We start from the raw sequence: 144,179 nt of genomic DNA on the forward strand, positions 1-144,179 counted from the left end.
TAGTTGTAGTTTTTCCTACAATGTAATTTACGAAACGTGCTGCACCGTGCCCTAAACAAAAATGGTAGAATAATTTTGTTCTCACGTCCTGTAAGTAAAAAGATTAAAGCCATCGGTACGACGGACGACAGAGGTAAGACAAAAATGGGAAATTCTAATTCCCTCACTGAGGTATATCATGCAGCGATTCCTCCTTTAAATTATCGTACGAAGACAGAAACGGTTTATATCGATATAAGTGGCCACCGCATAATAAAAACCAACTATAATCTCCCAAGAGAGGAGTGGGGACGGGACGTGCTGCTGAAAACCTCTACCACCTTTTCGCTTGGACTAACTGTCCCTTGCAAGTGGAACACAACATCATTCCTGACGAAGAGAAATCTTTTTATTGTAAAAACATCTTTGAGCGTGCCCAAGACAAAGTTATCCAAGCATTACTGTTCATAATACACGTAAATGATCTGATGGTTAACATCAGAAGCTCCATGAGGCTGTTCGCGGTTCATGTCACTGTACTCGGAAGGCTAGGAAATTGTAGCGAACTGCAGAAATACCAGCAGACGTTCGATGCATGGAGCAGGGATTTCCAGCTAATCCTCAGCATATACATAAGTAAAGACCTGCTCGGAAAGACGCGTCTTTGAAAACTATCACGCCTATTAAATATCTGGACTGTGTGGCTGGTCCCGGCGGAGGTTCAAGTCCTCCCTCGGGCATGGGTGTGTGTGTTTGCCCTTAGGATAATTTAGGTTAAGTAGTGTGTAAGCTTAGGGACTGATGACCTTACCAGTTAAGTCCCATAAGATTTCACACACATTGTTTAAGTATCTGGCACTATGTGTACGAAGAGACCCGAAGTGAGAAGAACACATATGACTAATGCAATGACGCGCTGACATGCAATACAAATGCAAGGACTCTCCGGACGTGTACTTCACACACGAAAGAAATAGCTGACAAAACACTTGTTCGGCCAGCACACCGAGGTGACAAAAATCATGGGTTAGCGATATGCACATATACAGATGGCGGTAGTGTCGCGTACACAAGGTATAAAAGACTAGTGATTTGGTGGAGCTGTCATATACTCATGCGAAAGGGTTTCCGACGGGATTATGGCTGCAATATGGGAACTAACAGAGTTTGAACGCAGAATGATGGTTGGAGCTAGACGCATGGTACATTCCATTTAGGAAATCGTTAGGGAATTCAGTATTCAGTGATCCACAGTATCAAGAGTGTGCCGAGAATTCAACTTTCAGGTATTACCTCTCACCATGGACAACGCAATGGTCTTCACTTAACGACCAAGAGCAGCAGAAATCAATGTGGGGTGTATGAGGAACTTATCCATTAGGACACTGCGGCGAATTTTGGCGTTAATCGGCTATGGCAGCAGACGACCGACGACAGTGCCTTTGCTAATAGCACGACATCACCTGCAACGCCTCTCCTGGGTTCGTGCCCATATAGGTTGGACCCTAGACGACTGGATAAACAGTGGCCTGGTCAGATGAATTCCGATTTCAGGTGGTAGGAGCTGATGGTAGGGTCCGAGTGTGGTGCAGACCTCACAAAGCCATGGATGCAAGTTGACAGTAAGGTTCGCCCCCATATAGGTTGGAACCTAGGCGACTGGATAAACAGTGGCCTGGTCAGATGAATCCCAATTTTAGGTGGTAGGAGCTGATGGTAGGGTCCGAGTGTGGTGCAGACCCCACAAAGCCACGGATGCAAGTTGACAGTAAGGTTCGCCCCCATATAGGTTGGAACCTAGACGACTGCATAAACAGTGGCCTGGTCAGATGAATCCCAATTTTAGGTGGTAGGAGCTGATGGTAGGGTCCGAGTGTGGTGCAGACCCCACAAAGCCATGGATGCAAGATGACAGTAAGGTTCGCCCCCATATAGGTTGGAACCTAGGCGACTGGATAAACAGTGGCCTGGTCAGATGAATCCCAATTTTAGGTGGTAGGAGATGATGGTAGGGTCCGAGTGTGGTGCAGACCTCACAAAGCCATGGATGCAAGATGACAGTAAGGTTTACCCCCATATAGGTTGGAACCTATACGACTGGATAAACAGTGGCCTGGTCAGATGAATCCCAATTTTAGGAGGTAGGAGCTGATGGTAGGGTCCGAGTGTGGTGCAGACCCCACAAAGCCATGGACGCAAGATGACAGTAAGTTACGCCCACCTATAGATATAAATTGGAACCTAGATGACTGGATAAACAGTGGCCTGATCAGATGAGTCCGTATTTCAGGTGGTAGGAGCTGATGGTAGGGTTCGCGTGTGGTGCAGACCCCACAAAGCCATGGATGCAAGATGACAGTAAGGTTCGCCCCCATATAGGTTGGAACCTAGACGACTGGATAAACAGTGGCCTGGTCAGATGAATTCCGATTTCAGGTGGTAGGAGCTGATGGTAGGGTCCGAGTGTGGTGCAGACCCCACAAAGCCATGGATGCAAGATAACAGTAAGGTTTGCCCCCATATAGGTTGGAACCTAGACGACAGGATAAACAGTGGCCTGGTCAGATGAATCCCAATTTTAGGAGGTAGGAGCTGATGGTAGGGTCCGAGTGTGGTGCAGACCCCACAAAGCCATGGACGCAAGATGACAGTAAGGTACGCCCACCTATAGATATAAATTGGAACCTAGATGACTGGATAAACAGTGGCCTGGTCAGATGAATCTCAATTTTAGGTGGTAGGAGCTGATGGTAGGGTTCGAGTGTGGTGCAGACCTCACAAAGCCATGGATGCAAGATGACAGTAAGGTTCGCCCCCATATAGGTTGGAACCTAGACGACTGGATAAACAGTGGCCTGGTCAGATGAATTCCGATTTCTGGTGGTAGGAGCTGATGGTAGGGTCCGAGTGTGGTGCAGACCCCACAAAGCCATGGATGCAAGATGACAGTAAGGTTCGCCCCCATATAGGTTGGAACCTAGGTGACTGGATAAACAGTGGCCTGGTCAGATGAATCCCAGTTTTAGGTGGTAGGAGCTGATGGTAGGGTCCGAGTGTGGTGCAGACCCCACAAAGCCATGGACGCAAGATGACAGTAAGGTTCGCTCCCATATAGATATAAATTGGAACCTAGATGACTGGATAAACAGTGGCCTGGTCAGATGAGTCCCTATTTCAGGTGGCAGGAGCTGATGTTATGGTTCGAGTGTGGTGCAGACCCTACAAAGCCACAGACGTAAGATGATAGTAAGGCACAGTGCAAGCTGGTAGGGTCTCTATAATAGAGTGGGCTGTATTTACATAGATTGGGCTTGGTGCTCTGGTCCAACTGTATCGATCATTGACTGGAAATGGTTATGTTCGGCTACCTGAAGACACTCTGCAGCCATTCATGAACTCGTGTTCCCAAACGAAGAGGAAATTTTTACGGATGACAATGTGCCATGTCACCAGGCCACAATTCTTCACAATTGGTTTGAAGAGCATTCTGGAGAATTCGAGTGAATGACTTGGCCAACCAGATCGCCCGGCATGAATCCTGTCGAAAATTATGGGACATAATATAGAGGTCATTTAGTGCACAAACTCCAGCACTGTCTCAATTATCGTCGGTTATAGAGGCAGCACGGCTTAATATTTCTGTAGGGGACTTGCAACGACTTTTTAGTCCTTGCGACGTCGAATTGCTTAACTACGCCGGGCAAAAGGAAGTCTGACACGATATTAGGAAGTACCTGATGACGTTTTTCACTTCAGTGTTTTTTAGTATTAGTCCTAAGGCTGGGACACTTACGAGGTGTGATTCATAGGTTAAATGGAGGAGATCCAAAGAAGAGCAGAGCATTTACCGACTAGTTCACTTAATAACAAATCATGAAATTCTGCTAGACAAGCTCAAGTATTGTGGCATGAGTGGGACAGTGCACAAATGGTTTAATTCGTACCAAACCGGAAGAGTGCAGAAAGTTGAAATAAGTAGTTCTCATAATATGCAAAGATCAGCACATTCCTCAAACTGGGGAACTATCAAGAATGGGGTTCCACAAGGGTCAGTCTCGGGTCCTTTGTTTATATTAATGACTTGTTTATATTAATGACTTGCCATTCTATATTCATGAAGAGGCAAAGTTAGTTCTCTTTGCTGATGATACAAGTGTAGTAATCACACCTGACAAATAAGAATTAACTGATGAAATTGTCACTACTGCTTTCAGAAAATTACTAAGTGGTTCCTTGTAAACGGACTCTCACTGAATTTTGATAAGACACAGTACATACAGTTCCGTACAGTGAATGGTATGACGCCATTAATAAATATAGACCTTAATCAGAAGCATATAGCTAAGGTAGAAGATTCCAGATTTTTAGGTGTGTCCATTGATGAGAGATTAAATTGGAAGAAACACATTGATGATCTGCTGAAACGTTTGAGTTCAGCTACTTATGCAATAAGGGTCATTGCAAATTTTGGTGATAAACATCTTAGTAAATTAGCTTACTACGGCTATTTTCACTCGTTGCTTTCATATGGCATCATATTTTGGGGTAATTCATCACTGAGGAATAAAGTATTTATTGCACAAAAGCGTGTAATTAGAATAATAGCTGGAGTCCACCCAAGATCATCCTGCAGACATTTATTTAAGGAACTAGGTATATTCACAGTAGCTTCTCAGTATATATACTCTCTTATGAAATTTGTTATTAACAACCAAACCCAATTCAAAAGTAATAGCAGTGTGCATAACTACAATACTAGGAGAAAGGATGATGTTCACTATTCAAGATTAAATCTAACTTTGGCGCAGAAAGGGGTGAATTATACTGGCACTAAAGTCTTTGGTCACTTACCAAATAGTATCAAAAGTCTGACAGATAACCAACAAGTATTTAAGAAGAAATTAAAAGAATTTCTGAATGACAACTCCTTCTACTCCATAGAGGAATTTGTAGATATAAATTTAAAAAAAACATAAAAAAATAAAAAATAAAAAAATAAAAATAAAAAACACAAAAAATGAAAAAGTTGTTATATTAACTTAAGTATGTTGTTAAATTAACTTAATTATGTCATGTATTGGAAAATTTGACTCGTTCCACATCATTACGAAATATCGTATTCATGATCCATGGAACTAGTATTAATCTAATCTAATCCAATCTAATAAGCGCTAAGGCACCACGTAGACGCTTAGCTAACTCTAGTTCAGACGTGCCCAAGGTGTTGCCCATCACGATAGGCTCCCTGCTAGAATTCTTTGAGCGTACATTCCTGGAAGAGTCAACCAATATATTACTTCCTCCTAAGTATATCCTGCGGAAAGACCATGGAGGTAAACTTAAAGAGCTCGCATGGTGGCTTACTCTCTTTTGGCGCACGTTTGACCACTGGATTAGGCAAGGGGAAAGCGACCGAGTAACACGAAGTAGCTTCGGCCATACACTGTAAGGTGGGCTGCGGGGTGTAAGTGTAGATGTAGACGCCGATGCAGAAGTAATTGGGAAAACACGTAGCCTGAAGGGTACAGTGAACTCGGAACATAACATGCAGCTCATATTGTGATATTCCCTTTCAGTTCACTTGGCAAGCATTTGGAAAGACCAAACCATCAGCTACTAAGCATAGAGCAGAGGGAGCACACCTAGCCTACACATATTTAGCACCTCGCAGAAATTCCGCATGATGCTGTCTCTTTCGCCTCTCATAGTCAAGACCACATCAGAAGACGCAGCAACAGGTCATACTCAAATGAATCTAAAAGCACTCTTCCACTGCCAATAAAAATCAGATAATGACTCCTCCAAACACTCATCTATACATGCTCAGAAGTGATCGGAAACCAGAAGCAGTGGCAATAAGTGACGTGTTTTCTTTGTGGCACTCATAATGAACGCTACCGGAGCTAAATACCTTCAACATATCTGAAGAGCCTACCTCCGATGTTATTCAATCTGTACATTGAGTAAGCAGTGCTGGAAGCCAAAGAAAAATTTGGAATGTGAATTAAAGTACAGGGAGCAGAAATAAAAACTTTAGGGTTTCGTTCAAATGGCTCTGAGCACTATGGGACTTAACATCTGAAGTCATCAGTCCCCTATAACATGGAAGTCCTTAAACCTAACTAACCTAAGGACATCACACACATCCATGCCCGAGGCAGGATTCGAACCTGCGACCGACCGTAGCGGTCGCGCGGTTCCGGATTGAAGAGCCAAGAACCACTCGGCCACCTCGGCCGGCTTTTAAGGTTTGGCGATTACAACAACTTTCTTGGAAGAGCAGTTGAACAAAATGAACAATGTCTTGAAAGGAGGACACAAAATGATCATCAAGGAAAGCAAAACAAGGATAATGCAATATAGTCAAATGGTTCAAATGGCTCTGAGCACTATGGGACTTAACATCTATGGTCATCAGTCCCCTAGAACTAAGAACTACTTAAACCTAACTAATCTAAGGACATCACACAACACCCAGTCATCACGAGGCAGAGAAAATCCCCGACCCCGCCGGGAATCGAATCCGGGATCCCGGGCGCGGGAAGCGAGAACGCTACCGCACGAACACGAGCTGCGGACTGCAATATAGTCGAAGTAAAGCAGGTGATGCTGAGGGAATTCGATTAGGTAACGAGACACTTAAACTAGTGGCCAGGTTTTGTTATTTGGGTAGCAAAATAACTGATAACATAGAAAGTAGAGAGGATATAAAATTTAGACTGGCGCTTCTGAAGAAGAGAAATTTGTTTACATCGAATACAGATTTAAGGGTTATAAAGTCTTTTCTGAGATTATGTGTCTGGAGTGTAGGCCTGTATGTAAGTGGAACATGGGCGATAAACAGCTTAGGCAAGAAGAGAACAGAAGATTTCCAAATGAGATGCTACAGAAGTGTGCCAAAGATTAGATGAGACCTCACGCAACTAATGAGGAGGTACTGAATAGAAATGAGGAGAGAAGTAATTTGTGGAAGAAAGAATGCGTTGATAGGACACATTCAGAGACATCAAGGGATCATCAGTTTAGTATTAGAGGGAAGTGGGGAAGTGGGGGGGGGAGGGTAAAAATCGTACAGGAAGACTAAGAAATGAATACACCAAGCAGATTTAGAAGGATGTAGGTTGCAGTAGCTATTCGGAGATAAAGCGGCTTGTACAAGACAGCGCTGCACGGAGAGGTGTATCAAATCAGTCTTCTCACTTCAGACAACAACACATATCTGAAATAATATGAAAACTCATGTTAAATATTGCACGTGCACCTGGAGGTACACGCTCTAAAGACACTGCTACTGGCTGGAGCGTCACATAATAAACTGCTGTTTCTCAGTGATCGCCTTCTTAGATCACAATACCAATATCACACACATCTTACATATAACATTGCTAAGGGAAATTAGTATGTTTAGAACCCTTGATAAAATTAGTATGCTGGTATTTATAGAATTGTAAATTTAAAAGTGATAATTTATTTTTGACCATTGCTATCCTTACTGCTGTTAAACTGCACCTGTCAATAATTTGACATGTTCAAAACATTTTAATTTTATGGATTTTATTACAGTTTTTAATTAAAAATTTTTTTTGCCTTTTGTGAGATTCTATGTATGTTCTTTATCATCAGTTTCTAAACGTAAAGGCTATAAAGTTATTACATTGAAGCGACCAGTTTTAATAGTTATAATGAGAAATTTTGCAACTATGTGAAAAGAAAATTTGTAAAGAAATATTACATGATTACGAGCGGTATGCTCAGCTCTCATTTATTTACAGATGATGTTCGCTGACAGTGAAAATAATGTTCTTTTACGTGTTTACTCCACAAATAAATTAATGTCATGGTGAATTAAATCACCATGACAATTTCTTCTAAGAAAACAGAACTTTGGTCTTTGTACGACAAAACCAAGCAGTGTCAGAAAAAATAGTTAAAGCGAAAGCAGAAAACAAGCAAATGGCTTCAGATATATTTTACAAATAATTTATGGCTTCAGCTATGATGCTAACCAAAAAAATTCCTTTTCATACGTTCAATTATTAATAGAAACTTAATCAGCGAAGCATGGCACGGACAATGAACTTCTGCAAGACTACAGGTCCCCCCGCATTCAATACCACGCTGTGTTGTAAAGAATCAAATACGTGAATATAGGCCCAAGAAATTAGATGCGCTTGAATTTTACAGGGTTGTGTGAGACAGGGAAATATAGAAACTAAACAAATGGAGAGAATCCAAAACAATTTCAGCCTCCATGAAAATAGATCAGAATCATTACAGGTGACATCAACATCTGGGAAGTACCGAAGATATAAGGTAGTTGACAAAACCCAAACACACATATAAGTTTCAAGGCAGAAGAAGAGTGGGCACGCCACACATCCTGTGGCTACTGGGAAACACTGTATTGTGTAATACTCGAGACGAAGAAGATGAGCAAGAAGAGTTTTATCACGGCACAGAAGTCGTGTTTATCTCGGTTATGAGATTAATCGCTTAAGCTTCTTGCCAACAAACAACCACAAATGCATGTGTTTCAAAGTTTGTACAAAAGCATTACAAGGAACACCCTCACCAACGCTTTACAGTCTATTAAAAGTTCTCGTTGTCCCAGAAAAATTTATCAGAGTTTTATGCACACAGTATCATTATGAATCAATAAACCCAACGCTGTCACAAATACAACTTTTTAACAAGTTTAACCATTGCAAAATTTTAAAACGAAGTTTCTGTTTCGCTTAACTTATTAGTAACAAGGTTCTATCCAGTTTGCACCGCTACGTTAGCAAGCTCCTATTTTCGTGGCGCTAACAAGTTTAGCGGTCGCTTCGCTGTGAGTGTCAACTTTTCCTCTATACGCAGACGTAAGCGGTGACCCAGTGTCAAACCAGAATATGACGTACTCTTCCAGTTATAAATACTTTGCGAAAACTATGAGGTGCATGGCACACTGTACTTTCTGCTTAATATTTTAGAGCTTCGTTCCACGGGCAGACATAGATAGAATGGTTACACGCATCTGAGCTTGCTGTATTGAACAAGCTGCCACTCCCATTTCGATTAGTTCAAATGTATTTTAGGCTGGAATACTAAGTCTTTGGATGGAACTGTGCACTCATGGTACATACAGGGTTATTACAAATGATTGAAGCGATTTCACAGCTCTACAATAACTCTATTATTTGAGATATTTTCACAATGCTTTGCACACACATACAAAAACTAAAAAAGTTTTTTTGGGCATTCACAAGTGTTCGATATGTGCCCCTTTAGTGATTCGGCAGACGTCAAGCCGATAATCAAGTTCCTCCCACACTCGGCGCAGCATGTCCCCATCAATGAGTTCGAAAGCATCGTTGATGCGAACTCGCAGTTCTGGCACGTTTCTTGGTAGAGGAGGTTTAAACACTGAATCTTTCACATAACCCTACAGAAAGAAATCGCATGGGGTTAAGTCGGGAGAGCGTGGAGGCTGTGACATGAATTGCTGATCATGATCTCCACCACGACCGATCCATCGGTTTTCCAATCTCCTGTTTAAGAAATGCCGAACATGATGATGGAAGTGCGGTGGAGCACCATCCTGTTGAAAGATGAAGTCGGCGCTGTCGGTCTCCAGTTGTGGCATGAGCCAATTTTCCAGCATGTCCAGATACACGTGTCCTGTAACGTATTTTTCGCAGAAGAAAAAGGGGCCGTAAACTTTAAACCGTGAGATTGCACAAAACTCGTTAACTTTTGGTGAATTGCGAATTTGCTGCACGAATGCGTGAGGATTCTCTACCACCCAGATTCGCATATTGTGTCTGTTCACTTCACCATTAAGAGAAAATGTTGCTTCATCACTGAAAACAAGTTTCGCACTGAACGCATCCTCTTCCATGAGCTGTTGCAACCGCGCCGAAAATTCAAAGTGTTTGACTTTGTCATCGGGTGTCAGGGCTTGTAGCAATTGTAAACGGTAAGGCCTCTGCTTTAGCCTTCTCCGTAAGATTTTCCAAACCGTCGGCTGTGGTACGTTTAGTTCCCTGCTTGGTTTATTCGTCGACTTCCGTGGGCTACGCGTGAAACTTGCCCGTTCGCGTTCAACCGTTTCTTCGCTCACTTCAGGCCGACCCGTTGGTTTCCCCTTACAGAGGCATCCAGAAGCTTTAAACTGCGCATACCATCGCCGAATGGAGTTAGCAGTTGGTGGATCTTTGTTGAACTTCGTCCCGAAGTGTCGTTGCACTGTTATGACTGACTGATGTGAGTGCATTTCAAGCACTACATACGCAAGTAATTTAACGGAATTATTCTAGTACTCTTGGGGGTAGGGGGAGTGCACCTTTTCTACTTAAGTGTCAATTCCCATGTTTCTTACCACGCCGATAGCTTGTTTACATCTTTTGCTTTTCTCTTGTTATCATCTACGGCCTTGCTGCAGTGGATACACCGGTTCCCTTGAGACCACCGAAGTTGAGCGCTGTCGGGCGTGGCCGGCACTTGGATGGGTGCCCATCAAGCCGCCATGCGCTGTTGCCATTTTTCGGGGTGCACTCAGCCTCGTGAAGCCAATTGAGGAGCCACTCGATCGAATAGTAGCGGCTTCGATTAAGAATGCCATCATAACGACCGGGAGAGCAGTGTGCTGACCCCACGCCCCTCCTATCCGCAACCTCCACTGAGGATGTCACGGCGGTCGGATGGTTCCGGTAGGCCACTCGTGGCCTGACGACAGAGTGCTTGTTACCATCCAATGACGTAACTAAGGGACAAAGGTCAGCATCATCTGCAAACATTGTAAGAGAGCTGCTCAGATTGTCTACTACATACATTGTCCAGTGACTCTGCGACCACCTGTCAAAAGCCTGAATAACCGCCGTTTGCCAGCGGAAAACGTGCAGGAAGACATGGTTCAAATGGCTCTAATCACTAAGGGTCTTAACATCTGAGGTCATCAGTCCCCTAGACGTGTTGTTTGTTGTCGTGGTCTTCAGTCCTGAGACTGGTTTGATGCAGCTCTCCATGCTACTCTATCCTGTGCAAGCTTCTTCATCTCCCAGTACCTACTGCAACCTACATCTTTCTGAATCTGCTTAGTGTATTCATGTCTTGGTCTCCCCCTACGATTTTTACCCTTCACGCTGCCCTCCAATACTAAATTGGTGATCCCTTGATGCCTCAGAACATGTCCTACCAACCGATCCCTTCTTCTGGTCAAGTTGTGCCACAAACTTCTCTTCTCCCCAATCCTATTCAATACTTCCTCATTAGTTATGTGATCTACCCATCTAATCTTCAGCATTCTTCTGTAGCACCACATTTCGAAAGCTTCTATTCTCTTCTTGTCCAAACTATTTGCCGTCCATGTTTCACTTCCATACATGGCTACACTCCATACAAATACTTTCAGAAATGACTTCCTGACACTTAAATCTATACTCGATGTTAACAAATTTCTCTTCTTCAGAAACGCTTTCCTTGCCATTGCCAGTCTACATTTTATATCCTCTCTACTTCGACCATCATTAGTTATTTTGCTCCCCAAATAGCAAAACTCCTTTACTACTTTAAGTGTCTCATTTCCTAATCTAATACCCTCAACATCACCCGACTTAATTCGACTACATTCCATGATCCTCGTTTTGCTTTTGTTGATGTTCATCTTATATCCTCCCTTCAAGACACTATCCATTCCGTTCAACTGCTCTTCCAAGTCCTTTGGTGTCTCTGACAGAATTACAATGTCATCGGCGAACCTCAACGTTTTTATTTCTTCTCCATGGATTTTAATACCTACTCCGAATTTTTCTTTTGTTTCCTTTACTGCTTGCCCTAGACGTAGAACTACTTAAACCTAGCTAACCTAAGGACATCATACACATCCGTGCCTGAGGCAGGATTCGAACCTGCGACCGTAGCAGCTGCGCGGTTCCGGACTGAAGCGCCCAGTACCGCTCGGCCACAGCGGCCGGCGCAGGAAGAGAGTCGGTGAGGTTCTGGAAGGTACAGCGAGCGGCGCTCATAAGTTTCCGGGGGTCAGGCTGCACTTGAAACATTAACGTTCGCTTAGCGGAGACAGGTAGTCGGCCCAACTATATCCGATCCGCCGGCAACCCAACCACGAGACAGTCAACGGACCCACCGACAAGACGATTTTCTTTCCACCTGACCAGTACACAAGGAACCCCAATGCCGAAACGTAAAAGGCGTAGCCACCCACAACCAAGTATGCATAAACTGTCAACGCGGCGAGGGAAGGGCACTGCCTGAATTTTACGTCTGCGGCCAGGGCAGGTAACCGGAACGCTAACGGCCACAAGGCAGAGTATTTCGCTGGTGCAGTTGGACTTCAAATAACCAAAATACAGGGTGATTCAAAAAGAATACCACAACTTTAGGAATTTAAAACTCTGCAACGACAAAAGGCAGAGCTAAGCACTATCTGTCGGCGAATTAAGGGAGCTATAAAGTTTCATTTAGTTGTACATTTGTTCGCTTGAGGCGCTGTTGACTAGGCGTCAGCGTCAGTTGATGCTAAGATGGCGACCGCTCAACAGAAAGCTTTTTGTGTTATTGAGTACGGCAGAAGTGAATCGACGACAGTTGTTCAGCGTGCATTTCGAACGAAGTATGGTGTTAAACCTCCTGATAGGTGGTGTGTTAAACGTTGGTATAAATAGTTTACAGAGAATGGGTGTTTGTGCAAAGGGAAAAGTTCTGGACGGCCGAGAACGAGTGATGAAAATGTAGCACGCATCCAGCAAGCATTTGTTCGCAGCCCAGGAAAATCGACTCGCAGAGCTAGCAGAGAGCTGCAAATTCCACAATCAACTGTATGGAGAGTCCTAAGAAAAAGGTTAGTTATGAAACCGTATCGTCTGAAATTGGTTCAAGCACTGTCTGCAGCTGATATGATTAAAAGAATCGATTTCTGTGATTTTATCCTTGCTCAAATGGAAACAGATGAATCTTCCGTTTCAGAGATTGTGTTTAGTGATGAAGCAACTTTCCACACTAACGGGAAAGTCAACCGTCACAATGTCTGTATATGGGGCACTGAGAATCCGCGGGAAACAACTCAGTATGAACGTGACTCGCCTAAGGTGAACGTTTGCTGTGCCATTTCAGCTAATAAAGTTTTTGGTCCCTTTTTCTTCGAAGGTGCTACTGTAACTGGACTACAGTATCTGGAGATGTTAGAGCATTGGCTGTTCCCTCAGCTCGAACAAGAAGCACAACAATTCATATTTCAGCAGGATGGAGCGCCACCACATTGGCACTTATCTGTCCGTAACTACCTGAACGTCAACTACCCGAGGCGATGGATCGGCCGCCAGGCAGTCCGTGACAGAGCACTTCATCACTGGCCTCCAAGGAGCCCTGATCTTACCCCCTGCGATTTTTTCTTATGGGGGTATGTTAAGGATATGGTGTTTCGGCCACCTCTCCCAGCCACCATTGATGATTTGAAACGAGAAATAACAGCAGCTATCCAAACTGTTACGCCTGATATGCTACAGAGAGTGTGGAACGTGTTGGAGTATCGGGTTGATATTGCTCGAGTGTCTTGAGGGGGCCATATTGAACACCTCTGAACTTGTTTTTGAGTGAAAAAAAAACCTTTTTAAATACTCTTTGTAATGATGTATAACAGAAGGTTATATTATGTTTCTTTCATTAAATACACATTTTTAAAGTTGTGGTATTCTTTTTGAATCACCCTGTATAGTTAAACTCCACCGGATGGCTGCCAAACTTTTGGCAACTCGAACACTTGCTGTTACTCACGGGAATACCCCCAACAGCCAACCATGAAAACCAACGGCTCAATGTGAACAGACTGGCTTCGGTAAATTAAATCACCACTCAACTTTGATGTTCTGGGTCAGTGAGCCACGAACCTCGTAGCAATTGGAACAGTTCCCACACTCTCCGACACTGCGTAGAGACCGCCAGCGGGCCCGGCCCACTGCCCCAGAAGGAGACTTCCTGGCTGATCCACACCAACCGACCGACTGCCACACACCGGCTAGCCGGAAACTATCAGCACCAGACCAAAGATACTAAAGGTGCGAATATCGATACACACAACTGCTGCCACAAGTAGAAAGAGGAAGAACCACGGCATAACCGCAGTAACCACGGGAAACCAAATGCAAAGTAACAGTCGAGGTTTAAACCAACGCATAAGCCGGGGCCAGCACAGCTCTCTGGTGCAACCTATTTTATAATGTAATATTTACATCCCAATAGTCAGCATAGTCGATTATTTCAAGCTGCATGGAAACTGCAGACAGTGCTCACTACTTCCAATGATAGCACTGCAGACTACTTCTGTTTCTCCTTCCCTTTCATTATGGTGATGTGAACCTGTTATTTTCAGCAGCCTTGGGCGCTTTCCTTAGGTGGCACACGAGAGGGAAGTTAACTTAGAAGGACCAGTGTGTCATAAACTGAACTGGATCAATGCTGAAAGCAGCTCCACATACCAGGAGTGTAGGTATGAATCTCAAGATGCTAGAAGGAATCCTTTCTAGCGAAATAAAGATCCGAAAGCCAGGGGAAGCACTCAGAACTTGAGACCGTGGGAACAACCATTGTTCACGGCCGCACCAGGAAGGAATGTTCGTTCAAATCCGAGTAAGAAGCCTCTGATTAGCCCACAATAATTAATTCGGTTCAGGGTACGTTTTCCCTCAGATGCCTACGTGCTGCTGTTTTGGTTGGCTCGTGTTGGAAAGCTGTCACGTAGTCGGAGAGATTTCCTACCTTCCCCTGTGCACCACAACGTTATTGATTAACCACGACAAAATTCTTAGAAGTGGGAATTTGTTAAAATTGTTTATAAAATTATTATTGGTTGTAACTGGGAAAGTCTGCTGGAATTGGTTGGCGAGATATCTACGCTGGCAGAACTAATTATGTTTCAGGGAATCAAGCCAGAAAACATGAATGCTGAGAGACCTGTTGCATGCCAACCTTGTATTGGGCAGTAAAACAGGTAAAATTTTCAAAGTCCCAGAGGAAAACTATATCGTTACGTTACGGCATGTCGACACGAGGTGGCCTCACTGTAAACATTTCGCCACGAAGACCGGGTCAGGGTTATACACAAAGTCGCCGTTTCTGGAGAGCGAGGCAGCAAACTTTAGCAGAATGTGATGGATCAGAGCAGCCAAACAGGGTCACGTCACCTTTGTTATGTGAGGGAAGAAAAACTATGGTGAATGCAATAAACGGCACCAAGACCTTTTACGATCCAGTTCTATAGCATAAAAAAATCATTAAGCCAGCAAAAGGAAAACCGCTGATACCTTCTTAATAGGAAACCCTATGCCAGGGGCGGGCAGGAATCCTGCACATGTCCGGTGCACTTGCACGCGTGCAGTTAACAGGTGTTCCGCGTGCACACAGGGGCAAGCTGGCCACCCGCTTATCTCCCATCCCCACCATACCTTCTGTCCTTCCTCTGTAATGCGTTTTGTTTCCTAGTTTGCTTTATTGAGTGAATGAATAAGGTTAGTAGGAGTGCTTGAAAGAAATCATGGTTTGAAAGAGTACCTATTACCTACGATACGTTTTATTTAATTATCACAGGTAGAGTTTACAATACGTTTAATATCTGGAACAAAATTTCTACACACAGACAAACACAAACAGTTACGTAAATTTTCATCACTGATGTTTGCTCTTAACCGAGACTTATTAATTCAGCAAATGGTTTTCCAGCTCTCGCTATATTAAGCGCAGTCTTATAACTTGCACATACCGCTGGGCTATTATTGTTGTCGTCCTGAAAACTTGAAAACAGTGCTCCATAAAATGTTAAATCAGTTAGATGAGAGACATGACGAGAGAAAGTCGCAGATCTCTCGTGACAACAGCAACTACGACAAATTCAAATGGCTCTGAGCACTATGGGACTTAACTGCTGTGGTCATCAGTCCCCTAGAACTTAGAACTACTTAAACCTAACTAACCTAAGGACATCACACACATCCATGCCCGAGGCAGGATTCGAACCTGCGACCATAGCGGTCGCGCGGTTCCAGACTGTAGTGCCTAGAGCCGCTCGGCCACTCCGGCCGGCCAACTACGACAGATTCATCTGGTATCGTCAGATCGCTCTTCTTAAGCTCATTCAATTCCCCATCCGCTCAGAATCCGACAATAAATTGTACTCGTCCTTGTGAAATTTATTATAATGGCCTTCAATACTAAATTTCCGTTGACCAGCGAGAATACTGCCACATATTAAAAATTTCGAATTTTCACGTTTTTGCACAAAGAAAAAATGATTCTCCCGCTACTTTTTAAAAGACAGCAAATCTCCACTTCTCCGTTTCTTGAAATACAACGTTCACTACATAGTGCTCGCTTCGCATCAACGTCCGCACCTTAGCCTGGTACTACACTGCCGCAACCTGCCGGCTGTTGCCACAGCCCTGGTCGACGCCTGCACACGAGCAACACACGTGCAGCGCTGTGCGCTCATGAGCCGCGTGCAACGTTTGCCCGCCCCTGCCCTATGCAGTCATGACAAATGACGTTGGATGAACATTAGCCACTACTTCGCTGCATAAATAACCCAACAGTTTGGCTCGTAAGGCAGTCGCCAGTCGCTCAGGCAGATCAATGGCGTACATGACGGTTGCACTCGATTCCCTGACTGCAGCGAAGTGACATCTGGCACAAGTCGGTTGTAAATTGCCTGGGTGTTACGGACAGCAATAGCTGCTACTGAGAGAGATGGCTACCTCACCCATAATCGCCAGTCGCAGAGTTTCACCCCACAGTCTGTCGCAGGTGGGAGGATGATGATGATGATGTTTGGTTTGTGGGGCGCTCGACTGCGTGGTTTATCAGCGTCCGTACAATTATCCAAACTTTGCTCAGTCCAATGTCGCCACTTTCCTGGATGATGATGAAATGATGAGAACAACACAAACACCCAGTCATCTCGAGGCAGGTGAAAATCCCTGACCCCGCCGGGAATCGAACCCGGGACCCCGTGCTCGGGAAGCGAGAACGCTACCGCGAGACCACGAGCGGCGGACGTAGGTGGGAGGACCTGGAGATCTTTCCTTCCCACCAGGGTGAGCACACCGGCATTCCTGACATTCCGGCAGACCGAATAGGTCCTGCCTGGAAGGCAGGCCAGTATTGTTGAACTTCACAGCTACACGGCAACCTTCACTGATACGAGGGATGATGAAGAAGGGTGGTGAGCGGGAGGGGACAGAGCACCTCCAAAGCCGGCCTGTGTGAGTTCAATGGCCGTTCAATACATGCGCTGCCATCACTCACTGAGCCACCTCAAAGTGGCGAACCGCCAGTGCAGCAGCCGGCTGGGAAGAGGTGCGCGGTGTCAGCTGCCTTGAGTGGCGAGAAGGCCACTTACGAGCCCATTCCCCAGCGGGCACCGACAGACGATGTCATCCGCGAGCCAAGACGGTACCTGTATTTTTATGGAAATAAATTAGTACGAGGGCAGTTCAATAAGTAATGCAACACATTTTTTTCTGAAACAGGGGTTATTTTATTCAGCAGGTTATTCCCCAATCTTTTAGCTACACAACACTAATTTTCAACGTAATCTCCATTCAATGCTACGGCCTTACGCCACCTTGAAATGAGGGCCTGTATGCCTGCACGGTACCATTCCACTGGTCGATGTCGGAGCCAACGTCGTACTGCATCAATAACTTCTTCATCATCCGCGTAGTGCCTCCCACGGATTGCGTCCTTCATTGGGCCAAACATATGGAAATCCGACGGTGCGAGATCGGGGCTGTAGGGTGCATGAGGAAGAACAGTCCACTGAAGTTTTGTGAGCTCCTCTCGGGTGCGAAGACTTGTGTGAGGTCTTGCGTTGTCATGAAGAAGGAGAAGTTCGTTCAGATTTTTGTGCCTACGAACACGCTGAAGTCGTTTCTTCAATTTCTGAAGAGTAGCACAATACACTTCAGAGTTGATCGTTTGACCATGGGGAAGGACATCGAACAGAATAACCCCTCCAGCGTCCCAGAAGACTGTAACCATGACTTTACCGGCTGAGGGTATGGCTTTAAACTTTTTCTTGGTAGGGGAGTGGGTGTGGCGCCACTCCATTGATTGCCGTTTTGTTTCAGGTTCGAAGTGATGAACCCATGTTCCATCGCCTGTAACAATCTTTGACAAGAAATAGTCACCCTCAGCCACATGACGAGCAAGCAATTCCGCACAGATGGTTCTCCTTTGCTCTTTATGGTATTCGGTTAGACAACGAGGGACCCAGCGGGAACAAACCTTTGAATATCCCAACTGGTGAACAATTGTGACAGCACTACCAACAGAGATGTCAAGTTGAGCACTGAGTTGTTTGATGGTGATCCGTCGATCATCTCGAACGAGTGTGTTCGCACGCTCCGCCATTGCAGGAGTCACAGCTGTGCACGGCCGGCCCGCACGCGGGAGATCAGACAGTCTTGCTTGACCTTGCGGCGATGATGACACACGCTTTGCCCAACGACTCACCGTGCTTTTGTCCACTGCCAGATCACCGGAGACATTCTGCAAGCGCCTATGAATATCTGAGATGCCCTGGTTTTCCGCCAAAAGAAACTCGAATCACTGCCCATTGTTTGCAACGCACATCCGTTACAGACGCCATTTTAACAGCTCCGTACAGCGCTGCCACCTGTCGGAAGTCAATGAAACTATACGAGACGAAGCGGGAATGTTTGAAAATATTCCACAAGAAATTTCCGGTTTTTTCAACCAAAATTGGCCGAGAAAAAAATGTGTTGCATTACTTATTGAACTGCCCTCGTAATTCTGAATCTTCTTTCACTGTGCCTACCGGCCACCCAAGTTCGCTACCATCCTTCAGAGGAAACCTGTCAAGGAGTGAACTGTGAGAGAGCCTCCTGAACAGAACCAACTCTACTTACGTCCTCCCAACAGCCGCCTCTTGCAGATCGAACAACCGTGCGTGCTGTTGTGAGATGAACGAGTACACTTGCCGCGGGCACATTGAAGAGTAGACTTTCTCCAGGTCAATGCACAGTACTGCAGAGAGGGATGTCAAACGACTCAGAATTCCCAGCCACTACTACAAATTGTCTTCCACAATCTCTCCGTCTAAGAGTGGTAAGCATGAGTCAGCTATGCAATCACTGATCCGAAGAAGATGTGAAGGGAGTTAGTTTACATCAGAGTCTAACTGCCCAGTTTCAACATACACAGCCAGCTAGTTACACCCATCATGCACTTTGGTGAATTTGTTGGTGCCCCTACTTGCTTTTCCAGGGTAACCACATTGGCAGCCATTACCCTATATCCACAATATAGTTTCACATTATGCTTTCATGAGTCAACCCACTTACGCCAAATACAACGATCTGTCTGTTTATTCATTGTTTATATGCTTCAGATAATAAATCAAATAGTTACTGTGGTGTCACCGCCAGACACCACACTTGCTAGGTGGTAGCTTTAAATCGGCCGCGGTCCATTAGTACATGTCGGACCCGCGTGTCGCCACTGTCAGTAATTGCAGACCGAGCGCCACCACACGGCAGGTCTAGAGAGACGTACTAGGACTCGTCCCAGTTGTACGACGACTTTGCTAGCGACTACACTGACGAAGCCTTTCTCTCATTTGCCGAGAAATAGTTAGAATAGCCTTCAGCTAAGTCCGTGGTTACGACCTAGCAAGGCGCCATTAACCATTTCTAGAGAGAGTCTCACTTGTATCATCAAGAATGCTGTATACAAATGATGGATTTAAGTTAAGTATTACAGCAGCTACGTACTTTTCTTTATAGCATTCATTACGTATCCTGTTTCAGACCTCACGCAAGCCGGCGTGAGTTAACGCGTGCATTTCGGCTACTTCCGAGTGGCGTGGCTGTCTTGCTACGCCCCAACAGTTACAGTGACTACTTTTCTGCTTTTGTAGTTAGACGAGTGCCTTCATTATTATATCCCCCTGTGTTGTGGTACCCATACTTTCATGCTTAATAAGGCCACATCTATATGGAAATGAGCGTATGGCATCGTTGGCCGGGAGGCCCCTTCCGCGGAAGTTTGGCCTCCGAGTGCAAGCCTTATTTCAGTCGATGCCACATTGGGCGACTTGCGCGCCGGTGACGATGTTGAAACGATGATGAGGACAACACAACAACCAGTCCACGGGCGGAAAAAATCTCCAACCCAGGCGGGAATCGAATCCGGGTCCGCTGTACGGGAGGCAAGCATGTTACCACCCAGCTAAGCAGGCAGACGGATCATCAATAAGATGTCATGTTTTGCGTGACGCCATTTCTCTTAAATTTGCTTGATCTTATAAGGAGCTTACATTCCTTTTAGGTCACTGGGAGTCGGACTTACAGCATCTCATTGGTACACTAAACAGCTCAATCGACACATGACAGGACTGAAAGCATAAAAATGGTGAACAAAATTTCGTCAGGTACAATTTTTCAGTAGAAAATGAACCTGGGAATTTAGCAACCCTTTATTCAAACGTACAAGTGTCTTGCTTCGGTACTGAAAATCTATGCTGTCCAGTTAGTGCAGCGGGCAGCATTTTGTGTCAGAATACTCGCGTTAGAGTGTGTTATATTGAGTTCAGGTAAAACATTTACTTTTTTTAAATTCAAATCCTTATCCGTCCAATAATGCTGCAGCATACACTGTTACTTAAACGTTACACATCCTATAACTCAGCTATGTCAAATTTTCGTGAACGGTGGTAAAAAAATATCTGTTGTAACACGGAAATAAGTACACGGTAAATGATAACAGCCAAACAGTTGCACGATAAAGATTTATTAAAATCCTTGACCACGGTTTCGGTATATCTAAATATACCTTCATCACAAGTAAAGTACACTGTTTTCAGGATTTTCAATGAGATGTCCATGTTATTTCGAAACAGCCTTTGAAATCTGCGCAGGTACATATTTCAAGATTTTAAACTTGGCTAAAACAGCAGCTGTTGAATTTCTTCACGGTAAATGATAACAGCCAAACAGTTGCAGGATAAAGATTTATTAAAATCCTTGACCACGGTTTCGGTATTCCTAAATATACCTTCATTAGAAGTAAAATACACCTGTTTTCAGGATTTTAATAAATCTTTATCCTGTAACTGTTTGGCTGTTATCTTTTACAGTGGAGAATTTCAACAGTTGCTGTTTAAAATCTGGAAATAGCTACAGTACTTATCAATGTGGCGATGTTAAAGATTCGGTAAGAGCAGCCGGTTGTAACTCTTTAAACACACTATCAGAGACAGCATGTCTTTCACAAAACATATATGAGTCTTCAAAGCAGCTGCCCAACCTCTCTGCATCTCCAAACATTTAACGACTCGCATGACCACGTTTCTCAGAACTGTTCACAGCTTAGCTGCGAGCACAGTTACAAAGAGAAACCTGGAAGCGAGCTGCCAGTTCTCCGATGTTCAGTGTTGCAGTACAATAAATGTAACAGGGTTTGCTAGTTAGCTACCTGTGAAGTGGGTTGCTAAACTTACTAGCAATATGGATGGACAAGAAAATGTTAAGCAAGATACAAGGGGCGACGCAAAAGTTCACATTTGTATAGTAACGGATTTTCGTAAATCAATACGGGAACGTTGTCCGACGACAAGGTTCCGGTAGCACACGTTGAGAGGTGGCATGAGCCCCCTCTCATATTTCTATCTTACGATATTCCTCTCTAATTGCATGCAGTGAAAAGTCGCTATTCCTTCACACGCGGACTTCCCACGCAGCGTCTTTCACCACCCGGGTGGTACTGTGACAGGCGGGCTCTGCTGATCTGGAAAGCGTTAAGCCGAGGAAGTCGAGTGAATGCTTTGCAGACGCCGACATTGTCAAAAGACACGCCCGGATGGGTCTGAAGTAGCGGCTGGGCTAGAGGTTCTGTTACTTCGCAGAAACTTAGCGAAAACACTTTCTGGCGGGCTACCAGCGAGGCGTGGGAATGACTTGTGTACCCAGGCAGTTGTGGCGGGAAAATTCCCGCGCTTTCTGCAAAATAGTAACTGTGATTGGCTTGCTCAGGGCATAGCTCCGTGACGTAGCAAAATCAGTGCAGAAATTGGCGCCAAGAATCTCCATTGGTGGAATGGTAGTGCTCCGGCAATAGAGTGGAATTTTCCGCCGGTTTTCGAGTTGCTGATTGGAACGTTGAACCACGGCCACTGTCGTGGGGGCGGGAATGTTGTGTGTTCGGCCTGTACGGGTGCTCTAGGTAGTCGGCTCTCGCCTTTCGGTCGAGGACGTCGAAGCAACCAGCCATCGCCTCCGGTACGCCAGATCGTGTTCTGGGCAGATAGGGATTTTCCTAGGTGATAATCAGAGCTCAGCAGAGCGCGCCTGTTCGTCTTTTTCTAACTTTGTTCTGTCTTGAGTAGCAGCAATTAATGTTGGGTTAGCTGTGTGTCTCTTAAGATTTGAGTGGCAAGGAATTGGCTCCACATACCACTTCGTCTTAAATCTCACAATCTAGTTTAGGGACAACTTCACCTTCATAGCGTTTGTTTGAGTATCCAATTTGAGCCAATTTGATGTATTATAAATGTTTCATGTGGTTTTGTTTATTATTTTGTGTTTAGTCTTAATAAATCATATTGTTATTTTGGACAGAACTTTCATTCTGTTAATCGGTAGAGCAACCCATCATTTCTCACTACGTTAATGAAACCTTCGTTTATTTAACTTATTTATCAAATTAAATTATTGCAGGTGCCAAACTCGTTTCTACACCACTTGCAGGGTTGATTACAGTCAGTTCGCGTATATTTTTTAATCCATGTGCAACAGCAAAAGTCGGAGTTAGAATAGGGGGGGCTTAGAGCATCATTTACATATGGAGATTCTAGAAGAATTTAGAGTTAAATACACTGCTTGCCCCGGCACCTCGCAACGTTCCAACATCAGGCTATGCGGTTTTGCTGTCTCGCCAAAACAGACCAGCAATCTGACGGCGCTGCTGGGGTGGGTACGCAACGTAGCGCGACTCCGATTCAGGTATATAAGCACCGACATGTAGGCAAGTTCCGAAACGTGAACTATGGCGACGTTGTTAGCAAATGCGTCCAAACAGGACCAACATTCTGTTATTCTTTTCTTGGCTGCCGCAGGACAAACACTGGTAGACATCCACTGGTGTATGGAGAATGTGTTTGCGGCAGCATGTGTCTCGAAAACCATCGCTGTGGAATTGTGCGCCAAGTGATGCTGGTGCCACCTTACTGCAAACGTCGCAACGCAGATGTTGCGCCATCGAGAGTGGGAGTCAGTCGGTCACCCGCCCTGTGGTCCTGGTCTCTCCCCATACGATTACCACGTTTCCGGTCCCTCAAAGAAGGCCTTGATGGGTGTATGATTTCTGCAGGACCAGGATGTACAGCAGGCAGTCACGGAATTTTTCACGCAGCAAACGGGTATATTCAACTTGGTGCACCAGTGGGATGGTTACTTCAGTGCTCAAGATGATTTTGCCTGATTGACACACCGATTATGGACTGTATGTCCTTGGAACGAAATCTTGATCGCCCTTTGTACTAATCGATAGCATAGACTAGGGGGAAGGGGGGGGTACACTAGAAAATGGGTCCGAATGTACACAAATAAATTAAGGATAATGCTGATACACAGTGAAACAACGCTCTGGTGGGCGGTTTACGGGCCTAAATCACCTCGGGGTATGACCATGCGGTGCATATGACCTGCGGTCGTCGCACGGTGGCGCTGGCAGCAGTCCATATACGCAGAGGTGCGTTGGTGCATGTGAGAGTACGGTGCATATGTTTTCAGACGAGCTGATGGTGGCTGTGTGTTAAGAATAGCTCAAAGAACAGATATTGATGACGTTATGAGGGGTGACTGGAGGCAGGTCAAACACAGCAGGTCGTAACACGGGCACCCCGTGTGCCACAAAGTGTGATCTCAAGATTATGGCAACGTCACGATTATAAGAATCCGCCTCGATTGCAAATACAAACCGGATGTTGACCTAGGTTTCGGCGCGGATCACAATAAACTACAAACTACCTAAAGAGGCGTGGTCCAACATTAATACAGAAAGCCCAAAAGGGCAAAGGACTCGCATAAAATGTAAAATGGCCGGTACGTGTGTACCATGTCAACAGCTGTACTTGGCTCGAACGTCAGAAGCGTACTTCCTCACCCCAGCCAACGTTCAGTGGGCCTCGAGCTCTCAGGTAAACTGACGCGCTGCAACGTTTTCTAAAAGTTCTCATTGTGGCAACGATTCCAGCAGACAGGAAACGTGTCAGGCACTACAGTACGGGACGTCCACAGTGTACGACACCACAAGAAGACCGATATCTCACCATCAGTGCCCGCAGAGGGCCACCGAATATTGCAGGCAGCCTCGCTCGGGACCTTACCGCAGCCATTGGAACAGTTGTCTCCAGACACACAGTCTACAGACGACTGAACAGACATGGTTTATTCACCCGGAGACCTGCAAGGTGAATTCCGCTGACCCCTGGTCACAGGAGAGCCCGTAAAGCCTGGTGTCAAGAACACAGTACATGGTCATTGGAACTGTGGTGCCAGGTTATGTTCACGGATGAGTCCAGGTATAGTCTGAACAGTGATTCTCGCCGGGTTTTCATCTGGCGTGAACCATGAACTAGATACCAACCCCTTAATGTCCTTGAAAGGGACCTGTATGGATGTCATGATTTAATGGTGTGGAGTGGGATTATGATTGGTGCATGTACACCCCTGCATGTCTTTGACAGGTCAGGTCAGGTGTATCGGGACGTCATTTTGCACCAGTATGTCCGACTTTTCAGGGGTGCAGTGGGTCCCACCTTCCTCCTGATGGATGATAACGCACGGTCCCCCCAAGCTGCCATCGTGGAGGAGTACCCTGAAACAGAAGATATCAGGCGAATGGAGTGGCCTGCCTGTTCTCCAGACCTAAGCCCCATCGAGCACGTCTGCCATGCTCTCGGTCGACGTATCGCTGCACTAACCCCTACGACACTTCAGGAGCTCCGACAGGCACTGGTGCAAGAATGGGAGGCTATACCCCAGCAACTGCTCGACCACCTGATCCAGAGTATGCCAACCCGTTGTGCGGCCTGTGTACGTGGGCATGGTGAACATATCCCATATTGATGTTGGTGTACATGCGCAGGAAACAGTGGTGTTTTGTAGCACATGTGTTCCGGGACGGTTTTCTCAATTTATCACCAATACCGTGGACTTAAAGACTTGTGTCGTGTGTGTGTTCCCTATATGCCTATGCTATTAGCGCCAGTTTGGTGTAGTGTCACGTTGTGAGGCACCACATTCTGCAGTTCTCCTTAATTTATGAGCATGAGTGTAGTTGGTGAAGTAGTTTGAGATAGTATACCGTTGTTGCAGGGGAACTTTTTTTTTTATTTTAGCTTTGGGGAAGGAATACAACTTAAGAACAGGGATTTAATGCCGACAATAGACCCGACAGCATAGAGGGGTGCAGGTCGTGTAAGAGAAAGGAGTAAACGTTTAAAAGCAAAATGCGTCGTTAAAAGTGGGATAATAAAAACGGTTATACTCTCATTTTCGTGTAATATTAACCAGTTGCACGAGTTTTTATACAAGATCCGCTGTAATTGCCGAGTAGGAGTTTCGAAGCTAGATGACACACCATACAGCCCAATATCGGAAAATAAAAAAATAATACTTAGACCGAGTATCGAATTCGAGCACTGTAACGGAATGAACTAACTTAGCAGCACGACCTAAGAGTATTGAAACAGGATGTTTATTGTACCCGTGATCAGTGTTGCCAAACTGCCTTTGTAGACGAACATTTTCTGCAGAAAATATGCATTGGTCGAAATTTTATCAGAGACATGTCTGTAGTGTTGATATGCCAGGAATCGCCTGTATTGTCCGAATATTTTTATAATTTTTTATAAATCTGATCAGCACGTCAAGCAACAGGTTGGTGAGACAACTAAAGTCCTCTTATAGAAGACATCAGTGGAGATTTACCTTTGTGACAATCGAACAGCTTCCGCGTCACTGAGCATTGCTTCTTTAACTACTTCCCCGTCGCTGAAAGTTTTTTTTTTAAATGTTGTTTCTCGCTATAAGATAACAGACTGTTGAAATGTCATTATCAGGTAACTATTTTGCTGAGCTGGCTTTGTAAGTAAACTTTGCTGCAATATTAATTTAGATTTTAAGTCTGAATCTCTATGTTTTCGTAATTGGGTTTAAACACGAAAGTCATTATTAAAGTTTGCGTGATTTGTCAAGAAATTACCTTCTGCATTAGTTTTTTGCGAACAGTCGCACTACTGCTGCACAATAAACACACGGTGTTCACCTCTGAACACAACAAACGAATTCGACAAAACAATATTGCTCCCCCAGTCACTGTTAAAAGTGTAAGTCGTTTGCCTTTCAACCACATTTTCTTAAGAGAAGTCAGTTACACACGAGACGCATAACTGAACGTACACTCACAAGTTCTCAAGTTATACTAGATAGCGCCAAAAACATCGCACAGGAAGAAGCTATCGGTACAAACAACCATGTTCAAAGCGAAGTTATTGTTTATATCAAAGCTTTGTTGAAATTAAACACGAAAGTCATTATTAAAGTTTGCATGATTTGTCAAGAAATTACCTTCTGCATTAGTTTTTTGCGAACAGTCGCACTACTGCTGCACAATAAACACACGGTGTTCACCTCTGAACACAACAAACGAATTCGACAAAACAATATTGCTCCCCCAGTCACTGTTAAAAGTGTAAGTCGTTTGCCTTTCAACCACATTTTCTTAAGAGAGCGCCAAAAACATCGCACAGGAAGAAACTATCGGTACAAACAACCATGTTAAAAGCGAAGTTATTGTTTATATCAAAGCTTTGTTGAAATTAAAGTGACACTACTTCCATTTTCCAGCAACTGAGGACTAATATTTGTTCAGAGAAATAATGTGTACAAAAAACAGTTTTGTTCTAACATTTGATTTAATACTAGTAATCATCGGAATAGAAATTCGCCTAAGGGCGCCAGGAGAGCAAATCACGGGCACGATGGCAGCCAGAGAAGCTGCGTTGGACAGCCGTGTACAACAGCGACCTCCGTAATGGCTTCCAAAGCATCCACGAAACCAACACGTTCGTGAAGATAATCTGAGACTTTTCTCTGTCATCGCTTCCACGCCAGTTGTCTACGGGCAAACAACGAGCACGTGAGCAGTCTTCACGACAATAGTTCAGCGTGCTATTGTTTTAGTGGCGCCAGGGCGTTATCGCTTTGGTGTTTGTACCTGGCACTCACAGATCCGCGTGCGAGGGAGGCTTGCATTTCCTTAGCCGTGCGTCTTAAATCCTGTTCTGTGACTACTGTGGTGAAATACTTTCCTCGTTCTCAAGCACGGAGCATTCCATAAGACAAGTCACCAACACAATTCAATGCCCCACATTTTTTTTTAAAGACCCACTAATGTACATAAACGTCCTGGTTGGTGCTTTACATTTCATGTCTGTCGTGTCCGCCGGCGAAGTTTCGAACCGCTCTGGCAGATGGCAGAGCCGTTGTACAGCGTCAAAATGGCGTCTACATACGACTCACGTTACAAGCAGCGTGCTGTTATCGAATTCTTGTGTGCAGAAAAAGAAACCATGGTGAACATCCATAAACGTTTGTGTGCCGTAGAGATGGGCAAACTGAAACACGTAACTGTTTCGAAACAAATGAAACAGTACAATGTAATGTTTCGATACGCTGTTTCGAAACAGTGAAACAGTTTGTGTTTTGTTATCTAATAAACCTACACATTTTATCATCTTGAATGTGTATAAGTTTGTCCATATAAACACAAATGAGGTGCGAGAGCGCTAATCATATCGCAGAAAGTATGAAACTATCACTTGGCCGTCTTGGCAGTTTCGAATTTCCTGCAGCAAATGCGCTGCTTTCGTGTTGTGTGACTTTCATACTTTTCAATTGGCTGAGGACAGCCATAGCTGAAGACAGAAGAACCACCACGAACGGAACTGGAAGGAGGAGCAAACTGCAGAAACAACGGATATGCTACTGGGATTCCCACATTCCGTTAGTATGGGTAATATACCCATCCTGCTAATTTCCATGCACACTAAGGGAATCACTGTGGATTATAGGCACAGTGACTATAGTCTCACAAATAATGCCAAATAATTCGAATAAATAACAAAATATAACAGAAAAAATTTTGTCTTTCAAGGTGTTTCGAACCGTTACTATAAATTCACCATGCTTGCCAGCCCTTCCCGCTCACCATTACACTATCAATGACATGTCATACAGATTGCTTGCAATTATACCTACATCAAATTTATGTATATGTCTAACAACTGTCACTCTACGCCTTCTTTTATTCAAAATGTTGTAGGCTTACTTGCGTTTCTTAATACAATTACTGTACATGAAAAGAGAAGCGTATGTTTTGAAAAAAAAAAGTGTAATTTAATCTAATGACTTTCACATATTTATTATTTTGAATGTGAATAGTATGCGTTGTTTTATTGTTTGGTTAGTGTTTATAAAGCAGATGTTACGCCATTTCGGCATAGGACAGTCAGCTAGAAACGAAGCTTTATTTTCGGATATCTTAAGCTTCATGCTATTGCTTGTCAAAAAGATTTCGACACTCTTGAAAGTGTTTCACCAAGTGGTATGTTGTGTTTCAGTAGCTGTGCAGAGCCCGAACCTCGCCCGACACAGAGCGGAATGAAACATCACTGTTTCGATACAGTTAGTCCGTTCCAAGCACAGGTGGACTGAAACAGCCTTATTTTGAAACAACGATACAGTTTCTGTGTCTGGCTCGAGATCGAATCTGGTCCGGTTATCCGAGACAGGGGCGGAATGAAACACCACTGTTTCGAAATTAGTGAACCAGAGCCGTTCCGAAGCACTGAAACAGTTCCACGTATCGATACACTGTGTCGAAACATAGAAACAGTGGCCAAGTCTAGTGTGCAGTGTATGGCGATGCTGCAGTTGATAGGAGTGCAGTTGGGCGATGGGTAAAGAAAGTTACAGCCTCAGGGAATGCAGAAACAGAGCTGCATGATCAGCCACGCTCGGGACGTTCTGTCACAGCCACTGCTCCAGACGTGCTGAATCGTGCGGATGCCATTATTCGTGTCGACCGACGCATCACAACTCGACAACTGGCTCTACAGTCAGCATTGGAAGTGCGTCTGCAATGATCGGGGCTCTCGGATATTCAAAGAGCTGTTCACGATGGGTTCCGCGAATGCTCACAGTGGGCCACAAGAACCAAAGAAAGGCCATTTCGTCAGAATTGTTTGAGAGTATTGAGACCGACGGAGAGGCCTTTCTGTCACACTTTGAAGATAACGAGAGCGTCAGTCATGCAGTGAAAACATGGCTACACCTACAGGACAAGAGATTTAACCAGCAGGGATAACATGCCCTTGGCGTACGGCCATAGAACGTGATGGAGACAATGTAGAAAAATAGGACATGGTGAGAGGCACCCACATGCCTTGCTCATACTGTGGCATCAAGTAGTCAGGCCTGCAAGATGAGTGGTCTGCCAAGCGAGTGGATTCATTCCTATTTATCGAGTAATATGAACTCTCGTACTCTCAAATAAGTTACAAATTATCCTCCTGTATAACTAATACGCAACGGAAACACGCGTCTGAATTTACAGAACTCTGACTGTACACTACGTACTGGCAATACCACATTTTCTTTCCTTTTTTATTTAACGGCTTTTGTCTACACGTGGCCACCGCACTCAATATGAATGGCGCACACATTATAAATTCGGGACATTATGACAACATACAATTCAATGGAAAAGTCCACCAATCTCTTTCTTTTCACTATCTTATTTATTCCGATAAATTCTCTAACCTAAACACACAAATTCTATAACCTACAAAAATAACACATGAGAAATTCCGCCTAGTGGGCATGACTTTACATTGGTGAATCTCTATATTATGGTCTCGTAATTATTTAACGCTACAGTCCACTTTCTGGATAGGATGGTGGATCTTTTATTATACCTCACACTTCGACTCTCACAATCATCATCACGAAACTTCCCTCCAGACCGAGCGGTACAGAAGGAACAAGCATAACCCACTAATCTTTTGAAACTACCCTGCTACTCTCCCATGCAAACCACACATACCCAAATTACATGACATACTGCATGGGGGCTTTATTAAATATTAATGAAAATATTTTTTTTTAGTTGTATGTCCGATTACGCAAGTCTCGTAAACGGCTGGCCCTGACTAGTTTTAGTACGCAATCTGACTGCTTAGAATGACAACAAAGAATGTAAGAAAATTTCTGTTAGCACAATTAATTAATTAAGTCCACAGCAACTATAAAATCTACGAAGCCAACATAGCACAAGTGTAGCTGTTCTGTATGTGGTAGTATGACTCAACGCACATCTGGCACGGTTCTTCTTCAACAAGACAAGAATTTTTAAATACCAATTATACTGACGTGATAAAAGAAAATTAGAAATAGTATAATTGCGCAAGAAAACCAGAATTACACTCTAATACAAGAACACACGCCAGATGCTTTGTTGACTGAACCTGTAATGACACATTATTCAGGTCACTGAAAGAATAAAAGAATAAAAGAAAATACCTCCATATATATTGACGAAATGCACTCTGACCATTACAATATCTCCATTAGAACAACATCTGCTATCTCTCCCATCAAACCACTGCATAAAACATGGAACAACACTCTCCACTACCACATCTCACTCTGACTTCACGACATGCAGTGTCCACCACAACTTCTCAGTAAGAACTGCCTGCCGCTACGTCTCAATAAGCACTGCCAGTGGAGGCGGCGGAACAATACTCTCTGGCGCGATCTTTGGCGCTGTGGCTCAGTGTAGCCACCTTTCAATATACCACACTACAATATCAAATACTACACAGGTAATAGTCACAACATTATCACTTTCAGCTTTCCCACTTCAATTAACATTTATCCCAGTTTCACACGACACTGCCCCACTTCGTAATTCTACTTTCCTACTATGAACTCCTGAGATATATGCACATCTTCCTGTGCAATGCAAGCCATGTGGCGTTGCTGGATAGACGGCCGACTCACCTTGCTTCTCTCTCAGAGTTTGAATCTAGCGTCACACGGAATCATATCATGCAAAGTAATACTAAGAACATATTCATCACACACACGAGTCCTCAACTGATACCATGGACGAGTACTTCTCTTTATCCTTTGTCTCATACACAGTTTGAGACTCACACAGTACTCACCATGTGGAAGTACTCGTCTCTAATTTCAAGTCCTGCACACGCCATTTCTTAAATATTTCAACTTATGGTACACACGCTATTTCTTAAATATTTCAACTTATTGTACACACGCTAGTGATTCAGCTTAACTTAAGCACACGGAAATATTTCAACTTATTGCTACACGTGGTTTCATTGTGACCGTTGGTCACTTCCGAAGATTACTACAATCCTATTAATATTACCTGCCTGACATTTAATTCTCCCCACAAAAGTTCCTGAAATAGAGAAATTATTATTTCAAACTACTCTTAAATATTCCACATGCATACCATGACTCCACTCTTTCGTCATTATGGAGCACAACTGAAACAGGTGTTAACAGCACAGGATCCAGCGGCAGAGTGCCGAAACATGGCCGTTCTCCAGGCCATCTCCCATTTCTGTCGAGGTGGGGGAAGCACCTTACTACCCTTTGGTTCCATCAAAGGTGGCCAAAGGATCGACTCAAAGATGATCATATATTCACATTCACTATCTGCGGTTAGCAGACGACCATACATTCATTCATTTCAAAAGATCTCACCAAACTGGATGTAGGGATTTATTTTGTGGGAGCGCACATATGATAAATTAAATAAATAAATTGTCATTCTTTCTTACACTGGTATCCGGCTTCGCTGTATTAATTGAAATTGAGTTATTTTACAAAAAAAATGTGTTGTTCTGACAAAAATAATGAAGTATGTTGTACCTATTTTCAATGTCGGGCGGTACTGTACCCTTTCAATGGACAAGACGTGTTGATATATATTGTCACCAAATTCTGACTCGAATGTTTATTCGAACACCGCAGCGCTATATGAACTGTCAAAAAGAAGGTGGTACGATGTTGCTATCTTCTCATTTTGAACTGATGTACATCGCGAGTTACAGGTCAGTGAGGGGGAGGGGGAATCTACATTTTAACATCGACTCCGGGCCACGACTGACGTTTCTCACATTGAGATATAACATGCATAGGTCAAAGAGGCGGTGACAGAAAATACTGGCTCGATCTAGAATTGAACCTGAAACTTGTTGATCTGCAGTCCGACTCAGGCCACGCTTACACACATGTGTACAATGGCCGAGAAAATGTGAAGCACCAAGGAGAGACGGTGGGATCACAGTGTAATTTCGTATGCACATATACAGGGTGTTTCAAAAATGACCGGTCTATTTGAAACGGCAATAAAAACTAAACGAGCAGCGATAGAAATACACCGTTTGTTGCAATATGCTTGGGACAACAGTACATTTTCAGGCGGACAAACTTTCGAAATTACAGTAGTTACAATTTTCAACAACAGATGGCGCTGCAAGTGATGTGAAAGATATAGAAGACAACGGAGTCTGTGGGTGCGCCATTCTGTACGTCGTCTTTCTGCTGTAAGCGTGTGCTGTTCGCAACGTGCAAGTGTGCTGTGGACAACATGGTTTATTCCTTAGAACAGAGGATTTTTCTGGTGTTGGAATTCCACCACCTAGAACACAGTGTTGTTGCAACAAGACGAAGTTTTCAACGGAGGTTTAATGTAACCAAAGGACCGAAAAGCGATACAATAAAGGATCTGTTTGAAAAATTTCAACGGACTGGGAATGTGACGGATGAACGTGCAGGAAAGGTAGGGCGACCGCGTACGGCAACCACAGAGGGCAACGCGCAGCTAGTGCAGCAGGTGATCCGACAGCGGCCTCGGGTTTCCGTTCGCCGTGTTGGAGCTGCGGTCCAAATGACGCCAACGTCCACGTATCGTCTCATGCGCCAGAGTTTACACCTCTATCCGTACAAAATTCAAATGCGGCAACCCCTCAGCGCTGCTACCATTGCTGCACGAGAGACATTCGCTAACGATATAGTGCACAGGATTGATGACGGCGATATGCATGTGGGCAGCATTTGGTTTACTGACGATGCTTATTTTTACCTGGACGGCTTCGTCAATAAACAGAACTCGCGCATATGGGGAACCGAAAAGCCCCATGTTGCAGTCCCATCGTCCCTGCATCCTCAAAAAGTACCGGTCTGGGCCGCCATTTCTTCCAAAGGAATCATTGGCCCATTTTTCAGATCCGAAACGATTACTGCATCACGCTATCTGGACATTCTTCGTGAATTTGTGGCGGTACAAACTGCCTTAGACGACACTGCGAACACCCCGTGGTTTATGCAAGATGGTGCCCGGCCACATCGCACGGCCGACGTCTTTAATTTCCTGAATGAATATTTCGATGATCGTGTGATTGCTTTGGGCTATCCGAAACATACAGGAAGCGGCGTGGATTGGCCTCCCTATTCGCCAGACATGAACCCCTGTGACTTCTTTCTATGGGGACACTTGAAAGACCAGGTGTACCGCCAGAATCCAGAAACAATTGAACAGCTGAAGCAGTACATCCCATCTGCATGTGAAGCCATTCCGCCAGACACGTTGTCAAAGGTTTCGGGTAATTTCATTCAGAGACTACGCCATATTATTGCTACGCATGGTGGATATGTGGAAAATATCGTACTATAGAGTTTCCCAGACCGCAGCGCCATCTGTTGTTGACAATTGTAACTACTGCAATTTCGAAAGTTTGTCTGCCTGAAAATGTACTGTTGTCCCAAGCATATTGCAACAAACGGTGTGTTTCTATCGCTGCTCGTTTAGTTTGTATTGCCGTTTCAAATATACCGGTCATTTTTGAAACACCCTGTACCATCAGCGGTATGCATGTGATTGGAGTTGCAATACTCTGTGACTAATTAAACGGTAACCAAATTGCATTAATGTTGTTCGTGTTTATTGTTGTTACTAGGCCTGATAGGACTGGTAAGGGGCGTGAACAGAGTCAGATGTGGAGCGATCCTGTGAAGGGCACAGAGACACCGTGTGATCTGCACCTGACGGATGAGACGTGGCAGCTTCCCTGTAGTGTGTCGCTGTCACTGTTCTTATGATTTCTGTGAGGCCTCTTCGCCGTGATGTTTGCTACTGACAGGCCACCAACGTTGGAGTAATGTTACCTTTTGTAAGTTACTGAGTACCGACGTGGCTTGTGCTGTCGTTTATCAGAAGGACACCGAGCTGTCAGGGCAGTGTTCACAGTCATTATTATCTGCGTTTCTTCTGCTCGCTTTTGAAAATAAAATCCTGCGAAAGGTATTTGGACTAATCTGTGAGGGAGGAGAATGGCGAAGAAGAAAGAACAGGGGGATCAGGGAGCTATACAATGAACCAGATGTAGTTGCAGAAGCCAAGACAAGAAGAGTAAGATGGGCCGGCCACGGATATAGAAGAGAGCAGGGATCTTTACTGAGAGAATAAACCGAAAGGATGAAATGGCTCAAATGGCTCTGAGCACTATGGGACTTAACATCTATGGTCATCAGTCCCCTAGAACTTAGAACTACTTAAACCTAACTAACCTAAGGACACCACACAACACCCAGCCATCAAGAGGCAGAGAAAATCCCTGACCCCGCCGGGAAACGAACCCGGGAACCCGCGCGTGGGAAGCGAGAACGCTACCGCACGACCACGAACTGCGCCGAAAGGATGAAGACCTCCAGGAAGGCCGAAAATGAGATGGAGAGACCAGGTTGCCAAGGATCTCCAGGCACTGGGAGCAAGGAAAGAAGATACCGACGACAGAATACTGTGGAAAAGGCTACCTGACGATGCCAAAAACCGACTGCGGTTCGTGGGGCTAGGAGAGTGACTGCGTAGGTAGGTATTTCTTCTGTTTGTTTGATACGGACACCCGTGTCCCCATAGTATTCGAAGAGTATTGAGATTCCATGATCTGGAAGACATTTCAGACTGCTTCATTCGCTGATCACTTATCATAACTTGTTTTAAGAGTTAACCTTACGTATCCACAGTGCTTGTGAAGTTTTAGCCAGTGTATGCGGTAGCTGTTCTTGCCCACTTCCCATTAATTCTTCTGATTTTTAAAGTAAATGATTGGTCGTGTAGTTTCCAACTGGAGCCGGAGGCACAGTGAAACGTTTAGTATTATCAATTACCACGGATGTTTAATTGAGCATGTCAAAATGTTTGTCGGGTTTGTTATTTTACTGGCCTATTTATAATTTTCTTTTGTTGTTCTGGTTTCCTTGAAGCTAATGCTAACGGTCTGTGCTGTCTATGAGATTCCATAGTGCGTCTGTTATATTTACGTGGCTCAGACAAATTTTGATCTGTTCCAGGACGCATTTGTTCTCTCCGAGTTCTGAATGCCATGCGAGTGTTCTTGTGGTTGCTTTAATTGTTTGCTAAAAAATAGAAATCATAATGAAATAAAATAAAACTGAAAAAGGAAGATATTACTATTTTATTGCTGAAATTATTTTTTAAATGTTTGTAGCTGGTTTATTAAACCTTTTGGTTTTCATCGTTTATGGTAAAAGCCCATATTAATTAAATCTGCCCTAAGAGTTATTTATTTGATGCACGGCTGTGTATTGGAATTCTAATTAAAATTATTTGTGCTGCAGGAAACTGCCGTTGGTAATCTTTAGTACTTCATCGCCGGTACGTTCTACCCACTTACTCACGGCCCGTCAGCTTGTTTAGCCGGGTGTTGGGTGTTTACGTCATTTGGAGCGCATACATTCGCCAGCTCTCGCCGCTGTCTGTCTTTCGCGCTGTTTCCTCCAACCGCATCCGCACTGTTTAATGTTCCTGTTCAACTTAAGTTTGTACTTACAAGGGAATGGTCAGACTTGTCATGTCGAAACCTGTGTTGCTTTTTTTACCACTGTGAGTTAACATTGCAAGAAGTCTGTATGCAGAATTTTAGCTGCTGACATGACCTGGAAGTCTGTAAACAATTTGATGAAGTAAGACATTATTGTCGCATGGTTTCCGCGCTTATAACTGCCTCTTGTACAACCCTGACCTCTCTCGCTACGTTGTACCAACGCCATCTAGGGACAAGGTGGCGTTAGCTACGCGCCGCTCTCTTGCCACAGCGGTGAGAGAGCTGATTCCCCCAGTGAAAGCGATCGTATGATAATTAAACATTCGTTGACAAATATGGCTGATATGTTATCTACGACATTCTTTCCAAATAGCTATGAAATAGACACAAATAAATATACGGTTTAGAACACGTCCAAATTTTATTTCTTGTAATTACCGCAAAAATGCGAAACATTGATACAATGTTCAAAACATAGGTTTTTTGTGCACCAAGAACATACAAGCAAAGACGACATATGACAGCCCTGCGAATCACAGACGTTGTTAGATATCCGTAGACAAAACTGGACTGTTGTCAGGAATGAATCAGGCCTAATATAAGCATATTTCGAGGAGTGCCACGCATATTTAATCAAATTCTGAAATCGTGGGGAGGAAAATTGATAATGTACTACTGATTGCAGCTTGAGAATATTGTCACGGTGATAGACAGGAAATTGCAGTGATCAGCACACAATAATTTTCTCTGTTAGTTTTCTGTAAAATGCCTTCCACTGGCGGAAAAATTCTCTGTCTAAAGGTTGAATTACGTTGGTCGTGCCTGGTGGAATCTGAAGCATCTCTACTTCTTTGTCAGGGTGGGCTCGAAATACAGATTTTAATGAATCAGACCTTTTATGACCTGACCACGAATCTAGAAGGAGAAGAGATTTGTTTCCGCAGATCGGAAGAAAAGCATGACGCATGAAAAGTGTAACGTTTTCGTTTCCCATTTTTCCAGACTTCGATGCGTCTACTACAAGACTGTTTGCGTAGAACATTGTTCTTTTGACACGTGGTCCAAAACGTCCAGTTGGTTCTTGAAGACACACATATATTTGAGGCAGCAATGAACCACCCAGACTAATTATGGGCATTATAGTGTATGAATGGGTGAGCGCAGTCGTGGACTGTGCAATCGCCTCAATATGTTTTTCTCTTTTGAATGACAGTGTTCTCTTCACACGCATTTCTTTTTGAAAACCTGACTGATCTGCATTGTACACGTATGATTCACTAAAACTAGTGATCTTATTTTTTGCATTCGTAAGAAAAGCTTCTATCATTTCGATTTGTGTCACTTCATTTTCCGACCTGTTTCTCGATACAAATTTTCTTATTTTTCTTGCCACAATTTTATGTGATCTTTTGAAGCGACTAATCCAACTTTGAGAAGCTGTAAATTCTTTAGCGCCTATCGCTTTGTCAATCTGTAACGCCCAATCACGCAAAGTTGTATTGCTCACACCAAATGACTGTTGTCTGGCATCGGTAAATAGCTCAAAAAGTCGCGCATTTATCTCCGTCGCAATTTCCAGTCGACTATTACGTCGTCGAGCGACTTGCTTTTTCCATCTATACAATTCACGTTCAGAACGGACAAAGCGATACTTATTTTGAACAGTACTGACACGTAGGCGTTTCTTACCACTTTCGTTCAACCAATACGTCACCGCTTTTTCTTTGTCTGATAAGGTAATTGTAGTTGCTGGTGTTACTTTCGGAGATAATTGATGATGGTACGTGGCACTATCACTCGAAGAGTCTTCATGAGTGCAACTTTCGTTGGTGTCTTCGCCGTCTGTAGAGTCACAGTCTGCAATATCGAGTGTTCCAGTTGATTCTAGCCACATTTCTGCGCCATTTACATGCTCGTCTAGAAGTTTAACAACCATGTCGCACAACACATAGTCTTCACGCGTGTTTTCTGTTGATTGCTTCATTTGGCGTCTGTGGTATATCTCCATGGCAAGCAGCAAACCATTTACAAGGTTCGCCATCACCTGTGAGGGGAGATTGAATGTTCACCGTAAAGTGGCTTGCGGAGTATAGATGAACATGTACAGAACATCTTTCATATCTCTAACCAGTTTCAGGACGGTATGTTTCGAAATACGTACCAGAAATTAAAAGGACGTGCATGCCACAGAAACGAATATTCGTTTCCCCTTTCCACCAAAACCTTGCAGCGATATTCCTCTTTAGTGAACGCCGCGATAAGACGGCCGCTCTTCCCGACCATGCGCACAACGCTCGCGACTCGTCATTTCCAGGGGTGGCCAACCGTCACTGCAAGCGCCAAGCAGGAAACACAGCCATGTTCGTGATTTTTTTTAGGTGACTTCCAGTTCATGTCAGCAGCTACAATTTTGCATACGGACCTTTTGCACAGTTAAATAACAGTGCTAAAAAAATCAATACATGTTTCGGCATGACAAGTCTGACCATTCCCTTGTTAGAATAATTCTGAATTTGTATCTGTTAGATTGTTGACATCATGTGAAACAAATTTGGACGTGGGATGGGAACCCACCATGTACCTTAATCTGTTGTAAGTTTATTTTACTCTTGTGTCACTGGAAAATGTGTTACAGCTTCAATTCATTTGTGTTTGTTGGCTCAAAATTAGGTTATGTCATCAGATGTCTCCGGACACCTGGCTGAAAATGACTTACAATTTCGTAGCGCCCTCCATCGGTAATGCAGGAATTCAATAAAGTGCTGGCCCACCCTAAATCTTGATGAAGGCTTCCACTCTTGCAGGCATACTTTCAAACAGGTGTTGGAAGTTTCCTTGGGAATGGCAGCCCGTTCTTCACGGAGTGCTGCACTGAGGAGAGGTATCGATGTAGGTCGGTGAGGCCTGGCACGAATTCGGCGTTCCAAAACACCCCAAAAGTGTTCTATAGGATTCAGGTCAGGACTCTCTGCAGGCCAGTCCATTACAGGGATGTTATTGTCGTGTAATCACTGCGCCACAGGTCGTGCATTATGAACAGCTGCTCGATTATGTCGAAAGACGCAATGGCCATCCCAGAATTGCTCTTCAACAGTGGGGACCAAGAAGATGCTTAAAACATCAATGTAGGCCTGTGCTGTGATAGTCACACGTAAAACAACAAGGTGTGCAAGCCCCCTCCATGAAAAACGCGACCACACTATAACACCACCACCTCCGCATTTTACTGTTGGCACTACATACGCTGGCAGATGACGTTCACCGGACATCAGCCATACCCACACCCTGCCATCGGATCGCCACATTGTGTACCGTGATTCGTCACTCCACACAACGTTTTTCCACTGTTCAATCGTCCAATGTTTGGGCTCCTTACACTAAGCGATGCTTCGTTTGTCATTTACCTGAGTGATTTACGGCTTATAAGCAGCCGCTCGACGATTAAATCCAAGTTTTCTCACCTCCCGCCTAACTGTCATGGTACTTCCAGTGGATCCTGATGCAGCTTGGAATTCCTGTGCGGCCTCTGTCAGTCAACAGACGAGGTCGGCCTGTATGTCCCTTCACGTTTCCACTTCACTACCACAGCGGAAAGAGTGGACCTGGGGATGTTTATGAGTGTGGAAATCTCGCGTACAGACGTATGACACAAGTGACATCCAATCACCTGACCACGTTCGAGGTCCGTGAGTTCTGTGGAGGGCCCCATTCTGCTCTCTCACGATGTCTAATGACTACTGAGGTCGCCGATATGGAGTACCTGGCAGTAGGTGGCAGCACAATGCACTTAATATGAAAAACGTATGTTTTTGGGGGTATCCGGATACTTTTGATCACGTAGTGTATCTTTCGTAGATACTGGTGTTAAACTGTTTTGGTTGTGTTAAGTATAGTTTTAATTTTTTTACCAGTCAAGTTTAAATTGTGTTTTATTCTCACTATTTGATAGTTAAGGCCTTTCTAATCTGTTCTGGTAGTGTTGTTTAGATTTACATCTGCCTTTATTACGACTTTACCCTTATTTTATTCTGTGTCTTACACAAGGCGTGTCTTACCCTGAATACTAATGTAAATTATTTAAACTGAAATGAATTTTGAATGAGTCTCATTGCTTGGTCTTTTAATTAATTAGAAAAGGTCTCAATTGGCTGTTATGTGACTCAAACAGTGTAAAATAAATTTGTGTCTATTAGTGAATGAAGCGTGTGAAATACCCTCTGGTCCAGCCCTTCACAGGTTTCCCACCAGGCTGAATTAAGAGGCCGTAATTATCACATTTCGGAGGACTCTGAAAGGTGTCTCATCGTGGGGTCTCCATTTGGCGGTTTGTCGAATGGTTCCGTACCCAGATTTGTGGAGCGTGCGGATGTGACAGTGGCCCTTCGTTTGACAGGAGGGCAGGCGTAGTCGTAATCAAGGTTCCGGTTCACAGCCTCCGACCACCGCAATGGAGGGTCGTCGTACTGTGCACCAAGCACACAGTAGCGCCTTCAAATCTGCGCTTGTCATCCAAGGACAAATAACAGTGTCACTGCGACATTCTGTGTCATCCCAGCAGTGGTTGGAGACTGGCAGCAACCGGACTAGAGGATTACTGTCCCATGCGGAGGCTGCCGTTGACACCAAAACACGCACGGCTGCGTTTAGGGACCTGTCGCTCTGGGACGCCACGGCTGGCACTGGCTGCTCTGCTGGCAGCGCTCGGGTCTGGCAGTACGAGAGGCCAGCAGAGACGCCGGAGGAATGCCTTCAGTGTCCGCTCAGTAGAAGAGCTACAAGATTGGTGTGCAAGTTCGAAGTAAAAAGGGAATGAATATAAAGAAGTTCTGGGCACATCCCTTCATTGCTGATCGTGACATTAACGGGTTCTCTAGCACGCTTTATAATGATTTAAGAAATTACAGCGCTAAATTTTCCGGTAGGCTTGTAGTGTGATTCTGTTCATTCGACGAGGTGGTGGCGAGCTCCTGAGATTAACTGACGAAAAAGGTCACTGTTTCGAGGAAAGTAACGTCACCAAAGAAAGAAGGTTTTCGTGACATGTGTATGGCGTCTGTTCTTTCAAATATATCCGAAAGTACAGACACCATACACATATAATTACGGCGATCACAAGCCAAGGATGATTTCTGTGCGGACGCACCGATACGATTGAGCTCTTCAGTGATTTAATTATTGACTCAATCTCCCTCCTGTCTGCCTTCACGATGTTGATTTTGTGTTGTCTCTTTGTCGCTGTAGAATCTTGTACCATGGGAAGCAAGGAGAGGATGTTGTTTGATGGCTGGTATCCTCTTTCTATAACACACATGTACAGGGCTATTACAAATGATTGAAGCGATTTCATAAATTCACTGTAGCTCCATTCATTGACATATGGTCACGACACACTACAGATACGTAGAAAAACTCATAAAGTTTTGTTCGGCTGAAGCCGCACTTCAGGTTTCTGCCGCCAGAGCGCTCGAGAGCGCAGTGAGACAAAATGGCGACAGGAGCCGAGGAAGCGTATGTCATGCTTGAAATGCACTCACATCAGTCAGTCATAACAGTGCAACGACACTTCAGGACGAAGTTCAACAAAGATCCACCAACTGCTAACTCCATTCGGCGATGGTATGCGCAGTTTAAAGCTTCTGGTTGCCTCTGTAAGGGGAAATCAACGGGTCGGCCTGCAGTGAGCGAAGAAACGGTTGAACGCGTGCCGTCAAGTTTCACGCGTAGCCCGTGGAAGTCGACGAATAAAGCAAGCAGGGAGCTAAACGTACCACAGCCGACGGTTTGGAAAATCTTACGGAAAAGGCTAAAGCAGAAGCATTACCGTTTACAATTGCTACAAGCCCTGACACCCGATGACAAAGTCAAACGCTTTGAATTTTCGGCGCGGTTGCAACAGCTCATGGAAGAGGATGCGTTCAGTGCGAAACTTGTTTTCAGTGATGAAGCAACATTTTTTCTTAATGGTGAAGTGAACAGACACAGTGTGCGAATCTGGGCGGTAGAGAACCCTCACGCATTCGTGCAGAAAATTAGCAATTCACCAAAAGTTAACATGTTTTGTGCAATCTCTTAAAGTTTATGGCCCCTTTTTCTTCTGCGAAAAAAAACGTTACAGGACACGTGTATCTGGACATGCTGGAAAATTGGCTCATGCCACAACTGGAGACCGACAGCGCCGACTTCATCTTTCATCAGGATGGTGCTCCACCGCACTTCCACCATGATGTTCGGCATTTCTTAAACAGGAGATTGGAAAACCGATGGATCGGTCGTGGTGGAGATCACGATCAGCAATTCATGTCATGGCCTCCACGTTCTCCCGACTTAACCCCATGCGATTTCATTCTGTGGGGTTATGTGAAAGATTCAGTGTTTAAACCTCCTCTACCAAGAAACGTGCCAGAACTGCGAGCTCGCATCAACGATGCTTTCGAACTCATTGATGGGGACATGCTGCGCCGAGTGTGGGAGGAACTTGATTATCGGCTTGATGTCTGCCGAATCACTAAAGGGGCACATACCGAACATTTGTGAATGCCTAAAAAAACTTTTTGAGTTTTTGTATGTGTGTGCAAAGCATTGTGAAAATATCTCAAGTAATAAAGTTATTGTAGAGCTGTGAAATCGCTTCAATCATTTGTAATAACCCTGTATAATTACGGCGATCACAAGCCAAGGATGATTTGTGTGCGGACGCATCGAGCTCTTCAGTGATTTAATTATTGACTCAATCTCCCTCCTGTCTGTCTTCACGATGTTGATTCTGTGTTGTCTCTTTGCCACTGTAGAATCTTGTACCATGGGAAGCAAGGAGAGGATGTTGTTTGATGGCTGGTATCCTCTTTCCATAACACAACTGTACACATGTATTAACAAGGTTTCTTTGTTCGCAAGAACAAGAAGCCACCTACCTTTAAGCAAGCTGTTGTGGTACAACAGTCCGCGTTAGACTCACTCTGGTGAAGCAGACGTCCCGCTGTGAACACTATTCCTACCGCTATTTGCTGACTGGGACTCTGACTTTCTCTGACTGTGACTGTGACTACGACTGGGTGACTCCCTGGAACTGTGACTGACTTGGCGTCTGGGCCCTCCAGTCCGCGGCAGCCATCCAAATACTGGCGGTCGTGAGAGCGTTGGCGGCTAGTTGCTTGTGAGACTGTCTTTGGCCTCTCTCCACATAGGAGCACTTGATTCAGCACCTATTATCAATCTTCTTGCAACCTCTTTGCCGACCGGTGCGCTAGCGACAGCTTACACCAGCGCAGTTGAGGTACTCCAGTGGTCAGCGAGATCGCCAGATATGTCTTCGACAAAACATGTTTGGGACCATTTCAGATGTCAACTCTATTCCAAGGGAAGTGTCGAGGATATCGACGGTCAGTTACAGCAGTTGCGGGCCAGCTTGCCTCCGGATACGATATAATGGCTTTACGACACCGCTCCCAACCGAATCACTGCACTTATCCACGTCCTCGGGGAACGGGCGAGGGCGGGGGTTGATGGGGGCGGGGAGGGGGGGGGGCGGAGGGGGAAGCGATGATGAACTGAGGAGTGGTTCATACTGTCAAAATCTTCGTAAATTTTACTGGACTTTGTAATTATAGTAATAGTGTCACATACTCTCTGAACTCATGACACTTCAGTTTCTTTTCTCCTCCCCTTTTGTGTCAATGTAGTTACGATTCGAGAGGCACATAGTAGTGGTGGATTACTGCTACAGTGATGCATGACATGTGGTGGTGTTACAGTTTAAGAAGAAAAAACATACTTCATATAGACAGACTGTTTCATATTGTAAGTAGGCTGTTTATGTTTTCTTATCGGCAACGTTACGTAGCGCTCGGTATGAAAATCACTGGCTGTGCTGTGTGCAGTCTGTGGCTAGTTTGCATTGTTGTCTGCCATTGTAGTGTTGGGCAGCGGCAGCTGGATGTGAACAGCGCGTAGCGTTGCGCAGTTGGAGGTGAGCCACCAGCAGTGGTGGATGTGGGGAGAGAGATGGCGGAGTTTTGAAATTTGTAATACTGGATATTATGAACTGCTATGTATATTATGATTTTTCAACACTATAAAGGTAAATACATTGTTTGTTCTCTATTAACATCTTTCAATTGCTAACTATGCCTACCAGCAGTTAGTGCCTTCCGTAGTTTGAATCTTTTATTTAGCTGGCAGTAGTGGCGCTCGCTGTATTGCAGTAGTTCGAGTAACGAAGATTTTTGTGACGTAAGTGATTTGTGAAAGGTATAGGTTAATGTTAGTCAGGGCCAGTCTTTTGTAGGGATTTTTGAAAGTCTGATTGCGTTGCGCTAAAAATATTGTGTGTTAGTTTAAGCACAGTCTCGTATACAATTCTTCAAAAGGGGACGTTTCAATATTTACGGATCTAATTTGACAAGTTAGGGACAGGTAATCAAGCTTTGGCTTGTAGTACAAAATCTTCCGGCATTTACCTGGAATAAAGTAGACAAATCACGGAAAACCTCAACGAGGATGGCCGAATGGAGATTTGAAGCCTTGTCTCCTCGAATAAAAAGCTGGCCGAAACCATGACGGCGCAGCCTGTTCCGGTTTAGCCCAACTGTGCAATACCATTTCGTTTATACATTCTTGCAAAGATCTTATTTAAAAGGATAAAGACTGAGTGACACATTGTTAATTCATTTCTCTCCACTAACCATTACACACATTGTACAGACACGTTGACACAAAAGTTGCAGCAGACGAAAATCGAATACGGGAAATCGATTTTCTCTGCCCTGTATGCATGTTAGAACAAAATCAGTTTTTTAGTAGCCCGATTAGATATCGTTCTTTAGAAGATTTGTTATTTTATGCCGACCGCTGTGGCCGAGCGGTTCTAGGCGCTTCAGTCTGGAACCGCGCGACCACTACGGTCGCAGGTTCGAATCCTACCTCGGGCATGGATGTGTGTGGTGTCCTTAGGTTAGTTACGTTTAAGTAGTTCTAAGTTCTAGGTGACTGATGACCTCAGATGTCAAGTCCCATAGTGCTCAGAGCCATTTGTTACTTTATGCCAATGGTTTGTCAAAATTATTTCTGGTTTTAAGAGCGGCGGCAGTCTCATTGTTTACAAGCGATGCTGTAAGTACTGCAGAAATTAGTTTAGTAACGAAAGATTACGATTTCCATACGGATGTCGGTGAACTCGCATGGAGGAGGTGCAAATTCCTCAAGCAGAAGTGTTTAAAGAATCTCATCCTGACCATTTAGCGCGAGTGGAACTTTTACTACAAAGATCAGGTGCGTAGTGGGAAAAAAGTCCGTAGTGATCCCTGGTGAAGCATTAGTCCTACTCCGTAATCCAGACACGCAACGGATGCCTAACTTCCAAATAAGCAAAAAGCCCACGTGTGCACAGAGTAACCGTATGTTTTCTTACCAGCCCCAGTTGTGTGCTTCTGTCCTTTCAGCAAATATATTGACATTTGTGTATCACATTCTATCAAATATCTATAAAATCTGACATATGAAATGAAATGTTCGTATGGCATTGTTGGCCGGGAGGCCCCATGCGGGGAAGCTCGACCACCGTAATTGCAAGTCCTTTTCAGTTGACGCCACTTCGGCGACTTGAGAGTCAATGATGATGAAGAACACACAACACCCAGTCATCACGAGGCAGAGAAAGTCACTGACCCCGCCAGGAATCGAACCCGGGACCCCGTGCGCGGGAAGCGAGAACGCTACCGCAAGACCACGAGCTGCGGGCAATCTGACATGTGGTGCTAAGTCACTCACTGTTTAATTATGTGCGTAATATTTCACTCTATTTGTTTATCATTTGCGTATCTTTGTGATCCATACTACATGTACGTCTATTGTATATCGTCAACGTATAAACAGTTTGCAACGCTCCCTTACATCCGTATTCTGTACTTGTAGAAGGTTATTTTGTAAAACATTGTATCTTGACCCAAAGTGATGTGGAAGAATGTGATACCTCGCATAAAGATGGCATAGCACTTACACACAGTGTTTTCTTACTGTGAATGGGAGTGAAATGACGTGCATCTACAGGGTGTTTAAAAATAACCGGTATATTTGAAACGGCAATACAAACTAAACGAGCAGCGATAGAAATACACCGTTTGTTGCAAATGCTTGGGACAACAGTACATTTTCAGGCAGACAAACTTTCGAAATTACAGTAGTTACAATTGTCAACAACAGATGGCACTGCGGTCTGGGAAACTCTATAGTACGATATTTTCCACATATCCACCACGCGTAGCAATAATATGGCGTAGTCTCTGAATGAAATTACCCGAAACCTTTGACAACGTGTCTGGCGGAATGGCTTCACATGCAGATGAGATGTACTGCTTCAGCTGTTCAATTGTTTCTGGATTCTGGCGGTACACCTGGTCTTTCAAGTGTCCCCACAGAAAGAAGTCACAGGGGTTCATGTCTGGCGAATAAGGAGGCCAATCCACGTCACCTCCTGTATGTTTCGGATAGCCCAAAGCAATCACACGATCATCGAAATATTCGTTCAGGAAATTAAAGACGTCGGCCGTGCGATGTGGCTGGGCACCATCTTGCATAAACCACGAGGTGTTCGCAGTGTCGTCTAAGGCAGTTTGTACCGCCACAAATTCACGAAGAATGTCCAAATAGCGTGATGCAGTAATCGTTTCGGATCTGAAAAATGAGCGAATGATTCCTTTGGAAGAAATGGCGGCCCAGACCAGTACTTTTTGAGGATGCAGGGACGATGGGACTGCAACATGGGGCTTTTCGGTTCCCCATATGCGCCAGTTCTGTTTATTGACGAAGCCGTCCAGGTAAAAATAAGCTTCGTGAGTAAACCAAATGCTGCCCACATGCATATCGCCGTCATCAATCCTGTGCACTATATCGTTAGCGAATGTCTCTCGTGCAGCAATGGTAGCGGCGCTGAGGGGTTGCCGCGTTTGAATTTTGTATGGATAGAGGTGTAAACTCTGGCGCATGAGACGATACGTGGACGTTGGCGTCATTTGGACCACAGCTGCAACACGGCGAATGGAAATCCGAGGCCGCTGTCGGATCACCTGCTGCACTAGCTGCGCGTTGCCCTCTGTCGTTGCCGTACGCGGTCGCCCTACCTTTCCAGCGAGTTCATCCGTCACATTTCCAGTCCGTTGAAATTTTTCAAACAGATCCTTTATTGTATCGCTTTTCGGTCCTTTGGTTACATTAAACCTCCGTTGAAAACTTCGTCTTGTTGCAACAACACTGTGTTCTAGGCGGTGGAATTCCAACACCAGAAAAATCCTCTGTTCTAAGGAATAAACCATGTTGTCCACAGCACACTTGCACGTTGTGAACAGCACACGCTTACAGCAGAAAGACGACGTACAGAATGGCGCACCCACAGACTGCGTTGTCTTCTATATCTTTCACATCAATTGCAGCGCCATCTGTTGTTGAAAATTGTAACTACTGTAATTTCGAAAGTTTGTCCGCCTGAAAATGTACTGTTGTCCCAAGCATATTGCAACAAACGGTGTATTTCTATCGCTGCTCGTTTAGTTTTTATTGCCGTTTCAAATGTACCGGTCTTTCTGAAACACCCTGTAAGTACAGTGTATTTGTGTGTATAGCGTGAAGAATGTAAATTAGTAGAATTAGTCATGGATACCACGGGTCAGTACAATGTAGGTATTATAAAACATAATAACATTTTCGTTCCGTAATGTTTTCGTTGCCGGTAACTAAATTTCATTAATTTTCGCCAGTACCGCGGCCAGAGCGTCTGGCTGGACATGGTCTATATGATGTCCACGTGAAAGGATCCCGTGTAACCTCCTAGAACTTAGAACTCCTAGGGACGCCAGATGAAAGTTGATGTCGTAAAGGCCCGAATGAAAATTGCGCAACGGATAACTGGGGAGGGGAGCTTAAGAGCGCTACCTAGAGAGTGTGCCCTTTCTGTACGATACTAGGCAAGGGGCTGGAGGGCTCACACGCTGATGTGTGGGTCCCTGCATTCTATATATTTTATTTTAAATGAATTCCTTTAACTTGACTTCTTTGTAATTTTTAAGATATGTTAAAGATTGATGAGAATTGGTTACTTATTTATTTTAAACATTATTACACGACTTTACAGCGATTGCAGCGATTGTTCCAGTTTACAGATATTACAATTGTACAACTTACAGCTCGGGTATGGTATATACTAATCTGCACGCACATTTCTACGGGCAAGACGGAATTGCGTTGGCCGAATGTACACTCCTGGAAATTGAAATAAGAACACCGTGAATTCATTGTCCCAGGAAGGGGAAACTTTATTGACACATTCCTGGGGTCAGATACATCACATGATCACACTGACAGAACCACAGGCACATAGACACAGGCAACAGAGCATGCACAATGTCGGCACTAGTACAGTGTCACTGGCTTTCGCAGCAATGCAGGCTGCTATTCTCCCATGGAGACGATCGTAGAGATGTTGGATGTAGTCCTGTGGAACGGCTTGCCATGCCATTTCCACCTGGCGCCTCAGTTGGACCAGCGTCCGTGCTGGACGTGCAGACCGCGTGAGACGACGCTTCATCCAGTCCCAAACATGCTCAATGGGGGACAGATCCGGAGATCTTGCTGGCCAGGGTAGTTGACTTACACCTTCTAGAGCACGTTGGGTGGCACGTGATACATGCGGACGTGCATTGTCCTGTTGGAACAACAAGTTCCCTTGCCGGTCTAGGAATGGTAGAACGATGGGTTCTATGACGGTTTGGATGTACCGTGCACTATTCAGTGTCCCCTCGACGATCACCAGTGGTGTACGGCCAGTGTAGGAGATAGCTCCCCACACCATGATGCCGGGTGTTGGCCCTGTGTGCCTCGGTCGTATGCAGTTCTGATTGTGGCGCTCACCTGCACGGCGCCAAACACGCATACGACCATCATTGGCACCAAGGCAGAAGCGACTCTCATCGCTGAAGACGACACGTCTCCATTCGTCCCTCCATTCACGCCTGTCGCGACACCACTGGAAGCGGGCTGCACGATGTTGGGGCGTGAGCGGAAGACGGCCTAACGGTGTGCGGGACCGTAGCCCAGCTTCATGGAGACGGTTGCGAATGGTCCTCGCCGATACCCCAGGAGCAACAGTGTCCCTAATTTCCTGGGAAGTGGCGGTGCGGTCCCCTACGGCACTGCGTAGGATCCTACGGTCTTGGCGTGCATCCGTGCGTCGCTGCGGTCCGGTCCCAGGTCGACGGGCACGTGCACATTCCGCCGACCACTGGCGACAACATCGATGTACTGTGGAGACCTCACGCCCCACGTGTTGAGCAATTCGGCGGTACGTCCACCCGGCCTCCCGCATGTCCACTATACGCCCTCGCTCAAAGTCCGTCAACTGCACCTACGGTTCACGTCCACGCTGTCGCGGCATGCTACCAGTGTTAAAGACTGCGATGGAGCTCCGTATGCCACGGCAAACTGGCTGACACTGACGGCGGCGGTGCACAAATGCTGCGCAGCTAGCGCCATTCGACGGGCAACACCGCGGTTCCTGGTGTGTCCGCTGTGCCGTGCGTGTGATCATTGCTTGTACAGCCCTCCCGCAGTGTCCGGAGCAAGTATGGTGGGTCTGACACACCGGTGTCAATGTGTTCTTTTTTCCATTTCCAGGAGTGTATACCACCAAAGTCTCCCAATATTTTACATGGGACATCCACTGTGTGTGGAGGATAACGGGCAAACTGCGGACCAGATACATTAACACAGGGGGTCAAATTTCCGAAATTAAACGAGAACATTCATTTCCTTACACAATCCGAAGCTGGAAATAAAAGAATTAGTACAAATATTCAAATACCTCTCTTCCATGCGTGAACATTGAGACAGACGCACTGAGGGCACGTCTGCTAACTTACCCGTCTTCTGTAACACTCCACGAATATGGCGACAACCCGGAGGTGTTCCTGGGCCCCGGTGGAGGGGATGGTCGAACCACTTGGCCGTGACCAACCTCTCCACCCGAAATCTTGTCACACTGGAACGTCTTTAACTTTTACCTGTCTGTGATGTCTCTCTGATCCCCTACCCAGGAGTGAGGTTTGCACTACTATACTACGGAACTACTTCCTAACTATGATTTGGCCGCCCTTTACGTAAAGGTGTGAGGAGGATTAGGAAATTTCATGTGCAGATTCACATTCACGTACAAGAAATGAATAATACACATTACACATAAATACGTGTTCTTCTTCTTCTTTCGTTTCAGCCTCTTTGGGGTACGCTGCATCAATCATTTCTTTGTGCGTTGTTCTTTTCTTAGGGCCCAGTATTTCTTCATTCTTTCTGATCTTCTTCTCCTCTCTTCTTCCGAGATGAAGGATTTGGACTTTTGTGTGGATTTGTCTTGGAACCTTATGTTTTCCTCTTTAGTAATTATTTTAGCAGTTCGATCAATAAGTGAATTTTCTGAAATATTTAATTCCACTAGGTCTTCCTCAGTTTCTTTAAACCAGTTGGGCTTCGTTTTTCGGTTACGGAAGAAGTCAAAGATTTGTTTAGTTAATCTGTTGGAATTCATTCTGAGAAGATGACCATAAAAATTTATTCTCCTTTTTCGCATAGAATCTGAAAGTTTTCCAATTTTCTTGTAGAGAGTTTCATTTTTGATGTATATAATCTTATTGTCTTGAAATTTTGGGCCAATGATTTTCTTAAAATTTTTCTTTCCTTTACCTCAAGTTTCTCCATTTGGCCTTTGAAATTCATGTCAAGTGTCTTGTAACGTGTAATTTTGGTCCCCCATGAAAGGGATTTTTTGTTGTATGTATTTTTTGTTAGTTGGAAGGCCAATTCAAGTTTATTTTTTCTGGATTCCATTGCTTTTCTTTCTCCAGCATTCCAACTAATCCATTCTCCGAGATATTTGAATTCTTTTTCTATTTCAATCTTCTGTTCTTGAACTTTGAGGTATTTACGTGAGTGATTGATGTTTGTCAATATCTTAGTTTTTTCAGAGGAGATGTGAAGACCAATTTTAGCTGCTTGTTTCTTTAGTTCAACGATTTGCTCCCATGCTTCTTCCATTGTTTCAGCAAACAGGGCCATATCATCTGCAAAAGCAATGCAATTTACTTTAAGGTTTTTCTTTTTGCAACCCAGTCTTATACCACTCTTAATATTTGTGTTCCATTCTGTGACTACTTTCTCAAGCGCACAATTGAACAGCAACGGTGAGAGCCCATCGCCCTGTCGCACTCCCGTATTTATTTCAAAGGGTTCCGATAGTTCGCCCATAAATTTAACTTTCGAAAATGTATTTGTAAGGGTCGCTTTTATAATACAGGGTGATTCAAAAAGAATACCACAACTTTAGGAACTTAAAACTCTGCAACGAAAAAAGGCAGAGCTAAGCACTATCTGTCGGCGAATTAAGGGAGCTATAAAGTTTCATTTAGTTGTACATTTGTTCGCTTGAGGCGCTGTTGACTAGGCGTCAGCGTCAGTTGATGCTAAGATGGCGACCGCTCAACATAAAGCTTTTTGTGTTATTGAGTACGGCAGAAGTGAATCGACGACAGTTGTTCAGCGTGCATTTCGAACGAAGTATGGTGTTAAACCTCCTGATAGGTGGTGTATTAAACGTTGGTATAAACAGTTTACAGAGAATGGGTGTTTGTGCAAAGGGAAAAGTTCTGGACGGCCAAGAACGAGTGATGAAAATGTAGCACGCATCCAGCAAGCATTTGTTCGCAGCCCAGGAAAATCGACTCGCAGAGCTAGCAGAGAGCTGCAAATTCCACAATCAACTGTATGGAGATTCCTACGAAAAAGGTTAGTTATGAAACCTGAACGTCAACTACCCGAGGCGATGGATCGGCCGCCAGGCAGCCCGTGACAGAGCACTTCATCACTGGCCACCAAGAAGCCCTGATCTTACCCCTTGCGATTTTTTCTTATGGGGGTATGTTAAGGATATGGTGTTTCGGCCACCTCTCCCAGCCACCATTGATGATTTGAAACGAGAAATAACAGCAGCTATCCAAACTGTTACGCCTGATATGCTACAGAGAGTGTGGAACGAGTTGGAGTATCGGGTTGATATTGCTCGAGTGTCTGGAGGGGGCCATATTGAACATCTCTGAACTTGTTTTTGAGTGAAAAAAACCTTTTTAAATACTCTTTGTAATGATGTATAACAGAAGGTTATATTATGTTTCTTTCATTAAATACGCATTTTTAAAGTTGTGGTATTCTTTTTGAATCACCCTGTATTAGTTGTTGTCTTATCCAAACCCATTTCTTCCAGAACTGATAACAGAGATTCTCTACCAATCAAATCATATGCTTTTATGAAGCCTGACACATTTATTTCCATATGGGTTCTGTTGCACCCGCGGCCGGCCGCGTCGTGCAATAAAAATGGCGGCAGAGCCGCCTCTGTTTGTATTTCTCGGCGCGAGCGAGCAGCGAAACCTGCTGCTTATAGAGCGGAAACTGTGGTGTCACCGCCAGACACCACACTTGCTAGGTGGTAGCCTTTAAATCGGCCGCGGTCCGTTAGTATACGTCGGACCCACGTGTCGCCACTATCAGTAATTGCAGACCGAGCGCCGCCACACGGCAGGTCTAGAGAGACGTCCTAGCACTCGTCCCAGTTGTACAGCCGACTTGCTAGCGAAGCTACACTGACAAATACGCTCTCATTTGCCGAGACGATAGTTAGCATAGCCTTCAGCTACGTCATTTGCTACGACCTAGCAAGGCGCCATTACCAGTTACAATTGATGCTGTAAAACATGTACCGTCAAGAGCGATGTTCACCATTTATGGATTAAAGTTAAGTATTCCAGCAGCTACGTAAGGTTTTTGCTAGTCTCATTTCCGTGTCCTGTTCCAGACCTCGCGCCAGCCTGCGTGAGCTTAAACGCGTGCCTTTCGGCTTCCTCATAGTGGGTTGGCTGTCTTGCCAATCCACAACAGAAACTACTGTACCGTTTCACCCGTAACGGAATTGGTTGGTTGGTTGAAGGAAGAGACCAAACTGCGACGACATCGGTCTCATCGGATTAGGGAAGGCCGGGAAAGAAAGTCGGCCGTGCCCTTTCAAAGGAACCATCCCGGCATTTGTCTGGAGCGATTTAGGGAAATCACGGGAAACCTAAATCAGGGTGGGCGGACGTGGGATTGAGCCGTCGTCCTCCCGAATGCGAGTCCAGTGTGCTGACCACGGCGCCGTTCCCGGGTTCGATTCCCGGCGGGGTCAGGGATTTTCTCTGCCTCGTGATGGCTGGGTGTTGTGTGCTGTCCTTAGGTTAGCTAGGTTTAAGTAGTTCTAAGTTCTCGGGGACTGATGACTATAGATGTTAAGTCCCATAGCGCTCAGAGCCATTTGAACCACGGCGCCATCCCGCTCGATCCCCGTAACGCCTTCATGTGATAATGAGCGTGCAGTGGCTTGAAAAATGGCCCATGGTACAGAAAGCAAATCGCATTTAAATTCAGATAAGCTGCTGGTTGCGTAACGTCACATAGTTTATACAGCGGTTCTGGAAATATTTTGTAATGGAGGACATTCAATTTGCACAGTACACGCAAAAGTCCTTTGCAGTCAAGGTCATACAGTTTATGCGCCACATACAACAGTATGTTGATGCGAAGGTGTACATTTTTGCAGCACTTCCGAATGAGTTTCAGGGTGTGATTTAATGATCTGAAAGAATTCCGTCCTTCGCAACCAGTCCTTCAGTTTATCTGACAAAAAATCGTCCCAAACTTTAGTGATCGATCCGCCCTTCCGCGGGTATTCCTTGAGTACCACATCATGCGATTTCTAGATGGTAAGAGCTACGGCTTTTTGTACAGATGGAATTTTATTTGCATTCCTTCATGCACTTTTACCTATTGTTACAGAATGTTTCGGTTTTTCTTTCACCTGTGGTGTGAAATGGTCACGAATCGTTGACAGAATTATCTGGAATAGTGCTTAAAGGAATGTAGAAATATTTGCACAATATTCATTCGAACCCGTTTTTGGTCGATACTTATTAGATGTGGGCATCCCACGACCGGAAACAACAACCATATCCAAATTTCTTACAACCTTTGGTCGACATGGCAAGTGAGCTCAAACAACATGAATTGTCGATCTATAACGATGGAAATTTGAATATATGAAATAATGTCTTGTGAAATGCTCGTTCTGAAACGTCATGAGGCTCAACATTCGCAAAGGAAGCTCCATCAAGTTTACATTCAGCATCTCACCACTGTTTTCAGGCTTCAAGTCGGAAGACTGGTTTGATGCATTTCTCCACACTAGTTCTTCCTGTGCTAGGCTCTTCAGCTCTGCATAATTACTGCAACCAACATCCACCTGAACCAACTTAAGTCTCCTTCAACCATTTTTACAGCCCAGTCTCCTCCGTCATCCCCGTCACACCTACAAACTTCCCTGAATTATACATTTTTCCTGATGTCTCAGCGTGTGTTCTACAAATCCGCCGCTTCTTCTTGTCAAATTGTACAGTAGTGCTCTTTTCTCCCCGATTTCATGTATTACGTCTTTTGATCTAGCCACCTGGTTTTCAACACCCTTCTGGAACACATAATTTCAAAAGCTACTCTCTTCTTGCTGTACTGTTCATCATGAGCGTTTCACTTCCGTACAAAGTGTGTTTACAGACAAATACTTACAGATGAGACACGCTAGGAATTAAACTTATATTCAGTGTTGACACACACACACCATCCGTCCAAAAGTTCCGAGGCTTGTTTTATTCCTGGCTTATAAGCGACGTCAACGAAGTAATTACCGTGGCAGCATGAACTAACAACTGTAAACAACAGATGTGCTCTGAGCACTATGGGACTTAACATCTGTGGTCATCAGTCCCCTAGAAATTAGAAATACTTTAACCTAACTAACCTAAGGACATCACACACATCCATGCCCGAGGCAGGATTCGAATCTGCGACCGTAGCGATCGCGCGGTTCCAGACTGTAGCGCCTAGAACCGCTCGGCCACCCCGGCCGGCAGATGTGCTTTCAACCAGTCAGTTGTGAGCAGGCAGTTTTAAGTAGTGGGCGTGTGACAGTAGGGTGTCAACAGTGCTGTATCACAAATCGCAAAGGAGCAGCTAAACGAAGATCCCTAACTCAAGTGTTCAAGACATTCTCAAGAATGTTTTGAAGAAGACAAAAATGTGTGCACCTCGACTCCCGAACAAAAACATCGACGCGTGGATGCCGGCCACGAGTTCATTGAAATCCAAAATACGGACAGTTCTTTTCTGGAAATAAAAATCATCGCGGGAGACTTGCTGGGATCAATACGAACCTAACACAAACTGATACGAGGCAGAAATCCACATGAAGGGTCAACGCTTCACAATACACAACATAACCGACATTCAAGCCAACGTGGGGCGTGAGCATCCCAAAGAAGGATTTTTCTGGCACTTTCACATGACTGTACGGACTTGGTGGGTGTTGTACTCAAGTGATTGTGTAGAAGGCCTGAAGCATTAAAAGCACCATCTTAACATTTTTCTATTTTTTATTAATATAGTCTCGAAACTTTCTTGACTGACGGAGTATGTCTTTTTGGTGCGATTGCTAGTCTGCATTGCATATCCTCCACACTTTGGTCGTTGTCAGTTATTTTGCTGCCCCAATAGCAAACTTTTAGTGCCTCATTTCCTCATTTAATTCCTTCAATATAGTCTTTTTTAATTCGGCTGTACTGCATTACCACTGCTTTCTTTTTACGTTTGTTTACCTTATACCCATTTTTCAAGACGCAATACTTAGTGTTCAAGTGAAGTTCCGGCTCTTCTGCCATCTCAGACAGAATTACAACTTCAGCTGCTGGGAAATGATTAGACGTTACGAGCAGTCTTCTCGAGATCCCCTTAAGAACTTTGTTTCCTTGGAAAACAATCCAAAGCCTGTATACGGACAGGATCAAGTGGCCTAAGAATAGTCGATAATTGGCGTCCGAAACATTAAGTTGAAGCGATGGTGGAGACTCGTAACAAAAAAATAAAATAAGCTTCCTCTGCAGGATCATTATTATACTCAAAACAACAATTTCGTAACTTCGCATCGCAAGCCCGGCATAAAGTTTTAATCAGTCAAGATGTTTCATATGGGTGCACTACTTGCTGCGTAACGAAAGATTAGTTTTGAATACTAAATTATCACAAATTAAAAATATTGATAACTGGTGCTGTCACGAGTTATTTGAGACTAATAGCCAGTTTCACCAAATAGAGTTTTATTTCTTTTCTTTTAAAAAAAAACGCTCTTAAGATGGGAAACTGCAAATCTTTTCTATAAAAAAAAGAGCTAAAACCGCTCTCCGCGAGGAGGCCCTCAAAACCAAGCGGTTGTCGACCGGTCGCCGTGTCCTCCTCTGCCGGGAGGCGTCGTGGGAATGCGGTATGTTATGGAGCAGCGTGGCGCTATCCCACCGCTCTGCCGCCCGTTGTCGATTTTTCAGACCATGTAGACTCCACTTCTGGAGAAAGTCGCTCCTCAGTTGCATCACGCGGCCTACTGCACTCCATTCCGGGTTTACACCAGGGAAAACTTCCTGACTGTACCGGCAACCGAACCCGGGTCTTCTACATGAGAATCAGACACGCTGACAGCTGCACTCTGGAGACGTTCGCAAAATTTTTTTGCATAAGTACAGGGTTATTACAAATGATTGAAGCGATTTCACAGCTCTACAGTAACTTTATTATTTGAGATATTTTCACAATGCTTTGCACACACATAAAAAAACTCAAAAAGTTTTTTTAGGCATTCACAAATGTTCGATATGTGCCCCTTTAGTGATTCGGCAGACATCAAGCCGATAATCAAGTTCCTCCAACACTCGGCGCAGCATGTCCCCATCAATGAGTTCGAAAGCATCGTTGATGCGAGCTCGCAGTTATGGCACGTTTCTTGGTAGAGGAGGTTTAAACACTGAATCTTTCACATAACCCCACAAAAAGAAATCGCATGGGGTTAAGTCGGGAGAGCGTGGAGGCCATGACATGAATTGCTGATCATGATCTCCACCACGACCGATCCATCGGTTTTCCAATCTCCTGTTTAAGAAATGCGGAACATCATGATGGAAGTGCGGTGGAGCACCATCCTGTTGAAAGATGAAGTCGGCGCTGTCGGTCTCCAGTTGTGGCATGAGCCAATTTTCCAGCATGTCCAGATACGCGTGTTCAACCGTTTCTTCGCTCACTGCAGGCCGACCCGTTGATTTCCCCTTACAGGGGCATCCAGAAGCTTTAAACTGCGCATACAATCGCCGAACGGAGTTAGCAGTTGGTGGATCTTTGTTGAACTTCGTCCTGAAGTGTCGTTGCACTGTTATGACTGACTGATGTGAGTGCATTTCAAGCACGATATACGCTTTCTCGGCTCCTGTCGCCATTTTGTCTCACTGCGCTCTCGAGCACTCTGGCGGCAGAAACCTGAAGTGCGGCTTCAGCCGAACAAAACTTTATGAGTTTTTCTACGTATCTGTAGTGTGTCGTGGCCATATGTCAATGAATGGAGCTACAGTGAATTTATGAAATCGCTTCAATCATTTGTAATAGCCCTGTAAATTATCATCGGCAGTATCTGGTTCTGAGACAGTACTGACTTCAGTTCTGTAGAGTGACGAAATCAGAACCTGATGTACAGGGTGGTCAGTATTGGTCCTGAGACAGTACTGACTTCAGTTCTGTAGTAAAATGCCCGTTTTATTTGAAACATAGTTCAATCATGATATCGCATCAGTAAGTTAACGAAATCAGAGCCTGATATGCAGGGTGGTCAGAAACTGTGTGAAAAGCACAAGCAGCCAGCTAGAAAGCTATTTTTTGTTTTTTCTCAGTCTTCTGACCTGGTTGTTGCACCCCACCACTAATTTCTCTCGTGTGCTAACCTTTTCATCCCAGAGTAGAAACTGCAACCTGCGTCCTCAATTATTTGTGCGATGTATTCCAATCTCTGTCCTCCCCTACAGTTTTTACCCTCTACAGCTCCGTAGAGTATCATGGAACTTATTCCCTGACATCTTAACAGGTGGTCTGTCACCTTGTCCCTTCTTCGTGTCAGTGTGTCCCATATGTTCTTCCTTCACCGATTCTGAGGAATTGGTGCCCTCTCAGAGATAGCCGAAAGAATGGTTGATAAAAAAGATGCTTACTGGGTTGTAAGATGAAGTGTGAACGAGCCTTAAAACTCACTATGAAATTACGAGGTTTGCAACAGTTGCTCGCTTCTATTATCGCACCTACAAAATGTGATCTCTGAGTTTTTCTTACGCTCAAGTAACCTCACCAAATTCTGCAAGTCGTTGAGGAGAAGACTGTGCACGCTGTGATCTGTTACTGTTTGTTGATGATGTTTGGTTTGTGCGGCCCTCAACTGCGCCGTCACCAGGGCCCGTACATATTCCCAATCTGTATACAGCCCAATCTAGCCACATTCACGAATGACGAGGACACAACAAACACCCAGTCCCCAGGCTGAGAAACTCCCCAACCCAGCCAGGAACTGAACCCGGGATCCCGTGATCCAGAGACAGCAAGGCTAGCCACTAGACCACGAGATGTGGACTTGATGTTTTTTACTGGCAAGTAAGAAGTCCTCCGTCGCCCACCGACAGAGAAATCCTCACTCGCCGAATTTCAGGAAATAAGTGATTCCCGCTCACGGTCCAGACTAAGTCCTTCTTCTGAGCCTGCACGACTTTCTGTGGCCCAATGAAGCGCTTTACTGTATTCTGAGAATTGGTAAACCAACAATTTCGGCGTTAGGAACAGTTTTGCGGTGTTAACCTACAGAAGCACGCAGTTCTTAACAGTTCTGTTCCCTCTCTGCAATTCAATTTTCTCACCAGCCAATGGACTGGCCTCCACTTCTGGATTTTCTAGAAATTCATGTTCGGCTCCTCCCGTCTGCTAAATGATTAATGTTAACCCACAAGACGTTCCACTGAGAGAATTTTCAGTAAGTGGTGGGGACTGCCTTGGCGCAGGAGCAGTGCTTTCTTTTTTTTTTTTTTTTTTTTACGGCAACCTAAGTTGACTGGCGTCCCACTCCACTCTCTTCTGGGAAGGACTCTCCGTCGCGAAAACAAAGTTCTTTTGTCAACAGCTACGGTCGGCAAGCTGGCCCAAACAGGTGTCCGCCTGCCGTGGTACCTGATTTTCTCAGTAAAATGGCCGCGCCACACATAGCGTGTAGTGCACATGTACCGCCATGTGGCCAGCAGCAGGTAGGACGTAAGGTCCAGACCTAATGCCATGGCTCGTCTGAACTCACGGTCGGCCACATACGATCACACTACCTCCTGGTTCCTAAGCTGAAAAGGTTCCCATCCCGCGAACCTTAAAGGACCTCAGCTTCTCTGTTCACAGGCTGGCTTCCCATCTGAGATTCACAAACTCCAAGAAAATTACCAAAAGAATTACATACAACTTCCACCAGCATGTAGAGAGAGGAGTAAGGTATTGATTGAGCTCCTAATATCCGCAGTCACTGAGGCTCTTTGCTGTAAATGTAAGCATTGATCAACTTACATCGATCCAACTTAAACGAAGCGAACTGAAATAAAATATTAAAATCAAAAATTAGACTTGTCACTTCGGTAATAGAATGTCACGTGTCAAAACAAAAGAGCGGATTCGTGATTAGTCCATATACGTACTTCTTGCAACAAACTAAGGAACGTAAGCGAACATCATTATGAGGAGTAACCAAATTTTTAAATGTAACCTTGCTTAATAATTTTTGTTCGTTTGGTGGTGTGTCGCTGCAGTCCTGGTACACAATAACAATGCACGAGCCATAGCTTCCTAGCACACCACTACTGGAAGTAAAATGACTTAAGCTGTAGGCAAAGTGGAGTATGTTGCGGTAATTCGTTTTCTAAAGCAGCCTTGTAAGGGCAGTCTACAGTGACGGAGAAAAAAAAAATCACAACATCAAGAAGGAGTTGTGCTAGGGCGTGGTTCAACATGTGAAAGATGATGTCTATTAAAATTTCGCGCCAGTTGCATTATAGTATGCAAATCAGGTTTGCTTTAAATACACGCTGCAACGTTCGTGAGCGTTATTTACCTTTGAGATCTACATCTACATCATAATACGCAAGCCATCTAATGGTGTGTGGCGGAGAGTACTTTCGGTGCCACTGTCTGATCCGTCCAAGGCTATTCCACACGCGAATAGTGCGTGGGAAGACTGATTATCGGTGAGCCTCTGTAACTGGCTCTAATTTCTCGAATTTTCTCCTCGTGGTCAATAGGTGAGAATATGTGGGGGGAAGTAATATGTTGTCCGACTCCTCCTGAAAACTGCTGTCCCGAAATTTCAATTGTAAACCTCTCCGTTATTCACAACGCCTCTCTTGTGACGTCTGCCAGTGGAGTTTGTTTAGCATCTACGTAACGCTCTCGAAATTGGACATGGTGAGTTGATGTTAGTCCAGAATGCCTTTAAGGCGACAAAGACACCATTATCAAGTACCATGTGGCTTTTCGCGGATGATGCTATAGTATACAGAGAGGTTGCAGCATTAGAAAATTGCCGCGAAATGCAGGAAGATCTGCAGTGGATAGGCACTTGGTGCAGGGAGTGGCAACTGACCCTTAAGATAGAGAAATTTAATGTATTGCGAATACATAGAAAGAAGGATCCTTTATTGAATGATTATATGATAGCGGAACAAACACTGGTAGCAGTTACTTCTGTAAAATATCTGGGAGTATGCGTGCGGAACGATTTGAAGTGGAATGATCATATAAAATTAATTGTTGGTAAGGCGGGTGCCAGGTTGAGATTCATTGGGAGAGTCCTTAGAAAATGTAGTCCATCAACAAAGGAGGTGGCTTACAAAACACTCGTTCGACCTATACCTGAGTTTTGCTCATCAGTGTGGGATCCGTACCAGGTCGGGTTGACAGAGGAGATAGAGAAGATCCAAAGAAGAGCGGTGCGTTTCGTCACAGGGTTATTTGGTAACCGTCATAGCGTTACGGAGATGTTTAGCAAACTCAAGTGGCGGACTCTGCAAGAGAGGCGCTCTGCATCGCGGTGTAGCTTGCTGTCCAGGTTTCGAGAGAGTGCGTTTCTGGATGAGGTATCGAATATATTGCTTCCCCCTGCTTATACCTCCCGAGGAGATCACGAATGTAAAATTAGAGAGATTCGAGCCCCCACGGAGGCTTTCCGGCAGTCGTTCTTCCGGCGAACCATACGCGACTGAAACAGGAAAGGGATGTAATGACAGTGGCACATAAAGTTACCTCCGCCACACACCGTTGGGTGGCTTGCGGAGAATAAATGTAGATGTAGATGTAGATCAACACATTGCAGAGTTTGAACGGGGTCGCGTAATAGGGCTGCGAGAAGCTGGATGTTCCTTCTGCTACACTACAGAAAGAACTGGCAGGAATGTGACCACTGTGTATGATTGCTGACAGCGGTAGTCAAGAGAAAGTACGATCGCAGGAAGACCGGGCTGCGGACGGCTACGTGGCACTACGAATAAGTAAGATCATCGTGTTCGGCTTATCGCTCTGGCGCATCTTACCGCATGTGCAGCAGGAATGTGAGCAGCAGCTGGCATCTCAGTGACACTCTGAAATGTTAAAAATCGGTTACTTCGAGGATAACTCTGAGTCGGACGCTCTGTAGTGTATACTTCACTGACCCCAAACGACAACCATTTGCGGCTTCACTGGTGTCAACCGAGAGCTCATCGAAGGGCGGAGTGGAGGTCTGTTATGTTTCCTGGTGAAAGCTGTTTCTGTCTCGTTTTGCCTCGATTCCGGTGATGGCTGTGTTGTGTTCAGAAGCAACCCAGTCGAGGACCTGCAAAGAACTTGTCTGCATGCTATACGAGGTGCGACAATAAAGTAATGAAACTGATTTTCTTTGCAAGATGTGGCAACCCTGCAGTGCTACGTAGGCACAATATCTTTGACCTTGGTTTATAAGCTGCTTCTAGTCCAAGTGGCACATCGATGCAACTGCTCATTCATGAGTTGTACTATAATAAGTTAACACATGTTTGTGTCTCTCGTCAAGGAAAACGGATGAAAACGCGACGACAACTTACGGTAAGCTCCAGAAGGCTTTTGGAGAGGAGGTTGTAACAAGAGCTCAAGTTTTTCGTTGGCATAAAAATTTAGTGAAACCAGAACGAACGTTGAAGATAAAGAGTACAGTGGACGACCATCAACCTCACAGACGGGTGACAACTTGGCCAGGGAGCCTGAACTCGTACGATCCGATCGAAGATTATTCGTGAAAATGATTGCAGAAGAACTTAACATCAATCGAGAAACGATTCGTCTAATAGTAACTGACGATCTTGGTATGAGAAAGATTTGTGCAAAAATCTCACACTATAACAGCGAGAAACACGGAAAAATGTGGCAGCCGATCTGTTAGAGCAAACGGAAATCAATCCAGAATTGTTGAGCTGTGTTATCACTGGTGACGAAAGTTGTTTTTCAGTAAGATCCAGAGACAAAACGCCAAAGTTCGCAATGGTGCCCAAAGGGATCACTCACACCAAAGAAGGCTCCCATGTCAAACTCAAAAGTGAAATGCATGCTTGTGTTCTTCTTTGATTCCAAGGGAATTGTTTATAAAGAGTGGGTGCCTCCTCGACAAACAGTTAACCAATATTACTACAAAGAAAACTTTTAGAAAGACTTCGTAAAAGAGTTCTTCGTGTTCGTGTCAACTGATAATTGGATTCTGTATTGCGATAATGCGCCATCCCATACTGCTCCGTCAGTACAGCAATTTTTTACCTCAAAACAAATTTCAGTACTACCACAGCCACCTTATTCACCAGATATTGCTCGGTGCGACTTTTTTTCTACTTCCAAGAGCCAAAACGGCGGTCAAGGGACACCATTTTCAAACAACACAAGATGTCCAAAAAGCTGTGACGAGGGTCTTGGAGGGTATTACAGAAGATGAGTTCCAGGAATGTTACCATCTATGGCAGAAGCGCAGGAAAAAGTGTGTGCAATCAGAACTACTTTGAAGGAAACAATACTAAACTTGACTAAAACGGTAAGTAACATCTTTTCCCACATCAGTCTCATTACTTTATTGTTGCAACTCGTACACACAAGACATAGACCTAGAGTTATAGTCTGAAATGCGATTTCTTACGGCAGCAGGAGGACTCTTCTAGTTATCCCACGCCCCCTTGCTGCAAATGTTCACGTCATTCTGGTGGTTCGACCTGTTGTGGTACCATTCATGAACAGATATCCAGATGGCATTTTCCAACAGGATAACGCTCGCCTACACACCGCTGTTGTAACTGAAAATGCTCTGCGGACTATCGACACGGTGCCTCGGCCAGCTGGAACTATCTCCTGTCTCCAGTTGAATACAAACTGGACATCATCGGACAACATCTCCAGCCTCACCCACAAACACCGTTAAACGTCCCTGTACTGACCGACCAAGTGCAGCAGGTACGGAACTGCCTTCCCACAAGCTGAAATCCAACATCTGTACAACACAGTGCACGCACATTTGCGTACAACTTTCTGGCTGTTACACCGGTTATTAATGTACCAGTATTTCACGTTTGCAATGGCTTATCTTCGCTTTATATTAACCTGTGAGCCTGCAATGTTAGTCACTTAAATATGTTACCTAGACAAACGTATTCCCGAAATTTTATTACTCTACATTCCTTAGGCGTAGACTGCTGTTCTACTGCCTGACTGGTTCCGATCACAGACGAAGAAAACTGATTCCAGGACGATAGCTACTTCTTTTCTCTATCAGTGTCGTGTGATTTGATGCGGCCCGCTACAACTGTCTCTCCTGTTTCAATGTCTTCACTGTCTTCACCCCTATCGTCTTCGATTATTTCTTGGATATACAGGGCTATTACAAATGATTGAAGCGATTTCATAAATTCACTGTAGCTCCATTCATTGACATATGGTCACGACACACTACAGATACGTAGAAAAACTCATAAAGTTTTGTTCGGCTGAAGCCGCACTTCAGGTTTCTGCCGCCAGAGCGCTCGAGAGCGCAGTGAGACAAAATGGCGACAGGAGCCGAGGAAGCGTATGTCGTGCTTGAAATGCACTCACATCAGTCAGTCATAACAGTGCAACGACACTTCAGGACGAAGTTCAACAAAGATCTACCAACTGCTAACTCCATTCGGCGATGGCATGCCTAGTTTAAAGCTTCTGGATGCCTCTGTAAGGGGAAATCAACGGGTCGGCCTGCAGTGAGCGAAGAAACGGTTGAACGCGTGCTGGCAAGTTTCACGCGTAGCCCGCGGAAGTCGACGAATAAAGAAGGCAGGGAGCTAAACGTACCACAGCCGACGGTTTGGAAAATCTTACGGAAAAGGCTAAAGCAGAAGCCTTACCGTTTACAATTGCTACAAGCCCTGATACCTGATGACAAAGTCAAACGCTTTGAATTTTCGGCGCGGTTGCAACAGCTCATGGAAGAGGATGCGTTCAGTGCGAAACTTGTTTTCAGTGATGAAGCAACATTTTTTCTTAGTGGTGAAGGGAACAGACACAATGTGCGAATCTGGACGGTAGAGAATCCTCACGCATTCGTGCAGCAAATTCGCAATTCACCAGAAGTTAACGTGTTTTGTGCAATCTCACGGTTTAAAGTTTACGGCCCCTTTTTCTTCTGCGAAAAAAACGTTACAGGACACGTGTATCTGGACATGCTGGAAAATTGGCTCATGCCACAACTGGAGTCCGACAGCGCCGACTTCATCTTTCAACAGGATGGTGCTCCACCGCACTTCTATCATGATGTTCGGCATTTCTTAAACAGGAGATTGGAAAACCGATGGATCGGTCGTGGTGGAGATCATGATCAGCAATTCATGTCATGGCCTGCACGCTCTCCCGACCTAACCCCATGCGATTTCTTTCTGTGGGGTTATGTGAAAAATTCAGTGTTTAAACCTCCTCTACCAAGAAACGTACCAGAACTGCGAACTCGCATCAATGATGCTTTCGAACTCATTGATTCATTGATAGGGACATGCTACGCAGAGTGTGGGAGGAACTTGATTATCGGCTTGATGTCTGCCGAATAACTAAAGGGGCACGTATCGAATATTTGTGAATGCCTAAAAAAACTTTTAGAGTTTTTGTATGTGTGTGCAAAGCATTGTGAAAATATCTCAAATAATAAAGTCATTGTAGAGCTGTGAAATCGCTTCAATCATTTGTAATAACCCTGCATTTCAGTCTCCGCCATCCCCTACAGTTTTTGTCCTCTACAGGTCTCTCCAGTGCCATGGAAGTTACTGCCTCACGTCTTGCTTCCTGTTCTGTCATCCTGTTCCTATTTCTAGTTAGTGCTGTCCACACATTCGTTTCTTCCCTATTCTGCGGTAACTCCATTTCTTATGTTATCAATTTTCTCAATTTTCAGCACCACATTTCAAACGCTTTTCGATTCTCTTCTTTCCTGTTTCTCCACAGCCCATGGATCTTTTTCATGCAATGCTATTCCAGAACCACGTACCTGGAAATTTCTTCGTGCGATAAGGTCCTGTGTTTGATACTAGTAGACTTCTTCTAGCAAAGGACGTCGTTATTAATTGTATTAATGAGCATTTTATATCCTTTTTCGTCCGTCAGCGTTATTTTGTTTCCTAGGTGGCAGAATTCCTCCACGCGGTCCGTGAATTCGATGTTAAGTTTGCCCCTAATCTCAGTTCTGCTGCTTCTCATTACTTTTGCATTTATTATTTTCTTTTTGAATCAGTATTTTGCGTTTATTAGACAATTCATTGCATTTAAAAAGTCCTCTGATTCTCCTTAATTGTTACTATGGGTAGCAGTGCCATAAAAAGATGTTATCATCGATAACCTTTCGCTTCGACTTTTAATCCTATCCCTGAATCTTTCCTTTAATTCCAACTTCAAAGGCATACAGGTCGAATAGTAAAGGGGAAAGAATATTTCCCTACCTTATATCCTTTTTAATTCAAACGCTTCTATCAGGGTCCATATAACTTACTCGTTCTCTATCAACCATGAAAGAAGTTGTGTTGAACTGAATATACATGTTCCAGGTAATGAAATAGATGGAGTACTGACGTACGAAAATGTTCTTCAGCGTCAGTTTTCACCCTTTAGCACTGACTATTCGTAATGCCCAGGCACTGGTGTGATTCCTGATTACAACACGGTTTTTGAGCAGATTTTCAAAAAATTAGTATCAATGGGAGAATACCGGTGATTTTTTGTAGTATTCAGCCACTTATCGCTTTTGGAGAAAGTAGATGGTTGACAGACTTTCTTTTATATGACAGCTTCATTTAATATTTTGATTCTATATATCTTGAATCTGAGAGAGTCAAAAATTTTTCAGTCTTTGTTAAATTTCTACGATTGTCGTGGGAGCGCCCGCAGCTCGTGGTCGTGCGGTAGCGTTCTCGCTTCCCACGCCCGGCTTCCCGGGTTCGATTCCCGGCGGGGTCAGGGATTTTCTCTGCCTCGTGATGGCTGTGCGTTGTGTGATGTCCTTAGGTTCGTTAGGTTTAAGTAGTTCTAAGTTCTAGGGGCCTGATGACCATAGATGTTAAGTCCCATAGTGCTCAGAGCCATTTGAACCATTTTTTGTCTTGGGAGCTAACAGGAATAAAAAACCGAAAATCGGTTATTTCAGAAAACGATTATTTTGATCGGTTTTAACAGTCAGATTAAACTGCCGAGGAAAGAAACAAACGATATAACGGGAAACGCGTTGTTCCAGCGATAACCGCCATCCCACTCACTAGCAACTATTAAGTGACAGCGCCAGACACCGCTATGGCGATGTGAGGAAAGGACAATATACTTGTTATCTGGTAAACAGTTCCAGTACTGTACTGTTATGATTACAAACTATCTAATAATAACTGAGACGTATTGCAAACAGCTATTGGTAGTAGCCAAGCCAAGCTCATCTAAAATCATAACAGACTGCGTAAGCTATACTACCATATGTAGTGTGATTTGTTACACGATAAATCGCGAACAGGCGAAACGAACCCCTCCCGGATGATGCCCTTTCTCCTCCATTTATTCCTCCTATCAACTATGATCCTCACCTCCGCTTCCCTACCCCTGTCCTTTCCCCGGGCTCCTCCCCCCCCCCCTGCCATCCTGTTTTTTCTCCAGCTACCCACTCCCTGAGACCTTTTTCTTTCCCCTCCACTGTCTTCCACACTCCTTTCTCGCGTTCGCCTGCTCCCTTCCTTTTTCTGTGTCCTTTCCCTCCATCGGCTCCCCCCCCCTTTCCACCCCACCCACTCACCTATCCGGCACTCCCTCCCCCCCATACCCATATGCTTTCGTACTCTATAGTTCAGTGTTTTCCGTGAGTGCGTCCCCTTTTTACAGTGCTGCAAACAGAAACCAGACTGTCGCCGTGTTTTTTAGTTGTGCCTGTCTATTTTCTAAGTGTTTTTAATTAGCATCACTGACCTCTTCGTTTTTTATGTTTTCTTCACAACTTTTTCGCCGTGTACCAGTCTGAAACAGTCATCTTTTTATCACCTCTTTTTCTTGTTATATCTCCTCATTATGTTTTTTAACTTAATCTGTAGGCTGCAGAGCGGGGGTTAATCGTCATTCAATAAAGAAAAAAGGTGATTAAAAAATAACAAACTGCGTGAAGAAATAGTGCCGCAAGCGGCGTCGTTGAAAGTACCTATCCAGGCTGCAGTACAAACCGCTCACAGGTGAAACAAATTTCAAAGATACAATCAATATTCAACACACATAAAGTTCGTAAAGAACTATTATAGCTATATGTGCCTATATCTGTTTCTCTTTTTCTTAATGCAGCCCAATATTCGTTGTCTTAAGCATATGTCTTCTGGCTACGGCAAGCCCTTTCTTAACGCTCGTCAGTTCTATTTAATACATTCAGCGGCCACGCTATATGTGCGATTAGCTTAGGCAGCATAATGCAGTACTCAAACTGTGTGCCTAAGATTCGGAAGTTCAGGAACTGCTGCCAGTTTACTCCAGTATAAGAATTTTCAATCTTGATGTGCTGCGCCCTTTATGTCGTTCAACTCAACAAAAATGCTTTGACGAAATTATGAATGTATTGATATTAAAATGTGAAAAACGGAATAGAATTTCGTAGTACTTTTACGTTTATTGTCAGTAGTTTTCATTTATAACAACGAGTAGCTCATTTTTAGGAAATTTTTGACCTCTAGTGTTTTATGGCAAGACTGTAAGGAAATGTGAAAGCAAAAGTTTAATTTAAATTTTAACACTTCATGCAATGTACCTGAAGTTTAAAGAGGATAAAAACTTTAGAAATGTGATGCTACAGAAGAATGCTGAAGGTTGTAAAGGGTAGATTGAACAACTAGTGAGGAAGCACTGAATCGAAGTGGGCACAAAATAGCTTAATGACTCAACGTCACTAAAACAAGGAAGAGTTTGACAGGACATGTCTTCAGATGTCAAGGGATACTTAATTTTATTAACTGACGGAAGTACGAGAAGAATGCGTGAAAATTTTAAGAGATCAAGGCTTCCGTACAGTATAATGGGTGCAGTAGTTACGGAAAGAAGTAGACACATGAAAAAAATGGTCTAGTATAGTGCGTTGCATCATTCTACAACATACAACAAAGTCACCTTCAACTTGAAATGCCTGTCTCACCACCTTACTGTATCATTAGGGACGGTTGTACTGGAGACTGTATGTCTTACCTTGGGAATCTTTGAAACGGTTTACTTGGCAAGGTATAAGGAGGGTTTCATTTTAACGATGTTGTTTCACTCCGAACCACCTTGCATTTTCCACGTGGCATTTTCAAGCTCACCTATCGTCAACAAAGAAGACACAGGTGAATGAGAAACGTCGTAGGACTGGTCAACAGCTTAACAGCACACTTTTCGATATACGGCACGTCGTTTTCCCAACAAGTAGTTTTTCTTTTTTTTTTGTGGTAGACACTGCAGTCATTTGCAGTATAATGTACTGTATATCACGTGGAAAATAAGCTAAAGGGAACAGAAAAACTGAAATCCCGTGCCGTTGCCGACCGGTGTGGCCGAGCGGTTCTACGCGCTTCAGTCTGAAACCGCAACTACTTGAAAGGGCCCCCATTTTAATTCCCACATGAGAGGGTAGCGTACGATGTTTACATTCCAGGTTACTAACGTTGATCTTCGTGACGGCCATGTGCAACCACGACAGCCTGGAACCGCACCAGAGATAACATTTCACAACTGTTAGCAGCACTTTCCGGAAGGTGGACCATGGAATGTTCAGCTGTCTTGACACAGCCCGTACACTGCTTGAAGATCGTTTTTAGGGTCCAGCATCCAAGGCAAGGCAAAGGTAACCCCAAGTTTGTTGCGCAGTTGGACGCCAGCCGCTCCCAAGAGCAATTCCAAAATCACCAGTTACTAGGAAATTCCGAAACATGTTCTTCCGCCCCGGAGCGGAAAGAGGGCATCTGCGTACTTCCTGAATGCATCGACACTGGCGAAGAACAGCAGCAGTGTTGCTGTTACTTTGATAGAACAGCTTTGTGAGTAAAATCCCTGCTCACTTTGTTTGGACCCATGCTGACTGTCTGCAACAGTTCACAGAAGCTTGTCTTTCAACCCTATGTTGCCCTATCAGTGCTCACGCCTAATGGCAAGTCATGATCTGATTTTGTCCATCATATATATATATATATATATATATATATATATATATATATATATATATACACTCCTGGAAATTGAAATAAGAACACTGTGAATTCATTGTCCCAGGAAGGGGAAACTTTATTGACTCATTCCTGGGGTCAGATACATCACATGATCACACTGACAGAACCACAGGCACATAGACACAGGCAACAGAGCATGCACAATGTCGGCACTAGTACAGTGTATATCCACCTTTCGCAGCAATGCAGGCTGCTATTCTCCCATGGAGACGATCGTAGAGATGCTGGATGTAGCCCTGTGGAACGGCTTGCCATGCCATTTCCACCTGGCGCCTCAGTTGGACCAGCGTTCGTGCTGGACGTGCAGACCGCGTGAGACGACGCTTCATCCAGTCCCAAACATGCTCAATGGGGGACAGATCCGGAGATCTTGCTGGCCAGGGTAGTTGACTTACACCTTCTAGAGCACGTTGGGTGGCACGGGATACATGCGGACGTGCATTGTCCTGTTGGAACAGCAAGTTCCCTTGCCGGTCTAGGAATGGTAGAACGATGGGTTCGATGACGGTTTGGATGTACCGTGCACTATTCAGTGTCCCCTCGACGATCACCAGTGGTGTACGGCCAGTGTAGGAGATCGCTCCCCACACCATGATGCCGGGTTTTGGCCCTGTGTGCCTCGGTCGTATGCAGTCCTGATTGTGGCGCTCACCTGCACGGCGCCAAACACGCATACGACCATCATTGGCACCAAGGCAGAAGCGACTCTCATCGCTGAAGACGACACGTCTCCATTCGTCCCTCCATTCACGCCTGTCGCGACACCACTGGAGGCGGGCTGCACGATGTTGGGGCGTGAGCGGAAGACGGCCTAACGGTGTGCGGGACCGTAGCCCAGCTTCATGGAGACGGTTGCGAATGGTCCTCGCCGATATCCCAGGAGCAACAGTGTCCCTAATTTGCTGGGAAGTGGCGGTGCGGTCCCCTACGGCACTGCGTAGGATCCTACGGTCTTGGCGTGCATCCGTGCGTCGCTGCGGTCCGGTCCCAGGTCGACGGGCACGTGCACCTTCCGCCGACCACTGGCGACAACATCGATGTACTGTGGAGACCTCACGCCCCACGTGTTGAGCAATTCGGCGGTACGTCCACCCGGCCTCCCGCATGCCCACTATACGCCCTCGGTCAAAGTCCGTCAACTGCACATACGGTTCACGTCCACGCTGTCGCGGCATGCTACCAGTGTTAAAGACTGCGATGGAGCTCCGTATGCCACGGCAAACTGGCTGACACTGACGGCGGCGGTGCACAAATGCTGCGCAGCTAGCGCCATTCGACGGCCAACACCGCGGTTCCTGGTGTGTCCGCTGTGCCGTGCGTGTGATCATTGCTTGTACAGCCCTCTCGCAGTGTCCGGAGCAAGTATGGTGGGTCTGACACACCGGTGTCAATGTGTTCTTTTTTCAATTTCGAGGAGTATATATATATATATATATATATATATATATATATATATATATATATATATATATATATAGCAGAAAACTTATTTATAAACATACCCATATATTTGAAAGCCTGCTACTGTGAAAACAATGGGTCTGTTCATAAATAACTTTTCCGCTACTAGTCACGTTTATCTTTTATTCATATTTTACACAACGCGTTTCGGAATATGATCCCCATTTTCAAGTGTGCATTTCTTTGTGCTATCCCACTGTTACGTAACGTATGAGGTTCTGCTTTTTTTGTTGACTTTACTGAAATATGTAAAAACAAAAACGCGCACTTTTCAGTTAGTTATCGATTTTTTCATATAGTTAGTAGCGAAATTTGGAAAAAAATTAGTACTTGCAGTTTTCTTAAAGTCATGACACTACCATTATGAACAGCGCAAATCCTGCAGTACACAGTCTGTACATCATTCCTATGAAGTTGGATACTCTTATGGTAAATATTTTTTTCTCTCTACCCTGTTCGAGAAGAAACATTACAACTATATTGGCTCTTCTCTTTTTCTTCGTCTTCTTCTTCTTTTTTTTATAAGTAAATGCAATCCAGTATTCGTTATCCTAAGGAATTGTCTTCGATCTACTTCAAGGCCTTTGCTAAGACACGTCAGTTGTAGTCAGCACAACCAGCATGAAGGTCAGATGGACGAAGAACATAGAGGCCTTGTTGCAGAAGTTTACTTTAGTGGCCGGCCCTAGTGGCCGTGCGGTTCTAGGCGCTACAGTCTGGAGACAAGCGACCGCTGCGGTCGCACGTTCGAATCCTGCCTCGGGCATGGATGTGTGTGATGTGCTTAGGATAGTTAGGTTTAATTAGTTCTAAGTTCTAGGCGACTGATGACATCAGAAGTTAAGTCGCATAGTGCTCATAGGCATTTGACTTTAGTGATTAAGGACTCGTCAGCTCAGAAAGGACTGAGAGTTTACCGGAAAAGAAAGTAGTTTCTAATCTGGTTCTACTCCGACCAGTTCATTGTTATCCTGAACCCTGAGTTATGTTCAACTAACAAAAACTCTTTCACAAAATTATAAATATGTCAATGTTCACTTCTCAAATATTGAATAGAATTTCGCAGTAATTTTATACTGATTCTTTATAATTGTCATTTATAATCCCGAGTAGCTCATTTACAAGAAATTTTGGACTTGTAATGTTTTATGGCAAGACCGTAAGAAAATATGAAATTAAAAGTTTATTTTAAAATGTTTAGTAACATAATTTAATGTACCTGAAGTACAAACAGAATTAAAGCTTTACAAGTGTGAAGCTACAAAATGATGTGTAGGTGAGACTGAGCAACTGATGAGGAGTAATGAATCGCAAACAGCTTGATGACAGAAGTTCAGTGAAAGAAGGAACAGGATAACAGGACACATCTTGAGATTTAACAGGACTCATCTTGAGATATGAAGGGATAGTTAATTTTATTAACTGAGGGAAATGTCGAGAGATTGCTTAATTTTTTTAAAAAAAGAAGGAAGCAAGGTTAGGGCTGAACGTGCCGTCGACAACAAGGTCATTAGAGACAAAGCACAAGCTAGAATTACTTTTTTTTAAGGATGAAGAAGGAAATCGGGCATGCTGTTTCAAAGGAACGGTACTGGAATTTCCCTGAACCGATTTAGAGACATCATGGAAAATCTAATGCTGAATGACCGGCCGCAGAATTGAACCGTCGCCCTCTTGAATCACGGGGTCCTGGGTTCGATTCCCGACCGGGTTGGAGATTTTCTCTCCCAGGGGACTGGATGTTCGTGTTATCCTCATCATTTCATCATCATCCTCATCATTCGTGACAGTGGCTAGATTGGACTGTGAAAAAAAAATTGACTGTGAAAAAATTGGAACTTTATAGGGGTGCTGATGACCGCGCAGTTGAGCGCCCCACAAGTCAATCATCATCATCATCGCATCATCCCGAATGTGAGTCCAGTATGCTAACCATTGCAACACTTCGCTTGGTGAAACACTTAGACGACCAAGGCTTCAGTACAGTAAACATTTTCAGGCGGATACAGGGTGCAGTACTTATGGTGAGACGAAGATGAAAAGGATAGAATAGAGCAGCCAGCTGCTTCAAACCAGTCGTTGGACAGATCAATATAAAAACAAAGACAAAGTCGTCTTCAGCATGAAAGGTTGGTTTGAGCACCTCATTGCATTATTTGGCACACTTCTGCTGAAGATTGTATCCCATACTGTGCTCTGTCATTTCATTTGAAATGACTCCCCAAACCAGTTATAAGGGGGGGGGGTGAGGTTTAATTACGCAGTTCATCTCCGAAACATATTGTGACCTGGCATTTTCAAATTCACATATCATTAACAAAGGCCAACCAAGAGTGTTGTGTACATAGTTCCACGTAGTCGGCGTGTGCACAACTTTCCTAGTAGAGCGCACCCCGCTAAGCACAACAGCGCAGGCGCAGCACTCGTCCGTCTCCGCACTACGAGATGGCGCTGCCTTAGAGACGGACCAAATTCTGCTTCCACCAATCTGCGTATTAATATGTAATGCAGCCAATGAGATTGCTGCTAACGTAGAACCTTTTCTCCTCGCGGATCACACTCGCGCAGTGATACCTGAACGCACGAGGTATTATAACGAGTGTACAGACCTCTGATTAGTCAGTCTGCATTTGTCTGCACCAGTCTGTACCAGTCTATAGTCAAGTTTCAGTCTGCACCTAATAAGATTACCATATGCCTGTACATAGCCATGACGATAAATGTGTAGACACTTTGTCAAGTATCAGAGTTATGTGAGAATAAGATTAACGTACCAAGACCAAAGGAACTTCTGATTGTCAATTGTAAATAGCATCCAGAATCAAGTTACGTAATGTTTATGCTTGTTGTTATTTTAATAAATGTGTGTGAAAATTAATCAAGTTCTGTTTAAAGCTGGTCACTGTCAATCTGCTACTCTAAGTGTGCAAGTGGCATTTCTCTCGCCTGAGCTAACGGCAGAAGATAAACACGCCACGATAAGACCACGAGACATATTGCTGACACTCGCCTACTTCGTTAGAGCGACAAGTCAAATAATCTGATGGTGTGTGAACCGAAGGTCTTACGGTACGCACACCACAAAGAGACAAGAATGAGAAAAGTCCTAACTGACCGACCGTTTGACAGCATACCATTCGATATGTGACATGTCATTTAGCAAATAACTTACTGCCCCTTTTTTCCATCAAGCTACGCATTTATGAATAACAATATTATTAGTTATGCTTTTTAGGTGGTATGCGGTGCAGCGTGGTGCAGTATCAAGTGGAAAACATACGAAAGGGAGAGAGAATCTCTTGCCATTAGTAGTGTTCCTGATTAAGAAGTAGCTCTGTCCTTATTTACCACTTGAGCGACGTATAGTAAGTACAAAGCATTAACTATTCATTCATGTATATTGTATGTAATGTGTATACTAAAAATCTCTTTTTCTTTTTTTCGGTTTCGTGTTGAAGCAGCAAGTTCCTGGAAAGGTGATCCTTTTTTTTTTTTTTTTGTAACCAACGAAGCGATCAGCAGTGTGGATCACTGAATTAAGAGCGCCGAAGGTTGATCATAGAGCGAAAGGCTGGGAACCATTGTCGACAACTACTATGCTGTCTTTGTTAATAAAAAATGTTCAGAAAAGATTGTGTTAATCTCATATTAGTCTTGAAAAAGTCTTCAGTATGTAATGATCTATGTAACACCAATCTGCATGTGATTTAAAAAAAGTGTTTCTTCGTAAGTTTAATGTCGAGTACATCTTTTGAACACAACGGTAAGAGAAAAAATATTTTTTCAGTTTACTCTAAGTTGGTTAACGTGGTACAGGTCTATTAGTGAGTGATTGTGAAAGGAATTTTCTTACCATTTTAGGAACTTATTCTGAACAAGCAGTCAACATTCACAAGCCATTAACGAGAAAATATTAATTTTGAGACTATTACAGAATGCGATTATGACAGTCGCCGGGTAAAAGACAGTGGGGAGGCCTATTTCTGTATGTAACCGAGGATAACAATTCTACTGTACCGCCAAGAACCCGGTTTGAAGTAAATGATATTGAAACTGAAAACAGCAACAATTATAGTTCAAATAAAAATAAGATGCTAATAATACTAGTAATAACAATAATTATATAAACTGTATTAATGTTTCGCTAACGGCCTTGCGGCACTGGTAAAACCGTTTCCCGTCAGATCACCAAAGTTAAGCGCTGACGGGCTGGGCTGACACTTGATTGAGAAGTAGCGGCTCTGGTCTCGTAAACTGACATACGGTCGGGAGAACGGTGTGCTGACCACGTGTCCCTCAATATCTGCATCCAGTGACGCCTGTGGGCTGAGGAGGACACGGTGGCCGGTCGGTACCGTTGGGCCCTCATGGTCTGTTCGGGCGGAGTAATGATGTTTAGTCAGTGATGAAAAAAACTACAGCTTTATCGGTGAACATCAACAAAAGCAAAACGAGGATAATGGAATGTAGTCGAATTAAGTCGGGTGATACTGAGGGAATTAGATTAGGAAATGAGACACTTAAAGTAGTAAAGGAGTTTTGCTATTTGGGGAGCAAAATAACTGATGATGGTCGAAGTAAAGAGGATATAAAATGTAGACTTTCAATGGCAAGGAAAGCGAAGAAGAGAAATTTGTCAACATCGAGTATAGATTTAAGCGTCAGGAAGTCGTTTCTGAAAGTATTTGCATGGAGTGTAGCCACGTATGGAAGTGAAACATGGACAATAAATAGTTTGGACAAGAAGAGAATAGAAACTTCCGAAATGTAGTGTTACAGAAGTCTGATGAAGATTAGATGAGTAGATCACATAACTAAGGAGGAGGTATTGAATAGAATTGGGGAAAGAGGAGTTTCTGGCACAACTTGACTAGAGGAAGGGATCGGTTGGTAGGACATGTTCTAAGACATCAAGGGATCACCAGTTTAGTATTGGAGGGCAGCGTGGAGGGTAAAAATCGTAGAGGGAGACCAAGAGATGAATACACGAAGCACATTCAGAAGGATGTAGGTTGCAGTAGGTACTGGGAGATGAAGAAGCTTGCACAGGATAGAGTAGCATGGAGAGCGGCATCAAACCAGTCTCAGGACTGAAGACCTCAACAACAACAATATTGTTAGGAATCTGATTTGGACCAAAAAATATAAATAATAATAATCACGAAAACCATTATGAAATCTACACTCACTGATTCGCATTTCGAACCATATAATAATTTCGACTATTTAAAATACAGTGTAGTAGTAATAAGTAATATTCACTTACCTTTCAGATTATATGTATTCATTTACAAAATGGGATTAATAAATGAAGAAAATAAATTAACATTTAAAAAATGATTAATAGATTTTTTGTAGATTCGAATCCTGCCTCGGGCATGGATGTGTGTGATGTCCTTAGGTTAGTTAGGTTTAAGTAGTTCTAAGTTCTAGGGGACTGATGACCTCAGATGTTAAGTCCCATAGTGCTCAGGGCCATTTGAAGCATTTTTGATCAAAAATTAAAATACTGAATTCAAATACTGAGGTATTATCATCATTACAGTCTCTGTCCATAGGTCATAAAATTTCATCTACTCGTAAGACTGTTGGGCCCTCGACGAACCCTTTTGTCTTCAAACAATATTCAGGCCATAATTCTACGCAACAAGGATCGGTAGCACTAAACTCAACAGAATTTACATATATTGGGCATAAAACCTTTTTCCTTTAACGATTTCCAGCATGATAGAACCTTATTTTAATAGAACCTTTTAATTTTTTTCATAAATTGCTCATTATCTTTTATGGCTGAATAATTCGTTTGAAAAATACGATACCTCGAGTCATCAACACTTTCGAAGTGGTGTATGCCATACGCAAGAGCAGCAAACTGTAGGACCACCTCGGTATTGTCCTTGATGAAAACGTCGGCGTCGTATTTCAATGCCGCAAAAGTTTTTTTTTTTGTAGGTTTCGTGTTTTACAAAAATTTGAAAAGATCTCACGTTTCCTTTGTTGTAGAAAGCAGTGATTCAGTTATGGTCTTCATTACTTTTGGCTTCGCTGCTGAAACCACGAACCAAATTCAAGATTCAGAAGCTGTTTGTATATTGTCAGAGGCTTTTATTGAAATTTTTGACGTTGGTAACACTTTGCTAACCTGAAAGGTAATTCGCGTATCTGCGTCTTCATTTCGACGTTTGTAATCATTTCTTTAGTTTCTAAGACATAATTGATAAGAGAAGCACTGATCTCCAATGGTTATAAATACTTTCTTCGTTTTCATTATTGATACCAAATGGTCTTTCTCCAAATAATTGACTTAGAACTTTACCTTATAACGATAATTTGAAGCACTTCGTAAAAAGTCGGTAGGTCTGGATAACCTAACCTAAACATCAGGCTAGCGCTTCGGTTAACTGAAAATCGTGAGAGTTGACAGCTTCTTATTTTCGGAACAACAGCTTTTAGACGTTTCATTGCCGAAGTCAAGTATTTCTTTATCACTCAGTTCACATAAGAAACGTTTCTTCACCTAACAATTTGTCCATTATATTTGGACTGTTGAGCTCCGTGGCCGTGGATAATGATATTTCATTGTAAAAATACAGCAACCAGCCACTTTTTAATGCGTTTTATTTATGCCAATGTGCATTTCGGGTTTGCACCCATCTTCAGCTGGCAAATGACATGGATCTTCAGTTACTACAGTAGTACAATCTCGACAGCAGTTTGGATGCTGCAGCAGGCCTGTGCAAAAGCAACGATTCCAATCATCCAAACTGCTGTCGAGATTGTACTACTGTAGTAACTGAAGATCCATGTAATTTGCCAGCTGAAGATGGGTGCAAACCCGAAATGCATATTGGCATAAATAAAACGCATTAAAAGTGGCTGGTTGCTGTATTTTTACAATGAAATTTCTTCACCTTTTATTACAAATTTCCAGCAAAATAGACAAATAAGATTTAGTAACAGCGCGGCATGCTTACAAAAACACTAAATACTGCGCTGATGGCACGCGGACGATGACGTTTGCCTCGCACCGCCTTTGTGAGAGAGCCGCAGATTCGAACCGTTCATTTGTTTTCCTCTTTTACGGTGGGAGGCGTGTGTGCCCGCATCTCTGCAAACTCGGCTTCTGTCCTGGTCACAGCTGTTATTCTGTGCCTCTCTCTATCACACGGGTTTGTACATAGAGTGTTTCTCCGCAGCGCCATGCTCTCGTAAGACAGGTCCACTTCCGCTAAGGCAACCCTATTGTCTAGATTTCCTGTACGATTACATATGGAAACTCGAAGAGGGTAATTTACTCCTACACGGTGTAGCGTTGCTCTTGGGAGGGCAAAAAGAAAAAGAATTGTTATTTTATATTTAAAAAAAAATGTCGAAAACTGAATATTTTGGTGGGCCACTTGGCAACAGAATCAGGGATTGATTACACTATTATAATAACATACGTTGAGCATTAAATACCTGAATGAGAGAAACATTATCATTTCTGTGCATTTTTATATTCGAGTCATACCCGGATCAACAGTAAGGGACCAGAAGTTTTATGGACTTTAAAAGAAATGCAACACTACACAATTAAAAAAAAATTGGCTCAGAAATAATAGGAAAACGATAATGTTCCTTCTGCCTCATGCTGCGTTCGGCCCATCAGCGTGATCGTAATTTCTGGTGATGAACTAACACAAATTAACTATCAATTGATTGAATGAGGAGATGGAAATAATCAAGGTTAATTTACTAAAATAAGCACACTTACATGTAACACACTTTTTTTTAATGCTACGTACCTTTTCATATTAAATTACAATAGATGACCATTGTGGTTAAATACTTTATACATAACAGTCAAAATGTCCTCTTGATGTTGTCTGTTCGTAATCAGTTACCAGAAACTACATGCTTTCTGATTGAAAAAAAAAAAACATTTAGCATTTTCACTCAATATTTTCACATAGAATATAAAATACAGTTGCGGAACGCAGCAAGCCCGCGTCCGCCTCTCATGGAATACAAACAGTAAAAGGTGAGGCGCCAAAAAGCCTCATTTTTCTTGAAACAACAGAATTCTTTTTTACATCATTAACCGAGACATGTACATAGAAATTTACTGGCACCGCGCAAGAACGGCAAAGATAACGAATAATAGATTCTGTCGCTGCTATGCGATGGTTCATTTCTTTTACTTCACAGTTGTTCGATAACTTTAGGCCATCAGGCGTTTACTATTGAGCGTATATTAATGTTTGTGAGGCGAAAATTACTAATATTACAACGGTTACCTGTTTCCACCTGGCAACCTTTCATTCTTACATGGAAATGGGAAGGCACCCTTACTCTTGCGTTTCATTAACATATTTTATTGTTGATTGAAGCTATTTTTTTAAGAAAGCGAAGAAGAGAAACGGCCGAAAAAATTGATTAAACAATTTTTATTAAAAATAGCCGTGCACTGATATAGGGCTGCAACCTAAGCATCTTTTGTCTATTTATACATTATATTGTACAAAATATACGTTTTATTAGGAAACTCGCTGGGGAAGCTCGATATAAGTCGGGATCTTAGACTGACACGGGAGTTCGACCAGGAACGTTCCCCTCACAACGGTATCTGGTTTCCACAAGCTGTGGATGCCTCCTACTCATATTATTCTTACGTGGTAGGTCTTTCCTAAACACACGCTGCCCTGTGACTACAGATCTGGATACCTCAAAACGGAGCACACACAAAGCCTTTTCCTTTTGCAACGCCATCTTGGAAACAGTCGTTACGCCTGCGCGGTAAACATGACAAGCGAACAGCGGGTAGCGCATCAAAAACTTGGGCTGTTGCCGCTGCTATTGCTGTTAAGGTTTGTCCTTATAAAGTAATAAATCTATTTATTACTAATTTGTAAAAGTGCACCATTCATTTATAAATATACTCTACAGGCGATTACATCAGTAAAAACTGAAAACTTGGCTGTGCAAACTTTTAGTGGAGAAGGAACCTAGTATCGTAAAAGAAGTACGAAAAGCTATAGCTCAATTGAAAAATGAAAATGTTCCTGGAGCTGACCTTAATACTGCTGTAATGATCAAAAGATTTGGAAATTTTTGTTTGAAAATCATGCAGGAAATACGGAACACCATATGGAACAACGGAACACGGATAAAGGGCTTGATCATGACCGTAATGATTCCGTTTGATAAGAAAGGAAACGCGCAGCGATGGGAGAACTATGGGAACAATCCATTAATTTAACATTTCAACAAGTTTCTTCTGAATACCACCAATGAACACCTCAGAACGTACTTACAAAAAGAAATACCACCAGAGCAAGCTAGGTTTGTGCGTGATAAAAGAACACGAGAGGAGATTCTGAACGTCAGGCAAGTAATTCAGAAATGTAGGAAATTAATTACCCCATTAGTTCTTTGTTTCTCGGACTATGGAAGGCTTTCGACAGTATTCGATAGAACGAACTGTGGAGTGTACTAGCGGAAATGGTCGTTCCTTGGTATCATATTACTCTTATCAGAAATCTGTACTCTGGTAGTAAGGAAATGATGAGACTAAATGAACTATTCCATTTTGAACCACGTAAAAAAGTTAGACAGGGGTGCATTCCATCACCGGTTCTGTTTAACATCTATGCAGAATATGTTATGAGAAAAAGTCTTCATGGCTAGACTTGTGAGATGCAAATGGGAGGACGAAGAATCAATAATTTAATCTGATTTGATCCATTACAAAAGGTTTTTGAAAGTCTGTGACTGTGAAAACAATAGGTTTGCTTATAAATAATTCTTCTGCTACCAGTCGTGATTTTCTTTATTTACTTTTCGCACGACGCGTTTCGAGAAATGGTTCCCATTTTCAAGTGCGTTTTTTGTGTGTATGCACACAGTTCGTTTTTTGTGTGCAAACACACAAAAAACGCGTCGTGTGAAAAATAAAGAAAATCGTGACTGGTAGCAAAAGAATTATTTATCAACAAATATACAGTAATTTAAGATTTATTGATGACACCATACTGTGCGCAGAGTCACAAATAGAGGTGAACTACTGGACAGAGTTAAGAGAGAAAGTAAGAAACTTGTATTTTCAGTTAATAAAAAAAAGACAAGATCATGATATTTGACACAGGTGAGTCACCACCAGCTACCGATGTACTATCAGAGTATGAAGAAGTTGGTCACTTTGTCTACTTGGGCTCAGTGGTTCAGAAAGAGGGAGCCTGTACATGGCAAATACGATTTAGGACTGTTCTGGGTAGGGATGCTGCATCGAAGCTGACAACAATTAGGAAAAAACGAGCCATGACCAGACATACTAAATTGAGAGTGCTGAGATTTCTGGTGTTTCCAGTTTTCCTTTATGGCGCTGAAACGTGGATAATAACTGAAAGGGACGGCAAAGGAATTTATGCTTTTGAGATGTGAACGTATAAGAGTTTGCTGAGAAATCCTTCAAGAACTCAAGGTGGAGAATAGGTTGTCCACTGTTTGTTTCCAGTCAGTCCTGCAGTTTATTGGTCACAAAATTCGACGACAGCAGGATAACTTGGAAAAAATTATCATGCAAGGCAAAGTCGAAGAGAAAATTGTTTCATGGAAGTCCACTGAGGCGATGGATGGATCGGATAAAGGAGAATACATACCAAACGTAGGGTCAGCTACTTCGAGATGCAGAAGACCGAGGAGAACTGGAGACAGACTCCTAAGAGGCTTCTGTGGTGGGCCACTATTTTCAACTATGAAAGACGGAGTAATGATGACGATGATAGAAGAGTATCGCACATACTACACTACTGGCCATTAAAATTGCACACCAAGAAGAAATGCAGGTGATAAACGGGTATTAATTGGACAAATATATTATACTAGAACTGACATGTGATTTTCACTCAATTTGGGTACATAGATCCTGAGAAATCAGTACCCAGAACAACCACCTCTGGCCGTAATAACGGCCTTGATGCGCCTGGGCATTGAGTCAAACAGAGCTTGGATGGTGTGTACATGCACAGCTGCCCATGCAGCTTCAACACGATACCACAGTTCATCAAGAGTAGTGACTGGCGTATTGTGACGAGCAAGTTGCTCGGACACCATTGACCAGACGTTTTCAATTGGTGAGAGACCTGGAAAATGTGCTGGCCAGGGCAACAGTCGAACATTTCCTGTATCCGGAAAGGCCCGTACAGGACCTGCAACATGCGTTCGTGCATTATCTTGCTGAAATGTAGGGTATCGCAGGGATCGAATGAAGGATAGAGCCACGGGTCGTAACACATCTGAAATGTAACGCCCATTGTTCAATGTGCCGTCAGTGCGAACAAGAGGTGACCGAGACGTGTAACCAATGGCACCCCATACGGTCATACCGGCTGATACGCCAGTATGGCGATGACGAATACACGCTTCCAATGTGCGTTCACCGCGATGTCGCCAAACACGCAAGCGACTATCATGGTGCTGTAAACAGAACCTGGATTCATCCGAAAAAATTACGTTTTGCCATTTGTGGACGCAGGTTCGTCGCTGAGTACACCATCGCAGGCGCTCCTGTCTGTGATACAGCGTCAAGGGTAACCGCAGCCATGTTCTCCGAGCTGATAGTCCGTGCTGTTGCAAACGTCGTCGAACTGTTCGTGCGGATGGTTCCCATCTGTTGACTCAGGGATCGAGACGTGGCTGCACGATCCGTTACAGCCTTGCGGATAAGATACCTGTGATCTCGACTGCTAGTGATACGAGGCCGTTGGGATCCATCACGGCGTTTCGTATTACCCTCCTGAACCCACCGATTCCATATTCTGCTAAAAGTCATTGGGTCTCGACCAACGTGAGCAGCATTGTCGCTATACGATAAACCGCAATCGCGATAGGCTACAATCCGACCTTTATCAAAGTCGGAAACGCGATGGTACGCATTTCTCCTCCTTGCACGAGGCATCACAACAACGTTACACCAGGCAACGCCGGTCAACTGCTGTTTGTGTATGACAAATCAGTTGGAAACTTTTGTTACGTCAGCACTTGTAGGTGTCGCCACCGGCGCCATCCTTGTGTGAATGTTCAGAAAATCTAATCATTTGCATATCACAGCATCTTCTTCCTGTCGGTAAAATTTCGCGTGTGTAGCACGTCATCTTCGTGGTGTAGCAACTTTAATGGCCAGTAGTGTATGAAACAGTTCAAAAGCGCACCAGATCATTGTTGTTGTTGTTGTGGTCTTCAGTCCTGAGACTGGTTTGATGCAGCTCTCCATGCTACTCTATCCTGTGCAAGCTTCTTCATCTCCCAGTACCTACTGCAAACTACATCCTTCTGAATCTGCTTAGTGTATCCATCTCTTGGTCTCCCCCTACGATTTTTACCCTCCACGCTGCCCTCCAATACTAAATTGGTGATCCCTTGATGCCTCAGAACATGTCCTACCAGCCGATCCCTTCTTCTGGTCAAGTTGTGCCACAAACTTCTCTTCTCCCCAATCCTATTCAATACTTCCTCATTAGTTATGTGATCTACCCATCTAATCTTCAGCATTCTTCTGTAGCACCACATTTCGAAAGCTTCTATTCTCTTCTTGTCCAAACTGTTTACCGTCCATGTTTCACTTCCGTACATGGCTACACTCCATACAAATACTTTCAGAAATGACTTCCTGACACTTAAATCTATACTCGATGTTAACAAATTTCTCTTCTTCAGAAACGCTTTCCTTGCCATTGCCAGTCTACATTTTATATCCTCTCTACTTCGACCATCATCAGTTATTTTGCTCCCCAAATAGCAAAACTCCTTTACTACTTTAAGTGTCTCATTTCCTAATCTAATTCCCTCAGCATCACCCGACTTAATTCGACTACATTCCATTATCCTCGTTTTGCTTTTGTTGATGTTCATCTTATATCTTCCTTTCAAGACACTATCATAGCACGTTCAAAATCGATAACGAATGTATCTGTACAAATTTCGAGCCAAACCCGTTCTCCGGTTCCATATCGTCAAGGGACTAAACGTGAGTGGGGGAATTTCACTGCCCAGCCGGCAGCTAAACGAACCCGCGTCCTCCTAACAAGACGTCGTGGAAGAGCGCCTCCCTGAGGCCGATACTCCGGCCGCCTCTATCTCGGCGTTTCCCCACCGTTCCTCGCGTCATTGTTCACGGAAGCGTTGCGGCGCGTCCCTTCCCAGAATCCCTTTTTACCAAACACGCTGATAACAGCTGCGCAAGAGGATTCCAGAAATTGATTTAGTAGCGCGGCGCGGCACTGACTGCGCAGATCTCCACTATCTGAGGACAAACACCGAACATTTGACAAACAGTTCGCAGTCTCTATTGTTCCAGCCAAAACCATCTTCTGCGAAGGAAATGAAATTTGCACGTGCTCAACGAAAACACTGAAAGTAATCACTCTGTTTCTGTGTTAGCACACACTGTTGCCGGAACGTGATGTGTAAATGTGCGGTCGTTTCTCGACAGCTGGCAGTTCACAGCGTATCAGAAAAAGACGGAACAATTGAGAGTTGGATGGAAACCATGTGTTTATTGTTAACACTCACTATTTCTTTATTATCGCTATAGGAAGTTTAAACGTCCAACAGTATGTGGATTGTAACTCTTCAGGCTTTCCCGGCGAGATCTTGACATGTCGAATAATCGGGTCTACTGCCGGATGTTTGTGTCGCTCTGGCACAATATTTCGGCCACGTAACTCGTTGCCTTCTTCAGGTGCTACCTGAGCTATCTGAGCACATGAAGAAGGCCGAAATATTGTGCCAGAGCGACACAAACATCCGGCAGTAGACCCGATTATTCGAAATGTCAGTATGTGGATTTATTCTGATCAATATGACACGTATGTGTTGTGTTGCGACTTTGGGGCAACCTACGGCACTGTATGGTACACTGTTTCAGTACATGATTCAAAATTTTCTGGAGGTCTTTGACTGAAAAAAATCAGACAAAATATTAATGTGAAAGTAATAATACAAGTATAAAAGTTCTACCTATCCAACGAAAGGCAAAAAACTGGATATTTTAGGTACGCTACAAATATTCAAACACCAACGAAAACAACCTGTCTCCATCCTAAATTACAAAAGTGACAATAGTTACAACAGTATCACCTCTGTTTTTAACAACAATCTACATTACTACGTTTGCATATACATACACAAATTTTCTTCCTCCTCCCTTCAATTTTATAACAATCTGTTAGTTATTTGCCTGTTTCTATGTCAATTTCTAAATGAACAATTTGACTGGCCTGTCTCACAAATCTCGTCAGATCCACCCCACTGTAACGGTACATACCTCATGTCAGCCTGACTGTAAAAGGTAATCTATCTGAATATATCATTCAAATCATAGTCCATAGTACTTCGACCACAACTTCGATATAGCATGCTACATTAAGGCAAAAAACTGGATATTTTTCGAACGCTACAAATATTCAAACACCAACGAAAACAACCTGTCTCCATCCTAAATGACAAAAATGACAATACTTACAACAGTATCACCTCTGTTTTTAACAGCAATCTACTCGTACATTACAACTGTTCTACTTCTCTCACTCCAGTCTCCTCTATCTCTCGGTCCCGCCACCCTTAGACACACACGCACGCACACACACACACACACACACACACACACACACACATACTACCAGAGTAAATAGTTGCTCATACATAAATTTATCTAAACTTTGCAGAAAAGTATCCCTGACCATTGAGGTTATTTACACTTATATATTTGTTCATTAGTACAGCTAAAGATCTCCACAGTGCTTTGTGACTTGATAAAAATAATGTGTGGTGTCACCGCCAGACACCACACTTGCTAGGTGGTAGCTTTAAATCGCCCACGGTCCATTAGTACATGTCGGACCCGCGTGTCGCCACTGTCAGTAATTGCAGACCGAGCGCCACCACACGGCAGGTCTAGAGAGACGTACTAGGACTCGTCCCCAGTTGTACGACGACTTTGCTAGCGACTACACTGACGAAGCCTTTCTCTCATTTGCCGAGAGATAGTTCGAATAGCCTTCAGCTAAGTCCATGGCTACGACCTAGCAAGGCGCCATTAACCATATCTAGAGAGAGTCTCACTTGTATCATCAAGAATGCTGTATACAAATGATGGATTAAAGTTAAGTATTAAAGAAGCTACGTACTTTTCTTTATAGCATTCATTACGTATCCTGTTTCAGACATCACGCCAGCCGGCGTGTGTAACGCGTGCATTTCGGCTACTTCCGAGTGGCGTGGCTGTCTTGATACGCCAAAAGATAATGTTTTGCTTCGCTGTAGGTTCCTTGCCTTTGTTACATTCTAGACTCCATGTTTGCTCCCATCAGTATTGACTAAGTGCGATGGTGTGTGTGATGTAACACGACAGGGAAAGGTTTCACGTTTATATGTTCGTTCATCTTTCCAGTCAAAGACCTCTGCAAAACTAATGTTTTGTTTTTTTCTCTGCTATATAACGCCAACGTTACTCCAAAGTTGTAACACAACATATTTGTGTCGTATAATCCAAATATATCCACTTGATGATGGAGCTTTAAAGATCCAAAACGTGTCGAAAAAATAAACGAATAGTGACTAGTAACAGTAAGCTTGTTGTTTCATTTTCTATCACTAACAGTCGTGGTAATGCCTAATCAAGAATGAGCGATTTAAAATTGAAAGTCTGATCTAATGAAAGTTTGGCTGATTGAGTTGGAATTCCGAAAAGCTGCGATCATGGAGTTCCCTACATAAATAGACATGACAAAAGTAGTACTGTAATTTTAATAATATTGGCACTTAATTTTGAAAGCGGAGCATAAAGTAACACCTAGAACTCAAATGATTATCCAATGTACTAGGTGTTACTTTATGCTTCTTCTAATTTTTTTTAACATTTTCTGACCCACGCCTTTGAAACATCCAGGGTTAGCAGCTTTCCGCCTCAGAAGTTTCAATTTCTGAGACATGTCCACGTTTGTTTCTCCGTGCCGAACAAGGTAAGTCACGAACGCTCGCATTCTCTCTACAGACGTCATGAAAACCATGTTATGTCTGTTTTAAAGTTGATGAGCAAACCCCACAGACAGTGACCCGTCAGTGCCCAAACTAGCAGCAAACGGCTTAGCCTTTTCCTCATGCGTACGATGTCCAGCAAGAATGCTTCGTCCTTTGCACTCAGTAACACATTTCCAAAAAGCGTTCTTCATCACATATGCTCTCACCTTGCCGGGTTTCCGCAGTGCAATCGTTCTGCTTCAGGACTGTCGATATATGATGTAAATGATAACGTACCACAGTAGTGTAGCTGAAGTCCAGACGAAAAAATTGTTGCAGGTTACTTGTGGCCTATCAAGCCAGGAAAAAGCCTCAAATGGGCTACGAAATCCACGTTACCTATAGTGCATGCAAGCCGAGCGAGATTTTAGCTAAAATCGCCGTCGAATACTAAAAACCCCTTGTTCTTACACTTACAAAATGTATAATAATTGTTTGTGTAAATTTTACCTCAAAATATTTTGAATTTTAGCAGCATAAAATTACGATTAAATCGTTCCGCTCGTCTAGCCTAACTACAAACTTGTCTGCAGTTGTGGTCTAGTAGTTACCAATACTGCCTCTAGATCGCGATCGAGCGAGGCGGCGCAATGGTTAGTGCACTAGACTCGTATTCGGGAGGATGGCGGTTTAAACCCGCTTCCGGCCATCCTAATATTGATTTTCCATGATTTCCCTAAATCATTCCAGGCAAATGCGGGGATGGTCTCTTTGAAAGGGCCCGACCGAATTCCTACCCTGTCCATGATACAATCCGAGATTTTGCCCCGTCTGTAATGACCTCGATGTCGACTGCAAGTTAAACCCTATCCTCCTCCTTCTAGATAGCGGGGCCCCGGGTTCGATTCCCGGTCGCTTCCCGCACGGGGACTGTATATTTGTGTTGTCCTCATCATTTCATCCCACCTTCATCGGTTTTCTCTGCGCCACTGAGCGGCATTGTAAATATGTATTGTATACTCTGCCAGAAAAAAAAAAATGCAGCACATTCAAGGACTGTATTCAGAGGCAGCAGGGTATAATGTGTGCAGTCTGAGGGGTTGTAGGATCAGTGATTTCTTTGTCACTGTCTACGGCGATGAGATGGTGGTTAGGACGCCAGCCTGTGCGCCATCTTTCTTGACTCTACAACCACTAACTATGCAGAGATTCGAGGTGAACAGCGTTTGAAACATTCTTATTAGGGAACAACCATGCACTGCCATCGAGTACATAGTCCTGTTCAACAATTTCAGCCATTTGAACAGGGTCGCATTATGGGCCTGCGGGAATTGCAACAAAATTCTATCGCAGGATGCCATTCGCCACCTATATGATCGTTTCCATGCGAAAATACACACCCGAGTTGACGCCAGAGGGGGATACACTGTATACTGATGTGTATGTTTGGTCACTCTTTATCATAGACTCCCATAGCGATGATTTACTGTCTGCGATGGAGACGACATTGAAAATAACTGAAGATATTCAAGTCCACTGTGCCTTTGGGTTGTCACATCCAAAGACTACGACAGACGGGCTTAGAGACTTTCACGTATGACGTTACCTGAATGACACCATTCCAGGACGTTGGATTGGAAGAGGCGGAACAGAAGATGAACTTCATCGCAGGAAGCTTTCCAAGTCTCCAGAGCTCACACCTAGTGACTTCCATCTATGGAGTTGCGTAAAAGACCGCATTTTTTTTATCCCCCCTATTACATTTACCGTTCTCCATGGATCCCTTGGTGAGCTATAATCCTTGTGAACTTATTCATCGATGAAGTAGAAGGAGTTGGCCAGCAGGAAGTTCTTTAATTCACTCTGAAATCGATCTTTATCACTTACAAGATCTTTGATATACTCTGGTAAGTTATTGAATATATGAATACAGAAGTATTTGACTCCTTTTTGTAGTAATATCAAGCTTTTATAGTCCTTACACAGGTTGTTTTCGGTTCTGGTATTATAATCATGTTTTGCACTGTTTTGTGTAAAAAGAGACATGTTGGAAATGACAAAGGAGATCAAAGAGCATATGTACCGAGAAGTAGTAGTTAGAATACCAAGTTTCTTAAAGAGGTCTCTGGATGATGATCTAGGACTGACACCAGATATAATTCTGATGACTCATTTCTGAATTTTGATAATGTTCTCTTTGTGATATGAGTTTCCCCAAAAGATGATGCCATAACTCATTAGTGAATGGAAGTAGGCCGAATAAACTAACTTCTTCATTTTTAAACCACCTATTTCTGCGGTCATGCGTACTGCACATGTAGCTGAACTAAGGCGTTTCATTAAGTCTAGAGAGTGAGTTTTTCAATTTAGGTTCTGGTCAATTTGTAGCCCTCAATATTTGACACTGTCTACAGCTTTAATTTCATTGTTTGGATACATTATACTCACAGGGTCAAGTTTTCTTTGTGAAGTGCCAAACTGTATGTACCGCGTCTTGTCAAGATGCCTGACTCTCTTGGAAGTCTGCGTCATCGCATTGCTGAAGCTGTGAATTCGCTAACGAGAGATCATCTGCTCCCTGTGTGGCAGGAAATGAGCCACCGTTTTGATGTCTGTCACGTAGCACATGGTGCTCAAACTAAATGCTTAACAACGCGATCTTCTCTCTTTCCAGGAACGCTGGAAATGTGTTTTTATATTTTGAGGCTCGGAAGCAATAAATGTTTGAAATCTGTTCCTTCTTTTTGAACAGTCCCGTATCAGGTTGTTGAAAGATCCACCATTGGCCCAGATTGGAGTGGTTTCCTTAATTACAGTGGAATCTTTCGAAATTTTTTCTCCAACCACCTATAGAACGGTTTCGAAATCGTTAGGTCACATTCTTAACAAAATTCTGAAATCCATATCATAGTCTATATTCACTTTTTGTGAAGACGCATAGCAACAGTACTGCATCTCGAAAGTAGTTCTACTCTAGTTCACCTACACTTTTTTTTCCTTTTGTGATAATATTAAATTAGGAGTGCGTAGAGTAAACAGACGAAGATCAGTTTCTTGGGACATCAGGTTCTCATTTCTGTAGTGCGACAGACTCCGAAGTTGTGGTCGCGCGACTTCATACAGCGATACATTGTATCGCGACTGTCCATATGGGATGTCGCACGTCTTCGTTGTTACGTGTGTGTAGTTGCCTTGAGACTGACGCTTTTTCCATTTGAACTCCCGAACTCGCTAAGGACCCCTTACAGCGCTACCTTCTCATTGTCTCCCGGATACTGGAACCATAGAGAGCTCCCTTCTGGCATCTTGAAGTTCGTGTCAGACTATGATGCTTGCAGCAATCGATAGCTCGATACAGAATATATCTTTGCAGAGTATCTGCGGTTTAAGAATAAGTGCAAGAAACTCAGTGTTGAAAGTTGTGTATATGACAGGCAACTTTCATTGTGTCCGTCACCCAGACAGCAAAGACCGTCTACTGGTTTTAGCGTCTCCTTTCCTAATCTATCTCCCTCAACATCGCCTGATATAATCAACCTATACTCAATTATAATCCTCTTCATTCTATTCAGGGAGATACGAGCTTTTACTTACAAACTGTGTAAGTAGGCTGTTTAGGTTTTTATGTTGGTAACGCCACGTAGCGCTCTATATGAAAATCACTGACTGTGCTGTGGCTGGTTTGCATTGTTGGAATATTTGCTATTGTAGTGTTGGGCAGTTGGATGTGAACAGCGCGTAGCGTTGCGCAGTTGGAGGTGAGCCGCCAGCAGTGGTGGATGTAGGGAGAGAGATGGCAGAATTTTGAGAGCGGACGATCTGGACGTGTGTCCGCCAGAAAACGAAATTTGTAAGACTGGATGTCACGAAGTGATATATATATTATAACTTTTAAACACTATTAAGGTAAATACATTGTTTGTTCTCTATCAAAATCTTTCATTTGCTAACTATGCATATCAGTAGTTAGTGCCTTCAGTAGTTTGAATCTTTTATTTAGCTCGCAGTAGTGGCGCTCGCTGTATTGCAGTAGTTCGAGTAACGAAGATTTTTCTGACGTAAGTGATTCATGAAAGGTATAGATTGTTGTTAGTCAGGGCCATTCTTTTGTAGGGATTATTGAAAGCGAGATTGCGTTGCGCTAAAAATATTGTGTGTCAGTTTATTGATGATCATAATAAGTAAAGAGAGAAATGTCTGAGTACGTTCAGTTTTGCTTAGCTGTTTGAAAATCAAATAACGTAAGAGGTTTACCAGCACAGTCATTCATAATTTTTCTAAGGGGACGTTTCAACTGGTGCCCACTGCCAACATATCAATAGGAATGCATACATTATTAAACTTAGAAAGAATACCCTAACTGTACCCACAGGTGCACATACAGCTTCTAAACGCGTAAAATGAATATCAAATATGGTGTAAACGTCAACCTATGCCCTGCAGCGGTATTTATACCAGCAGAGCAGAATCGCAACGCTGGAACATGATCTGCTCACGGTTGACGACACACTGGCTACTCGTACATTATGTGACGGTAACTGGAGGCTACGGGGCAGCTGTGATATCGTCCGCACCGCAGCACTCGTGTTTAACACACAAACTACATATCGCCCTGCTCGCTTCTCCGTATCGATTTGCTCGATGGCACCATCGGCTCTCGCTGCGATGTTGTCTACGTAGTGCTTGCAGATTTGTTCAGCAGTGTCTGTGTTCGCCAAGCTGCGGGCAAGATCTTGCAGATGACTCGAGTCGAAGATATACTATTGAATTAAAGATATATTTTCTAGCTAAAAGAAATCTTACACCCTCGGATGTTCGTTGCAAGGACTTCAGTCATGTAACCAGTAGCTTAGAGTGCCCCCCCCCCCCCCCCCATGCCCCTCTCACAGTGGTCAATTCCAGGGAAGTCTAGCCAATAACTATTTGTGCCAAACTTACAGACACCACCCAGTAATCTAACGGTTAATGTTTTAGAATGATCAGTTTTTCAGTTAATTAAAATTTGAGGCCTATGTTAAATTTAAATTGATGTCCTCCTGAAGAGAAACATTTTGGTGGGAAAAGTTGAGACTTTCATGCATTTATTTATTGGGTAGTTTTCATCCTCCAATATGGCAAATCAGGCCCCAAATTGATGTGGTTAGACTGCTGGAAGTCCAAGGGAACAGATAAAAGCCGGTGAAAGAAACTCTGTCACGAGGACAACCTGTGTCAGAAATAGTCTTCTGTTTCTCTATTTAAAAAATAAAAATAAATGTCTGGTGTAGGAGTATCACGAGGAACCTCTTGATTGCGAGATCGTAAGAGTCCAGTCACGTTTACGGCATTCGACGACCCAAGTGGCAACAATGGGCGGGACTAACGGCATCTAATGGTGAGAACAGCATGAGGCTTTGGAGCGCAGTTGAACTGCTTAGTCGACGAGTAACTCTCTACAGTGCTAGTGGTTTTGGTACAAAGCAGAGCCATGGCAACTTAACAAAGCAAACATTGCATCATATTTGCAACAACAGTTGCTGAAGTTGACATCTCGTCAGAAAGGAACTCAAGGAAAGTGAAAAAGCTATGATATTGCAGTGGCTCTGTTATTCCGAATTACGATGCAAAGTTACCTTGGAGATGCATGCGTATCCAGAGGATCGGGAACGGTGGTGACTACAGCCATCGTGAAATACATGCAATTTATTCGCAGTTGCAATAATGGACAACCATCAGCTGTATAATGGAACGACGACAGTGAAAATGTGTGCCTGACCGTGACTCGAAACCGGCTTTCCCGGCACGAGACCCGGCTGGACCCAAACTGCCATATGTCGTCAACCGTGTGTCTATAACCTGTACATACATGGTTGACGTCATTAAGGATGTTTGGGGCTGCCTCTGAGTCATGCACGGATAGGCTAATGGTAAGCCGACCCCTCGTGATAACTGGGAGAGCCGGCTTCGAGTCACGGTCAGGCACACATTTTCACTGTCGTCATTCCATTATACAGCTGATAGTTGTTCTAGTATGATAAAAAAATAAGATAAATATATTTCAATTTTAATCTGACAATTATGTATATATTGTGTTTCATACTAGAATGTCGTGTTCCCAGTTTGGCACAGCTTTGCCACAGGAAACACGAAAGCGGTCGAAGACGTCCGTCTTCTGGTCGGCTCCTGATCGTTGTCAGAAGGAGGCTAGTTTTTGATTACGCAAAGGTTTAAATTATTTGGAAAAGGACAACCCGGATTTCTTTACGTAATCAGTATGAGTTTTATAATTACCTAAGGGACCTTTAATAATGAAAAGTAAAAAAAAATGCATTTTCAAATGAAAACATTAATAAATGGGGCAGCTATGAGTTGTACAGAAGACAAGGAGTGGCCTTCTGTCTACGACCAGGATGCCGCAGTATTCTCTGCTGTAGGAAAGGCTGTTTGACATTTACAAAAATAAAATGAGGTGGAGGTAAGAAAAATAAAGGAAAAGAATCATCATCATCATCATCATCATCATTTAAGACTGATTATGCCTTTCAGCGTTCAGTCTGGAGCATAGCCCCCCTTATACAGTTCCTCCATGATCCCCTATAAAGTGCTAACATTGGTGCCTCTTCTGATGTTAAACCTATTACTTCAAAATCATTCTTAACCGAATCCAGGTACCTTCTCCTCGGTCTGCGCCGACTCCTCCTACCCTCTACTGCTGAATCCATGAGTCTCTTGGGTAACCTTGCTTCCCCCATGCGTGTAACATAACCCCACCATCTAAGCCTGTTCGCCCTGACCACTACATCTATAGAGTTCATTCCCAGTTTTTCTTTGATTTCCTCATTGTGGACACCCTCCTGCCATTGTTCCCATCTGCTAGTACCTGCAATCATCCTAGCTACTTTCATATCCGTAACCTCAACCTTCTTGATAAGGTAATCTGAATCCACCCAGCTTTCGCTCCCATACAACAAAGTTGGTCGAAAGATTGAACGGTGCACAGATAACTTAGTCTTGGTACTGACTTCCTTCTTGCAGAAGGGAGTAGATCGTAGCTGAGCGCTCACTGCATTAGCTTTGCTACACCTCGCTTCCAGTTCTTTCACTGTTTTGCCATCCTGTGAGAACATGCATCCTAAGTACTTGAAACCGTCCACCTGTTCTAACTTTGTTCCTCCTATTTGGCACTCAATCCGTTTATATTTCTTTCCCACTGACATTACTTTCGTTTTGGAGATGCTAATCTTCATACCATAGTCCTTACATTTCTGATCTAGCTCTGAAATATTACTTTGCAAACTTTCAATCGAATCTGCCATCACAACTAAGTCATCCGCATATGCAAGACTGCTTATTTTGTGTTCACATATCTTAATCTCACCCAGCCAGCCTATTGTTTTCAACATATGATCCATAAATAATATGAACAACAGTGGAGACAAGTTGCAGCCTTGTCTTACCCCTGAAACTACTCTGAACCATGAACTCAATTTACCGTCAACTCTAACTGCTGCCTGACTATCCATGTAAAGACCTTTAATTGCTTGCAAAAGTTTGCCTCCTATTCCATAATCTTGTAGAACAGACAATAACTTCCTCCTAGGAACCCGGTCATATGCCTTTTCTAGATCTATAAAGCATAGATACAATTCCCTGTTCCACTCATAACACTTCCCCATTATTTGCCGTAAGCTAAAGATCTGGTCCTGACAACCTCTAAGAGGCCTAAACCCACACTGATTTTCATCCAATTGGTCCTCAACTAATACTCGCACTTTCCTTTCAACAATACCTGAGAAGATTTTACCCACAACGCCGATTAAAGAGATACCTCTGTAGTTGTTACAATCTTTTCTGCTTCCATGTTTAAAGATTGGTGTGATTACTGCTTTTGTCCAGTCTGATGGAACCTGTCCGAATCCCGGGCCATTTCAATTATCCTGTGTAGCCATTTAACACCTGACAGTCCACTGTATTTGATGAATTCCGACTTAATTTCATCCACCCCAGCCGCTTTATTGCACTGCAATCTACTGACCATTTTCTCCACTTCCTCAGATGTGATCCTATTTCCATCATCATTCCTATGCCATTGTACATCGAAATCTGAAACATTACTGATCGCAGAAAAGAATAGAATAAGAAATCTGGTAAATATTAAAATATTCAAACAATTCTCACAATCAATTAGGGCTTATTTATAAACAGTAAAACTTACATAAGTAATTTTCTAACTATATGGTGCGACCAGATTTCAGCCTGTCCTGTGTTACCTTTTGGTTCACGTTTTTGTCACAAATTACAGTCATTACTTTTCTCTTTCCTTCGAGACAATTCTTGCACCGCTCAACACCTTCATAACAATAACTAGCCGGTTTACAGCATTGAACATCAATTACTTGAATTTTATTAATTAATAACTGTGATGTGCACGCCGGCAAGACCGCTCACTTTTATGGCTTAAAGACGACCTTCTTTACGCCTTCACATTACAAGCATAAGTACGATAATCTCTGAAGATTTACAAAGGTTTTTACTATCATGCGTGATGTTGCGAGGGAAATAGGGAATATTTACACCACAGCAAGCAAGAGTGGGAAAATGGGCGTAAGAGAACTACAACTAAGGTGTGAGCACTGTCTGTGGCCAACAGCTGATCAAAATTACTTGCTTTTGCTTGATTCCTGCTCCGCGTATATAAATGATGCTACTTTAGAGTAAACTAACCCTCCTGAAAATGTGTGACATTGCAATTCATACCATCTGGAGCCACAGGAGTGAATTTCCAACCTTCCTTCACAGTTTCAGCCGGCCAATGTGGCCGAGCGGTTCTAGGCGCTTCAGTCTGGAACCGCGCGACCGCTACGGTCGCAGGTTCGAATCCTGCCTCGGGCATGGATGTGTGCGATGTCCTTAGGATAGTTAGGTTTAAGTAGTTCTAAGTTCTAGGGGACTGATGACCTCAGATGTTAAGTCCCATAGTGCTCAGAGCCATATGAACCATTTTTCCACAGTTTCAAATTGTGACAAGTAATGAATCCTGTCGATAAGTTAGCGATGATTTTCTGATTTAAAAATAAAAGTAAAAGAGTAATAAATATGGTACCTCTTTCACTTGATGGAATAGATTGATAACATTTAAAACTGGAAATCTTTAAATTGTGCCTGATTAATCACATGAAGAGTGAAAACTGTAAAAGAACAGTCGTTGGCTATAAAATAAGAGGCATAGCACTGTACCTGATTTGAAATAACGTTCAGTAGTATTCACTATTCCACTAACCTCTCTTTGCCTCGTACAGATCTATGCACCGAGCGAGGTGGCGCAGTGGTTAGACACTGGACTCGCATTCGGGAGGACGACGGTTCAATCCCGCGTCCGGCCATCCTGATTTAGGTTTTCCGTGATTTCCCTAAATCGATCCAGGCAAATGCCGGGATGGTACCTTTGAAAGGGCACTGCCGACATCCTTCCCTAATCCGATGAGACCGATGACCTCGCTGTTTGGTCTCTTCCCCCCAAACAAATAACAACAGATCTATGCGTTGTAGACTGTGGGTAAGGGAAAGAAGGAGGAAAGGTTAGGGCTTAGCGTCCCGTCGACATCAAGGTTATTAGAGGTGGAGCATGAGCTTGGATTGCTTCAAGGATGGGGAAAGAAATCAGTGCGTGCCCTTTCATAGCAAATATCCCGGAATTTGCCTGGACGCATACAGGGAAATCACTGAAAACCTAAATCAGGGTCTCCAGAAGCCTGCCGAAAGTGAGTGCAGTGGATGGGTAAGGGGGAGGTGAAAGGTGGGAAGTGTAATGGCATGAGCGTCGTAGAAAACGAAATGTTGTTTGGCTGCAGGAAAGGGAGCAGCTTTTGGCGATGGTATTAAATTTAAAAAAGAATAAAGCACAGAATGCAATTTAATCGCCAAAAACGTGCAGTCCTAAAGTATCGACTGCACACTGACCAGCGCAGCGCCGAGAAACGGCATCAAGAAGGCGCTGACCAGCGCGCCAGCGGAAAGAGCGGGCAGCGCCACACCTCCAGGAAGACAGAGTTCAGCAACCCCTGCCAGCGCTGATATAACCAGCCGCCCAACGCTGTTTGCCTCACCACTTATGGCTGTCCTATCCACCTCACTCCTACCCTCAAATACCTTGGCCTCACACTCGACCGCCACCTCACCTGGACTCCCCATCTCCTTACCATCCAAAACAAAGCTCACAACCGCCTCCGCCTCCTGAAACACCTGTCCGACCGGACGTGGGGTCTGCATCCTTCCACCCTCCTTCACAGCTACAAATCCATGATCCGCCCCATCCTTTGTTATGCCAGCATCACTTGGATTTCCCTCCCCGGTTCTATAAAGCCCTCCAAATCCTCGAACGCCATGCACTCCGCCTCGCCTTCCGCATCCACCTTCCGTCCCCCATGCACATCCTCTACGACCTCATCCCCTTCCCCCACCTTCTCCTTTTCCTTGAACACATCCGCACACTATATATTGTCCGCCGCCTTGATCCCCCTCACCCCCTGGTGTCTCCCTTCCTCTCCACTCCCAGCCAGTTGCCGTGCCTTTACCGTTGTGTCCCTCCCTCTCTCCATCTCCACACCCTCCATCTCCTTTCCCAACAAAACTTCCACCATCTACCCCTCCCGGATGATGAGCTTTGCTCTGACATTTACCCTTCCTACCAACTCTAACCCCCTCTTCCTGCCTCCTCCTCAGGGCTCCCTCTCCTCCCCCTCCCTTCTTCTGAGCGGCTTTCCCCTCCTACTCCCGCTCCATCTCTTGTGCCTCCTTTCAATGTCTCTGCGCTCCCTCCTGCCCTGTCTTCCCTTTTCCTCTCCCACCCCATGTGTCTCCTGCCTCTTCATGAACCCACGGTTGCCCCTCCTCTCTTCATCCTGCCGCTTCCCCAGCTGCCCCATGCTCTCCCCTCCTTTTCCATCCTCTCTGACCTTTCCCTCAGTAGGTCCCACCTGGTAGTTTTATTCTTCGTCGTGTGTGCTCCAAGTGGGTTTTAAGTGTGTTGTTTTGGAGTGTTTTTAATACTGTGGCCAACTTTTAACCTGTGCATGCGCATTCAGTGTCTTCTCTGTGTTTTAAGAATCGCCAACTGTGTTTTTTAACTTTCTGGTGACTTTTTTAACTGTTTCCATGAAAGTCTACATGTCAGTGTATTTTTACCTCCATTTTCTCCCCTTACTCTGTTTTATGTTCCCCTTTTTTATCTCCTTATGTATGTATCATATTATTCTTGTTTTAGTTGTCGTGTCACTCAGCTGAAGAGCGGCGGATTGCGCCGCTGACAGCCCTCCCCTGCCCATATGGGGCAGGGGAATGAAATCACAATAAAGAAAAAAAAAAGTTCGTTGCCTCGAGTTCAGTCACTGACTTCGAGAGCATCAGCACTGACAAGGGAACCTCCCCATCGCACCCCCCTCAGATTTAGTTATAAGTTGGCACAGTGGATAGGCCTTGAAAAACTGAAAACAGATCAATCGAGAAAACAGGAAGAAGCTGTGTGGAACTATGAAAAAATAAGCAAAATATACAAACTGAGTAGTCCATGCGCAAGATAGGCCACATCAACGATATTGTGAACTCAGGAGTGCCATGGTCCTGTGGTTAGCGTGAGCAGCTGTGTAACGACAGGTCCTTGGTTCCAGTCTTCCCTCGAGTGAAAAGTTTACTTTTTCATTTTCACACAATTATTATCTGTCCGGCCAATGGATTTGACGGTCTACACACGGAAAAATTTGAAAATGTTAAAAACATATGTTTTGACAGAGCACAAGGAAAACTGTGCGACTGTGAATCTGTTGCATTCATTTGTTGCAATTTATGTGACAAACTCTTATGTTTTCATCACTTTTTGGTAGTGATTATCACATCCACAAGGAAATCTAAATCAGGCAAGGTAGAAGAATCTTTCTACCCACTCGCCAAGTGTACAAGTTAGGTGGGTCGACAACATATTCCTGCCATGTGACGCACATGCTGTCATCAGTGTCGTATAGAATATATCAGACGTGTTTTCCTGTGGAGGAACCGGCTGACCTATGACCTTGCGATCAAATGTTTTCGGTTCCCATTGGAGAGGCACGTACTTTCGTCTACTAATCGCATGGTTTGGCGGTGCGGTAGCAAAACACAGACACTAAACTTATTACAGTGAACAGAGACGTCAATAAACGAACAGACAGATCATAACTTTGCGAAAATAATGGCAGTTAAATTTTCACTTGGGGGAAGACTTGAACCAAGGCCCTCTCGTTCTGCAGCAGCTCACGCTAACCACGGTACCACGGCGCTCCTGAGCTCACTTTATTCTTGATGTTGCATATCTTGCGCATGGACTACTCAGTTTGTATATTTTGCTTATTTTTTTCATAGTTACACACAACTTCTTCCTGTTTTCTCGATTGATCTGTGTTCAGTTTTTCAAGGCCTATCCACTGCGTCAACTTACAACTAAATCTGAGGGGGTTGCGATGGAGAGATTCCCTTGTGAGTAATAAGAACACGTTATTTAGTCTGCGTTCTGCGAGTAGTGATAGAGTGATAATATAATTGCATGTAGGAGGCACAACTTAAGTAATGGTCCTCTTCTTTGTAGAACTAAAGTGTTATATTACATTGAAGAGGCAAAGAAACTGGTACGCCAGCCTAATATCATGTAGGCCCCCACGAGCATGCAAAACTGCAGGAACACAATGTGGCATGGACTCAACTAATATCGGAAGCAGTGCTGGAGGGAACTCACATCATGAATCCTGCAGGGCTACCTGGAAATCCTTAAGATTACGAGAGGGTGGAGATCTCTTCTGAACAACACGTTGCAAGGCAGCCCAGATATGCTCAATAGTGCTCATGTCTGGGTAGTTTGATGTACAGCGGAAGTGTTTAACCACAGAAGAGTTGTAAGATGGCAAGAACTATGCCCCTTACATGTAGTCATTAAAGATCACCTAACTCACGTTGAGCGAACAGTAGGGCTTAACAAAAATGACTCACAAGGCACAATGCATCTTGTAGAGGGTATAGTACGGACGTATTGGAATAATTAATGTCGGGTGATGGTTTTAAAGTAATTCACATGACATGAAAATCTTTGTGGAAACGCGTTAATTTACTGGAGGCTAGTTTATCCCAGGGAAGTATAGAGCCTCCAGCTGCCTCCAGCAGCCTTAAGATGAGTGAAAGTGAGTGGGTGGTTGACCCCATGTTGGTGTACCGGGAAGCAGATGGAGAACTTGTACGCCTGTTGATAAATGTCCGTTTCAGTGAAACATGTGAGTAAGCCGTGCAAAGCTTCGGTGGAGCAGTCAACAAAGGCCAAAAGATGCGTGTTCATGACTATAGCAACTTCACACTGAATTCACGGTCTGCAGAGTCTGAAGTAAATAGGTGAAGAGCGACAGAATGAAATACGCCGGCCTCCGATGGGAATGTAGTACCAAGGAATTGGAAGTACTCTCCTGGGAGTCAGAATTCCGGAAAAATTGGTGTTTAGTGCATACGCTAACCTTGATGGGTGGCCTGGGAGGAGCTAAATAGCAGAAGTTGAGAGGAAGGGAAATTCTGTGGTAATTTGTTCACTTCCCAGAGCAGGCATTGGTCAGCACTGGGAAGCGACGCATAATTAAAGTGACTTGCGCTGCAATTGGCGTAAGTAATTTTGCTGGAGGGGAAACCGAGGTGAAGAGCGGACTGGGAGAAGTCCCCGTAGAGGTCTTCCGTTCCCAGCTTGCCTAGAGTGCGGACGTGGCGTTCTTTACTCAGCTTTCCTGAGAGAGAGTGAGCATCTCTGCAGTTTAGGACTTAGCAAACGGAACGATTGAGCTATGTACTGAGCCAGATAGCTAGAAGTGAATAGACGAGCGCCGCCTTGCAGCACCACGAGGTCGGCCAACGTCCGCACAACGACGCCGCGGCGCCACACCGAATTCCGTGATATTGCGCCCGCTCCAGGCACTGATTAATTCGTTGGATCACGTCGGCAAAGTTTCCACGAGGGTTTCATGGGCCTTGTATTGTAGAATTCTTCTCGCACTTCGCATTACGGTTGGGTCAGTCAATAGGAATTACTTTTGATTTATCGCGCTTTACTCCACGCAAACACAATTTATTACCACTGCCTGATAGGAGAGTCATGTAATGTGATGATTGAAGGTTGAGAGTTAAAATAAATCTGTGCTAACCGACTGCATCTGTTTTCAATCAAGTAGTTGAAATCCAAAGTCACTTTCTTAAATAATTTTATGTTCAACATTTGCGTCTGGTGTTCAATAGCTGAATATAACATCAAAGTGCACCCCTTTTTAATTTAAAGGGATCAATTCTGAATCAATTGATGTCAACACGCCACTGCAGTTCAATCAGGAGTCACTCGGCCTTATTACTTTCTTTGCGTTATCCGACATTGCGGCAGTTTTGCACTCTCTGTTGATCTGTTAGTCAATTACCTGGGGTGAACACACACCAAAACCAGATAAGTGACGGGTGGGGTGTTACAGAGTGTTCCTCGAGCCACTCCGTAGCAATTGCAGATGTGTGGGGTGTCGCATTGTCCTGCTGGAATTGCCCAGTTTCGTCGGAATGCACAATCAACACGAATGGATGCAGGTGATCAGACAGGATGCTTACGTACGTGTCACCTGTCAGAGTCGTATCTAGACGTATCAGGGGTCCCATATCACTACAGCTGTACACGCCCCAAACACACCAACTTGAACCAACTTGAACAGTCCCTTGCTGACATGCAGGGTGCATGGTTTTATGAGGTTGTCTCCATTCGCTCGATACAATTTGAAACGCACGCTTCCTACCACGCAACATATTTCCAGTCACCAACAGTCCAGTGTCGGCGTTGCCGGACGCAGGCGAGGCGTAAAGCTTTGTGTCGTGCAGTCATCAAAGGTACATGAGTGGGCCTTGGGCTCCGAAAGCCCATATCGATGACGTTTCGTTGAATAGCTCCCACGCTGACACTTGTTCATGGCCCGGTAGTGAATTCTGCAGCAATTTGCTGTCACGCTGAACGATTCTCTTCAGTCGTCGCTGGTCCCGTTCTTGCAGGATTTTTGTCCGGCCGTAGCGATGTCGGAGATATGATGTTTTACCGGCTTCCAGATATTCACGGTACACTCGTGAAATGGTCGTACAGGAAAATCCCCACTTCATCGCTGCCTAGGAGGTGCTGTGTCCTGTCGATCGTAGACCGAGTGTAGCACCACGTTCAAACTCACTTAAAGCACGATAACCTGCCATTGTAGCAGCAGTGACCGATCTAACAACTGCGCCAGACACTTGTTGTTGACGTTGCCGACAGCAGCGTCGTATTCTACCTGTTTATATACCTCTCTATTTGAGTACCTGTGCCTATACCAGTTTCTTCGGCGCTTCAGTGCAAATAGCATGTGCTATGTACGGATCATTTAGGATTCCAGCTACCGGCCATCGCAACTTCTCTCCTTCTTCCTTGTTTGTGCCAACACAACAGAGAGAGTCAATGATGCCATGTAAGTCACCGGTCAGTTCAAGTGTTAGGGTGCCTGTAGCATTTGAGTATGCAATATTGGTGCTGTATTGTGCTTGTGCGTGCTGATTCTGTAACGTGCAGAAAGCAGCGGGCTGACATCTGCTTTTTATTGTTCAAGCACAACTTGCTCCAAAGTATACTTTCAACTTTGTCCCGTGTTGTACAACGGATACACCCAACCCTCTCCATACAGCATGTGCAACAGCTACATAAGAAGGACCTAATAAAAACACCAATGTCGCTGCCGCGTTCCCAATGCAGAATAAATATAGCGAAATCAGTGTAACACTGGTTTGTATTACGACAGTCACGGCCAGAATAATAGAAATTATTGATTTGGATATAAGAACTGCTAGTTATATTTGCTGAAAAGTATACCCGTCATTTGGCTGTACAACAGGTTTTATTTCACGATCTACAATTCGGCCTTAGGCCATTATCAAGTGTTACAACTGCAACAGATTAAAGCACAATAAAAGTACAAGTATCAGACAAAGTATCAGGAAAATAGCAGGGCAAGCTTTTTTCTGATACTTTATCTGATACTTGTACGTTTATTGTGCTTTATCGTGAAATAAAACCTGTTGCATAGTCAAATGGCGGTTGTATCGTTCACAAGGTTTTATATGACTGTAGCTTCACAGAAAAGTAAAATCATTAATTGTTAGTTAAATATTACACTAATTATTTATACTGAAACAGCTAGGCCACAAACTGTGGAAACCTACGCTAATGGAGAGACTTAACTACAATATAGCACCATCGTTGTGCGCCACAGTTCTCAGAACTGTGCACCAGCCTACGAACGTCGGCATCTGCTGTTGTGGGTTGGCAGGAGACCAACACCGTAATATTAGAGGAAGCCGAAAGGCACGCGTTTTAGCTCACGCAGGCTGGCGTGAGGTCTAGAACAGGACAAGGAAATTAGACTGTAGAATAAACTGGCGTAGCTGATGGAATACTTAACTTCAATCCATAAATGGTGAACATCGCTCTTGACGGTACATGTTTTACAGCATCAATAGTAACTGCTAATGGCGCCTTGCTAGGTCGTAGCAAATGACGTAGCTGAAGGCTATGCTAACTATCGTCTCGGCAAATGAGAGCGTATTTTGTCAGTGAACCATCGCTAGCAAAGTCGGCTGTACAACTGGGGCGAGTGCTAGGAAGTCTCTCTACACCTGCCGTGTGGCGACGCTCGGTCTGCAATCACTGATAGTGGCGACACGCGGGTCCCACGTATACTAACGGACCGCGGCCGATTTAAAGGCTACCACCTAGCAAGTGTGGTGTCTGGCGGTGACACCACATCTGCCATTCACGGGGTCCCCCGAACATGTTTCATTACCGAGCGGTGTCGTTTCCAAAATGGCTCGCACAGTGAGTATTTCCGCCACCCAGTTAGGGGATGGTGCCTTCTTCCTCGTTACTTTAGTTTTTAACATCGTTTTACAGTAAATATGTCTTCGAAAAGGCAATTAATATCCCCAGATGCTGGGACACAGACCCTCTTTGCTTATATTGAATTCCTTCACAAAAGAAGACGAAGTAAATATTCCAGAATTCCAGTCAAGAACAACTGCTAACATAGGTAACTTAGAAGACGATAGCCTCGGTGTAACGGAGCAGCTTAAAATACATACGAAAGCGAAGGCTCTGTCAAGATTGTATACCAGTCAGATTCTTTCAATAGTGTACTGATACAATAGCTCCATACTTAGCAATCACGAACAACCGTACAGCCGGTCGCTTGCAGAAAAATCCGTACCCAAAGACCGGAAAGTTGCACAAGCCACATAAATACCCAAGAACGGAAAAAGGAGTAATCCACTGAACAGACCCGTATGACTAACGTCGATTTGCAATACGATTTTGGGACATATACAGTGCTCAAACATTATGAACCACCTCGAAGAAAACGATTTATTTACAGACAGCCAAGACGGATTCAGAAAATATCGTTGTTGTGAAACACCACTAACTCTTTATTCTCAAGAAGTAATGAATCCTATCGACTTGGGACATAAAATTAATTCCATTTCTTTAGAGTTCCGGAAGGCTATTGACACTGTTCGTCACAAGCTTCTACAAATCAAACTGCGTATTTATGGAGTATCGTCTCAAACTCCGCCATTGCCGGTCCTAAGCCCGGGGCCCCATTTCGCAAGTCATGGGGAAGGAGGAGGGGGAGGATTAACAACTTCGTAAAAAAAAAAAGAAAAAAAGAAAACCTGGGTCCATCTGGCTTCGGATGGTAGCACCCAGCCCAGTTAGGGCCCCTACCTTGGGTTACAGGCAAAGCCCGGCCAAAGGTCTCGAAGGCGGAAGAGGAACGTCGCTTCCCAGCGGCAGAGAGAGCGGAAGAGCCACTGGAACGTATCACGTAGCGGCCGTACTCCATGTTAGGGGCGGCTACCAAAGGCGTCTGTGTCCCCATGTCAGGGGCGGTCTGAACACATCTTCTGGGGCTAACAACTTCAGTCGTATAACTGGACGGACATGAGCCGTCCCATCAAAATAATTTTTTAGCTCATGGAATGGATCACTCTATGGAATCGAGATTACCCCAGGGGGACAATCCCCCGTTGACCAAGGTCGACGCAAGCAGGCATTCGGATTCTGGGGGACCCACCAAAAAGTACATAAGGGAAGAGTCGGAGCTCCCAAGAACCTCAAAGAAGATTAAAACTAAAAAGACTTTCAGAATTGGAACCATAAATGTACAGACAATGATTAAGACTTGTAAACTTAAATAGGTAATAGATGAGGTGAAAGAGAGAAGCATTAGAATATTACCGATGCAAGAAACAAGATACACTGACGAAGATACAGTGGAGTCAGAAGGCTTCATAATACTGAAGGGGAAACCAGGAGTTAAAGTGAGAAAGGAAAGACATGGACCTAGATGCTTTGATACAGGGTTCATAGTAGACAAGAGATACGAGGATGGCATAACTGAAATGAAAAGCAAGTCAGAAACGATATCAACACTGGCATTTAAAGCAGGGAACAAAACGTATACAATAATAAATGGACATGCACCTACAAATGACAAGAACAGGAAAGACAAGAAAGTTGCAGACAGTTTCTGGGAGGAGCTAGATTATATACTGAAAAACATACCATATAGACATGTAAAGATACTCGTAGTAGATTATAATGCACAGATTGTAAGAGAGAAGCAACATAAAGGAGTAGTGGCGAGCACCCTGCACACCAGTGGACAAACAAAAATGGAGAAAGACTAACTGAACTGTGTCGAGAACACAAAATGAGACTGATGACAACACACTTCAGGGCCAAACCGTGTAACAAAAAGACATGGGCAAACCTATGCACCGACTTGGGGAATTCCAAATTGACCACACAGCAATCAGCTGGAGAAACGCTGAAGAGATCATGAACACAAAGGTCAAGAAGAACACATGAATAGAATTTGATCACTATCTTACAGAAGTTAAGTGCCTTTAGATTCCATCAGAGACAGACTGCCACAGACGAATAGAAGAACAGAAAACATAAAGGTAGACAGAGACCAATTAAGATACAATCGATCCAGATATGAGGAAGGAATTGAATCATTCAATGCATGGGACGACATGAAGCGAAATATGGTGAAACAGGCTGAACTATGGGGAAAGGAAGAAAAGAAACGGAAGCACTGGTGGTGGAACAAGGAATGTGAGGAAGCGGTAGAGACTCGCAGGAAAGCCTGGAGAGACTGGAGCAGCAAGAAGGACCCGGAAAACTGGGAAGTTTTCAGAGGAGCAAGAAAGGAAGAGGCCCGAACAATAAGATGGACCAGAAGACAGAAGATGAAACAGGAACTGGATGAGATTGAGACCAGCTTCAGGAAAAACAACAGCAGACACTTTTTCGGGAAATTCAAAAAGAGTCTGATTGGATAGAAGGGCAGAGAACTGTTCATAAGAGATAAGAAAGGGGAGCTGGCCGTTAGTGCGGCGAGAACTGTCGGATTTTTGCAGAGTACTTTCACGACCTGCTGAACTGTGAACCACCTGAAGACGAGCTGGAACTGGGAACCGACACAGAAGAGAGAGAGAGAGCCACGCCCTCCAACCAGGAATGAAGTCGCACATGCCATAAGTGATCTAAAGAATAATAAGGCAACTGGAGAAAATGGTATAGTAGCCGAGATGATAAAGTGTGGAGGCAACAAAGCAATAGACAACATGACCAACATAATTCACCAGATCTGGAGAACAAAGAAGTTGCCAAAAGGATGGAAGAATGCAATTGTAGTACCAATACATAAGAAGGGGGACAAGAGAGATGCAAACAACTACAGAGGAATATCGCTACTAGAAGTCGGATACAAGGTGCTGTCAAAACTATTGCTCAAGAGAGTAGAAGAACAGGTAGAACATACAGTTGGCGACTACCAATCGGGATTCAGGAAGGGAAGAGGTTGTATAGAACAGATATTTATCCTGAAGCAACTGATAGAACATAGGGCCTTAAAAAACAAAAAGACAGTATTAACCTTCGTGCACTTCACAAAGGCATATGACTCCATCGACAGACAGACTCTTGCTAGGATTCTGAGGAACAGAGGACTTGATGGAACTACACAAGAGCTCATAAAAGAAATTCTGACAGACACAAAAGAAATGGTGAGATTCAGAGGAGCACTGTCAGAAAAATTTGAAATCAAGACTGGTGTTAAACAGGGAGATGGATTGTCACCATTGTTGTTCAATATAGCACTGGACGAAGTGATCAGGCAGTGGAGAGCAATAAACGAGGAAATGGGAATACTAAAGAACCATGTGGGGGGCAAAAAGGACAACAGGGCTCAAGTGGACTGCCTAGCCTTTGCAGACGAAATAGCAATAGTAAGTGAGACGGAAGAAGACGCAAAGACACAAATCGGCAACTTAAGTAACGTAGCCAGAAAGGTTGGACTGAGGATCGCCTATAACAAGACAAAGACATTAAATACCGCTGTAGACTGTGGAACACTGAAAGGCAGTGTGCAAATGGTGGAAAAATTTAAATACCTGGGAGAATTTATAACAGGAAGGAACAGGAGCAAGGAAGGAATAACAGAGAGGATAAAGAATATGAGGCCAGCCTTCTCCATGACGAGAGACATATACAATAAAAAGAATATACGATGACACTAGGAACAAATGGGGCAGAACAACTAGAGAAAGAAGAGAGAAAAATACTAGGTCCCAAAAGAGATGGAGAGAGGTGGATGCGAAGACCTAGGGAAGAATTGTACCGGAACATGAGAACAATATCCGGGGAAATCAGACTCAAAAGGGCAAGGTTTGCTGGACATGTAGTTAGGATGAGTATGGACAGAACGACGAAGAGAGTGTGGGAAACAACTGGGAGGACAAGGTGAAGGACAAGAATCAAGTGGGTTGCTGAACTTCGGAAGGACTGGTTGGAATTGGGGATCAAGGTCGAAGGAAAGGAAAATTGGAGGAACAAATATAGACCAACCAATATGCCGGATATCAATGACAGAGAAGAATACAGGAAAAGATTAGAATGTCACCAGTGGAGCCGACAGGAGAAACGGAAACTGAAGATCTCGGAAGAAGAAAGGGAGAGAAGAAGAGAAAGAATGAAGAGGTTCTGGGAGAAGAAGAGGAAAATGCGCTCCACGAAGGGGCTTCCTGTGGTCCTACAGAGGCCGTAACGCAAGGAGAAGAAGAAGGAGTATCGTGTCAGTGGTGTGACTGGATTCGTGATTTGCTATCGGAAAGGTCACAAATCGTAATAACTGACGGAAAGTCATCAAGTAAAACAGGAGTAATATCTGGGTTTGCCCGATTAACTGTTATAGGTCATCTGATGCTCCTGATCTACATAAACGATTTAGGAGACAATCCGAGTAGCCGTCTTAGTTTGTTTGTCGATGACGCTGTCATTTACCGCATTGTAAACTCATCAGATGAAAAAGAAGAATTGCAAAATAATTTAGGCTAGATACCTGTATGGCGTAAAAAGTGACAATTGACTCTAAATAACGACAAGTGTTAAGAATCTGCTAAATTTCAGTTACACGATAAATCATACAAATCTAAATGCTGCAAACTCAAATGAGTAGCCGGCCGCGGTGGTCGTGCGGTTCTAGGGGCTCCAGTCCGGAGCCGCGCTGCTGCTACGGTCGCAGGTTCGAATCCTGCCTCGGGCATGGATGTGTGTGATGTCCTTAGGCTAGTTAGGTTTAATTAGTTCTAAGTTCTAGGGGACTGATGACCACAGCAGTTGAGTCCCATAGTGCTCAGAGCCATTTGACCCATCAAATGAGTACTTAGGGATTACAGTTACGAATAACTTAAATTTGAACAATCGCATAAATAATGTTGTGGAAAAAGCAGACCAAAGACTGCGATTAGAAAGTGCAACGGGTCTACTAAAGAGAGTTCTTACACTACACTTGTCAGCCCTCTTGCGGAGTATTGCTGTGTGAGATCGACATCAATAGGATTGACGGCGGACATCGGAAAAGTTCAAAGAAGAGCAGCTCGTTTTGTATTATAGAGAAATGAGGGAGAGGGTGGCTAGGAGGACCTTCTCGTGAAATTTGAACTACGAACTTCCTCCTCAGAGAGAGAACATATTTTGTTAGCTCCCACCTACATAGGGAGAAATGATCACCTCGATAAAATAGCAATCAGAGCTCACACCGAAAGATATAAGTGTTCGTTTTTCCCGCTTACTGTTAGAGCGTGGAATCGTGGGGAAGTAGTTTAAAGGTGGTCCAATGAACCCTCCGCCGGGCCCTTAATTGTGATTTGCAGTGTAATCATGTACATGTAGATGTAGATTACTTTTTCGAGCTCCGTGCCCGCTTCGTTCGCCATCTGTCTGCCCGACTGTGAAGACCCCTTTCGCTCAGAACCGGGTAAAGATCTCAAGTGGAAATTTATGTCACATACTAGGGACTACGCTCCCTGTGGAATAATTCTAGCTCCTAACTCAATGAAATCAAAAGATATGGCATTTATGTCACAAATTTTGATACTCCCAAACTCACTCATCAAAACATATAGGGTGTTTCCCATTGACCTATAACCAGGAAACTTGGCAAGAAGCAAAGTTTCACAGCACATGTAAAGTAAACAACTGAAAATTGATAACCTGTAATTATGCAAATTTTTTTGCGATTTGTTTCCGTCTTTGTATCTGTTTAGGCCCCTTTTTCTCAGGACTGGGAAGAATTATCAAGTTGAAATTTATGTCAAATATGTCAGTATGGAAAAATTTAAGCCTCCAAGGTCATGCAGTCAAAAAATGCAGCCATTTACGGCACATATTTTGATAGTCGCAAACTCACTCTTCATAACCTATAGATGAACTATCTATACACATAATTAAATTTGTGCAGAATTCTTGGTGGGAATTCTACTCCCGTCTGTCTGGTCTCTACAGCCCAAAACACATACATAATTTAAAAGCAGGGGTGTGATTCGCTGACGCAGTTCGTTGGCCGACTCCAGCATGCCTCAGGCGTCCAAGATTGGATGGACCGTTGTCTTGCCCACCCCATGCAGTCAACAGAATTTCAGCATGGCACTAGCCCGTAGGTGGAATTCACCGTGTCGCATCCCAACCCATCCTTTCGCAAGGAGCTATTGTCTCTCTCGAAATCCCCACCAAGCCTTGGAGGACCGCTTTCCACTGTGGCAAAAGCCATGGCGCCTATTTTCGTTCCAACCGTAGCACCATCAGCTAAACTCGCTGTTTCCTCACTTATTTGCTCCATTCTGTTACACCTGGCAGGGCGTCTCGGTACTGAGGGTCACCCGAAGGAGTCGCTGTGTCGTTAGAACTACATTCCGCAAATCTTCCTGCGTCGAAGTTTACTCTATAAAAACTGGTGTGTAAATTTAATTCCAAATACACTCCTGGAAATGGAAAAAAGAACACATTGACACCGGTGTGTCAGACCCACCATATTTGCACCGGACACTGCGAGAGGGCTGTACAAGCAATGATCACACGCACGGCACAGCGGACACACCAGGAACCGCGGTGTTGGCCGTCGAATGGCGCTAGCTGCGCAGCATTTGTGCACCGCCGCCGTCAGTGTCAGCCAGTTTGCCGTGGCATACGGAGCTCCATCGCAGTCTTTAACACTGGTAGCATGCCGCGACAGCGTGGACGTGAACCGTATGTGCAGTTGACGGACTTTGAGCGAGGGCGTATAGTGGGCATGCGGGAGGCCGGGTGGACGTACCGCCGAATTGCTCAACACGTGGGGCGTGAGGTCTCCACAGTACATCGATGTTGTCGCCAGTGGTCGGCGGAAGGTGCACGTGCCCGTCAACCTGGGACCGGACCGCAGCGACGCACGGATGCACGCCAAGACCGTAGGATCCTACGCAGTGCCGTAGGGGACCGCACCGCCACTTCCCAGCAAATTAGGGACACTGTTGCTCCTGGGGTATCGGCGAGGACCATTCGCAACCGTCTCCATGAAGCTGGGCTACGGTCCCGCACACCGTTAGGCCGTCTTCCGCTCACGCCCCAACATCGTGCAGCCCGCCTCCAGTGGTGTCGCGACAGGCGTGAATGGAGGGACGAACGGAGACGTGTCGTCTTCAGCGATGAGAGTCGCTTCTGCCTTGGTACCAATGATGGTCGTATGCGTGTTTGGCGCCGTGCAGGTGAGCGCCACAATCAGGACTGCATACGACCGAGGCACACAGGGCCAACACCCGGCATCATGGTGTGGGGAGCGATCTCCTACACTGGCCGTACACCACTGGTGATCGTCGAGGGGACACTGAATAGTGCACGGTACATCCAAACCGTCATCGAACCCATCGTTCTACCATTCCTAGACCGGCAAGGGAACTTGCCGTTCCAACAGGACAATGCACGTCCGCATGTATCCCGTGCCACCCAACGTGCTCTAGAAGGTGTAAGTCAATTACCCTGGCCAGCAAGATCTCCGGATCTGTCCCCCATTGAGCATGTTTGGGACTGGATGAAGCGTCGCCTCACGCGGTCTGCACGTCCAGCACGAACGCTGGTCCAACTGAGGCGCCAGGTGGAAATGGCATGGCAAGCCGTTCCACAGGACTACATCCAGCATTTCTACGATCGTCTCCATGGGAGAATAGCAGCTTGCATTGCTGCGAAAGGTGGATATACATTGTACTAGTGCCGACATTGTGCATGCTCTGTTGCCTGTGTCTATGTGCCTGTGGTTCTGTCAGTGTAATCATGTGATGTATCTGACCCCAGGAATGTGTCAATAAAGTTTCCCCTTCCTGGGACAATGAATTCACGGTGTTCTTATTTCAATTTCCAGGAGTGTATATCGCTGCATATATGATTGGCTGCTTAACGTTTCTGTCGGTATTAAATTACATTTACTTTATTCCAGGAGGATAGTGAGAATTGGACCAAAAACCTATGATATTTCTATATGGAGATAACCATTCCACGATACGTATTGGCAACGTTAACGTCGGCTTACAACAGCACAGTGCAGACTAGTTCCGGGCACAGTAAACACAAGACACGAAATGTATAGCGTACTGAGCTCTCAGTATCAATATTGGCCACTCTCCCCTTGTCTATAAGCTCTCTAGTTTCCACTAATGTAGCTGTAGTTTCATCATTCACAAAATAAAATTTAATTCAATCAATAAGCACGACGCTTACTCCAGTACAGCTAAAGGAGCGCCAAGCTGAATCAGGATGACTTAACAACGACTCTCCAGTCACGAGACATGAACTGCCGCCGTGTGCTCGCCCCATCACTCGGCACTCTGATACACTTCTCAAAATTACCGTAGGAGAGGAGTGCCACAGTGACAACTGAAAATCTCCCTCTCTTTTCCTGCATGCAGAATTTTCTTCTCCATCACTTGTTTATTCTTGTCAACGAAGTAAAATTTGGCCGTGTACTGGCACTCGACTTATGATCGGCAAAACTATGTCCAGGCATTTGAATGCAGCTCGCTTCACACGCTGTTTACAGTAGCACAGCGGTAACTCCGTTCTCTGTTTCCACTTTGAGGACAGCCTCTGAGTCTTGGTGAAATCTCTCGGAAGCTCGCGTCGCTCACACTGCTTTGAAAGACGCTTCTGAAGTACTCTTGCTCAATAGGTATCAAAAGCATCTAACTTGCGTGGGAGTTCCTGGAAGCAAACCGCCCACAGTTCTTGCGTAGTTTAACAAACTTCTAAGACTTGCAGTTGGCCTGTCTCCCACATTCCAACTGTGGAACAAGAGCCGAAATGCCAGAGCTCCTAGGCATTGCTCTTATATTCAGGTAGGTTACAAGAATCCAACGTAGAATATGTATATGTGACAAACCAGTATCGCCGCGTTACCCTCTTGTCCGTCCAGATTGAAAGTGAAAATCTCACTGAAAAAGTAGCTTCTCGTGGAGCCGGGAGGAGAGGAGAAGTTGCTTCTCATGCTCGCACAGCTGACGCTTGCTACTGGGCCAAGCGTGCCGTGTACTTGCTTAAAGCTGCGTGCAATGCATTACACATCGTCTCTACGAATCTGAAGGAATGCTGTTAAATATTAATCGATCTTTCCCATACTTTGGACACTAGATTCTATGGATAACAGAACCACACTGCTAAAATTTCAAATCAATAGCTTTAATACTTTCAGAGATACAAATGTTTACCTAAAACACATAATAACCTCGCTAGCATTGTGAGTTAGGGACTATAATGTGTTCATATATAGCATCAACTGAAACTACAACCAAGAGGGCAGGATCATACAGTCTAATTTTCTTGAATTTTCTTTGGTTCCATTGCCAAAGATTTCTGACGTAATTAACAGTAAATTGGAAAATTATTATTTCATCGTGTTTTGGTTGTGTGACTGTTTTCGAGAGACTGAGAGAGTGAATGGGGGACATACGTAAAGTGAGAATCTGAAATTTTATTAAAACTATGTAAAAGTAAGCGTGAGAATGTTGTTGCGTTATCGGTGATTTTGTGACGTATGTCCTAGCGAGCTTGATATTGTAAAGGGCAGCAAGAAGGGGCGATGGGTATAAATTTATTAGTAATTTATTCTTTGGAAAGGAATCGTATTTTGTTTTCCTTAAATTTTATTTAGTTTCGGAATTACGAGATTTCTAGACTAAATTAGTTGTGACAATCTGATTGGCTAACATTAGTAATACCGCGAGTATAGACGTGCTCGAGATGATACCATTGGCTGCTTAACATACTAGCTAATAGGAATTCAGCGTTTCCGCGATTTTGAAAAGGGCTTTGTGCCTCATATCTATGAGTCGATATATTCTCTAAGGAGCCGTGTTCAGGTAAACACATATGTTAAGTCGTGCTGATCAGATTTGTACCAAAATGAAGAAATCCGTGCATTTGATCGGTTCTCGTGTAGATGATGAAAGGCGACTACAGTGTTGAGTATTCTGAGAAAGTTTGGGCGGCCGCAGTGGCCGAGCTGTTGTAGGCGCTATAATCGGGAACCGCGCGACTGCTACGATCGCAGGTTCGAATCCTGCCTCGGCCATGGATGAGTGTGATGTCCTTAGGTTAGTTAGGTTTAAGTAGTTCTAAGTTCTAGGGCACTGATGACCTCAGAAGTTTAGTCCCATAGTGGTCAGAGCCATTTGAACCATTTGAGAAATTTTGAGTTTTGTGAGTGATTTAGATTAGGAGAATTCGGGTGTGAACATTTATAGTCGTACATAAACTCCGCGTGGCGTGTTTCCTGCAAATTTCGAGACATTATGGGGAGCACTTCTGTCCAAGAAGACTACCGAACTATTGACTGTGTTAAATATCAAGTAGTCGTGGCCCATGGACTGTTTAGGACGGTTAAAATATCTGGTCGGAATAAATATCATCTGGCCATTTATGGTTGTGAAATTGTTACAGAGACAGTCAGGAACATTGCGTAATTAGTGTCGGGATATTAAATAAGGACTTGACAGCCATTTTCTGTGTTTTAAAGACAATAAACGAGCGTACAGCAAATTTTACACATTTTTCAAACGAGTCATGCAAGAATCCCGAACGTTCAATAGTTAACTATCAGATGCAGCCCATAGACTGGAGTTATGTCGCCTTTGCGTGGTAGGTATTTAGCTTATTTTCGTCAACGCTGCTTTTATCAACTGGACCAGTATTTACCAAGGCAGAGTAAAGGGGCAGACAACCTGAAGCCTATCCAGGTAAGTGGACTGTTTGTTTAAAGGGTAGTGAAAGAGTAACGCGCCACGACGCACTGTATATCTTCAATCGTCAGTGCTTGGTAGCACTGCAAAAGGGGAGAATTCTTTCTCACATTTAATGTAAAAACTAGACACGAATAATGTGTACTTCTAACAGTCTTCCAGTAAGTTGGTTCAAATGGTTCTGAGCACTATGGGACTTAACATCTATGGTCATCACTCCCCTAGAACTTAGAACTACTTAAACCTAATTAACCTAAGAACAGCACACAACACCCAGCCATCACGAGGCAGAGAAAATCCCTGCCCCCGCCGGGAATCGAACCCGGGAACCCGGGCGTGGGAAGCGAGAACGCTACCGCACGACCACGAGATGCGGGCTTCCAGTAAGTAACTTAATAAGAAAATAAGGGGTGTTCGGATATTCCCGTTACAAACTCCTAGAACTTGTAGAGGGAAGTGAATACATAACATTTTGAATAGAAGACCCATGTCTGGAAACGAATCGTTTTCGTTCTATGACGGTTTCAGTTCGGATGTTTAACTCATCCACTTCCGCTTCACGAACTGAATTGGGTATGACGCGGTACAATTATTAGGTAACAGTTTCGAAAGGAAACATAACGACCCATCAGTTTATCACTTACGCATATTTGTTTGTATTAACACTTAAACGTTAAGTGTTTACATTATTCGAAAACAAAGAAAGAACCAGCATACTGTACATACAGAACAGTACTAATTCATTATAACATCGTCTCGATGAGGCGACCACTAACGTAGTTACAGACGTAGGACCGACAAAGCTTGTTGCGGTGCACAATTTCCAATCCACCTTGCGTCTCTTCAGTTTCTAGTGCAGCGGCCAAAACTCGTGCCAACACATACTCTCTACAAGGGTTTTGTAAACTATGTTTTGCATGCGACTTGAAATTACACTACTGCCCATTAAAATTGCTACACCAAGAAGAAATGCACATGATAAACGGGTTTCTTTGGACAAATGCATTATCCTAGAACTGACATGTGATTACATTTTCATGGAATTTGGGTGCATAGATCCTGAGAAATCAGTACCCAGAACAAAACCTTCTGGCCGTAATAACGGCCTTGATACGCCTGGGCATTGAGTGAAACAGAGCTTGGATGGCGTGTACAGGTACACCTGCCCATGCAGCTTCAACACGATACCACAGTTCATCAAGAGTAGTGACTGGCGTATTGTGACGAGCCAGTTGCTCGGCCACCATTGACCAGACGTTTTCAATTGGTGAGAGATCTGGAGATTGTGCAGGCCATGGCCGCAGTCGAACATTTTCTGTATCCAGAAAGGCCCGTACAGGACCTGCAACATGCGGTCGTGCATTATCCTGCTGAAATGTAGGGTATCGCAGGGATCGAATGGAGGGTAGAGCCACGGGTCGTAACACATCTGAAATGTAGCGTCCACTGTTCAAAGTGCCGTCAATGCGAACAAGAGGTGACCGAGACGTGTAACCATTGGCACCCCATACCATCACGCCGGGTGATACGCCAGTACGGCGATGAATGCACGCTCAAAATGTGCGTTCACCGCGATGTCGCCAAACACGGATGCGACCAACATGATGCTGTAAACAGAACCTGGTTTCATCCGAAAAAATGACGTTTTGCCATTCGTGCACTCAGGTTCGTCGCTGAGTACACCATCGCAGGCGCTCCTGTCTGTGATGCAGCGTCAAGGGTAACCGCAGCCACGATCTCAGAGCTGATAGTCCATGCTGCTGCAAACGTCGTCGAACTGTTCGTGCAGATGGTTGTTGTCTTGCAAACGTCCCACTCTGTTGACTCAGGGATCGAGACGTGGCTGCACGATCCGTTACAGCCATGCCGATAAGAAGCCTGTCATCTCGACTGCTAGTGATACGAGGCCGTTGGGATCCAGCACGGCGTTGCGTATTACCCTCGTGAACCCATCGATTCCATATTCTGCTAATAGTCATTGGATCTCGACCAACGCGAGCAGCAATGTCGCGATACGATAAACCGCAATCGCGATAGGCTACAATCCGACCTTTTTTCAAAGTCGGAAACGTGATGGTACGCATTTCTCCTCCTTACACGAGGCATCACAAGAACATTTCACCAGGCAACGCCGGTCAACTGCTGTTTGTGTATGAGAAATCGGTTGGAAATTTTCCTCATGTCAGCACGTTATAGGTGTCGCCACCGGCGCCAACCTTGTGTGAATGCTCTGAAAAGCTAATCATTCGCATATCACAGCATCTTATCCTGTCGGTTAAATTTCGTGTCTGTAGCACGTCATCTTCGTGGTGTAGCAATTCTAATGGCCAGTAGTGTAAATACACGCAAGTTTTAAATAGCGTTAGTCAATAATTTGACTTCTTATTTTAGTCCATTTTTTGCAGAGTGTTTTTAGTCTTTATGGGAGGGTTTTCTTGTGTGAGCATGTGTTTGTTTTACTCGGATAGAAGTCTTCCTGTGTTTTATTTTTGTTCGGGACTAGTGTGTTCTTGTACGTAGGCAAATTTCAGTCATCATTTTTTTACACGCAGGTTGTGCAATTCTCATTGTTGACTGGATGTTAATTCTCGATTTCGACCATTCTACATGTAAGTCGAAAGCGCGCTAGCCACGAGAATAGCCAGCAATTTTGGTGCGCCGAAAGGAATAAAATTTCAATGTATCGTTCCTTTTCCATTCTGTATTGAACTTCAATAAAGTGTTTCATCTTTGTGTATGTGTGTGTCCAGGTTCTGAAGTGTTGTTATTATTTACACTAACGTGACAAAAGTCAACGGATACCTCCTAAAATCGTGTCGGTCCTCGTTTTGCCAAAAGTAGTGCACCAGCTCGACGTGCCATGGACTCTACAAGCCGCTGAAAGTCCCCTGCAGAAATACTGAGTCATACCGCCCCTATAGCCGTCCATAGTTGCGAAAGTGTTGCCGGCGCATGGCTTTGTGCACGAGCAGACCTCCCGATTGTGTCCCACAAATCTTAGATGGGATTCATGTCGGCGATTTGGGTGGCAAAACCGTCTGCTTGGATTGTCGAAATGTTCTTCAAAGCAGTCGTGAACAATTGTGGCTCGGTGACATAACTTCGTAGTTTGGGAACATGAGGTCCATGAACGGCTGCAAATGGTCTCCAAGTAGCCCACACCTACATCTACATCTACATCTACATTTATACTCCGCAAGCCACCCAACGGTGTGTGGCGGAGGGCACTTTACGTGCCACTGTCATTACCTCCCTTTCCTGTTCCAGTCGCGTATGGTTCGCGGGAAGAACGACTGTCTGAAAGCCTCCGTGCGCGCTCTAATCTCTCTAATTTTACATACTTGATCTCCTCGGGAGGTATAAGTAGGCGGAAGCAATATATTCGATACCTCATCCAGAAACGCACTCTCTCGAAACCTGGCGAGCAAGCTACACCGCGATGCAGAGCGCCTCTCTTGCAGAGTCTGCCACTTCAGTTTGTTAAACATCTCCGTAACGCTATCACGGTTACCAAATAACCCTGTGACGAAACGCGCCGCTCTCCTTTGGATCTTCTCTATCTCCTCCGTCAACCCGATCTGGTACGGATCCCACACTGATAAGCAATACTCGAGTATAGGTCGAACGAGTGTTTCGTAAGCCACCTCCTTTGTTGATGGACTACATTTTCTAAGGACTCTCCCAATGAATCTCAACCTGGTACCCGCCTTACCAACAATTAATTTTATATGATCATTCCACTTCAAATCGTTCCTCACGCATACGCCCAGATATTTTACAGAAGTAACTGCTACCAGTGTTTGTTCCGCTGTCATATAATCATACAATAAAGGATCCTTCTTTCTATGTATTCGCAATACATTACATTTGTCTATGTTAAGGGTCAGTTGCCACTCCCTGCACCAAGTGCCTATCCGCTGCAGATCTTCCTGCATTTCGCTACAATTTTCTAATGCTGCAACTTCTCTGTATACTACAGCATCATCCGCGAAAAGCCGCATGGAACTTCCGACACTATCTACTAGGTCATTTATATATATTGTGAAAAGCAATGGTCCCATAACACTCCCCTGTGGCACTCCAGAGGTTACTTTAACGTCTGTAGACGTCTCTCCATTGATAACAACATGCTGTGTTCTGTTTGCTAAAAACTCTTCAATCCAGCCACACAGCTGGTCTGATATTCCGTAGGCTCTTACTTTGTTTATCAGGCGACAGTGCGGAACTGTATCGAACGCCTTCCGGAAGTCAAGAAAAATAGCATCTACCTGGGAGCCTGTATCTAATATTTTCTGGGTCTCATGAACAAATAAAGCTAGTTGGCTCTCACACGATCGCTGTTTCCGGAATCCATATTGATTCCTACATAGTAGATTCTGAGTTTCCAAAAACGACATGATACTCGAGCAAAAAAACATGTTCTAAAATTCTACAACACCATTTTGGAAGCCACCACCAGCTTGCAGCGTGCCTAGCTGACAACTTGAGTCCATGGTCTCGTCGGGTCTGTGCCATACTCGAACCTTACCATCAGCTCTTACCAACTGAAATCTGACCTCATCTGACTAGACCTCGGTTTTCCAGGGTCCAGACGATATGATGAGTCCACGCGCTATCGTGTTATTAGCAAAAGCACGTGCGTCGGTCGTCTCGTGCCATAGAGCATTAATGCCAGATTTTGTCGTAGTGTCCTAGCGGATACGTTCGTCGTACGTCCCGCATTGATTGTATCATGCAGTGTTGCTTGTCTGTTAGCACTGACAACTCTACGCAGACGCAGGTGTTCTCTGTCGTTAAACAAACGGCGTCGGCCACTGTGTTATCCGTGGTGAGTAGTAACTCCTGAAATTTGGTATTATAGGCACACTCTTCACAATGTGAATCTCGGAATATTAAATTCAGTATCGATTTCTGAAATGGAATGTCCTACGTTTCTAGCGCCAGGTAGAATTCACACATTAAAAGTCTGTTAATTCCCATCGTTCGGTAATAATGAAGTCGGAAACCTTTCCACATGAATCAGCTGAGTACAAACGACAGCTCCAGCAATTCACTCTCTTTTATACTTTCTTACGTGATGCTACCGCCATCTGTAGTTGTGCATATAGCTGCCCCATGGCTTTTATTGCCTCGGTGTACTGTGAGTATGCGAGATTTTTCCGTCATGGTACGCAGAGGGTTTATGCCTCGTTTCAATGAGAGAGCGGGAAGATAGTTACGCAACTGCAGTTTTGCTGTCGGGAATATGTTTTGGAGCCTGTTAGAATGCTGCGATTGTGATTTCGGCCTTCCGCCGGTAGTGAGACTTTTTATATTTCTCTGGGGAAGAGGCTATTACCTAACAAAAAAATTGTAAATTTGTGATAAGATCTTATGGGACCAAATTGCTTAGGTCATCGGTCCCTAGGCTTACACACTACTTAATCTAACCTAAACTAACTTCCGCTATGGACAACACACACACCCATGCCCGAGGGAGGACTCGAACCTCCGACGGGGGGAGCCGCGTCGACCGTGACAAGACGCCTGAGACCGCGTGGCAACCCCGCGCGGCTACTATCTAACACATATTGTAACAGGTGTGGTTGAAATGGCTCTGAGCACTATGGGACTTAACATCTACGGTCATCAGTCCCCTAGAACTACTTAAACCTAACTAACCCTAGGACGTCACACAACACCCAGTCATCACGTGGTAGAGAAAAGTAACAGGTGTAATTAATGTTGTCAGCATTTCTCTCTGTCGCTTATATGGTTTACTGCATCTAGGCGAGGTTTCAATTTGTTTCCATCGCCAGTTCTTAATCGTGAAAAGCCTACCTCATGTTGTTTGCTAAGCACTATTGTTGTGTTATTCACTCATAAGACATGGACAGTTTTCGATATTTTTACATTGTAACACAACCATGGACAAAGTCCCTTTATTTTTGTTGTGATAGATGGACTGAGTTCCATATACAGGCTGTTATATATACTCTCGTACAAACTTCGGTTTTTTTGTAGAGGGGAGTGAGTACGTAATATTCTTAATAGGAACCAATGTCCGGAAACGTACCGTCTCCGTTCTACGACTCTTCTAATTCACATATGTAACGCGGCCACGTCTGCTGAGGGAAAGAGAAAAGTCCCAGAGTTTCTTGTCCTGGAGTGGAATGGGGTAGACACGATGACGTGTAGTACGTCAGACGCTCACCTGATGTACACTACTGGCCATTAAAATTGCTACACCACGAAGATGACGTGCTACAGACACGAAATTTAACTGACAGGAAGATGATGCTGTGATATGCAAATGATAAGCTTTTCAGAGCATTCACACAAGGTTGGCGCCGGTGGCGACACCTACAACGTGCTGACATAAGGAAAGTTTCAAAAACGATTTCTCATACACAAACAGCAGCTGACCGGCGTTGCCTGGTGAAACGTTGTTGTGATGCCTCCTGTAAGGAGAAGAAATGCGTACCATCGCGTTTCCGACTTTGATAAAGGTCGGATTGTAGCCTATCGCGATTGCGGTTTATCGTATTGCGACATTGCCGCTCGCGTTGGTCGAGATCCAATGAATGTTAGCACAATAACGAGTCGGTGGGTTCAGGAGGGTAATACGGAACGACGTGCTGGATCCCAACGGCCCCATATCACTAGCAGTCGAGATGACAGGCATCTTATGCGCATGGCTGTAACGGATCGTGCAGCCGCGTCTCGATCCCTGAGTCAACAGATGGGGACGTTTGCAAGGCAACAGCCATCTGCACGAACAGTTCGACGACGTTTGCAGCAGCATGGACTATCAGCTCGGAGATCGTGGCTGCGGTTACCCTTGACGCGGCATCGCAGACAGGAGCGCCTGCGATGGTGTACTCAGCGACGAACCTGAGTGCACGAATGGCAAAACGTCATTTTTTCGGATGACTCCAGGTTCTGTTTACAGCATCATGATGGTCGCATCCGTGTTTGGCGACATCGCGGTGAACGCACATTGGAAGCGTGTATTCGTCATCGCCATACTGGCGTATCACCCGGCTTGATGGTATGGGGTGCCATTGGTTACACGTCTCGGTCACCTCTTGTTCGCATTGACGGCACTTTGAACAGTGGACATTAAATTTCAGATGTGTTACAACCCGTGGCTCTACCCTTCACTCGATCCCTGCGAAACCCTACATTTCAGCAGGATAATGCACGACCGCATGTTGCAGGTCCTGTACGGGCCTTTCTGGATAAAGAAAATGTTCGTCTGCTGCCCTGGCCTGCACATTCTCCAGATCTCTCACCAACTGAAAAGTCTGGTCAGTGGTGGCCGAGCAACTCGCTCGTCACAATACGCCAGTCACTACTCTTGATGAACTGTGGTTTCGTGTTGAAGCTGCATGGGCAGCTGTACCTGTACATGCCATCCAAGCTCTGACTCAATGCCCAGGCGTATCAAGGCCGTTATTACGGCCAGAGGTGGTTGTTCTGGGTACTGATTTCTCAGGAACTATGCACCCAAATTGCGTAAAAATGTAATCACATGTCAGTTCTAGTATAATGTATTTGTTCAAAGAAGACCCGTTTATCATCTGCATTTCTCCTTGGTGTAGCAAATTTAATGGCCAGTAGTGTACATAAGGTGCTGCCTCTTTTCCAACCAGGACAGACAACTTCTGCCTGGAGCAGGGGTCCGTGTATTTACTACTTCACAGGATCGATTTTCTCGCTCCCTTGTCTGATCCGACATTCCATACTGCTCACTCGTCTTCTCTTCAAGCGGACGAGTCTTCTTGCTGCCCCAGTTGCGTTTCACGTTGTAGTTCTTTTAGGCACTGTCATACTCCCCTGTTTTGACATTCGCAGACGCTTTGTCAAGGAAGAGCTCCAGGAAGCAGGTGCAGTACCGTTCTGCATTTAAGGTGTCCTGAAAGAAGATCGGCCCAATGATGCACTCACGACTCGCGGCGCACCAAACACCAACCTTTTTATCATGAGGTGGGCACACCGTAACTTCATGCTGATCCTCCGTACTCCACACACGACTATTCTGCTATTCACGTAACCTGAGAGATAAAACCGTGTCTCATCCTTGAAAAATCTTGTGTCGAGAATCCCCTCACCATTGTCCTGCAGGAAGAACAGAAACCAGTTGCAAAAGTTCACACGCGCCGGGCGATCGATGTCTCTCAATTCATACACGACCGACATTTTGTACGGATTCGTGGACATTGACTTTCAGAGGATCGTGTGAGAGGAACCAAGGGACACGTGGGCCTGCTGAGCCAGTAGTCAAACCGATTTCTTTGGACTTTGCAGCCTCATGTCTTGCACCTCTGCCACCATCTCTTCGGATGTGGATGTCGATGGCCTGTCTGATTTTGGAACATTATGAACGCTGCCGGTCTTTCGAAACTACACATGGTAACACAGCAATGCTCTGTGCCTCCTTCTCCTCTTCCCTATTAGTCTTCTCCCTTGTCGACATGGTGCTGTCTATCGTCTGCTTCCCATAGCCATTAGGTCGGAAGATGGACCTGAGGCGTTCAAGTTCTGTCTTCAGATGTTCTTCGTCGCTTATCCTGTACGCTCTCTTCGTTAGCGTGTGCAGGGCGGACTTCTTCTGCGTGGGGTGATGGTGGGAGGAGGCGTGAAGGTACCTGTCCGTACTGGTCGGTTTCCTGTACACTTTGTGGCCAAGTTTACCATCAGGTTTTCGATAATAAAGGAAACACCAATAAAGCATACCTTTCACCCCTCCTCCTCCTTTTACAGCCAATCAAGTAACGACACGGTTTTCTCGTGCAGCTATTTAAGGAACCAAGTGTGTTTCATTTAGCAGTTTAACGTAAGACCCTGATGAAGGCTAGCTGCAACGCTGGCCGAAACGTTGGCGCATTTTAAATTATGACGATGCGGTCTGATACCCTGAAGAATTTTATTCAAGATGACAACGGCCGCGGAAGCCTACGCTTACAGTATTGTTCAAGTTGAACTTCGATTGATTTACAGTCAGTTCCATCAAAACAAATGTAAATAGCAATATGGGTATAATTTTAAGACATTTCTGAATCACTAGCGTGATAATATCCAGATTTATATACACTATACCTGTGCAGAAGGCACCCCAGTGCTCTCCAGAAGACTGTAAATTGAGACGTCAATCACTTTCCAAAGTCTGGGCAGCTCACAGAAAGGACTTTTGATCCCAGTATGATAGAGAACTAAGTAGAAAGCAAAGACCGGTAGCAAAACAGACTCGCAAATTGTGAGCTGTGCAGCGCAAAGACAATGCAACTGCTGAGCTGGACGCTTACTCTCAAACAGCTGAAGGAGCGCCAACCTGAGCAGTAACCGAACAGCGACTCACGAACCACGAGACGTGAACCTCCGCCGTGTGCTCGCCCCAAAATCGACTACTCACTCACTACTCTGACACACTTCTGAAATGTTACACAGAATCGTAAAACTTCCATCATGTCAAACAGAAGTGAAAAAAGAACTTGACATATTAAGACAGGTCGCCCTTGCAAATGATTATGACCCAGATATACACTCCTGGAAATGGAAAAAAGAACACATTGACACCGGTGTGTCAGACCCACCATACTTGCTCCGGACACTGCGAGAGGGCTGTACAAGCAATGATCACACGCACGGCACAGCGGACACACCAGGAACCGCGGTGTTGGCCGTCGAATGGCGCTAGCTGCGCAGCATTTGTGCACCGCCGCCGTCAGTGTCAGCCAGTTTGCCGTGGCATACGGAGCTCCATCGCAGTCTTTAACACTGGTAGCATGCCGCGACAGCGTGGACGTGAACCGTATGTGCAGTTGACGGACTTTGAGCGAGGGCGTATAGTGGGCATGCGGGAGGCCGGGTGGACGTACCGCCGAATTGCTCAACACGTGGGGCGTGAGGTCTCCACAGTACATCGATGTTGTCGCCAGTGGTCGGCGGAAGGTGCACGTGCCCGTCGACCTGGGACCGGACCGCAGCGACGCACGGATGCACGCCAAGACCGTAGGATCCTACGCAGTGCTGTAGGGGACCGCACCGCCACTTCCCAGCAAATTAGGGACACTGTTGCTCCTGGGGTATCGGCGAGGACCATTCGCAACCGTCTCCATGAAGCTGGACTACGGTCCCGCACACCGTTAGGCCGTCTTCCGCTCACGCCCCAACATCGTGCATCCCGCCTCCAGTGGTGTCGCGACAGGCGTGAATGGAGGGACGAATGGAGACGTGTCGTCTTCAGCGATGAGAGTCGCTTCTGCCTTGGTGCCAATGATGGTCGTATGCGTGTTTGGCGCCGTGCAGGTGAGCGCCACAATCAGGACTGCATACGACCGAGGCACACAGGGCCAACACCCGGCATCATGGTGTGGGGAGCGATCTCCTACACTGGCCGTACACCACTGGTGATCGTCGAGGGGACACTGAATAGTGCACGGTACATCCAAACCGTCATCGAACCCATCGTTCTACCATTCCTAGACCGGCAAGGGAACTTGCTGTTCCAACAGGACAATGCACGTCCGCATGTATCCCGTGCCACCCAACGTGCTCTAGAAGGTGTAAGTCAACTACCCTGGCCAGCAAAATCTCCGGATCTGTCCCCATTGAGCATGTTTGGGACTGGATGAAGTGTCGTCTCACGCGGTCTGCACGTCCAGCACGAACGCTGGTCCAACTGAGGCGCCAGGTGGAAATGGCATGGCAAGCCGTTCCACAGGACTACATCCAGCATCTCTACGATCGTCTCCATGGGAGAATAGCAGCCTGCATTGCTGCGAAAGGTGGATATACACTGTACTAGTGCCGACATTGTGCATGCTCTGTTGCCTGTGTCTATGTGCCTGTGGTTCTGTCAGTGTGATCATGTGATGTATCTGACCCCAGGAATGTGTCAATAAAGTTTCCCCTTCCTGGGACAATGAATTCACGGTGTTCTTATTTCAATTTCCAGGAGTGTAGTTAACTCCAAAAATTGTTCAAATGGCTCTGAGCACTATGGGACTTAACATCTATGGTCACCAGTCCCCTAGAAGTTAGAACTACTTAAACCTAACTAACCTAAGGACATCAGACACATCCATGCCCGAGGCACGATTCGAACCTGCGATCGTAGCGGTCACACAGTACCAGACTGAAGCGCCTTAGAACAGCACGGCCACACCAGCCAGCTGTTAACTCCATACATAGCAAAATTAAAAAGAAGATAAAAAGGAGCGGGAAACGGCAGGTAAAACCGACATCCGAAAAGGATACTACGCCACTATGAAATATATAGGCAAAACATCAGATAAAATCGAACATATTCCGAAGAAACGGGGTTAAAATTGCATTTAGGACTCCCGATAATTTAAAAATACTAGTGCTTCATAACTTGCCACGGAAAAGTAATAAATATAGTAAATTGGGGCCCTACAAAATATCACGTCATGAATGCGAAAAAAAGCTATATCGGACACACAGGCAGATCCTGTGGCCGAGCGGTTCTAGGCGCTACAGTCTGGAACCGCGCCACCGCCCGCTACGGTCGCAGGTTCGAATCCTGCCTCTGGCATGGACGTGTGTGATGTCCTTAGGTTAGTTAGGTTTAAGTAGTTCTAAGTTATAGGGGACCGATGGCCTCAGAAATTAAGTCCCATAGTGCTCAGAGCCATTTGAACCATTTGGAGCAGATCCTTTGATGTAAGGTTTAAAGAACACACGTATCCCAGTAATGAGACAGCGCTAGGTTTACATACGCAAGAGGAGGGTCATAATATTGGTAACATCGACGAACGGCTACAAATTATGCATGAAGTTACAAAAAGTAAACGATTAGACATTTTAGAACAACTGGAGATTTATATTACGAGACGCAGAGAACCTGACAAACTCCTCAATGAACAGAATGAATTTGCAACAGACGAATACTTCAACATTTACGACGATCTCTTTTCGTGAGCGAATCGTTTTTACAACAAACGTGCTTCGCTGAGGATGGAGCCTTCCGGTGGTCGAGTATTGCACTGTGTGGTGCGGGCCGCAGCAGATGTCAACAACCTCTAAGGCGGAGGATCGCGCCAGCCACCTGCAGCAGAGCACTACACTCGTCGTCCTGCCCGTGTCGTCCTTGCCATACCAATGTTGTTGTTGTTGTTGTCTTCAGTCCTGAGACTGGTTTGATGCAGCTCTCCATGCTACTCTATCCTGTGCGAGCTTCTTCATCTCCCAGTACCTACTGCAACCTACATCCTTCTGAATCTGCGTAGTGTATTCATCTCTTGGTCTCCCCCTACGATTTTTACCCTCCACGCTGCCCTCCAATACTAAATTGGTGATCCCTTGATGCCTCAGAACATGTCCTACCAACCGATCCCTTCTTCTGGTCAAGTTGTGCCACAAACTTCTCTTCTCCCCAATCCTATTCAATACTTCCTCATTAGTTATGTGATCTACCCATCTAATCTTCAGCATTCTTCTGTAGCACCACATTTCAAAAGCTTCTATTCTCTTCTTGTCCAAACTATTTACCGTCCATGTTTCACTTCCATACATGGTTACACTCCATACAAATACTTTCAGAAATGACTTCCTGACACTTAAATCTATACTCGATGTTAACAAATTTCTCTTCTTCAGAAACGCTTTCCTTGCCATTGCCAGTCTACATTTTATATCCTCTCTACTTCGACCATCATCAGTTATTTTGCTCCCCAAATAGCAAAACTCCTTTACTACTTTAAGTGTCTCATTTCCTAATCTAATAACCTCAGCATCACCCGACTTAATTCGACTACATTCCATTATCCTCGTTTTGCTTTTGTTGATGTTCATCTTATATCCTCCCTTCAAGACACCATCCATTCCGTTCAACTGCTCTTCCAAGTCCTTTGCTGTCTCTGACAGAATTACAATGTCATCGGCGAACCTCAAAGTTTTTATTTCTTCTCCATGGATTTTAATACCTACTCCGAATTTTTCTTTTGTTTCCTTTACTGCTTGCTCAATATACAGATTGAATAACATTGGGGAGAGGCTACAACCCTGTCTCACTCCCTTCCCATCCACTGCCTCCCTTTCATGTCCCTCGACTCTTATAACTGCCATCTGGTTTCTGTACAAATTGTAAATAGCCTTTCGCTCCCTGTATTTTACCCCTGCCACCTTTAGAATTTGAAAGAGAGTATTCCAGTCAACATTGTCAAAAGCTTTCTCTAAGTCTACAAATGCTAGAAACGTAGGTTTGCCTTTCCTTAATCTTTCTTCTAAGATAAGCCGTAAGGTCAGTATTGCCTCACGTGTTCCAGTATTTCTAGGGAATCCAAACTGATCTTCCCCGAGGTCAGCTTCTACTAGTTTTTCCATTCGTCTGTAAAGAATTCGTGTTAGTATTTTGCAGCTGTGGCTTATTAAACTGATTGTTCGGTAATTTTCACATCTGTCAACACCTGGTTTCTTTGGGATTGGAATTATTACATTCTTCTTGAAGTCTGAGGGTATTTCGCCTGTTTCATACGTCTTGCTCACCAGATGGTAGAGTTTCGTCAGGACTGGCTCTCCCAAGGCCGTCAGTAGTTCTACTGGAATGTTGTCTACTCCGGGGGCCTTGTTTCGACTCAGGTCTTTCAGTGCTCTGTCAAACTCTTCACGCAGTATCGTATCTCCCATTTCATCTTCATCTACATCCTCTTCCATTTCCATAATATTGTTCTCAAGTACATCGCCCTTGTATAGACCCTCTATATACTCCTTCCACCTTTCTGCTTTCCCTTCTTTGCTTAGAACTGGGTTTCCATCTGAGCTCTTGATGTTCATACAAGTGGTTCTCTTATCTCCAAAGGTCTCTTTAACTTTCCTGTAGGCAGTATCTATCTTACCCCTAGTGAGATAAGCCTCTACATCCTTACATTTGTCCTCTAGCCATCCCTGCTTAGCCATTCTGCACTTCCTGTCGATCTCATTTTTGAGACGTTTGTATTCCTTTTGCCTGCTTCATTTACTGCATTTTTATATTTTCTCCTTTCATCAATTAAATTCAATATTTCCTCTGTTACCCAAGGATTTCTACTAGCCCTCGTCTTTTTACCTACTTGATCCTCTGCTGCCTTCACTACTTCATCCCTCAAAGCTACCTATTCTTCTTCTACTGTATTTCTTTCCCCCATTCCTGTCAATTGTTCCCTTATGCTCTCCCTGAAACTGTGTACAACCTCTGGTTCTTTCAGTTTATCCAGGTCCCATCTCCTTAAATTCCCACCTTTTTGCAGTTTCTTCAGTTTTAATCTACAGGTCATAACCAATAGATTGTGGTCAGAGTCCACATCTGCCTCTGGAAATGTCTTACAATTTAAAACCTAGTTCCTAAATCTCTGTCTTACCATTATATAATCTATCTGATACCTTTTAGTATCTCCAGGGTTCTTCCATGTATACAACCTTCTATCATGATTCTTAAACCAAGTGTTAGCTATGATTAAGTTGTGCTCTGAGCAAAATTCTACCAGGCGGCTTCCTCTTTCATTTCTATACCAATGGACAACGGCATAAACAGGCAACAGCCGGAAATATAGCGCCATCGGGCATCAGAAATACACTTTGCAAGTGCTACTACTATTTTCATCTGTAGCAATGTTTTCTCCTTTTCCTGAAATGTTATTTTACTGTTCTGTAATCTTAAATTTTACGTACATTTGACCTAAATATTAATAGTAAATTTGTATATTTTAGGCCTTGAAAAATTAGGACTACCTTATAGAGGACGCGCGCATCTCCCGCAAAGAGAGTGAACAAAATCTAACAAATTTTTATATCTAAATACGACCGCTGTTTTACGTTTTATAGCTAGTTTGACAACGCATGAACCTGTGTTCAGTGTATCATGCCTTTAGGTATGAACTATATGTATTTCGCATAAATTCAGTTAGAATGCTAATAAGCCTGGTTAAATATTGCACTTATTTTTCGGTTTTAATATAAATTTTCTTTTGCATTGTTTTAGAATCTGAAGATGGTCATTGTATGGCCGAAACCGGTCATCACTGTGTCATAAAAATGTGATTGCGTCTATAAATAAACAAAAAATTTTACCCTTCTGAAAATTACCGTAGGACGAGGTTGTAAGGTTTGCCACAGTGGCAACTGAAAATCCACCTCTCTCTTCCTGCAAGCAGGAAAACCTTACGGAATTTTCTGCTCCACAATTTGTTGTACTCTCTGTGAACAAACTAAAAGTTATCAGCGTACTGGCCATCGTCTTACGACTGGTGGAACAATGTCTGGCCATGTAAATGTAGATTGCTTCCCACATTGTTTATGGAAACAGTGGTGACTCTGTTCTCTGCTTCTGTTGCATATTTTGCATTGATGGAGACACTTCTTTTGCTTGATTCTTTTGTTGGAGTGGTTCCACAAAAGTCTTCTATGTCATCCATTCTGTATGTATCACTGAGTTTGTGCTGCCTTTGCAACAACGCTAGTATTTCAGTGGTAGGTACTACTGAAATCCAGTCATTATTTCACATAGAAAATGGCAGACATGGTATTCTGTGTTTGTTTAACTAACAGCATTCGTCAAAAAATAAATAAACAAATCTCAGGCATCGCGACAGACCTCTAACAGTAGGCACAGCGCATATGGATAGGTGATTGTTGTGAGGAGTAGAACAAGATGATCCTCAAACAAGAATGCGAAGGTACGGAGTTGTAGAAGTCAACAACACTCTTAGGTGGTCAAGGTGCTCCGAGATCTGCTTTATCCATATCACTTACAATGCGTCCAAGGTCTGAGGCCAGAACCCCACCACGTCAAATTACAGTCCTGAAAATGAAATTTAAGAATAAGCACCGAAGATCTGCAGTTCTGAGATTGTGTTTTATTTACAGATGAGGCGGAATCCACACAGAGTGGGTCAATAAATTATGACAATTACCAGGGTTTCGCAAATGGAAACACACAAGCGGTCATTGAAAAAAGGAATCCGATTCTCTTCACTATCAATGTCTGAGTGCGGCTTGTGAGTGACAGACCCACTGGGCCATACAAGTTGCCAGGGAAATTATCAAGAACAGTTTACCACCAATTTCAGAGCGACAAATTTTCCATGCCCCCGGAGAACGGCGTCCTTGGAGAGACACAACAAATGAGGTTTATTAAAGATGCAGAATTACCACGTTCCTACCCGTCATATGATAGAATGTAATACAATAATTTAATTAACGAAGCACCAGTCACGGAGGTACATTGCCTCATCGTTAACCTAATGTTAAACTATTACATTTGTGGCTATGGAGTAATTAGAGGCACTTGTATACTCCATGCCAACTGACATAGTGTGCACGTTCGTTACACTCTTGAAAGGTCTCTGTTGGATTCCTTTCATGTTAATTTCTTAAATCTGTTGTCATTTACGGCATAAATTCCTCTTCTAAATTTACTGTGCTGTTTCTGACTAACTGGGAGGAGACTGAGTAGTGGAACGTCTTACTTTTACACACAAACAAGAACGATCTGTCACACTACTACACTTTAAAGCACAGTTTATATGTAATTCATGTCACACAGTCTCATACGGAACCTACATCCACTTTCTTTTATATACTGTATATGATAAGATACTGTCATCCCGCTTCCCTTCTGTGTGAGAGGATGAATGAGCAAATGTATTTCTAGTTGCATGCTGGAGGGTAGCAGACAAGCCTGTCTGCTAGAGAACAGTAGGACCAACGTCGGAACAGGTAGCTACGCTTTCTAAAAGCAAAGAGGTTTCTATCCTTAGTATGGTCCTGTCCGTCGCTTGTCATGTTGGTAGAGGAGGCTGCCCCTCTGGCCACTTCCGTTGGTATTTGTGAGCCACCCTCAGAAAGGGACCAGGTCAGTCTGTCCGTGGCGAGCGTCTGAAGTGGTAAGATCTCCGGCTAAGTGCGTGTCTGCTAAGTCCGTAGGACAATGAATTTCTTAAGTTCAGCCTAACTGAAAATTTAATCATCTTTATTTCAGGTTTAGCTCTAAAATATCTGATGTTATCTTAAATTGCAGCGCAGTGTAATTCTCGTGTGAAGTTCAGAATATATTCCGGTAGTTGCTTTGTCACTACTTTGTGAGTAAAGTGGAACCACGTGTTGATCAGTAACTCTAACTAGCATCATCAATCTTAAATATGAGTGTGCGTGAGATTATAACATCTCGTCTTGACAATATTTTTCAATATAGCAACTTTTCTTTATGTTCAACCCACGTGGTGTGTACTTTGTGAGACCACTACCACGTGCTTATATAATGGTTTGACCCATCAGGTTAATAGTAAGGCGTTAGTAACCAGTTCGAGGTATTTCTTTTGTAAATTGCTTTTCGATCTAATTTATTTTAATTATCAAAATTATTGTGGAGTTACACGCTTTGTGTAAACCAAGTTGACCACGTGAAGCATGTGGTGTAATCATCAAAGTAGCCCTCAGCTAATCTTTTCGGGAAGATTTCACAGAGAGTTAGTGTGAATTTAGTATACCAGTGTGTGGTAATTACATGACGGACAGGATTGTGCTACGAACGTAACTTCTTTGGGTGAAAATTGAATCGGTTGGTTGTGGTTAATTTCCTCTTGCATATGTTTCAACGCTCTTCGTGTGTTATTTTATGAATGCAGTGTTGTATGCAGTCTCCCAATCTTGGCTCCATATGTGATGTGTTCCGTAAGATTACAAACTCACATTTTCCACAATCCTAAATAAGGCACCAGTTTATTTATGAATCAAATTTAATATGCTGAAATTTCAATGATCAATGTTAAAATCAATTTCCAAATATAATCTGATTTATTTCTTTTTATTTAAATTCTCTTTTTTTATATATATCACCGGTTGTCGTATGACTATTAAAAGATTATAATTAATGTTAGTCTGGTTGGGAATTTGGTAAGCTAGACTGGATACCTGGTGAAACAGTTGCGCAGTAATGCAAGGTTAACTTCCCCAGACAGGTCACAGCTTTTGACCCGCTTTCATAGCAAATTAAAGCAACAACATTACACTCTGAAGCGTAGAAGAAACTGGTATAGGCATGTGTGTTCAAATACAGATATTTGTAAACAGGCAGAATACTACGATGAAGTCGGCAACGCCTATATAAGATAACAAGTGTCTGGCGCACATATTAGATCGGTTACTGCTGCTACAATGGCAAGTTATCAAGATTTAAGTGAGTTTGAACGTCGGCGCACGAGAGATGGGACACAGCATCTCTGAGGTAGCAATGAAGTGAGGATTTTGCAGCACGACCAATTCAAGAGTGTACTGTGAATACCAGGAATCCGGTAAAACATCAAATCTCCGACATCACTGCGGCCGGATAAAGATTCTGCAGGAAGGTGACCAACGACGACTGAAGAAAATCGTTCAACGTGACAGAAATGCAACCCTTCCTCAAATTCCTGCAGATTTCAGTGCTGGGCCATTGAACGAAACATCAACAAGTGTAGCGTGAGAACCATTCAACGAAACATCATTGACATGGGCTTTCGGAGCCGAATGCCCACTCCTGTACCCTTGATGACTGCACGATACAAAGCTTTAGGCAACATCGACATTGGACTCTTGATGACTCTAAACATGTTGTCTGGTCGGACGTGTTTCGTTTTCAATTGTGTCGAGCGGGTGGAGGTGTACGGGTATGGAGACAGCATCATGAATCCATGAGCCCTGCGTGCCAGCAGGGGACTTTTCAAGCTGGTGGAGTCTCTGCAATAGTGTGAGGAGTGTGTAGTTGGCGTGATGTGGGACCCCTGATACGTCCAGGTACGACTCTGACAGGTGACACGTACGTAAGCATCGTGTCTGATCACCGGCATCCATTCACGTCCATTATGCAGTCCGACGGACTTGGGCAATTCCAGCAGGACAACGCGACACCCGACACGTCCAGAATTGCTACAGAGTGTCGTCAAGAACTCTCTTCTGAGTTTAAAGACTTCCACTGTCCACCAAACTCCCCAGAAATGAACATTATTGAGCATATCTGGGATGCCTTGCAACGTGCTGTTCAGAAAAGACCTCCACCCCTCGTAATCTTACGGGTTTATGGTCAGCCCTGCAGGATTCACGGTGTCAGTTCCCTCCAGCATTACTTTAGCCATTAGTCGAGTTCATGCCACATCATGTTGCGGCATTTCTGCTTGATGGCGGGGGTCCTACACTATATTATGAAGGTGTATTAGGTTCTTTGGCTCTTTAGTGTATGAGCACATGTTCCAAGATGTGACGGAATATGAGGGGAGCCAGGTGGGTTCGCGTGAGATCGTGACTGTCGAAGAAGGGCTACTGTAGCTGTAAGAATGAGTGAAAACAACACCAAGCATCTCCTGTAATGTCACTGGACAACGACCCACACCTCGCTAACTCTTTCTTACAGACAGACTTTACTAGTAATGGCCCTACAGGCAGTGATGTGCCATTGGAATTCTCTGATCTTTCCAATTGACTTATTAGCAAGTTGCAGAGGGACCTGCAGCTAAGTGTGGTCTCTAAAGCACACTGGAACTCGTCATTTTTGACACTGACAAACGGGACAAACGGTTCAAAAATGTTTGAAATGGCTCTGAGCACTATGGGACTTAACTTCTGAGGTCATCAGTCCCCTGGAACTCAGAACTACTTAAACCTAACTAACCTAAGGACAGCACAAACATCCATGCCCGAGGCAGGATTCGAACCTGCGACCGTAGCGGTCGCGCAGTTCCAGACTGAAGCGCCCAGAACCGCTCGGCCACTCCGGCCAGCCTGACAAACGGCGATACTTGTGATGGAAGTGAAGACTTACAGGTCATTAGATATGAGTTCCACGTTAGGTACTGTTCTGGTGGATGGATATCGTGCTTAAGTGTAGTGACAGGTTTCTAAGAGTGGTAAAAAGTGCGAAGGTACAGAAGTCGTCACGGTTCAGATTGCAGGTGGTCCTTTCTTCAGTCATTGCCTAGGTGCTAGAACAGTTTATTATAAATGTCCGCTAACTGCATGAAGGATAAACTGAAATTGGGTGGACGGAATTCTCGGGTTACTGTGCGTAGCGTTAGATGGCAGCAGGACTGGGATGAGGAGCTCTGGATATGTCGACAGAGTAATGGATATCTAGAGACGAAGTATGGACACACACCAGCGATGTGGTGGAAGACATGGAAAATTACGTTCGCACCGATTTCAGCTTATAGATTCGACTCTTTCTCTTGCCGCTAACCATCTCCTGGAGTTTAACCACATATCGGTCATCCTGTATGGCGCACGCAACGACCGTTGCTGTAGAGACAGAGCCAGGTGGGTCCACCTAGTGCATCACAGCGTCGCCCGTCACGGCAGGTGGGCAGCGGCCGTGTCCAAAGCTCTTCCCGGGAGACCTGTGGCGTAGTCCGATGACAAAGCGGCGAATCACTGCGTGACAATTCTGGCGTCCGCTGTCCAGTTCGCCGTACTCCAGCAAGGCTGCACGTAGCCGCAGCGGGTCTGGCAAATACTGCTCCTTCTGAAAAACAACCAACAAGTCGTTTAAGTTCGACAACCGAGTCCGAGCTCTTTATTACTCAGCACACCTGCTATCAGCGACCTTCCATTTCCACTTCCATCCAGACAATATGATATCTTCAAATAAGTAAATACCTCAAGTGACTGTAAGTAAGCCGGCTGTTGATATACTTTCCGGGATGTGAGGTCGTGGTCCAAGAACTTTTCTGCTCCTTACGTTTCGTCCAGGACTGCGCTGGACTTCCTCAGAGGCGCTGCTCCGCTCAGTCTTGCCGACTGACTGGTCGGGTGTCTGAGAGCGACTTATATATTGTGAGAAAGGAAGGCGTGGTTCAGGTGACACGTGATGAGCAGTGATAATCCATAGCAAAGATAAGGTTGACTATCGATTACCACCTTGTCAAAGATAAAAATTGTTAGCAATTTTGTAGAGCCACTGCCCATATATCGCTAAGTTTCATAGCCTCCTCTTTCCTATTAAAATTATCGTGATGTTTATAAATTTCAATAGCTTCTCTATATAGCCGTGGATAGTAATTTAACGTTGTAGATAAAACTTCGGTATCCGAAAACTTCACTTGGTGGTTGCCTGGTTGAAGAGCATGTTCCGCTACGGCTGATTTTTCTATTTTTCCAAGTCGACAAAGACTGTTATGCTCTTTCAGTCGCGTGTTTACGCTTCTTTTGGTAGTACCAATGTAAACTTTACCACAGGTACATGGGATTTTATACACACCACATGTCGACAGGGGAGGACGTTTATCCTTCACAGATCGTAGTAATTGACTTATTTTCTTTGTTGGTTTAGAGACCGGTATTATGTCATGTTTTCGTAAAATCTTACCGATCCGATCTATACTTTTTTAATAAAAGGGAGAACTACTGTATTTTTCTATCGTTGTGGTTCATTCTAATCTTTTGGTTTTCTGTTCCTTGGACGCAAAATTCTATTTATCTCTTTTCTTGTAGCCGTTTTTTTCCAAAGCCTGCTTCAGATGTTTCACTTCAGCATCCAGATGTTCAGGTGTACATATCCGTTCCGCTCGATCGACAAGACTTTTTATGACACCCCTTTTTTGTTGTGGATGATGATTAGAATTTTTATGTAAATATCTGTCCGTATGTGTTGCCTTCCGAAAAACTTTATATTCCAAGCTTCTATCGGACCGTCTCATAACTAAGACATCCAAGAAAGATATTCTGTTATCCTTTTCTATTTCCATGGTAAACTGTATTTTTGGGTGAATTTTATTTAGATAATCAAAGAAATCGTCCAAGGCCTTTCTGCCATGGGACCGAACCACAAATGTGTCATCTACATATCGATACCAACGAGATGGTTTGTTATTAGCTTTGTCTAGGGCTGATTCTCCAAATTTCTCCATGTAAAGATTGGCAATCGCAGGGCCTAATGGATTACCCATTGCTACTCCATCAAGTTGTTAATAAAATTCATTATCCCACTGGAACTGACTTGATGTAAGACAATGTCTGAAAAGAACAGTCAAATCTTCTGGAAAAATATCCGCTATGAAAATCATAACTTCGTTAACAGGAATCATTGTGAATAAGGACACAATGTCAAAACTTACAAGAATATCTTCAGGGGCCAGAGTTAGTCCCTCTAGTTTTTCAATAAAATGACGGGAGTCTTTTATATACAGGGTGTTTCAAAAATGACCGGTATATTTGAAACGGTAATAAAAACTAAACGAGCAGCGATAGAAATACACCGTGTGTTGCAATATGCTTGGGACAACAGTACATTTTCAGGCAGACAAACTTTCGAAATTACAGTAGTTACAATTGTCAACAACAGATGGCGCTGCGGTCTGGGAAACTATAGTACGATATTTTCCACATATCCACCATGCGTAGCAATAATATGGCGTAGTCTCTGAATGAAATTACCCGAAACCTTTGACAACGTGTCTGGCGGAATGGCTTCACACGCAGATGAGATGTACTGCTTCAGCTGTTCAATTGTTTCTGGATTCTGGCGGTACACCTGGTCTTTCAAGTGTCCCCACAGAAAGAAGTCACAGGGGTTCATGTCTGGCGAATAGGGAGGCCAATCCACGCTGCCTCCTGTATGTTTCGGATAGCCCAAAGCAATCACACGATCATCGAAATATTCATTCAGGAAATTAAAGACGTCGGCCGTGCGATGTGGCCGGGCACCATCTTGCATAAACCACGAGGTGTTCGCAGTGCCGTCTAAGGCAGTTTGTACCGCCACAAATTCACGAAGAATGTCCAGATAGCGTGATGCAGTAATCGTTTCGGATCTGAAAAATGGGCCAATGATTCCTTTGGAAGAAATGGCGGCCCAGACCAGTAGCTTTTGAGGATGCAGGGACGATGGAACTGCAACATGGGGCTTTTCGGTTCCCCATATGCGCCAGTTCTGTTTATTGACGAAGCCGTCCAGGTAAAAATAAGCTTCGTCAGTAAACCAAATGCTGCCCACATGCATATCGCCGTCATCAATCCTGTGCACTATATCGTTAGCGAATGTCTCTCGTGCAGCAATGGTAGCGGCGCTGAGGGGTTGCCGCGTTTGAATTTTGTACGGATAGAGGTGTAAACTCTGGCGCATGAGACGATACGTGGACGTTGGCGTCATTTGGACCGCAGCTGCAACACGGCGAACGGAAACCCGAGGCCGCTGTCGGATCACCTGCTGCACTAGCTACGCGTTGCCCTCTGTGGTTGCCGTACGCGGTCGCCCTACCTTTCCAGCACGTTCATCCGTCACGTTCCCAGTCCGTTGAAATTTTTCAAACCGATCCTTTATTGTATCGCTTTTCGGTCCTTTGGTTACATTAAACCTCCGTTGAAAACTTCGTCTTGTTGCAACAACACTGTGTTCTAGGCGGTGGAATTCCAACACCAGAAAAATCCTCTGTTCTAAGGAATAAACCATGTTGTCCACAGCACACTTGCACGTTGTGAACAGCACACGCTTACAGCAGAAAGACGACGTACAGATTGGCGCACCCACAGACTGCGTTGTCTTCTATATCTTTCACATCACTTGCAGCGCCATCTGTTGTTGAAAATTGTAACTACTGTAGTTTCGAAAGTTTGTCCGCCTGAAAATGTACTGTTGTCCCAAGCATATTGCAACAAACGGTGTATTTCTATCGCTGCTCGTTTAGTTTTTATTGCCGTTTCAAATATACCGGTCATTTTTGAAACACCCTGTATGAGTCAGTTTTTCCAATAAATGGTTGTAAACAAGTTGTTAAATATCTTGCTATTTCATAAGTGGGAGAATTGATGGCACTGACTATGGGTCTTAAAGGAAAATCTATTTTATGAATTTTAGGTACCCATACAATCGAGGACACATAGCTTCACTTTTCAATAAAGTTCTTTTATCTTCTTTTCGGATAGAGGTAGATGACTTAATCAAATTATTTGTTTTCCTAAGTACACTGGCTGTAGGATCTCTTGCGAGTGGTAAGTAAGCCGGCCGGAGTGGCAGTGCAGTTTTAGGCGCTACAGTCTTGAACCGCGAGATCGCTACGGTCGCTGGTTCGAATCCTGCCTCGGGCATGGGTGTGTGTGATGTCCTTAGGTTAGTTAGGTTTAAGTAGTTCTAAGTTCTAGTAGACTGATGACCTCAGTAGTTAAGTCCCATAGTGCTCAGAGATATTTGAACCATTTGACCCATTTGACTGTAAGTAACGTCAGTTCTATCAGGTCAGCAGAACCTGCCTGCTCAGGCAGGCTGTTGTGCCAGAGTAATAGTCTGTGCACATGCCACTGTTTCATGGTTTCCAACTCTTTCCGGCCTTTGCTAGTAGGCTATGATGTATACTTTTCTGGGGCAAGTATGACATGTGAAGTTCTCACAACAGGTATTTTTCCAATGTGAAGACGATCAATGATCGAAACCGGTTGTGAATAAATACAGTATGTGATCAAAAGTGTTCGGACACCTGGCTGAAATTGACTTAAAAGTTCGTGGCGCCCTCCATCGGTAATGCTGGAATTCAGTATGGTGGTGGGCAATCCTTAGCCTTGATGACAGCTTCCACTCCCGCAGACATACCCTCAGTCAGGTGCCGGAAGTTTTCTTCGAGAATAGTAGCCCATTCTTCACGGAGTGCTGCACTGAGGAGAGGTATCGGTGTCGTTCGGTGAGGTCTGGCACGAAGACGGCGTTCAAATGCTTCAAATGGCTCTGAGCACTAGGGGACTTAACAGCTGATGTCATCAGTCCCCTAGAACTTAGAACTGCTTAAACCTAACTAACGTCACAGACATCCATGCCCGAGGCAGGATTCGAACCTGCGACCGTAGCGGCCGCCCGGTTCCAGACTGAAGCGCCTAGAAGCACCCGGCCACAACGGCCGGCGAAGACGGGGTTCCAAACATCCCAACGGTGTCCTGTAGGACTCAGGTCAGGACTCTGTGCAGGCCAGTCCATTACAGGGATGTTATTGTCGTGCAACCATTCCGCCACAGGCGGCGCATTATGAACAGGTGCTCGATCGTGCTGAAAGATGCAGTCGCCATCCCCGAACTGCTCTTTAACAGTGGGAAGCAAGAATGTGCCTCAAACGTCAATGTAGGCCTGTGCTTTAACAGTGCTACGCAAAACTACAGGGGGTGCAAGCCCCCTCCATGTAAAACACGACAGCACCATAACACACCGTCCCCGAATTTTACTGTCGGCACTAAACACGCTGGCAGATGAGGTTCACCAGGCTTTCGCCAAACCCACACTCTCCCATCGGATCTTCACATTGTGTACCGTGATTCGTCACTCCACAAAAAATTTTTCCACTTTTCAATTGTCCAATGTTTACGCTCCTTACACCAAGCGAGGCGTCGTTTGCCATTTACAGGCGTGATGTGTGTCTTACGAGCAGCCACTCGACCATGAAATCCAAGTTTTCTCACCTCCCGCCAAACTGTCATAGTACTTGCAGTGGATCCTGGTGCAATTTGGAATTCCTGTGTCATGGTCTGAATAGATGTTTGCCTATTACACATTACGACCCTCTTCAACTGTTCGGGGTCTCTGTCAGTCAACGTACAAGGTCAGCGTGTACTTTTTAGTGCTGTACGTGTCCCTTCACGTTTGCACTTCACTATCACATCTGAAACAGAGGACCTGGGGAAGTTTAGGAGTATGGAAATCTCGCTTACAGGTATATGACACAAGTAACACCCAGTCACCTGATCACGTTCGAAGTCCAGAGTTCCTCCAAGCGCCCCATTCTGCTCTCTCACGATGTCTAATTACTACTGAGGTCGCTGATATGGACTACCTGGCAGAAGGTGGCAGCACAATGCACCTAATACGAAAAACGTATGTTATTGGGGGTGGCTGGGTACTTTTGATCACATAGTGTAGATTGTAGATTGTAAATATAAAAATGCAGTAAATGAAGGAGGCAAAAAGGAATACAAACGTCTCAAAAATGAGATCTACAGGAAGTGCAAAATGGCTAAGCAGGGATGGCTAGAGGACAAATGTAAGGATGTAGAGGCTTATCTCACTAGGGGTAAGATAGATACTGCCTACAGGAAAATTAAAGAGACCTTTGGAGATAAGAGAACCACTTGTATGAACATCAAGAGCTCAGATGGAAACCCAGTTCTAAGCAAAGAAGGGAAAGCAGAAAAGTGGAAGGAGTATATAGAGGGTCTATACAAGGGCAATGTACTTGAGGACAATATTATGGAAATGGAAGAGGATGTAGATGAAGATGAAATGGGAGATACGATACTGCGTGAAGAGTTTGACAGAGCATTGAAAGACCTGAGTCGAAACAAGGCCCCTGGAGTAGACAACATTCCATTGGAACGACTGACGGCCTTGGAAGAGCCAGTCCTGACAAAACTCTACCATCTGGTGAGCAAGATGTATGAAACTGGTGAAATACCCTCAGACTTCAAGAAGAATATAATAATTCCAATCCCAAAGAAAGCAGGTGTTGACAGATGTGAAAATTACCGAACACTCAGTTTAATAATCCACAGCTGCAAAATACTAACACGAATTCTTTACAGACGAATGGAAAAACTAGTAGAAGCCGACCTCGGGGAAGATCAGTTTGGATTCCGTAGAAATACTGGAACACGTGAGGCAATATTGACCTTACGACTTATCTTAGAAGAAAGATTAAGGAAAGGCAAACCTACGTTTCTAGCATTTGTAGACTTAGAGAAATCTTTGACAATGTTAACTGGAATACTCTCTTTCAAATTCTAAAGGTGGCAGGGATAAATTACAGGGAGCGAAAGGCTATTTACAATTTGTACAGAAACCAGATGGCAGTTATAAGAGTCGAAGGACATGAAAGGGAAGCAGCGGTTGGGAAGGGAGTAAGACAGGGTTGTAGCCTCTCCCCGATGTTATCCAATCTGTATATTGAGCAAGCAGTAAAAGAAACAAAAGAAAAATTCGGAGTAGGTATTAAAATCCATGGAGAAGAAATAAAAACTTTGAGGTTCGCCGATGACATTGTAATTCTGTCAGAGACAGCAAAGGACTTGGAAGAGCAGTTGAACGGAATGGATGGTATCTTGAAGTGAGGATATAAGATGAACATCAACAAAAGCAAAACGAGGATAATGGAATGTAGTCGAATTAAGTCGGGTGATGCTGAGGGAATTAGATTAGGAAATGAGACACTTAAAGTAGTAAAGGAGTTTTGCTATTTGGAGAGCAAAATAACTGATGATTGTCGAAGTAGAGAGGATATAAAATGTAGACTGGCAATGGCAAGGAAAGCGTTTCTGAAGAAGAGAAATTTGTTAACATCGAGTATAGATTCAAGTGTCAGGAAGTCTATTCTGAAAGTATTTGTATGGAGTGTAGCCATGTATGGAAGTGAAACATGGACGGTAAATAGTTTGGACAAGAAGAGAATAGAAGCTTTCGAAATGTGGTGCTACAGAGGAATGCTGAAGATTAGATGGGTAGATCACATAACTAATGAAGAAGTATTGAATAGGATTGAGGTGAAGAGAAGTTTGTGGCACAACTTGACCAGAAGAAGGGATCGGTTGGTAGGACATGTTCTGAGGCATCAAGGGATCACCAATTTAGTAGTATTGGAGGGCAGCATGGAGGGTAAAAATCGTCGGGGGAGACCAAGAGATGAATACACTAAGCAGATTCTGAAGGATGTAGGTTGCAGTAGGTACTGGGAGATAAAGAAGCTTGCACAGGATAGAGTAGCATGGAGAGCTGCATCAAACCAGTCTCAGGACTGAAGACCACAACAACAACAAACAACAGTGTAGATTGTAAGACAGCACTGTGTGTACCATGCATTTCTCCGAGTGTATCAATGCTGTTGACTGTCATCTGGAAAAAAACAGTGTGCTCGGGCATTCACGATATTAGCTGAAGAGGTTTTATTATTCAGTGCTGGGCCGAGGCGCAGTTTCCCAAACGTAATACTTGCTGATAAATGACAATAAAGTCACATTTAAGAGTTTTTCTTTTTATTGGCTCAAAAAATACGAACATTTTGAAAATAAAGTTAACACTCCCTGCATAAAACGACTAAGAGCTATATGACGATCGACTGCTTAGGCAACACATTTTAACTGTGTGTAAGAAGTACAAACTATGAATTCTGTGACGTAAAGATAGGATAATTTCAATCACGGTCGTAATCCTATCACATATCCAATTGCTTTGTTATTAATCTTCTTTCGAACAATGCTGACTTCAGATTTTATTATGTTTTTCACAATGAACACTTCAGTCGTTTTGTAACAACAGTGTTTCCATTCTGGTCTTTCCTTCGTATACAGTTTTCGGCGTCTAGTTGTCCCCTCACAGCGCATGAGACTGTCCACGCTACGTTTGCGTCTGTATCTACACCTGACTCTGCAAACTACTGTGAGCAGCATGGCAGAGGGTACTTTCCACTGTATCACTCATTACGGATTCTTCCTGTTCCATACACGCGTGGAGGGTGGGAAGGATTATTGCTCGGATGGCTTTTTATTGGCTGTAATTTAATTTTGTCTTCTCAGTTGTCGGGAGAGATGCGTGAGGTGTAGTAGTATATCACTTATTGCTAGTTCAAGAGACTTTGTAAGTAGGCTTTCACGAAGTGATTGGAGTCTATCTTCAGCGACTGCCGCTTCAGCTTTTTTCAGCATTTCAGTGATCCCTCCCACGGGTGAAACAAACCTGTGTCCATTCGTGCGGACCTGCCTTATAGAGTGTGGTTTTTATAAAAGTTTAAAAACAACCGAAGCGACGTAGATGACGCTGAGATCATTAATACACTCCTGGAAATTGAAATAAGAACACCGTGAATTCATTGTCCCAGGAAGGGGAAACTTTATTGACACATTCCTGGGGTCAGATACATCACATGATCACACTGACAGAACCACAGGCACGTAGACACAGGCAACAGAGCATGCACAATGTCGGCACTAGTACAGTGTATATCCACCTTTCGCAGCAATGCAGGCTGCTATTCTCCCATGGAGACGATCGTAGAGATGCTGGATGTAGTCCTGTGGAACGGCTTGCCATGCCATTTCCACCTGGCGCCTCAGTTGGACCAGCGTTCGTGCTGGACGTGCAGACCGCGTGAGACGACGCTTCATCCAGTCCCAAACATGCTCAATGGGGGACAGATCCGGAGATCTTGCTGGCCAGGGTAGTTGACTTACACCTTCTAGAGGACGTTGGGTGGCACGGGATACATGCGGACGTGCATTGTCCTGTTGGAACAGCAAGTTCCCTTGCCCGTCTAGGAATGGTAGAACGATGGGTTCTATGACGGTTTGGATGTACCGTGCACTATTCAGTGTCC

This window comes from Schistocerca cancellata, chromosome 7, assembly GCF_023864275.1.
Source record: "Schistocerca cancellata isolate TAMUIC-IGC-003103 chromosome 7, iqSchCanc2.1, whole genome shotgun sequence".
Taxonomy (NCBI): Eukaryota; Metazoa; Arthropoda; class Insecta; order Orthoptera; family Acrididae; genus Schistocerca; species Schistocerca cancellata.